The 122,309-nt window shown below is 47.7% G+C and overlaps 4 protein-coding genes and 1 non-coding gene across 20 annotated transcripts; 3 read left to right on the top strand and 2 right to left on the bottom strand.

The window, feature by feature from the left end:
* Positions 1-13,885: 13,885 nt before the first annotated feature.
* On the bottom strand, positions 13,886-18,169 carry LOC119959788 (zinc finger protein 615-like; the record flags this gene model as incomplete). The annotated part of the gene is made up of 2 exons (XM_038787879.1): positions 18,132-18,169; positions 13,886-14,531 (listed from the first exon to the last, which is right to left on the bottom strand). Coding segments are annotated over exons 1-2 (684 nt in total), but the record flags the coding sequence as incomplete, so codon positions are not given.
* Positions 18,170-42,554: 24,385 nt separating this feature from the next.
* LOC119959783 (gastrula zinc finger protein XlCGF71.1-like) lies at positions 42,555-62,608 on the top strand. Of its 13 annotated transcripts, none has more exons than XM_038787868.1 (6): positions 42,555-42,572; positions 43,368-43,474; positions 47,269-47,391; positions 52,399-53,741; positions 53,910-54,077; positions 54,435-54,851. In XM_038787868.1, the coding sequence occupies exon 4, from the start codon at positions 52,496-52,498 to the stop codon at positions 53,195-53,197; it is 702 nt and encodes a 233-aa protein (XP_038643796.1). In that variant the 5' UTR covers positions 42,555-42,572; positions 43,368-43,474; positions 47,269-47,391; positions 52,399-52,495; the 3' UTR covers positions 53,198-53,741; positions 53,910-54,077; positions 54,435-54,851. The 13 variants fall into 13 exon arrangements, 12 of the variants coding, with proteins under 12 accessions (XP_038643796.1, XP_038643795.1, XP_038643792.1 ...); XM_038787864.1 differs by having other exon boundaries at positions 42,559-42,619; XM_038787862.1 differs by having other exon boundaries at positions 42,561-42,716.
* A 1,394-nt stretch (positions 62,609-64,002) lies between these two features.
* Positions 64,003-94,477, top strand: LOC119959787 (zinc finger protein 420-like). Its single transcript, XM_038787878.1, has 5 exons — positions 64,003-64,069; positions 65,505-66,534; positions 70,234-70,576; positions 71,367-71,498; positions 93,579-94,477. Exons 1-5 carry the CDS (start codon positions 64,003-64,005, stop codon positions 94,323-94,325), a joined length of 2,319 nt encoding a protein of 772 aa, XP_038643806.1. The 3' UTR covers positions 94,326-94,477.
* LOC119959785 (ER membrane protein complex subunit 4-like) lies at positions 71,194-75,898 on the bottom strand. Of its 4 annotated transcripts, none has more exons than XM_038787876.1 (5): positions 75,864-75,898; positions 74,926-75,037; positions 74,567-74,720; positions 72,860-73,020; positions 71,194-72,383 (listed from the first exon to the last, which is right to left on the bottom strand). In XM_038787876.1, exons 2-5 carry the CDS (start codon positions 75,001-75,003, stop codon positions 72,348-72,350), a joined length of 429 nt encoding a protein of 142 aa, XP_038643804.1. In that variant the 5' UTR covers positions 75,004-75,037; positions 75,864-75,898; the 3' UTR covers positions 71,194-72,347. The 4 variants fall into 4 exon arrangements, with proteins under 4 accessions (XP_038643804.1, XP_038643803.1, XP_038643802.1 ...); XM_038787875.1 differs by lacking the exon at positions 75,864-75,898 and adding an exon at positions 75,709-75,853; XM_038787874.1 differs by lacking the exon at positions 75,864-75,898 and adding an exon at positions 75,710-75,851 and having other exon boundaries at positions 74,926-75,041.
* A 21,753-nt stretch (positions 94,478-116,230) lies between the features above and the next one.
* trnak-cuu lies at positions 116,231-116,302 on the top strand. Its single transcript has one exon. It is a non-coding gene; the product is annotated as a tRNA-Lys (tRNA).
* The last annotated feature ends 6,007 nt before the right edge of the window (positions 116,303-122,309 follow it).

The following is a 122,309-nucleotide window of genomic DNA, read 5'->3' as shown; positions in this document are numbered from 1 at the left end:
CTCACTTCACGTACCCTTGTAGAAGTGGATTTCATTTGGAACTTAACTGATAGGGTTAATATAACAGTTCTGAAAAGCTCTGTGAAAGAGATGTCAGAAGGTTATGGGATGGAATATAGGGAGTGTGGCATTGGTACTAATTAATGTTCTGACCGTATCTGTAAAAGCAGAGAGGTCAAAAAGGCAAAGAATGGAATGAATGGTAACCGTTACTTTATTGCAGAGATAACATAATTGAGCTCGTTTGACCAGTTGGAACAAATAAACATTGAAATGTTTATTGGAAGGGCCTTGGAATGAGATAAGCCAGATGGCCATGGGATACAAAACCTTTGTATTAATATTAATAGTGACTTGTGCTAATGATTGTGTCAAAAATAACCTCCCGACCTCGAAGAATAATTCCATATATGTACATGTTCTGGATCCTTGCCAAATCATAGGTGTATCTAGGAATTTAAAGGGACCATCCCTAAGCTGTAAGATGTATAAAGATACCGTCCATATTTTGGACTTTGGCACTTCTCGAAGGTGGTTACCCGACTGCTTAGAGATTTGTCCCGGCCGTAAATAAACGGATATTCGTTACTGACGTGTTCGAGTGTTTTACTTCGGGACTGACAATCAGATACGTGACAGCGCAATTCACATTGGTGGCCCGTACGGAGATCTCCAGAGGGGTCTGCGCAACTAACCGCGTAATTGACTGAGCTCGTTCAAAGTAGAGGACGAATTTGGCCCCAACGTGAGTAAAATTTCTTTTCCACCTTGGTATTCGCCTACTACTAGTTGATCGTGCTCAGCTTGCCGTTGGTTTGTCGAGAAGCCTCTGCGAGATCCAGGTCAGTCAGCGAACCCGTTTTAAAGAGGTAAGTGAGTGAACCCTGTGGTTATCGTCTCTAGGGGCAGCCTGGACTGCCGCCTGATTCCAGGCAGCGGTTCGCTGGAGTTACGGGCGGTTGCCAGGACGCTAGGTGGCAGCCTGAGGAGCCGCACGTGATTCCAGGCAAGCGTTCGCTGGAGTTACTGGCGGGGGTTCCTCATGACGCTAGGGGCGTTACGGGCGTGGTGGGCAGCCTGGGACCTGCCGCCGTGTATTCCAGCAGCGTTCGCTGGAGTTACGGGCGGGGTTGCCAGGACTGCTAGGGGCAGCCTGAGGAGCCGCCGTGATTCCAGGCAGCGTTCGCTGGAGTTACGGGCGGGGTTCTCTGGACTGCTAGGGGACGATTCCGGGCTGTGGGCTCCGGACGGGACTGCCGCCGTGATTCCAGGCAGCGTTCTCTGGAAGTTACGGGCGGGGTTCTCGGAGCCTATCCCCCGGTATAACCCATACCTTCACCGAAGAATTTTACCTACTTACCCCTTAATAGCATTGGTGTCCTGGGTCCTGCGTTATTAAGGAAGTAAAGTAAGCTAATAACCACTTAAAATCTGGTCTTCTTGAGTTGTATTAGCTGTTTAAACTCGGCTGCTTTCCTTGTCTTTCTCCAGCAGGCTGCGTCTCTCTCTCTCTCTCTCTCTCTCTCTCCTGTTGCTGTTGCAGAGTGCTGCTGCTTCTGCTCCCTGGGTTTATATTCTCTTTCGAAGAGTTATTAAGTTTTAACGACTGTATTGTATATGGGCTTGTTTCACTTTGATAGTTTAAAAGTATCCTTGATGTAAACATCTTACTACAACTAATTATTCATTTCAGGCATATCGTCTCCTCACAGATTTGATTTAAAAAATTGCTTTCGTTTTAATAGTTAACTTTTATTTCTGTGATTACACATCGTTTAATTTTCCAATTGTCTACCGAATTATATTTCCACCATGGGTAATACGGTAGACACTTGTAATGACTCGGGCAGTGCGCTCCAAACTCTGTGTGAACAATACCCTGAACATTCTAAGCAACTCCGACAATTGTCGGGGGCCCTCCATAAGAGCCTAGGCGAAGATAAATGGCCTCTGGGGGGACCTAAAGATTTGGGTCCTGTCCTGGAGGCCCAACAAGTAATCTGGAAAACCAATCGCGGTTCCACCGCAAAGAAATTAATTGCCTTGTGGAGGGAATACTGTCAGTCAGTGAAAGATGCCTCTCTACTGGCTAGCTGGCAGGCTAATGCCTCAAAATTGGGTATTGGCCTCACCAAAGGGGGAATTGTTAAAACAGTAGAGGTCTTAAAGAGGGAATGTAAAGAATATAAAGAACGTAAGAATGCTACTCCTACCCCGGCGCCGGTCAGCAATGCGAAGCAAGGTTGGGAGGAAGGGGACGATGGGGAAGAGGAACATCTGTTCAATTGCGGGGGACGTCAGAAGCCTCCCCAGTCTCCACCTAACGCGTCCATTCAGAATCCACCACCTTATGCACCACCGCCCCAACCAGCATATCAACCCCCGGCCATGAGTACAAGGTCGAGAACAAGGGGAAAAGGGAGACCATTCATGCAATTAGTCCAGTTAAAGGAGCAATTGGGAAAACAATTAGATAGTCTTTTCCAAGACCAGGATGAGGACGAGGAGGTACCTCCTCCTCCTCCTCCTCCTCCACCAGCCCTCGACCATCCCTCACCCCCACCACGACAGATGCCAATGCGCCAGGTGCCAAATCCTGCCTATGACCCTAATGCAAACGCGGGCCCTAATGCTGAACGTACCATGAATATTTATTTTCCGTGGAAACCCAATGAGATCATGTCCCTACTGGCTGGAATACCAGATAGGAAAGTGTCCCCAGTGCCTTTGTTGACCAACTCCAATGCACAATTCGTGTATATGAGGCCGAAGCACGAGACTTATGGGCCTTGGTCCAGCGGGTCTTGCGCCCAGAGGAACACGTTCGCTTCTGCAATGTCTTACAACAGCAGAATCCTACTATTACCCTCCCTGTGTCTTTAGCGTCCCTTAACGTGCTCCACCAGGCGGACCAGCTACGCCAAGATGCTATTTTTGCTGCCTTAGACACTACTCTTCAAAAGCCTGTAGATATTACTAGAATACTTGAGACCAAACCCCGCAAGGATGAGGAAGCCGACTCCTTTTTAGAGCGTTTTAATGAGGCCTACCGTAATCAAGCCAGAGACGCTAATTACCGTGCTGGCAACAACAGCCCACAGTATTGTGCCATGCTCTTGAGCTGCCTGCCCATCTCCTTATCAGATGCAATTAAGACTAACAATATGGATTGGTCCGATAATAGTCCCACCCAAATGGCACGAGCTGTGAGGTACTACTGGAAAAACAGCTCACCTGAGGGTCCGTCTAAAGTAACCCCTAAAATTAAAACTGAGTATGTCCTTAGAAAAGACGCCCAGGAGGTACCAACACCCTCCCGGGAGCCTGATAACACGGGCTGCCAGGTGGAACCTCAGTGCCGCGCCCCTGCTTGGGTGACCCCACAGGGTGGAGGATATACCCCCCATCCAAACGGGCCCCAAGCACCGCTCTATGGGCCTCCGTATGCCCCCCCGGGAGCAGCGGCGGCCTACGCGCTACCCCCCTTTTATCCCTATGCCACACCCTACCAGTACCCCCCCCTTCCCCCATCTCCCTATTATTCACCAGCGCCGACCCAGGTCGCACCTACCCCCGCACAACCACCACAACAGGCAAGGCTCTGTTATAGTTGTGGTCAGCCAGGGCATTATGCTCGTAGCTGTCCCACGCACCCTAACCACGGCGGAGGGGGTCGTAGAGGGGGAGGACGGGGCAGGGGAGCGCCCGCAGTGGCTGCTCCAGTCACTACTCCGTTCACTCAGAATAACCCCTTCCAACAAAACTGACAGTCGATGTTGCCTTCTCGTTTAACCTCCCCTGATTCTGAACCTGTTCTTTCTTTAACCATTTACGGTCACTCTTACCCGTTTCTCATAGACACGGGCGCTACCATGTCTTCTGTACAGGCTCACCTCAACCTTCCCCTCTCATCAGAGACCCAGCAACTATCTGGTTTCCAGGGACAGGTAGCTAGTTACCCCATTTCTTTCCCTGTGCCCGTTTCCTACCAGGGCTACACCCTCCAGCACCGATTTATTGTTACAACCGGACTAGATTGTAATCTACTGGCCCGAGACCTTCTCTGTGCCTTTGGAATACATCTGGAATGTGGGGATAACGGGATCACTGCCCATTCACCCAGCATACCACGCCAGTTGCTCACCCATGTGCACCCGCAATGGTGGGCACTTCATTTGATGCCTGAGCGGTTGTTCCATGTCACGCTGGCTTACGACTCGACCGGAGCCGATGAAGGCCTGGTCGATTCTTACAGCCCTCATCTTGAACAAGAATTCTCAGTCACCCTTTTTGCTTCTGTGAGCGGGCCCCAAGGGACTGCGGATGCGGCGCAAGTGCCTACCTGGCTATGGCGCCAAGACGGGTACACCGCCCCGCATGTCATCCGCCATGTCCACTACCCCCACCATGCCAAGGATCTAGGGCCAATGGTCCGACAGGCGTTGGACCAGTCTGACCCCTCTCTTCTGGAACCCCAACTCCTCCCTGGCGGTCTCACCATTACATACATGTCACAACCAGCTACATCCCAGTCCATTCTTTTACACCATCGCGCCCGGACCGATGCGACTGTTTCTCCCCACGTATGGGCTGCGGATAAGTTTGATGTTGGTCTCGTCCCTACCCAGCCTATCACTATTCCTCTCCTCCCCGATGTTCAGCTCCCTTCGATCCGCCAATATCCCATTAAGGCACAAGCTCGCCACTCCATCGATGCACTCATAGCTAAACTTCTCGACCAGGGCATCCTAGTTCCTTGTCAGTCTCCGTGCAATACCCCCATCCTAGCGGTGCCCAAACCTGGGAAACCAGATCAGTACCGCCTCGTACAGGACTTACGTGCTATCAATTCTATTGTTCAACCTCTCCACGCCCTTGTTCCTAACCCTGCTCATATTCTCGCCCAGGTCCCTGCAGATGCACTATTTTTTTCCCTTGTAGACCTCCAGCATGCCTTTTTCGCTCTGCCACTCGATCCATCATGCCAGTATCTCTTTGCATTCACTTATAATGGCCAACAATATACTTGGACACGGTTGCCTCAAGGTTTTATTCACTCTCCCACTCTTTTCTCCCGCTGTCTCCAACGCCAACTACAATCCCTCTCCTTCTCCCAGGGCTCCACTCTTGTTCAGTACGTCGACGATCTCTTGATCGCTAACCCGACTGAGGAGGGATGTCGGGCCGATACTCAACTTTTACTCAATTTTCTGGCTTCCCTTGGTTACATTGTCTCTCCCTTGAAGGTTACGATTGCTCAGCCTACTGTTAAGTTCCTAGGTGTTAGGATATCTGCCACCTCTCGTTCCTTAGATCCAGACCGGATCCGCCCTATCTGCGATTTCCCACCCCCAACGACGGCCAAGCAGCTCCGTCAGTGGCTCGGCATGGTCAATTATTGCCGTCAGTGGATCCCGAATATTACTCTGGATTCCCGCCTCCTTACCCCCTACACCAATGAACCCGGTACTTTTTCCTTGTCCCCGGAAGCCGCACTGGCCTTTAACCGCCTCAAGGAGGCACTCCTCCAGGCCCCTGCCCTTGGTCGACCCTTATATGATCGCCCTTTTCAGCTCTATTGCACAGCCCTTGCCGACTGCGCCACAGCTGTCCTGACCCAACGCCACGGCGACCGCTGTCGCCCGGTTGCATACTACTCCTCTAAACTCGATCCGGTAGCCCTTGGCTATCCTATCTGTACCCAAATTCTTGCAGCTATCTACAACAGCCTGCAATCGGCTGCTAATATTACCCTCCAACAAGATATCACTGTCTATAGTTCCCATTCTGTTACGGCCCTTTTGGGACAGCTACAGACTCAGCATCTCACGATGGCTCGTCAGCATAAATATGAGATTGCTCTCCTTAATAACCCGAAAGTCCAGTTTGCCCACTGCACCACTATCAACCCTGCTGACTTTTTGACGCATCCTCCCACAGACATGCTCGACCCAACTCATGACTGTCTGCAACTGTTGCAGGAAGTCTCCTCGGTTCGAGACGACCTCTCCGATATACCCCTCCCAAGTGCAGATTGTTCCTTTTTCACCGATGGAAGTTCTTCCGTCGGCGTAAGGGGGGATAGACAATCTGGCTATGCAATCATCGATCAAGACGGTGACGTAGTAGAAGCAGCAGCATTTGAAGTTCCCTTTTCTGCCCAACAGGCAGAATTGTTTGCGTTAATACGAGCATGCATATTGGCACAGGGGAGGAAGGTTAATATTTATACAGATTCCCGATACGCCTTCGGGGTAGTACATGATTTCGGGCAATTATGGAAAAACAGAGGATTTCTAACCTCCGCTGGTACACCCATCTCACACCAGCAGTTAGTAACCCAGTTATTGCAGGCCCTTATGCTCCCAGACAAGATAGCTGTGATAAAATGCGCAGCGCATACAAAAGGCACAGGACTGGTGGAAACGGGCAACAGGAGAGCGGACGAGAAGGCAAAAGAAATTTCTAAATCTGGCAAACTAATGGTGCCTAGAATGATGAGGCAGACTAAACCCCCTCGGGAAAGTCCCCCTCTGAAAAACCTATGCCAACCATTGCTGACATAATCCAAATGCAGGAGGACGCTCCTGCAACTGCTGTAAATATGTGGAAAAACTTAGGATGTATATATATCGAAAATAAGCTGTGGGTCACCCCGGTAGGACAAACATGTATGACCGATGCATTAGCAGCCTGGGTGACCGAATGTGTACACTTTGCAACTCACTGTGGAGCTCGTGCCACAGGGGACATATTGTTAAAAAGCTGGTGGCACCCACGACTGCAAGAAATGGCCCAACAAATTAGCAGTCGGTGCCTAATCTGTCAACAGCACAACCCCGGTAAGGCCGTCCCCTGTGATCCTGGCACAACCCCCTTACCTGAGGGTCCATTTGAGACCCTACAAATGGATTACATTGAGTTGGAAAGATGTCAATGCTATAAATATGTGTTAGTCATTGTGGACACTTTTAGCAAATGGATCGAGGCCTACCCGACTACGGATAACAAGGCCTCGACAGTAGTTAAGGTGTTAATGCGAGAAATTGTTCCGCGATTTGGAATTCCAGCCCGGCTGAGCTCTGACAATGGACCCCACTTCATAGGTCAAATCAATAAGGAATTCTGTGCTCTGCTTGGAATAAAGCAACAGTTTCATTGTGCCTACAGACCACAAGCCGCTGGAGTGGTGGAAAAGGCTAATCAGACTCTAAAGACTAAACTCGCTAAACTACAAGCAGACACTGGGGCCACTTGGCTCAAACTCCTGCCTTTAGCACTCTTCCAGCTACGTGCCACCCCCGCAGGAAAAACTCGCCTAAGCCCAGCGGAAATACTATATGGCAGACCCTTTCGAACGCCTTGGGACAGCAGTGTTCCACGGAATGTTCAATTCCATTACATGACTACCGAGATGGCTAATTATATATTAACACTAACTAGAATTTTGAAAGGATTACACTCCCGAGTTCGTGCCACCCAGGAAGAAGTCCCATCCATTACTCATGACGTCTCCATCAACCCTGGGGATTATGTCCTAATTCGAGATTGGACACGTAAAGGTTTGGAACCTCGATGGGAGGGTCCCCTACAGGTTCTACTCACTACCCCCACTGCAGTAAAAGTGGAGGGCCGGAACGCATGGGTACATATGCACCATTGTAAGTTAATTAAGTATCCATGATGTTCTAAACTTTTCCTTTAAGTCCTAGGAACACGAGCACCAGGATGAGGCCCCTCTTCGCCGTCACAATACTCGCCACCCTGCTCTCTCTCGCTGCATCCGAAAGAAGGAGATGCCTGTACGGAAGCCGACACCCACCCATGTGCCGGGAAGGAACCCCACGATGTGGAACAACGACAGATCTCCGATGGATCACCACCGCTATCAGAAACTGCCCGACCACCGTTCCTCCCGACGACCAGAAGCGCCGATTCCTGATTACGTACATGGTTCTAATGTACGATCGCCGCACATGCAGGTGGAACCACCGGTGCATTGATAAGGACAGGGTACAAATTTTACCACCAAGGACTACTCACCCCTACTCGCCTTCCAGAAGGAAGCGGGCAACGCACCATGTAACGGCAAATTCATTTCTGTTTATGTCCTATGTCTATGCTAAGAAAGTGGGTGTCTCCTCTTGCTGGGTATGTACACAGGTCCCGACCCATGCCCATGGAGGCGTTCCCTTGATATCTGTTCCTTTCTCGATCGAACAGACGGCTGAATGGGTTATATTCCAGAACAGGACAGTAACTAGTCACTCTGCCTTACCAACCAGGGCCTCCAGGTCCTCCTCTGTAAACCACAGGGAAGCAGCCCAAGAATGGCTGAGTGCCGGCTACCCTTTGCGGGATTTTTTTGGTTGGCGACAGCCATCTTACTCAGCAGATCGCACACCCCCGTTCTTCAATATCCAGAACCCCCAGACCGGAACGGTCTGCTTACTCCGGGAAGTACGAACTCCTGGAACATATGTGTTAGGAACCAGTTCATGTAAGTACACTTTTGGTCTTACTGACTGGAAAGGCCACGCCATCATCAATAACATTATTAACCACACAGGGGGCCCTGATTGGACCCAAATATGGACCTCCTCGATGGTAACTAGCCTCACCTCCTATAATGGCACCTACTTCATTTGTGGCCATAAGGCTTACCCCTGGCTCCCCACTGACTGGGCAGGGTCGTGCTACTTGGGTTTCGTTGTTCCGGGTACTACACACTATGCCCAGCTCGAACATCATCCCCACTTTCGAGCCCAGAGGTCAGTACCACCGTGGGAGGTGGTGACTTCCCTCTTATGGCCCCAAATAGGCACCATCTGGTCCCTCAAGAAGTACGCGCTCCTCCGCGACCTATTGGAACAGGTTGCAAATGACACCGCGGAGGGATTTAGTGAACTCAGTGCAGAGTTGGTAGCCGTACGAACGGTAGCCCTACAGAATCGCATGGCCCTGGATTATTTACTAGCCAAAGAAGGGGAGACCTGTGCTATCATAGGGACCGAATGTTGCACTTACATTCCAGACAGTTCAGAGAATATCACGCGTCTGGTAACCCATATCAGAGATGGAGTACAGCGCTTGCGACTCGCCGGTCAGGCTGACTGGTGGAGCTGGATGTGGTCCAATTCTTGGGCCACTTACCTATTCCATGGGCTCATTATCTTCGTTACCATCTGTTTGTTGCTCTGTATCATAGCTACAGGTGTGAAATGCCTATGCAACCGTTTGGGTGCCACTGCATTACCACAGATGCTTCAGAGATCCGCCCTAGACGAAAAAGAAAAACTGGTTCCACCTACCCCTGACCTATATGAGGAAGTGGCATCCTGCCGGAGCCTAGTAGAGGAGGAGTATCTCCGCCTCGCTCTCATTTCCATCTAAAGTATCCTGAGTGTTATGTGATCAAGGAATGATCAAAGGGGGGAATGTAGAAGTGGATTTCATTTGGAACTTCGCTGATAGGGTTAATATAACAGTTCTGAAAAGCTCTGTGAAAGAGAGGTCAACAGGTCAAGGGATGAAATAAAGGGAGTGTGGCTTTGGTACTATTTAATGTTCTGACCCGCATCTGTGAAAGCAGAGAGGTCAAAAAGTCAAAGAATGGAATGAATGGGAAGCTTACTTTATTGCAGAGATAACGCACTTAAGCTCGTTTGACCAGTTGAAACAAATAAACATTGAGATGAAAGAGGAATGGGCTTTGGAATGAGATAAGCCAGATGGCCATGGGATACAAAAACCTTTGTATTAATATTAATAGTGACTCGTGCTAATGATTATGTCAAAAATAACCTCCCGACCTCGAAGAATAATTCCATATATGTACATGTTCTGGATCCTTGCCAAATCATAGGTGTATCTAGGAATTTAAGGGGACCACCCCTAAGCTGTAAAATGTATAAAAATACAGTCCTTATTCTGGGATTTTGGCACTTCTCGAAGGTAGTTACCCGACTGCGTAGAGATTTGGCCCGGCCGTAAATAAACGAATATTCGTTACTGACGTGTTCGAGTGTTTTACTTCTGGACTGACGATCAGATACGTGAAAGCGCAATTCACATTACTGCCGGATTCGCCACCTCTGGGGGAATCCAGTATGAAGATCCAATCAACCTTTTTGTTCTTCTTTTCCCAGCTGCTCAGACTTCCTTCCGCTCCATCTCCCACTCAGAGCTTAACTGTTCACTTGCTAAACTCCCCTTATATACATGTAGCACAAATTCTATGTATAAATTTTAAAAATAAATTATTTCTGCTCACTGTGCATGATTGAGGAATGTGCTGCCATCAGCTAATCCCACACGCCCAGTCTGGTGTCAGCTGATTATGGAATCACAAAAAGGCTGATGTCATTTTATGACATCACAATAGAATGTGATGACATCAGTAGATTCCACAATCCCAATGGAATGCTGTGATGTCAGCTGGACTTTAGCCATAAAGTATGATGGGAAATGTACAGAACGGTCCCAGTTTTCTTTAATAGAGAAACTCTGCTGTCCCTGTCTCAACTCTCACTGAGTCCCATTCACCGATCATCCCCAGCTCTCCCTGACCTGCATTAACTGCCATTAAATTAACGACTCTGTTTTAAACCTGCCTCTGTGGTTCAGTGTCAAATTCTCTTTGGTATTCACATTTGTAAAGATCTTGGGGAAGTTTAAAGGTGCTATACAAATGGATGTTGTTTTTGTTGTTGTGGTTAGATCATATTCAGTGGAACCTGCTATTGTTAAGCAGTCAAACGCTTTCTTGCTGTGTCCAGAGAGAGCTACAGGAAGGTTGTTGACTATATTTGGCCGTGCAAGACTTCAATGTTTAAAATATACCGAGGAAAACATTGTTATATCTTCTCTTTAAATACATAAACAGGGAAGGGGCTGAAATGAAATTTGTCCCTTTTAACCTGCACAAAAAGAGGCTCAGATTCACAGGCTGCAGGAGGAGTCCATTTGGTCCATCATTCCCCTGTTATGTCTCTGAAAGGACTCCGATTCATCCACCTGCTCAGCTCTTCCCCCACAGTCCTGCAAATTCTTCCCTTTCAAGTACTTACGCTTTGGAAAGATACTATTGAATCTGCTTTCAGGCAGATCAGAACAACTCGCTGTGAAAAATGAAATCTCTTCTCCCTCTCTGGCTCCTTTGCCAATGGCCTTAGAGGGACTGGCTTTCTGTTAAAGAGCCTGTCAACCCCTCTCACTCACTTTCCCTTAAGGGCATCAATCTAACAACGAAAAGTCCACCAAATTCAAATAGATATTAATTAAATTAACAAATTAAATGTCAGTGGAGAAAGATTGTTCAGAGTGCGGCTAACCTCCGGAATGAGGACAGATGAAAGACAAGACACCTGTAGTGGTAAGAAAAAGACTATTTACTTCAAATATACACAGAAAATAGGAGGAGGCCATTCGGCCCTTCGAGCCTGCTCCACCATTCATTATGATCATGGCTAATCATCAAATTCAATACCCCGATCCTGCCTCCACCACCCCCCACCCCCCGGTAGCTAAATCTAATTCCTTCGTGAAATTAAACAGCGTTTTGGCCTCAACTACTTTTCTTGGGAGTGAATTCCACAGATTAACTACTCTCTGGTGAAGAAATTTCCCCTCACCTCGGTTCTAAAAGGTTCACCCCTTATCCCCAAACTGTGACCCCTAGTTCTGGACTCCACCACCATCGGGAACATTCTTTCTGAATCTCCCCTGTCCAATCCTGTTAGAATTCTGTAAGTTTCGATGAGATCCCCTCTCCCTCTTCTAAACTCCAATAAATATAATCCTAATCGACATAGGCCCATCATCCCAGGAATCAGCCTAGTAAACCTTTGCTGCACTCCCTCCATAGCAAGAACCTCCTTCCTCAGATAAGGACACCAAATCTGCACACAATACATCAGGTTTTGCCGAACCAATGCCCTGTGCAATCACAGTAAAACATCCCTATTCCTATCCTCAAATCCTCTCGCTATGAAGGCCAACATACCATTTGCTTTCTTTACTGCTGTTCCTGAGCACTTACTTTCAGCGTTTGATACACAAGGACACCAAAGTCTCGCTGAGTATCCGCCTCTCCCAATTTACACCCATTCAACAAATAATTTGCTTTCCTGTTTTTGCGACCAAAGCTGAAACCTCACATTTATCCACATTATACTGCACCTGCCATGTATATACCCACTCAGCCTGTCCAAATCCTGCTGAAACATCTCTGTATCCTCCTCACAGTTCACCCTTTGCATCATTTATTTACTGTGTAGCGGATACCGAACCGGACGCCAATTTATATTAGAAATCCAGACGAGACCCCAATGTTTTTCAATTTATAAAACTGTGAGGAAAGGATACTTCACCCCAGGACTGATTCCACTAACAGTGATCTTTTATATTAAAACAAATTTTATTATTAACACAATACCAACTACACTGACATCACAGAGAATAGCTGCAATTAACAGTTAAACTATTCTTAATTACTACCTGAGACCTTCTTATTCTCCAAAGCCCATTACTGGTCAAAAGCCACTTGGAAATAAAGTTAGCAAACACAGGGATCATTGCTGTCCTCTGTGTAGAGTTGCTTTTAGTAAAAGTGAGACACCTTTCAGGTTTCTGTCTTTGACTCATTAGTTACATTTCGCTACCCCACTAACTGTCTTATTGCCATTTTAATAAGGCTAAACACAACTCCTCAATTATCTTAAACCCCAGTGAACCTTTCTATAAACTAGATTTCATTCGCCCAATTTTGGAAAACAATTACATGGTTAGATTCAATGATGATCCCATTTTTACAACATTTTAATTGCATCTTTTGAGACATACCATCTGCCTGTATGTTAGATTTATTGTCACGTGCAGAGATAGTGAAAAGTATTGTTCTGCATACAATCCAGGCAGATCGTTCCATGCGTGAAATAACATAGGACATACGATAAATACACAATGTAATGCATAGACATAGATATTGGGTGACGCAGAGTACAGTGATACTGTAAATGTAGATTTTCAAAAATATTTCTGAAATATATATAAAATTGAATATGTATAATAATTTCCTACATTCATCAGAACTGTCCAGGATAAAATTAATGCATTTCATCTGCTTCTGTGGATCATTTCAGTGGAAATGTGCCCTCGCTCAGAGATTCAGCCGACAGAAATTAAAATTGGGACACTGGCCAGTGCAACAGAAAGAAACCTCCCCCGACCCTTCCACTTCACCCACTGTCAGAATGAACGTGGGTCAGTCCTGGATGTGATTAACAGCAGCAACAACAGCAGAATCTAACCCCTGTAATGACTTGTGAACTCGCTGGTGTTTCTGCAGGTGGGCTGTACTTCTGAATCCTTTCCCACAGACAGAGCAGATAAACGGCTTCTCATCAGTGTGAAGTCGCTGGTGTGTTAACAAGTTGGATGAATTAACAAATTTCTTCCCACACACAGAGCAGGTGAACGGCCTCTCCCCAGTGTGTACTCGCTGGTGTGTCTGCAGGTTGGTGAACTGAGTGAATCCTTTCCCACACACTGAGCAGGTGAACGGCTTCTCCCCAGTGTGAACCCGCTGGTGTCTCTGCAGGTGGATTGAATCAACAAATCTGTTTCCACAAACGGAGCAAGTAAACGGCTTCTCCCCAGTGTGAATTCGCTGGTGTCTGCTCAGGCTGGATGGATCTCCAAATCCTTTCCGACACACAGAGCAGGTAAATGGTCTCTCCCCAGAGTGAACTCGCTGGTGTCTCAGCAGGCTGGACAACTGAGTGAATCCCTTCCCACAGTCAGAACAGGTGTATGGCCTCTCCCCAGTGTGAACTCGGGAGTGTGTGTGCAGGTTGGATGAATCTCCGAATCCCTTCCCACACACGGAGCAGATAAACGGCATCTCCCGAGTGTGAATTCGCTGGTGCCTCAGCAGGCTGCATAACTGAGCGAATCCCTTCCCACAGTCAGAACAGGTGAACGGTCTCTCCCCAGTGTGAATTCGTGAATGTGTGAGCAGTTTGGATGAATCACCGAATCCCTTCCCGCACACAGAGCAGATAAACGGCATCTCAGTGTGAAGTTGCCAGTGTGTAAGCAGAATGAATGAATGGACGAATCCTTTCCCACGCAGCGAGCAGGTATATAGTCTCTCCCCAGTGTGAACTTGCTGGTGTTTGTGTAGACTGGATGAAGTAGTAACTCCCTTCCCCCGCAGAGCAGGTGAACAGTGTGACCTCACTGGTGTGTCAGCAGGTTGGATGAAGCAGTAAATCCTTTCCCACACTGAGAGCAGGTGAACGGTCTCTTGTGTGAGTGAGTCGATGAGTTTCCAGCTCAGATGGGGAAGTGAATCCCTTCCCACAATCCCTACGGTTTCCCCCTGGTGCGGGAGTCTCGGTGCTTTTCCAGTCACACTGATGGTAAAATGGCCGATGGTTTCCCCCGTGCTAACGAATCGAGTGACTGTCAGATCTTGATGTGAAGTTTGGTTTGAGATTTCTTGCTGCAAATCCTCCCCTTTGAATATCCTGTTAAAGGAGTTTACAAATATCATCACTGTCAGTACAGCTCAGAAATTCAGAACAGACAATTCTAGTTACTGTCACACACACACTATCTCTCTCTCTCTCTCTCCCTCCATTCTCACTCTGCTGTATCTAAGGTACACACTCCCTATTCTCCAGAAGGTGCTAATTCCTGCTGATCGACAGATCGACACTCAAGGTTTCCTGTTCTCGACCAAAAGATCTTATATCCTCAGAAATAAGAGTAGGCCATTCAGCCCATCAAACCTGCTTTTCTATTTAATAAGATCATGGCTGATTGGATTGTGACCTGAACTTCATTTTCTTCCTGTCACCATAACCCTAGACTCCCTTTTTGATCAAAAACCTAACTGGGCCTTGTGTATATTTAACGATGCAGCCTCCACTGTTCTCTGGGGAAGAGAATTGCAATGACTAACCCAACTCTGAGGGAAGACATTTCTCCTCATCTCCATCAGAAATGGTGACCCTTTATTTTGACAATCTGCCCACTCGCTCCTGAATCCTCCATGAGGGGAAACATCCTCTCTTCATCTCCCCATCATGTTACCTCAGAATCTTATGTTTCAATATGATCACCTCTAAACTCCAATGAGTCCAGGCCCAACCTTTCCTCACAACACAACACCTTCATCCCAGGAATCAGCCCGGTGAACCTTCTCTGAACTGCTCCCAATGCAAGAATCACCCTCCTTAGTGAAGGAGATTGAAAGTGTGCACCGTACTCCAGGTACTGTGATCTGATAGTCATTACAGAGACACGGCTGCAAGATGCAAAGGCTGCGACCTGAATATTCAAGGGTGCGTGATGTTTCAGAAGGACAGGAAACCGGGAATATGCGGAGGGACACCTCTGTTAATTAGATAGATAGAATTTACAGTGCAGAAGGAGGCCATTCGGCCCATCGAGTCTGCACCAACTCCCGGAAAGAGCACCCTACCCAAGGTTAACACCTCCACCCTATCCCCATAACCCAGTAACCCCACCCAACACTAAGGGCAATTTAGCGTGGCCAATCCACCTAACCTGCACATCTATGGACTGTGGGAGGAAACCGGAGCACCCGGAGGAAACCCACGCACACACGGGGAGGATGTGCAGACTCCGCACAGACAGTGACCCAAGCCGGAATCGAACCAGGGACCCTGGAGCTGTGAAGCGATTGTGCTATCCACAATGCTACCGTGCTGTCATTAGTACAATAGAGAGAGTTGACCTTAGTTCTGGATATCAAGATGCACAATCAGGTTGGATATTGATAAGAAATGATAAACGTAGGAAGTCGCTTGTGGGAGTCGTTTCTAGGCCCCCCGAACTGTAGGACGGAGAATACAGGGAGGAACAATGGCTTGTGAGAAAAGTACTGCAATAATCATGTGATTTTAATCTACATACAGGTTGTGCTAATCAGATTGGTAATGGTAAACAGGCAGATGAGCTCATTTGATTTTTAAATTTAGAGTACCCAATTATTTTTTTCCAATTAATGGAAAATTTAGCATGACCAATCCTGCGCATCTTTGGGTTGTGGGTGTGAAACCCATGCAGACACGGGGAAAATGTGCAAACTCCACACGGACAGGGAGCCGGAGCTGAGATCAAACCCGGGTGCTCAGTGCCATGCAACAGCAGTGCTAACCACTGCAACACCATCCCGCACACAGAGGGAGTGTTTTTGGGACAGTTCCTTAAGTCTGCTGACCTCAGAGCAAACTAGTCTCGATCACTCAATCACTGAATTGCTAGGGTGCAGAAGGCCCATTGTGTCTGCACCGGCTCTCCAAATGTGGATGACTTAGTGCCGTTCCCCGTACCTCCCTTGACAACTTCACATCTGAAATGATTGCTCAATACTGGGTTACAAAGTCCTCAGGGTTAAACCCAGCAGCTTCACCTGCATCTCCATTCCAGCCAAACTGACACAACAAACCAATGGGAATTGGACAAGACCTTGGAAAGAAAAAATGCTGCAAGGAAGTGAAGGACAGGGGAATGGGATGAGGCAGCATGGGTATGACGGGCTGAATGGCCTCCATCTATATTGTAATCATTCAATGATTCTGCGACAAAGGACTGTAATTGGAGGCCAGAGACTAACCTCCACAACCAACCCTCCCCAATGCAAATCAGTTCTTAATTGGTCTATCTCTGCTTCTAGACTCGGTTCCGTGAGAAACGCCTGTAACAGAATAAGAGCAAAATACTGTGGTTACTGAAAATCTGAAATAAAAAGAGCAAATACTGAAAATACTCATCATATCAGCAAGTAACTGTGGCAAGAGAAACAGAGTTAACATCACCGGGTGACAGAATAAATAACCATATGAACAAGGAGCAGGAGTCGCCATTCAGCCCCTCAAGTCTGCTCCACCATTTAGTAAGATCATGGCTGGTCTGATAGTAATCTCAAATCTTCAATTGCAGGGAATAAATATGGAGCAGAATTTGATGGTTAATATCAGCTGATCAGCAGAAGGAAAATGATCTCTGATGCTGGAAAAACAATTCCTGACCATGGGAAAATAAAGATGGTAAATCAGCAGCACATAGCCAAGCGATGGGCAGCGGTTAAATCTTTATTCAGGCACATTGGAAGAAATAACAGTAAAATACCAAACATGGTTAAAATAAATCCACTATTAGAGGCAGAAGACATTAGACAATGGCAGAGAGGTGATGAGGGAGGGCAGAGCACAAACAGAGCAACGGGTGAACATCGATTCATATCCACAGTGAAAGACCAAACCTGCACAGAGCCCTGGAACCAGAGCACAGATAACAAAACACACTAAAAAGTCTAAATTACAGATAAATGCTCAATAATACTCACCTCTGGAACTATTTCACTGTGTTAAAATTTAAACACTGCTGTTGGAGCTGCAGCTGGAAAGAATTCAGCAGCACTGGAATCAGAGAAAAATTGCAGTCTTCAAATCTTCCGGAGTGTGGCGGCTCAGGGCTTTTCACAGTAACTTCATTGCAGTGTTAATGTACACCTACTTGTGACAATAAAAAATGTGCTTATTATTAAGGTGTGCCCTGCAGCACCTTTCCCCCCTCGAAAGAGGGTGGCTGTAAACCAGACCTTTCAATCAATGAGTCATACATTTTCTCTCCTGGCCACTGGAACCCCGGCACGGTGGCAGAGTGGTTTGCACTGCTGCCTCACAGCACCAGCGACCAGGGTTCAATTCCGGCCTTAGGTGACTGTGGAATTTGCACATTCTCCACGTGTCTGTGTAGGTTTCCTCCAGTGCTCTGGTTTCCTTCCACAGGTCAGGTGGGGACAGGGTGAAGAGTGGGCCTAGGAAGGGTCTTTCGAAGGGACGGTGCCGTCTTGACAGGCCGAATGGCCTTTCTGCACTCCAGGGATTCTCTGATCAAAGAGGCCAGGATGAGCACGCATGCGCACTGCTCCCCGCCGAATGAAGAACTGGGCCTGATCCGGATAAATTCCCCGCAGCTGCAAACTCGGGAACTGAAAGGTTTTATTCCGGCCGTGGACCTTCACCGGGCGTTTATGAAGCCTCCTCTCCCTCACCACTCCCGGCTCCATTCCTCCCTCCGTCCCAATGACTCACCCGCCCAAACAGCCGCTCCCGCACTCGCAGACCTCCATGCAAAGTGACACTGCGCATGCTCCAGTTAGATCTCCGCGCCTGCGCACTAGGCTCATGCGGAGGGAATAGAGCACATTCACATCAAGGGCACTGCTGGGTAATATCTGCACCATTGCAACATCCCAGTAAATACAATATAACTTTTTTTTAAAAACAATTTTTATTCACATTTTCACAAAAAAGAAAACAATAACAGAAAATTCTAAGAACAAAAAAAAAACAGAACCCCCCCCCCTCCGTAAATACAAAAGAGAAACAACAAATTAACGCAGGTCATTGGCAAATAACAGATATTCAACCCAAAACAAAAACAGAGAGACAAACCCCCCCCCCCCCCCCCGTTGCTGCTGCTGCTGACCTTTTGTTTTTACCGTTCTGCCAGGAGATCTAGGAATGGTTGCCATCTCCTGAAACACCCCTACACTGATCCCCTTAGGGCAAATTTCACCCTCTCCAATTTAATAAACCCCGCCATATCGTTGACCCAGGCCTCCACGCTTGGGGGCCTTGCACCCTTCCACTGAAGTAAAATCCTCCGCCGGGCTACTAGGGACGCAAAGGCCAGAACACCGACCTCTTTCACCTCCTGCACTCCCGGCTCCACTGCAACCCCAAATACTGCGAGTCCCCAGCCTGGATTGACCCTGGATCCTACCACCCTCAATACCGTCCTTGCTACACCCTTCCAAAATTTCCCCAGCGCTGGGCATGCCCAGAACATGTGGACATGGTTTGCTGGGCTCCCTGAGCACCTAAGACACCTGTCCTCGGTCCCAAAAAACTGGCTCATCCTTGTCCCGGTCATATGAGCCCTATGCAGTACCTTAAACTGTATGAGGCTAAGCCTCGCACACGAAGAGGAGGAGTTCACCCTTTCTAGGGCATCCACCCACGTTCCCTCCTCAATCTCCTCCCCCAGCTCCTCCTCGCATTTATCTTTCAGCTCCTCCACCAAGGCCTCGTCTACCTCCTGCATCACCTGGTACACTTCCGAGATCATCCCCTCTCCAACCCATACCCCCGAGAGCACCCTATCCTTGACCCCGCGCGGCGGCAACAGGGCCCCACCACCTGCCGCCTGACAAACGCCCTTACTTGCATGTACCTAAAGGTGTTCCCCGGGGGAAGCCTGAACTTCCCTTCCAGCTCACCCAGGCTCGCAAACATCCCGTCTATGAACAGGTCCCCCAGCCTCCTGACACCTGCCCTGTGCCAACTCAGGAACCCGCCATCAATTCTCCCTGGAACAAACCGGTGGTTCCCCCGTATCGGGGACCCCATCGAGGCCCCCACCTCCCCCCTGTGCTGCCTCAATTGCCCCCAAATCCTGAGGGTAGCTGCCACCACTGGGCTTGTGGTATACCTCATCGGAGGGAGCAGCAGCGGAGCCGTTGCAAGCGCTTCCAGGCTCGTACCCACACAGGATGCCATCTCCAGCCTCTTCCATGCCGTCCCCTCCCCATCCATTACACACTTATGCACCATCGCTGCGTTGGCAGCCCAATAATGCCCACAGAGGATGGGCAACACCAGCCCCCCCCCCCCCCATCCTTGCCCCGCTCCAAGAACACCCATCTCACCCTCGGGGTCCCATGTGCCCACACAAACCCCGTAATGCTCCTGTTAGCCCGACTGAACAAGGCCTTCGGGATAAGGATGGGGAGGCACTGGAACAGGAACAGAAACCTCGGGAGCACCGTCATCTTGACTGACTGCACCCTACCCGCCAAAGACAGCGGCAGCATGTCCCACCTCTTAAATTCCTCCTCCATTTGCTCCACCAGCGTTGTGAGGTTTAGCTTATGCAAGGACCCCAGCTCCTGGCCACCTGAACCCCCAAGTACCTGAAGCTCCTCTCCGCCCTTTTCAGTGGGAGCCTCCCAATCCCCCCCTCCTGGTTTTCCGGGTGTACCACAAACAGCTCGCTTTTCCCAAAGTTAAGTTTATACCCTGAGAAACCCCAAATTCCCAGAGAATCCCCATCACCACTGGCATTCCCCCCCACCGGGTCCGCCACATACAACAATAGGTCATCCGCACAGAGCGACACTCGGTGCTCCTCCCCACCCTGGACCAGCCCCCTCCAATCCCCCGACTCCCTCAGCGCCATAGCCAGGGGTTCAATTGCCAGCACAAAATGTAGGGGGGGGGGCAGGGGACACCCCTGCCTTGTCCCTCGGTATAGTCGAAAATACTCCGACCTCCTCTTATTCGTGGCCACACTCGCCATCGGGGCCTCATACAACAGCCTCACCCAACTCGCAAACCCCTCCCTAAACCCAAACCTTCCCAGCACCTCCCACAAGTACCCCCACTCGACCCTATCAAAGGCCTTCTCCGCAACTAGCACCACCACTATCTCCGCCTCCCCTTCCACCGCCGGCATCATAATAACATTCAAGAGCCTCCATATATTAGTGTTCAGCTGCCTCCCCTTCACATATTCGTTTGATCCTCGTGGATAACCTGCGGCACACAATCTTCTATCCTCGTGGCTAAGATCTTTGCCAACAACTTGGCGTCCACATTAAGGAGTGAGATCGGCCTGTATGACCCACACCGCAGGGGATCCTTCTCTCGCTTAAGGATCAAGGAGATCAGCACCCAAAACATCATCGGGGAAAAGCCCCCCCCCCCCCCCCCCCCCTCGCCTCGTTGAAGGTCCTAACCAACAGGGGGCCCAGCAGGTCTGCATACGCCTTGTAAAATTCAACCGGGAACCCATCCGGCCCCGGCGCCTTCCCCGACTGCATGTTCCCTATTCCTTTAACCAGCTCCTCAAGCTCAACTGGCGCCCCCAGACCCTCCACCCGTCCCATCTCCACCCTCGGGAATCTCAGCCGGTCCAAAAAGCATCCCATCCCCCCCTTCTCCGCCGGAGGTTCGGACTGATATAGTCTCTCATAAAAGTCCCTGAAGATCCGGCGAAGTATTTTGCTACAGTGGAAGGACGCGAGGCCCCCAAGCGTGGAGACCTGGATCAATGACATGGCGGGCTTCATTAAGCTTGAGAAGGTTAAATTCGCCCTGAGAGGATCGGTGCAAGGGTTCTTTAAACGGTGGCAACCTTTCCTCGACTTTCTGGCTCAACGATAAGGTACCGGGACAGTAGCAACAGCAACCCGGGGGGGTGGGGGGGGGGACGTTGATTATGTTTGCTTATTTTATTTAAATTTGATTTATTTAATTTTAATTTATGGTTAAGTTCTCTTGTTGGGGGGGCGGGGTGGGGAGAGTGTGATACATGTGATGTTACGGTATGGGGGGAATTGTGGGTGTTATGGGGCTGTTAGTTGCATATTACTGCTTGTTGCTATACTTGTTGTTATATTTTTATATTTTCTGTAAAAAATTCCAATAAAAATTTTTTTTTAAAAAAAAGTCCCTGAAGACCCCATTAATGTCTACCCCCCTCCGCACCACATTTCCTCGTCTGGGCAGAATATGATGTCTAGTGTTGTGTTCTGTGATCTATTCTTGCAATGACTCTACAGAATTGCTGATGACTTTGCCAGAACAATGATTTATTAATGTACACGTGGTCAGGTAATTATCAGAATGCTATACAGACCAAGTCATCACAGAGTTACATTCGACACTCATGGAACTACCCTTATGTGCAACTGGCCTTGTGCACACTTTACAACCTTCTGCTGGTAGCTGAATGTCACCTGACTGATGCCTGACGCCACCTACTGGTGGGACGTCACACTGCTGAGTACATGTAATATTATATACAGGCTTTATCATCACATCTCGTAACTTCTCAAAATTATCGAGCAATTTATTTTTTTCAAACAAATTCTGATAGCTCTGCAGTTTCTGGAAACATTTTGGTTGATCGTGTTATTTTTAAAAATAAAGATCTAGTCTTTGCAATATAATTACCCAATACAACAATTCACTAATGATAATCAATGTTCACTACTGAATAATCATGAATATAATGATTGATTTCATAGCAAAAAAACAATACATAGTTAATATAGAAAAGGTACAGAAGGTGAAATGGCTGCAGGAGGCCACATGTTTGAGGTATAAAAGGGTTTCCTTGACCTTGTGAATACACTACAAAAATTACAATTTTAAAACTAAATGTGATCACACATGCGCATTTACAGCTTCCTACATTACAACAGTGAATATGTTTCAAAAGGACTCCATTGGCTTTAAAACACTCCAGGGGGTCCAGTGGTAGTGAGAGGTTTTATAGAAATGTACATTTATTCTAATTGTCCACAAACTAGGATATATTATACTTGGCGTCCTCACCAGAATCATTGATGAAGACTGAGTCTTAATTTTGTGTAATAACCACGGCGCTGACACCATTTTGAATACTCTGTGAAACTCCAGACACACCATAAGCACAATTATTTGTTGTAAAACACAGCGAATTGTTGTGATTTGGAATACACTGTCTGTAAATGGTGGTCGAGCCTCATTGGATTGTCATTTGATATATTCCGAAAAAGAAAACAAAATAGTCGATCTCTGGGATTAAATGGTTCGCTGAACAAAGAGCTGGCACGAGGAAAATGGGCCAAATAGACTCCTCTGTGCTCTAGGAGTCTTATGTCCATGTAAAACGAGTGGTAACAACCTGGAACCTACTGACTATGAGGGTAGGACATACAGAGACGACAGAAGGATTTCAACAGGAAATTTGATGTGCACTGAGAGAAATAAACCTGCACAAATTTGGGGATAGAACAGGGCAATGGACAGACTGACTTCCTCCACAGGGAGCCAACATGGTCTCAAAGGGCTGAATGGCCCCATTCCCCACCCTCCAGATGTTGTGATCTCAGGAGAGAAATTCAGCTGCTCTAGACACGCCAACTAACTGGAGTCACTTATCCCTGGTGCCATTCTAGCACAATGGTTAACACTGTTGCTTCATAGCACCAGGGTCCCAGATTCGATTCCTGGTTTGAGTCAATGTCTGTGCGGAGTCTGCACGTTCTCCCCATGTCTGCGTGAGTTTCCTCCGGGCGCCGGAATGTGGCGACTAGGGGCTTTTCACAGTAACTTCATTGAAGCCTACTCATGACAATAAGCGATTTTCGTTTCATTTCATTTCCTACCACAAGTCCCGAAAGATGTGCTTGTTCGGTGAATTGGAGATTCTGAATTCTCCCTCGGTGGAACCGAACAGGCACAGGAGTGTGTCGACTAGGAGATTTTCACAGTAACTTCATTAATGTAAGCCTACTTGTGACAATAATAAAGATTATTATTATTGTAAATGTCCTCTGCACCCATTCTAAGAACTTTACATGTTTCTTGCAGTGTGAGGCTCATATCCAGGGTTCCATTCCAGAGGGATAGAATTGAAAAGCACGGAGGAAATGTTCAACTTGTTTAGAATTAGGGTTAGACAACACTGGGAGCACTGTCAACATTGGTGATCTCCATTTAGAAAAGGAAAATAGAGGCACTGGATAAGGTGCAACAAAGATTCATAATAGATAGAACTGAGAGCATTTAACACTCATGATGTGGAGATGCCGACCATCAGGAGCATAGAGACACAGAGAGATCTGGGCATGCAAGTCCACAGATACTTAAAAGTGGCAGCACAGGCGGAAATGGTGGTGAAGAAAGCAGACAGCACGCTTGCCTTCATAGGACGGGGTATTGAGTATAAAAACTCGAAAATTATGTTACAATTACACAGCACGGCAGCACGGTGGCACAGTGGTTAGCATTGCTGCCTACGGTGCTGAGGACCCGGGTTCGAATCCCGGCCCTGGGTCACTGTCCGTGAGGAGTTTGCACATTCTCCCAGTGTCTGTGTGGGTTTCACCCCCACAACCCAAAGATGTGTAGGATAGGTGGATTGGCTATGCTAAATTGCCCCTTAATTGGAAAAAAAAATTGGGCACTAATAATTTTAAAAGGGCAGCAGGGTAGCATGGTGGTTAGCATAAATGCTTCACAGCTCCAGGGTCCCAGGTTCGATTCCCGGCTGGGTCACTGTCTGTGTGGAGTCTGCACGTCCTCCCCCTGTGTGTGTGTGTTTCCTCCGGGTGCTCCGGTTTCCTCCCACAGTCCAAAGATGTGCGGGTTAGGTGGATTGGCCATGCTAAAATGCCCGTAGTGTCCTAATAAAAGTAAGGTTAAGGGGGGGGTTGTTGGGTTACGGGTATAGGGTGGATACGTGGGTTTGAGTAGGGTGATCATGGCTCGGCACAACATTGAGGGCCGAAGGGCCTGTTCTGTGCTGTACTGTTCTATAGAATGTTGGTTAGGCCTTATTTGGAATACTGTGTCCCAATTCTGGTCACTGCACTACCAGAAGGACGTGGAGGCTTTGGACAGAGTACAGAAAAGGTTTACCAGGATGTTGCCTGGGATGGAGGGGATTAGCTATGAGGACAGATTGAATAAACGGGATTGTTCTCCCAAGAGAGACGGAGGCTGAGGGACAACCTGAAGTTTATAAAATTATTAGGGGTATAGATAGGGTGAACAGTTGGAGTCTTTTTCCCAGGGTGGAAATGAGAATTACAAGGGGCCACAGGTTCAAGGTGAGGACGGATAGGTTCAGTGGAGATGTGCGGGGGAAGGGTTTTGCACAAAGGGTGGTGGTGGCCTGGAATGCGCTGCCAAGTAAGGTGGCTGAGGCAGATACGTTAGCGACCTTAAAGACTTATCTGGATAGGCACATTAACAGACGGAGTATAGAAGGATACAGGCAGTTGGTCTAGATAGGACACATGATCGGCGCAGGCTTGGAGGGCCGAAGGGCCTGTTCTTTGTTCTATACAGGGCCTTGGCTAGGCCATAGCTGGAATATTGTGAGCTGTTTTGGTCTCTGAGGAAGGATATTCTTGCTCGAGAGGCAGTGCAGAGCAGGTTTACCAGACTGATTCCTGGGATGGTGGGACTGACGTATGAGAGATTGAATCAGTTGGGATTGTATTCACTGGAGTTCAGAAGAATGAGGGATCATATAGAAACCTATAATATTCTAACAGGACTTGACAGGGTAGATGTAGGAAAGATTTTCCCGATGGTTGGAGTGTACAGAACCAGAGGTCACAGTCTGAGGATACAAGGTTGACCATTTAGGACAGAGATGAGTAATTTCTTCAACCAGAGTGGTGAGCCTGTGGAATTTGTTACCACGGGAAATAGTTGAGGCCAATACATTGTATGTTTGCAAGAAGCAGTTGGATGTAGCACTGAGGGCAAAGGGGATCAAAGGATATGGAGGGAAAGCGGGATTAGGCTATGGAGAGTTGGATGATAAACTATGATCAGAATGAATGGCAGAGCAGGTGCAAAGGGCCAAATTATCTCTTCCTGCTCCTATTTTCTATGTAATCCCTTCCCACATTAAGAGCAGGTGAATGGTCTTTCCCCAGTGTGAACTCGCTGGTGCGTCTGCAGACTGGATAACTGTGTGAATCCATTCCCACAGAGGGAGCAGGTGAATGGTTTCTCCCCAGTGTGAACTCGCTGATGTCTCTGCAGGATGGATGGATCAATAAATCCCTTCCCACACTGAGAGCAGGTGAACGGCCTCTCCCCAGTGTGAATTCGCTGGTGTGTCTGCAGACTGGATAAATCACTGAATGTGTTCCCACACAGAGAGCAGGTGAATGGCTTCTCCCCGGTGTGAATTTGCTGGTGTGTCTGCAGACTGGATAAATCACTGAATGTGTTCCCACACAGAGAGCAGGTGAATGCCGTCTCCCCAGTGTGAATTCGCTGATGGCTCCGCAGACAGGCTAACCGAGTCAATCCCTTCCCACACTGAGAGCAGGTGAATGGCTTTTCCCCAGTGTGAACTCGCAGGTGTCTCTTCAGGATGGATAACTGTGTGAATCCATTCCCACAGATGGAACAGGTGAATGGTCTCTCCCCAGTGTGAACTCGCTGATGTTGCCGCACGGCGGATGAATCAATGAATCCCTTCCCACACTTAGAGCAGGCGAATGGCCTCTCCCCAGTGTGAAGTCGCTGATGTGTCTTCAGGTGAGACAACTGAGTGAATCCCTTCTCACACTGAGAGCAGATGAATGGCCTCTCCCCAGTGTGACTGCGTCGATGAGACTCCAGCTTAGATGGGCATCTGAATCCCTTCCCACAGTCCCCACATTTCCACGGTTTCTCCATGTTTTGGGTCTCGCCGTGTCTCTCCAGATTGGACAATCAGCGGAAGCCTCGTCTACACACAGAACATGTTCACTGTCTCTCCTCACTGTGAACGGTGTGATGTTTTTTCAGGCTGCGTAATAGTTGAAGCTCTTTCCAATCAGTTCACTGGAACACTCTCACTCGGGTGTGTATTGTGTGGGTTTTGGTGCTTTTCCAGTCACACTGATGTTTGAAATCTTTTGAAGCCGGTAGATCGGACAAACATTTCTCCTTCTCGCGATGATGTTCAGATCAGAAGGAATCGAGTGCGTTTGTCATATCGAGATGTGAAGTTTGAGATTTCTGTCTATAATTCCTCCTCTTCCAATATCCTTTAAAACAATTTACAAAAAATCATCATTGTTAGTTCAGGATAGACATTCAGAGCAGACAATTCTAGTTCCGATGGAACATTATTTCCTCTCTCGTTCTCCAAAAGCTGTAAATCTCCACCCCACACACTCTCCATCCATTCTCACGCTGCTGTATCTAATATTCTCCCTCCCAATTCTCCTGAAGGTGCTGATTCATGTTGATTGACAGATTCCAAGCTCAGCTCACTGCTTCCCGATCAGGACCAAGAGATTATAATAGGAGCAAGAGTTGGCCATTCGGCCCACCGAGTCTGCTCAACCATTCAATGAGATCCTTGGCCGATCTACCTCAGCACCATTTCCCCACACAATCCCCATATCCCTCAATATCTTCGATATCTAGAAACCTGTCAATATTTGTCTTGAACATACCCGATGACTGAGGCTCCACATTCCTCTGGAGTAGAGAATTCCCACAGACCCTCCTCTATATCCCCCCCCAAGCTCCTCCTCCCACGTATGCTTCAGCTCTTCGGTCTGCGTCTCCTCTGCCCCCATGAGTTATTTGCAGATGTCAGAGACGCTTCCCTCCCCCATCCATCCTCTGGAAACTACCCTGATCTGGATTCCCCTTCGTGGCAAGAGTGGGAAGGATGATACCTGCCTACGCAGAAAGTCCCGCACCAGTAAATATCTAAAATTATTCCCCCTCGCCAAACCAAACTTCTGCTCCAGTGCCCACAAGCTAGGAAAGCTCCCTTCTAAAAATAAGTCCCCATCCTCTGAATTTCTGCTCTCCTCCATATTTGGAACCCCCCAATCCAAGCTCCCCGGGTAAACTGGCGATTGTCACATATTGGGAACCAGATTGATGCCCCCATTGCTCCCCTCCACTGACCTCAGACCCGCCACCACTACAGGGCTGGTGGAGTACCGCGCCGGCAGGAATGGCAGATGCGCAGTTACCAATGCCACCAGACTGGTGCCCCTACATGATGCTGCTTCCATCTGCTCCCAGACCGACCCCACCCCCCCACCACCCATTTCCTTATCATGGCTATGTTGGCCGCCCAATAATTGTTAGAATTCGGCAGCGCAAGCCCTCCTTTCCCCCGGTTCTGCTCAAGCATCACCTTCTTCACTCGCGGGGACTTACCCGCCCATACAAAGCCCAGGATAATTTTATTGACCCTCAGGGCAGCACGGTGGCGCAGTGGTAGCACTGCAGTCTCACGGTGCCGAGGTCCCAGCTCTGACTCACTGTCCGTGTGGAGTTTGCACATTTTCCCCGTGTTTGCGTGGGTTTCGCCCCCACAACCCAAAGATGTGCAAGGTAGGTGGATTGAACATGCTAAATTGCCCCTTAATTGGGAAGAAATGAATTGGTACTCTAAATTTATTTTTAAAAATTTATTGACCCTCATGAAAAAGGAATGCGGAATGAAAATGGGGAGACTGAAAAACGAACAAAAATCTCGGAAGGACCGTCATTTTAACCGTCTGCACTCTCCCAGTTAACAACAATGGGAGCGCATTCCACCTCCGAAACTCGCCCCTCATTTGTTCAACCAACCGGGACAGGTTCAACTTGTGTAACTGGCCCCAGACCCGCGCCACTTGTATCCCTAGATACCTGAAGCTGTCCCCAACCGACCGAAATGGCAGCTCCCTTAGCCGATCCTCCTGATCCCTCGCCTGGACTACGAACATCTCACTCTTTGCCATGTTCAATTTATACCCCGAAAACTGGCCAAATTCCCCCAAGATCGCCACGATTTCGCCCATCCCTGCCACCGGATCTGAAACGTATAGAGCAGGCCGCCTGCATACAGCGAGACTCTATGTTCCACCCCCCCCCCCCCCCCCCCCCCACCAGCCCTTTGAAGCCCTCAGAGCAATTGCCAGTGGCTCTATAGCTAGCGCAAACAGCAGTGTGGAGAGGGAGCACCCCTGTCTTGTCCCCCGATACAGTCTAAAGTAGTCAGAAGTCGTCCTATTCGTCCTCACACTAGCCTCCGGGGCCTGGTACAACAGCCTAACCCAGCCGATAAAGCCCTTCCCGCACCCAAAACGTCCCAGCACCTCCCATAAATAGTCCTACTCCACCCGGTTGGACCCCTTTTCCGCATCCGTCGCCACAACTACCTCCACCTCCCTTTTTTCCAGGGGCATCATGATCACATTGAGCAGCTTCTTATACAAACCACCAGCCCTCAACAAGCCCGGTTTGGTCCTCCATAATAACAGTCCATTATTAATGTATTTGCCGTGAAATGTCAGCCTTCACCTCAACCAACCCACCCCTTTAATTGTGAACATTAGGAAAGAGGCAATCATTTTTGAAATAAATTTAGAGTACCCAATTCTTTTTTCCCCCGATTAAGGAGTAATTTTAGCTTGGCCAATTCACCTACATGCATATCTTTTTGTATTGTGGGGACCAGACCCACGCAGACACGGGGAGAATGTGCAAACTCCATACTGACCGTGACCCAGAACCGGGATCAAACCCGTGTCCTCGGCTAACCACTGAGCCACCGTACCTGCCCCTAGTGATGATTTTTGGAAACTCCTTTTACAGGATATTACAAGGGGAGGATTTACAGATGGAAACTCAAATCAAACTTCACATCAAGATTTAACAGAGTCGCTCAATTCATCAGAACCTGCATATCAGTGGCCTGTGAATGTGGAAGAAGAAATGTTTGTCTGTTCTGTCGGTAGGAAAATGTTTTCAAGATCTGTGTGACTGAAAAAAAAACCCAATACACACATGACTCGAGTGAGAGTGTTCCAGTGAACTGACTGTGGAAAGAGCTTTAACCAGTTACAGTCTGAAAAAACATCACACCATTCAGAGCGGGGAGAGACTGTACACATGCTCTCTGTGGGGACTTCAACTGATCGTCAACGTGGAAAGCAGCGGCTCCCATGGCGAGTGTACGGACCAACAATACCAACTCCCAATACTTCCAGCTGCACAGGGGCACCAGACAAGGATGCCCACTGTCCCCGCTGCTGTTCGCACTAGCAATCGAACCGCTAGCAATCGCGCTCAGGGCAGCAAAAAATTGGAGGGGGATCCGAAGGGGAGGCAGAGAGCACAGAGTCTCACTCTATGCCGATGATCTGCTCCTCTATATCTCGGACCAACAAAGCAGCATGGACGGAATCATCGCGCTCCTGAAAGAGTTTGGAGCCTTCTCGGGCTACAAACTCAACATGAGCAAAAGCGAGATCTTCCCAGTACACCCGCAAGGGAGGGGGGGGGAGGGGGGGGGGGGGCAGCACTAAAGGGGCTGCCGTTCAAACAAGCCCGACATAAATTCCGCTACCTGGGGATCCAAATAGCCCATGACTGGAAAGGGATCCACAAATGGAACCTCACCAGCCTGACGGAGGAAGTTAAAAAGGACCTGCAAAGATGGAACACACTCCCGCTCTCCCTCGCGGGGAGAGTCCAGACGATCAAAATGAACGTACTGCCCAGGTTCCTCTTCCTGTTTAGATCCATTCCGATCTACATCCCCAAGGCCTTTTTCAAAGCGCTGGACAAACTTATCATGGCGTTCGTATGGGGGGGTAAAAATGCTAGGATCCCAAAGAAGGTCCTACAAAAAACAAAATCCGGGGGGGGGGGGCTAGCCCTCCCGAATCTATAATTCTACCACTGGGCGGCAACAGCCGAGCGAGTAAGGGGATGGATCCAGGAGCCAGAAGCCGAGTGGGTGCGTGCGGAGGGGGCCTCCTGCATGGGAACCTCCCTCCGGGCCCTCGCCACGGCAGCACTCCCATCCCCACCCAAAAAACACTCCAGCAGCCCAGTGGTGACAGCCACTCTCCAATCCTGGAACCAACTGCGGCAGCAATTTGGCCTGTACAAAATGTCGGACAGGGCTCCCATCTGCAACAACGATAGGTTCAAACCAGCACTGACTGACGCCACCTTCAAAAGGTGGAGACAGGACGGGGGGGACACTAACAGTCAGGGACCTATACACGGATGACAGGATCGCAACACTGGACGAACTGACAGAGAAATTTCAGCTAGCTGGGGGGAACGAGCTACGGTACCTGCAGCTCAAAAACTTCCTACGAAAGGAGACAAGGACGTACCCACAACCGCCACGACAGACACTACTGGAAGACCTACTGGACGCAAGTATCCTAGAGAAAGGGAACTGTAGTGACATGTATGGCCGACTGGTAGATAGGGACGACACCGTACTGGACGCAACAAGAAGGAAATGGGAGGACGACCTGGGGATGGAGATAGGGTGGGGACTCTGGAGCGAAGCACTGCATAGGGTCAACTCCACCTCCACGTGCGCAAGGCTCAGCCTGACGCAACTAAAAGTGGTACATAGAGCCCACTTAACGAGAAACCGTATGAGTAGGTTCTTCCCGGAGGTGGAGGACAGATGCGAGCGGTGCCAAAGAGGCCCGGCCAACCACGCCCACATGTTCTGGTCTTGCCCCAGACTTGTGGAGTACTGGACAGCCTTCTTCGAGGCTATGTCCAAAGTGGTGGGGGTGAGGGTGGAGCCATGCCCGATAGTGGCGGTCTTCGGGGTTTCAGACCAGCCAGATCTATTCCTGGGGAGGAGGGCGGACGCCCTTGCCTTTGCCTCCCTGATCGCCCGCCGTAGAATCCAGTTTGGCTGGCGGTCAGCAGCACCGCCCAGAGCTGCAGACTGGCTGTCTGACCTCAAGGAATCTCTCCAAATGGAGAAAATCAAATTCGCCATCCGAAGGTCGGACGACGGCTTCCACAGAACGTGGGAGCCATTCATGCAACTGTTCCGGGACCTGTTGTGGCCAACGTACAAGAGGAAGAATAGTCGGGTGGCCAAGAATCAGGGGAAAATGGACGGGAATCGGGGGAGGGTAGCCCGGGGGGGGGGGGGGGGGGGGGGGGGGTTTACGGGCTCGTTATGGGGGTTTGCTGGCAAGCCAAGGCCCAAAACCAAACTATAAATAAATGCCTATTAACATGTGCCTCGGCCATATTGGGGAATGTAAAATATGTATGCTGGCTAAAGGGGCGGCCACAATTGTTGTTGTGAAGATGCTTACCTGTAAATATTCATGCTAAATTTTTGTGTTTTCTTTTTTTTTCTTCTCTCTAATAATTTGTAATTTGTCATATATAAAATATGAAAACTCAATAAAAAACATTTATATTAAAAAAACGTGGAAAGCAGCAAGGTCACCAGCAGCATGCTGAAAGCCTGGAAATATGGGGACTGTGGAAGGGATTCAGATCCCCATGTGAGCTGGAGACTGATCACCAGTCATACCGGCGACAGACCATTCAGCTGTTCTGAGCGTGGGAAGGGATTCACCCAGTTATTCCAGTGAGGATTTATCCTCGAAGTGGGCAATATCATCGTTCTTTTTGTTCTGAGAGGGGCTGCCCTGCCAGAAGTAAGCTGGTGAATGAGAGTGAGATGAGGGCTGCAGCTGTTGAACCAGTTTTGGCTGGGTCAGGGCCTTGGGGGGTTGGGGGTTGGGGGGGGGGGGGGGGGGGGGGGGGAGGTTGGGTTGGTTTCAATTTCGTTGGTTGATTAGAGATCAGACCAGGGTGGCATGATGGCGCAGTGGTTAGCACTGCTCCCTCATGGCACTGAGGTCCCAGGTTCGATCCTGGCCCCGCATCATTGGCTGTGTGGAGTTTGCTCATTCTCCCCATGTCTGCATGGGCTTCGCTCCACAACCCTAAATGGACTGGTCCAAGCTGATTCAACCGCTACAAAAACATGAAAAAGGAATGAAACCAGACGGACCACCCGGCATCGGCCCAGGCATCAGAAACGACAACGGCAAACCCAGCAACAGATTTTTTTTAAACTGTTCCCATCAGCAGATTGTAAAAGGGACACAGATTTAAGGTTGTGAACAAGATCTACAGGGGAGATAGGAGGTAGACATTTTGTACAGTGACTGATAATGATATGGAACTCAATGCTTACACACAAAGGTCGATAATCTCCAGGTCCTGATAACTCAAACAGTGGTGTTAGAATTTGATGTGAGGATTGGTTGTGAGTTTCCTTTCTAAGTCCCTGTGAAAGAAGTTTACAAAGGCATCACTGTCAGTCCAGAAATGTAATTCAGGAAAGATAAATATTTCTCCTCGTTTGAATTTGCTGTGTGTAAATCCTCCCCTAATAACCCACTGTAAAAGGAGATTCCAAAATTAATCACTGTCAGTCCAGGATAGAAATTCACATTTTCTTCTGCCCCCTGGTCCACAATGACCACTCATGCCCCGCCCCCGCTGCACACTGACCCTCGTCATCAGCAGTCCCCGGATTTGAGGGTGATGTTGACTCAGGGTTGCGAGTTTCTGCCCTGGGTCTTCATGTGGCTGAACAGAGCCGCAGAGCTTTGGACGCATGGAACAGAATGTCTAATAAGACATTGAAACCGGAGAGCAGGATTGGCTTCCTTTTCTTTCCATCTCTGCCACCGCTTTGCTTCATCAACAAAACATTAAATCCAATAAAAACATTAAACTCAAAGACGAATCCAGTTTGATGGACAAGTTGTCTCCATTCTGAACAATGGGGAACAAGCCCCTCCCACTCATTGAAACATCGCCCCGACAAAGATTAGAAACGCGCATGCGCCCTGATGCACATCCAAGAAAGATGGCGGCCGTTAACCCGAGCCGAACATGAAGAGTTGCAGTTCAGCTCGGTACAAACGGGTTCCGGGTTCTCTTTTCCGCGATTTGCGGCTCCCAACAGCTTTGTACAACGTTTCCGCCCACCCCCGCGATCTCTCGCTCCCTCCATATTGTTAACAGCCTATTAGCACTTTCCGATCTGCAAAATACGTCCTTCTCCTTCGCCATTATCCACACTGCGCATGCTTCAATCACAGTCTGGCCCCGCCCCTCATTCACTCTGATTGGTTGGAGGACCAGCCGCCCTCATTTGGTCCTTCAGCCCCGCCGCCTCTTCCTATTGGTCGGGAGCCGCCATCAATCACTCGGTCATTGTGATGGTGAGAGCGGCCACTCGCTGATTGTTCCTGTCTCTGCCCCACCCCTCCCCAATCCTGCTGCCCTCTGACCTCCCGCCCCTTTGCCTGAGGTGGGAGTGGGACCACCTGGGACTGCAGACCCTGCCCTCTGACCTCCCGACACTCTGCCTGAGGTGGGACCACCTGGGACTGCAGACCCTGCCCTCTGTCCTCCCGCCCCTCTGCCTGAGGTGGGAGTGGGACCACCTGGGACTGCAGAACCCTGCCCTCTGACCTCCCGACACTCTGCCTGAGGTGGGACCACCTGGGACTGCAGACCCTGCCCTCTGTCCTCCCGCCCCTCTGCCTGAGGTGGGAATGGGACCACCTGGGACTGCAGACCCTACCCTCTGTCCTCCCAGCCCTGTGCCTGAGGTGGGACCACCTGGGACTGCAGACCCTGCCCTCTGTCCTCCCGCCCCTCTGCCTGAGGTGGGACCACCTGGGACTGCAGACCCTGCCCTCTGTCCTCCCGCCCCTCTGCCTGAAGTGGGACCACCTGGGACTGCAGACCCTGCCCTCTGTCCTCCCACCCCTCTGCCTGAGGTGGGAGTGAAGACCAAGGGCTTTGTTTTGTGCCCCACAGGGTTGAAGACCGCCGTCCGCCTGCCTTTGACCACCTGTGGTGGGTGTGGGGCAGCCTGAGGCATTGTTTTAGGACCCTCCAGGGCTGAAGAACGCTGCCCCGCTCTGCTGTTGCCCTTCAGCACCTTCCCTTGTGGCACCTGCTGTTGTGGTGCCACATCCACCCTCCCTCCCCCCCCCATCCTTGCCCTATTACCCTGGCCTTAGATACATGGCCGGCCAAGAACCTATGCAGGGACGGGAGCCTCTCGACCCTCCGCGGCCCCCTCACCTTTCTGCCTGCTAACACGGCAACTTGGGGTCAAATGTTATGCCCACCCCACCATGACCTTCGAGGTGTGCACTCGTGCGATGGCCGGTGTCTTCGGCCCCTCGGCCATTGTAGCCGCCTCCAGGATGTACGGCAAGGTCGTGTTTTTCCTGCGGGCCAAGCAGACGGTCCACCACGTCCTGGAAAGGGGGCTCACGGTGAGCGGGACACACGTGGCGGTGGACCCGCTGGAGGCCATCGCCGAATGTGTGGTTCTTTCAAACGTCCCGCCCTACCTCCCCACCGAGCTCCTCCTCCCCAACTCAACCTACTGGGGGAGGTCAGGTCCGGGTTGGCACCACTGATACTCGGCCTGCGGGACCTCCCCCTCCGCCATGTATACTCCTTCCGGCATCAGGTTTTTGTCCGCCTGACCCGGGAGGAGGTCACAGAGGGAGGTTTTGTGGTCTCCCACCAAGGGGAGGACCGTAAAGTGTTCTGGTCTGCAGATGATCTGCGGTGCCATGCCTGCAGAGGGCTGGGGCATATTCGCCGGAATTGTCCCACCCTAACGGCTGCCAACAACACTACCTCGAGGGCAACCGCGGCTGGCACTGCCACCCCTCTCCTCTGCCACCTCTTTGTCTGCCCAGCAGCAGGCCCATGGCAACACCGCGGCTGCTGGCAGCGGGGGGGGGGCCTCAGCTAGACCAGAGGCAGCCTAAAAATACCAAACAGAAGACTGCACGCGGTCAGACCGGGCCCATCCACACCTTGGTCCCATCATGGGTACTGACCTCGTGACTGTCCCAACCAACTCAGAGACCGCAGCCTCACCACAGGACACCACCGCCACCTCGCAACAACTTGAGGTGCCTGGAGAGACCTCTACACGGGCTCCGGAGGGTGGTGGGGAGCCTGTGTTTGTCCCCGGGCTGGAGGCTGTTCCCGCCTTGCCACAATCCCAGGGGCTGGCCAATGCGGGGAGTGGGGGGGGGGGGGGGGGGGGGGTGCGGAATGCTGCCGAGGGCCCTCCAGCAGTGGAGGCCCCGCAGCGAGATGAGCCTGCCCCCCGCAAGCGCTGCCTGCCTGGGCTGGAACAGGTGGTGGATCTCGCTACGCCCTCCCCAGGCAAGTGGGGTTGGTATCTCCTGTGTTTGTCCCCATCACCCTGACGCCCAGCCCCGTTAAAAAGAAGGTCAAGGCGGTCTCTGAGGCAGCCAAGGTGCCTGGGCTGCCATCGTCCGCCCAGCAGGGAGACCCGGGGCCGGGCGGAAACGTGACCCCCGAGGGCTTGTTCCGCCCGGTAGTTTTACTCCCCGGTCACCTCCTTTTGTTCGTCACCGGGAGCCGGCGGCAGCCACCAGTGTCCTCATATATTCGGCTCATGGGCGGGCAACGGCGAGGAAGGCTCCCCGCTCACAACACCCAAGCAGATGATGCCAGGTTCCCAGGGGTCTTCCGGGGTGTCTCCGAGGGCCCGGCATCGACGGCGGAGGGGGGGTCGGAGCCGCTGCCATCCACGGACCCTGAATCGTGGGGGGACCTTGCAAGGAACCCACCTGAGGACGATCCTGGGGGTGGGATGAAATGAAAATCGCTTATTGTTGCACGTAGGCTTCAATGAAGATACTATGAAAAGCCCATAGTCACCACATTCCGGCGCCTGTTCGGGGAGGCTGGTACAGGAATTGAACTGTGCTGCTGGCCTGCCTTGGTCTGCTTCATAAGCTAGCTATTTAGCCCTGTGCTAAACCAGCCCTGGATCAACTCGTGTTAAGGGCATGTCGATGGCCCCGCAGCGCCTGCCACGGGGACTCGGGCTCAGGCAGTGACTGCACGGAGGAGGATGGCTGCTCAGTGGTGGGCGAGGAGGAGGATTTAGATGCTCTCTGCAGTGAGGCAGAGGGCAGCCTCATGCCCGGCACCGAGTCTCCCCTCATCCCCTCCGGGCATTTTTGAAAAGCATCATGGTCACCGGGACTGCGTGCGGCTGGACCTGGACATCTGGAGAAATCTGGGGCTGCTCCTCGAGTCCAAAGCAGAGATCTGATATGTCGAGCGCCTTCCTGTCTCTTGACCAGGAGAAGGCTTTCGACAGGGTGGGGCACGAGTATTTGCTCGGGACTCTGCGAGCTTTCAGGTTCGGGACGCACTTTGTCACCCGGATCCGATTACTGTACGCCGCCTCGGAGTGTCTGATTAAGGTTAATGGACCCTGACGGTGCCCCTTCACTTTGGGAGAGGAGTGAGTCAGGGCTGCCCCTTGTCTGGCCAACTTTATTCTCTCTGCTTGGAGCCTTTCCTGCACCTCCTGCGGGGGAGGTTGTCGGGGCTGGTTCTGCACGAACCGGGCATGGCGGTGGTTGTTTCGGCTTACGCTGATAACGTGCTCCTCATGCTGGTGCCCCACAACCCTGGCCGCCTTGTGAAAATACCGTCCTTTTCGCGCTGCGCGGAGGGGTTTCCTGTACGGCCTGCAATTGCACACTTTCCACCTCTTTTTTAAAAAAAATTTAGAGTACCCAATTCATTTTTTTCCAATTAAGGGGCAATTTAGTGTGTTCCATCCACCTAACTTGCTCATCTTTGGGTTGTTGGGGTCGAAACCCGCGCAAACACGGGGAGATACTTTCCACCTCCTTGCCCTCGCCCGCCGTCCGGACACGCCTTGACATGCCTCGTTGCCGTCCAGTGGTGGAGGTCCCTCTACAGACACGTCCTCCCCATAAAACCTGGGGACCTGGGATGGAGGTTCTTGCACAGGGCAGTGCCGTTTAACCGGGGTATATCCACTTAGTCCGGTGTGATATACGGTGTGAAAACTAAGTAAGGCCACACTGCCTCCCCAGAGACCTGCCACTTTTGCAGCCTGGTGGAGACCGTGGAGCACGTGTATGTTGCCTGTCCCAGGCTGCACTCCCTTTTTGCTTTCCTGACAATGTTGTTGTTGGAATTTTGTTTGCACTTTAGCCCCACGCTCCTGATGTACGAACATCCGATGCGGAGGGTGGACGGGGAAGGCGGAGGACGTCCTTATGAACCTGCTCCTGGGCCTGGCCAAACTTGCCATTAATAGGTCCAAGCAGCGGGCGACTAAGGGGGTCATCTGACCTGACTGTCTGCCCCTCTTCCGCAGCCTTGTTCACGGCCGGGTGTCCCTGGAGCATGCGGTGTCCACGGGCTCACTCAAGGCCTTCCGTGCTCGGTGGGAGCCGCAGGGGTTGGGCTACCTTATAGACCCTGATTTTCACACTTTGATTTGACAGGATTTGTTAAGTTTCCGTTTCCTTTCCAATTCCTTTCGGGCTGTGCTCCATTCGTTGTTTGGGAGCAGCCCCCTTTGTTTTGTCCATCTGTGAATTTTTGTTCCTTTACTTTGTTTTCACACCGTGTATCACGCCAGACTAAATGGCGGATGCAGGATATACTCCTGCTGCGTGTAGATAAATGCAGCAGGTCATCACTCACAAAACTCAAAACACAAAATAACAAAGTTATAATTATCTGCCCTTATCATATGACAGTCGATGAGTGAACTGTCCAATTAAACCCATTCACCATAACTCTGCCAATTTACCCTCTGTAAGTGTTTACCCAATTCCCTTTGAAAGTTACTGTGAAATCTGCTTCCAGCAGCCTGTCAGTGTGAATTCCAGATCACATCACATCACTGTGTAAAAACAATTCTCCTCATCACCCCCTTGGGTTCTGTTGTCAAATATCTTAAATCTCGGTGTCCTCTGGTTACAAACCCTCCTGCTCTTGGGAAACAGTTTCTCCCCATCGACACTATCACAAATCCTTCCTCATTTTAAACACCTCGATTAAATCTCCTCTTCACCTTCTGGGTGAAGGGGCTGGTTTAGCTCACTCAGCTAAATCGCTGGCTTTTAAAAAAGCAGACCAAGCAGGCCAGCAACACAGTTCGATTCCCGTACCAGCCTCCCCGGACAGGCGCTGGAATGTGGCGACTAGGGGCTTTTCACAGTAACTTCATTGAAGCCTACTCGTGACAATAAGCGATTTTCATTTCATATCAGAGGGACAATCCTGGTTTACCCTGCTCTGAAGAGTCACAAGGCAGCATGGTAGCATAGTGGTTAGCACAATTGCTTCACAGCTCCAGGGTTCCAGGTTCGATTCCCGGCTTGGGTCACTGTTTGTGCGGAGTCTGCACGTTAGAACATAGAACATAGAACAGTACAGCACAGAACAGACCCTTCGGCCCTCAATGTTGTGCCGAGCCATGATCACCCTACTCAAACCCACATATCCACCCTATACCCGTAACCCAACAACCCCCCCCCCCTTAACCAGGACACTACGGGCAATTTAGCATGGCCAATCCACCTAACCCGCACATCTTTGGACTGTGGGAGGAAACCGGAGCACCCGGAGGAAACCCACGCACACAGGGGGAGGACGTGCAGACTCCACACAGACAGTGACCCAGCCGGGAATCGAACCTGGGACCCTGGAGCTGTGAAGCATTGATGCTAACCACCATGCTACCCTGCTGCCCTAACGTTCTCCCCATGTGTGTGTGGGATTCCTCCGGGTGGTCCGGTTTCCTCCCACAGTCCAAAGATGTGCAGATTAGGTGGATTGGCTATGCTAAATTGCCCTTAGTGTTGGTTGGGGTTACTGGGTTATGCGGATAGGGTGGAGGTGTGGGCTTGGGTCGAGTGGTCTTTCCAAGAGCCAGTGCAGACTTGATGGGCTGAATGGCCTCCTTCTGCACTGTAAATTCTCTGATTTCAAAGACTCTGTTTCTCTCTGTACCGATGCTGCCAGAACTACTGAGTTTTTCCAACATACAAAAAAAGAAACTTTTTCCAACACTTTCTGTTTTTCTCCTTCTTTTTCTTTCTTCAATCTATCACAAACACTTCATGATTTGAAGACCTCAATTGAATAGGAACAGACAGAGATCGAGAGAGATACGGAGGAAAGGAGAGAGACAGACTGAGAGAAGATCTGAGAGATTGAAAAAAACAGAAAGATTGGATTGGATTTGTTTATTGTCACGTGTACCGAGGTACAGTGAAAAGTATTTTTCTGCAAGCAGCTCAACAAATCATTCAGTACATGGTAGAAAAGGGAATTAAACAAAATTCAAGAAAATACATGAGAATACATAATAGGGCAACACAAGATAGTGGGCAGCACGGTAGCATGGTGGTTAGCATAAATGCTTCACAGCTCCAGGGTCCCAGGTTCGATTCCCGGCTGGGACACCGTCTGTGCGGAGTCTGCACGTCCTCCCCGTGTGTGCGTGGGTTTCCTCCGGGTGCTCCGGTTTCCTCCCACAGTCCAACGATGTGCGGGTTAGGTGGATTGGCCATGCTAAATTGCCCGTAGTGTCCTAAAAAGTAAGGTTAAGGGGGGGGGTTGTTGGGTTACGGGTATAGGGTGGATACGTGGGTTTGAGTAGGGTGATCATGGCTCGGCACAACATCGAGGGCCGAAGGGTCTGTTCTGTGCTGTACTGTTCTAAAAAGAAAAGTAACTACATAAGTATTGGCATCGGTTGAAGCATATAGGGTGTAGTATTAATGAGGTCAGTCAATAAGAGGGTCCTTTAGGAGTCTGGTGACAGTGGGGAAGAAGCTGTTTTTGAGTCTGTTCCTGTGTGTTCTCAGACTTCTGAATCTCCTGCCCGATGGAATAAGTTGGAAAAGTGAGTAAGCCGGGTGGGAGGGATCCTTGATTATGCTGCCCGCTTTCCCCCGGCAGCGGTAGGTGTAGATGGAGTCCATGGATGGGAGGCAGGATCGTGTGATGGACTGGGCGGTATTCGCAACTCTCTGAAGTTCCTTGCGGTCCTGGGTCGAGCAGTTGTCATACCAGGCTGTGATGCAGCCTGATAGGATGTTTTCTGTGGTGCATCTGTAAAAGTTGGTACAGGTTAATGTGGAAATGCCGAATTTCCTTAGGTTCCTGAGGAAGTATAGGCGCTGTTGTGCTTTCTTGGTGATAGTGTTGACGTGAGTGGACCAGGACAGATTTTTGGTGATGTACACCCCTAGGAATTTGAAACTGCTAACCATCTCCACCTCGGCCCCGTTGATGCTGACAGGGGTGTGTCCAGTACTTTGCTTCCTGAAGTTGATGATCAGGACTTTTGTTTTGCTGGCATTGAGAGAGAGATTGTTGTTGTTACACCACTCCACTAGGTTCTCTATCTCCCTCCTGTATTCGGACTCATCGTTATTCGAGATCCGGCCCACTATGGTCTTATCGTTAGCAAACTTGTAGATGGAGTTGGAACCAAGTTTTGCCACACAGTCGTGTGTGTACAGGGAGTATAGTTGAGGGCTAGGTACGCAGCCTTGCGGGGCACCGGTGTTGAGGACTACTGTGGAGGAGGTGGCTGAATGTCTAATTCATCTAACAACCATGTCTTTCAGGACTTGTGGGAGGAAACCCATACAGCCACTGGGAGAACATGTAGACTCTGCACAGACAGTGTCCCAAGTGGGAATTGAACCCCAGGACCCTGTGCTGTTAAGCAACAGTGCTAAACACTGTGCTACCGTAAACAGTGCAGCTCAATGTTCTCAGATTAAAGAAGCTGAAGCGCCCATCGTCGGTCTTGAACCCACAGCCCTGGGATTAAGAGTCCCATGCTCTACCGACTGAGCTAGCCGCGGTGATTTTCAAAATTTCATTTTGTCTCCCCTCAGTCTTTTCTGTTCCAAAGAAAACAGCCCCAGTTTATCCAAACTTTTCTCAGAGCAAACATTGTCAATTTCTGGTTGATGTTCTTAAATCCACTCTGTGCTCTCTCTAGTGCAATCTTCCTGTGCACAGGAATTTAGCTCTGGCCTAACTAGTCCTGTCCTGCCATTTATCATGAAATCCTTTGCCTTGTTTTCCCTCCAGCTTTCTTCCTCATTATCAAGTGTTCAATCATTTTTGTGTCAGAGGTAAACTTCTTCCTCATGTTCCTACATTTACTTTCAAGTCAATGATATAAACCAGGAGTGAAGGGCCCAGTACTGATTCCTTGGAAACCGGCACTGGAAACAGCCCTTTGATTTTCTCTGTTCTTTATGGGATGTGAATGTCACGGGCAAACCAGCTTGGATGCCCATTCCTAATTGTCCTAAAACTGAGTGGCTTGCTATGCAATTCAGAATTAACCATATTTCAGTGAGTTGGCCAGATCAGGTGATGCCGGTGCAGACTCGATGGGCTGAATGGACGCCTTCTGCGCTGTAGATTCTATGATTAATTCCGACCTTGGGTCACTGTCTCTGTGGCATTTTCCTGCATCTGCGTAGATTTCCTTTCTGGGCGCTCTGGTTTCCTCCCACAGTCCAAAAATGTGCAGATTAGGTGGATTGGCTGTGCTAAATTGTCCCTGGGAGATGTTACGGGGATAGGGTGGGGAATTCCCCAAGGTCGGGTGCTCTTTCAGAGTAAGAAGTCTTACAACACCAGTTTAAAGCACAACATGTTTGTTTCAAACACGAGCTTTCACCTGAGGAAGGAGCAGTGCTCCGAAAGCTCGTGTTTGTAACAAACATGTTGGACTTTAACCATGTTTGGACTGGTGTTGTAAGACTTATTACTGTGCTCACCCCAGTCCAACGCAGGCATTTCCACACCATGGCTCTTTCAGAGGGTTGCTACAGACTCAATGGGCCGAATGACCTCCTTCTGCACTGAGGGAATTCTATGATTCTACATTGGATCCAATTATGTGTTCACTCACACACTGCAGTCTGACTTATTATTGGAACATACACTGTGTTTGTTACTCTGAAAGTGAGTGAATCCTTTGTTGTTTCTCCTCAGGGCCCCATCTCCACTATTATTGTCTGATTGTCCCACTGAGACTCTCACTGTTATTATTGGACAATCAGCCAGTCAGCCTGAGCCTGTGGCCACTCTCACCATCTGGAACCGTCACAATGCCCGGGTGATTGACGGCGGCTGCCGACCAATAGGACGAGGAGGGGCGAGACTGGAGGACCGACCAAGAGCGGCTCGTCCTCCAAGCAATCGGAGTGAATGAGGGGCGGGGCGGGGCGGGGCGGGGCCCGCTGTGATTGAAGCATGCGCAGTGTGGGTAATGGCGAAGGAGAAGGGCTGTGTATTCAGATCCGGAATTGGTAAAAGGCGTTTAACAACATGGAGGGAGTGAGAGATCGCGGGAGTGGGCGGAAACATCCTGTAAAGCTGTTGTAAGCTGCAATCCTCGGAAAAGAGGTCTCCGAATACAGTTTGTACTGAACGGGGCTGCAGTTCATGTTCGGCTCGGGTTAACGACCGCCATCTTTATTGGATGTGCATCAGGGCGCATGCGCGTTTCTCATTTTTGTCGGGGCGATGTTTCAATGAGTGGGAGGAGCTTGTTCCCCATTGTTCAGAATGGAGACAACTTGTCCATCAAACTGGATTAGTCTTTCAGTCCCAATGTCTTATTGATGATGCAAAGCGGTGGCAGAGATGGAAAGAAAAGGAAGCCAATCCTGCTCTGCAGATTTCACTGTCTCATTGGAACTCCTGCCCTATGTGTCCAAAGCTCTGCGGCTCTGTTCAGCCACATGAAGACCCAGGGCAGAAACTCACAACCCTGAGTCAACATCACCCTCAAATCAGGGGACTGTTGATGACGAGAGGATCAGTGTGCAGTGGGGCGGGGGGGGCATGAGCGGTCATCCTGGACCCGTGAACAGGAGGGGAGAATGTTGTGAATTTCTATCCTGGACTGACCGGTGATTAATTTTGGAATCTCCTTTTACAGGGGATTAGTAGGGGAGGATTTACACACAGCAAATTCAAACCAGGAGAAATGTTTATCTTTCCGGAATTTCATTTCTGGACTGACAGTGATGCCTTTGTAAACTTCTTTCATAGGGACTTAGAAAGGGATTTGCAGACAGGAAACTCACAACCAATCCTCACATCAAATTCTGACAGCACCATTCGAGTTATCAGGACCTGGAGATTATCGACCTTTGTGTGTAAGCATTGAGTTCCATATCATTATCACTCACTCTGTAAAATTTCTTCCTCGTATCCTCCCTGTAGATCTTGCTCACAATCTGAAATCTGTGTCCCACAATTCTTTAACAATCTACTGATGGGAACAGATTGATTTATCTTTTTTCCGGGTTCGCTGTTGTCGTTCCGGTGCCTGGGTCATGCCAGATGGTCCATCCAGATTCCACTCCGTTATTGTGTATTTATAGCGGTTAAATGGGCTTGGACCAGTCCATTTCCAGATCCAGTACGCAAGTGAAGTCTCCGCCAAGCATTGATTGATGTGTATCCAGGTCTGGGATGGATCCCAACAATTTTTTTTACAAATGCCACATCGTCCCAGTTAGGGACTTAGCCATTCACCAACACCACCAATGTACCTGCCAACGACCCACTGACCACCACGTATCTCCCATTAGCGTCCGCAATGATCCTAGTGACTGAAAGAGGGATCTGTTTATTGATTAGAATTGCAGCACCTCAAACCCTTTGTCAAAGCCCGAGTGAAACACTTGGCTCACCCCTCCGCAGTCTGGTCTGATCTCTAACCTGCAAATGAGTCTCCTGCAAGGATACCACACCAGCATTTTGATTCTTTAGGTGAGCGAAAACCCTTGACCTTCACTGGTCCACCCAATCCCCTTGCGTTCCAGATGACCAGCCCTGAATCAAGAGTCTCCGCACCAGCCCCCATCACGGAATCAGCCATTTCCACCGTGAGGGACTATCCAGCAAATCTTCAAAAAGTACAGGCCAAGGGTCCACCCAAGATGACCGCCACGCGCACACATCTTCAGAGTAAAACAAAAACAGTTTTATAGTCATCATCAGCAAACTAACCCCCCTGCCCCAGTTTTCACCAACGCCTCACCTAGACACACACATTGAATCCAAAACCACCCTCCCCCCCCCCGGCTCCGGCCCTGACGCTGAGCTTGTTGAACCAGCCAAAACTGGTTCACCAGCTGCAGCTACACCCCCCCCCCCCCCCCCCCCCCCCCCCAATCTCACTCCCCTTCACCAGCTGACTGCTGGTAGGGAAACTCCTCTCAGGACAACAAGAAAATAAAAACAACAATATTGCCCACTGCGTGAATAAAACATATTTCAGAATGCAGTCCCTTACTAGACTCAATTTCCAATGGGGGCCGTCCTCCCCCCCCCCCCCCCCCCTCCCCCCACCACCCACCCACACAGATCTACGTTGTGCTTTGTAAAGAAAATCTCTCTTCATCCCCACACAGAAAAATAGATTCTATCAGAAAATGTCAAAAACTATATCGAGGATATCACAACACCCATCCCACCCCACAGGAATGTAGATCTTGTCCAATACAGATAACTAGACTCAGTCCATGCTTTACAGTAAAGGCATTCGCCTCCACTAGTATCACGAAATGGAAGTCTTTGGACTGATTTGTAACCCGCAGCTTTGCTGGGTATACCGCCCCGAATCAAACTCCTTTCTTACATAGAGCAGCCTGAACCTTATTAAAGGCCGCTCGCTTCCTCACCAGCTCAGCTTCCATATCCTGGTAAATCCTCACCTCGGATAGCTGAGTGAATCCCTTCCCATACTTAGCAGGTGAATGCTCTGTCGCCGGTGTGACTACGGTGATGAATCTCCAGCTCACATGGGGACCTGAATCCCTTCCCACAGTCCCCACGTTTCCAAGTTTTCAACATGCTGCTGGTGTCCTTGTCCCTCTCCACGTTTGACGATCAGTTGAATACTAAATAGTAAACTTTATTAGTGTAACAAATGGGCTTATATTAACACTGCAATGACGTCACTGTGAAAAGCCCCAGTCGACACACTCTGGCGCCTGTTCGGGTACACAGAGGGAGAATTCAGAATGTCCAAATCACCAAACAAGCACGTTTTTTGGGACTTGTGGGAGGAAACAGGAACACCCGGAGGAAACCCACACAGACACGGGGAGAACGTGCAGACTCCGCACAGACAGTGGCCCAAATCGGGAATCGAACCCAAGTCCCTGGCGCTGAGAATCAACAGTGCTACACACTGTGCTACCGTGGCGCCCTTGTCTCCACAGAGAGCACGTGTACAATCTCTCCTCTCTCTGGATGGTGTGATGTTTTTTCAGACTGGAACTGATTAAAGCTCTTTCCACAGTCAGTTCAATGGAACACTCACTCGAGTCGAGTGTGTATTGGTTTTTTTTACAGTCACACTTATCTTGAAAATGTTTTCCTACAGACAGAACAGACAAACATTTCTTCTTCTACATTCACAGGCCAATGATATTCAGGTCCTGATGAATGGAGTGATTCTGTTAAAACTTGATGTGAAATTTGATTTGAGTTTCTATCTGTAAATTCTCCCCTTCTAATCCCCTATAAAAGGAGTTTACATAAGTCATCACTGTCAATGCAGGGTAGAATTCGCAAAGAGACAAACCTTTCTGTTGGGTTCAGTTTGTTGTGTGCAAATTCTCCCATTCTAATCCCCTGTAAAAGGAGTTTACAAAAGCCATCACTGTCAGTCCAGGATAGAAATTCTGAACAGGCAATTCTAGTTTCTCTGGAACATTCTTTCCTCTCTTGTTCCCCCAAAGCTGTAAATCCTCGTCGCACACACTCTCCCTTCTCCCTGGGCTGAAATCCAAACCCATCTCACCATCTCACTCCCAGTTTTCTCCCTCCCTCTCCTCTGCCTGGGTTGAGTTCTCCAGCTCCTGTCTGCAGACTGACAAAATCAATGGATCTTATTGGGGGTTTGGGGCCTCCAGCGGGTGTTTGTGAATCCTCCCCGCCCACCTGCCAGGGTTCACTTCCTTGCCATCGGAGAGACCTCTGATTTATTGTTCTCCCTTGTCGTCCAGGTCTCCCCTTCAGCTTGACATATTTATTTGTCTGGTTAAAAGGATGGTTTCTTTCCTAATGTTCACAATTAAAGGGGTGGGTTCCCCAGGAGATGGCTGCCATTTCAGGGGACATTAAATTAACAATCGACAGAGATGTGTCTGGTGTTGTTACATGGTACAGATTAGATATATTATTTACCGTTCTGTAATAAAGCAAATGTATTATTATTTCTCGCCTTGTAATATAAGACTGTGGCTACGTTATAGATTTCCAGTCATCTCTTCCCTCAGAGGGTTGTTAGTCTTTGGATTTCTCTTCCACAGGGACCAGTTGTATCTGGGGGTCATTGAATATATTGAAGCACAAGTTTGACAGATATTTTATTGACAATGGAGTTAAGGGTTATGGGAAACGGGTAGGAAAATAGAGAGAAAGCTGAGGTGAGGAGGGATTTCTTCACTCGAGGATGTGGTGAAGCTTTGGAATTCTCTACCCCAGAGGAATGTGGAGCCTCAGTCATCAGATATGTTCAAGACAAATATTGATAGGTTTCTAGATATTGAAGATATCGAGGGATAGGGGATCGTGTGGGAAATGGTGCTGAGGTAGATCGGCCAAGGATCTCATTGAATGGTTGAGCAGACTCGGTGGGCCGAATGGCCTACTCTTACTCCTATTTTAATCCCTGTGTCCTGGTCAGGAAGCAGTGAGCTGAGGTTGAATCTGTCAATCAACGTGAATCAGCACCTTCAGGAGAATTGGGAGGGTGAATATTAGATACAGCAGAGTGAGAATGGGGTGGGGGGGTTGGGGGGGGGGGGGGGGGGGTGGAGATTTACAGCTTTTGGAGAACGAGAGAGGCAATAATGTTCCATCGAAACTAGAATTGTCTGTTCTGAATTTCTATCCTGTACTAATTGATGACTTTCGTAAATTGTTTTTAAAGGATATTGGAAGGGGAGGAATTATAGACAGATTTCTCAAACTCACTCGATTCCTTCTGATCTGAATATCATCGGCAAGAAGAAGAAATGTTTGTCCGATCTGTGAGCTTCAAAAATTTTTTAATGTGAGTGTGACTGGAAAAGCACCGAGACCCACACAACACACACCCGAGTGAGAGTGTTCCAGTGAACTGACTGTGGAAAGAACTTCAACCAGATACACAGCCTGAAAACATCACACCATTCACAGTGAGGAGAGACCGTGCACATGTTCTGTGTGTAGACAAGGCTTCCACTGATTGTCCAACCTGGAGAGACACGAGGAGACCCAAAACATGGAGAAACCATGGAAATGTGGGGACTGTGGGAAGGGATACAAATTCCCATCTAAGCTGGAGATTCATCGCCGCAGTCACACTGGAGAGAGACCGTTCACCTGCTCTCAGTGTGAGAAGGGATTTGCTCAGTCATCCACCCTGCAGACACACCAGCGAATTCACACTGGGGAGAAGCCATTCACCTGCTCTCGGTGTGGGAAGGGATTCACTCGATTATCCACCCTGCAGTTACACCAGCGAATTCACACTGGGGAGAAGCCGTTTACCTGCTCTCAATGTGGGAAGGGATTTATTGATTCATCCACCCTGCGGAGACATCAGCGAATTCACACTGGGGAGAGGCCATTCACCTGCTCTCAGTGTGTGAAAGGATTCATTGATTCATCCACCCTACTGAAACATCAGCGAGTTCACACTGGGGTGAAGCCATTCACCTGCTCCCTCTGTGGGAATGGATTCACACAGTTATCCAACCTGCAGAGACATCAGCGAGTTCACACTGGGGAGAGGCCATTCACCTGCTCTTAGTGTTTATAAGAGATCGGATGTATAATCATCTGGAAAGGAATAATTTGCTTAGAGATAGTCAACATGGTTTTGTGAAGGGTAGGTCGTGCCTCACAAACCTCATTGTGTTCTTCGAGAAGGTGACCAAACAGGTGGATGAGGGTAAAGCAGCTGATGTGGTGTAAATGGATTTCAGTAAAGCATTTGATAAGGTTCCCCACGGTAGGCTATTGCAGAAAATACAGAAGCATGGGATTCAGGGTGATTTAGCAGTTTGGATCAGAAATTGGCTAGCTGATAGAAGACAAAGGGTGGTGGTTGATGGGAAATGTTCTGACTGGTGTCCAGTTACTAGTGGTGTACCATAAGGATCTGTTTTGGGGCCGCTGCTGTTTGTCATTTTTATAAATGACCTTGAGGAGGGCGTAGAAGGATGGGTGAGTAAATTTGCAGATGACACTAAAGTCGGTGGAGTTGTGGACAGGGCAGAAGGATGTTACAAGTTACAGAGGGACATAGATAAGCTGTAGAGGTGGCAAATGGAGTTCAATGCAGAGAAGTGTGAGGTGATTCATTTTGGAAGGAATAACAGGAAGACAGAGTACTGGGCTAATGGTAAAATTCTTGGTAGTGTGGACGAGCAGAGAGATCTCGGTGTCCATGTACATAGATCCCTGAAAGTTGCCACCCAGGTTGAGAGGGTTGTTAAGAAGGCGTACGGTGTGTTAGCTTTTATTGGTAGAGGAATTTAGTTTCGGAGCCATGAGGTCATGTTGCAGTTGTACAAAACTCTGGTGCGGCCGCATTTGGAGTATTGCGTGCAGTTCTGGTCGCCACGTTATAGGAAGGATGTGGAAGCATTGGAAAGGGTGCAGAGGAGATTTACAAGGATGTTGCCTGGTATCGAGGGAAGATCTTATGTGGAAAGGCTGAAGGACTTGAGGCTGTTTTCGTTAGAGAGAAGAAGGTTAAGAGGTGACTTAATTGAGGCATACAAGATGATCAGAGGATTAGATAGGGTGGACATTGAGAGCCTTTTTCCTCGGATGGTTATGTCCAGCACGAGCAGACATAGCTTTAAATTGAGGGGAGATAGATATAGGACAGATGTCAGAGGTATGTTCTTCACCCAGAGAGTAGTAAGGGCGTGGAATGCCCTGCCTGCAACAGTAGTGGACTCACCAACACTAAACGCATTCAAATGGTCATTGGATAGGCATATGGACGATAAGGGAATAGTGTAGAAGGACTTTAGAGGGGTTTCACAGGACGGCGCAACATCGTGGGCCTACGGGCCTGTACTGCGCTGTAATGTTCTATGTTCTAGTGTGGGAAGGGATTACATAGAAACATAGAAAATAGGTACAGGAAGAGACCATTTGGCCCTTTGCTCCTGCTCCGCCATTCATTATGATCATTGCTTATCATCCAACTCCATAGCCTAATCCCGCTTTCCCCTCCATATCCTTTGATCCCCTTTGCCCTCAGTGCGATATCTAACTGCTTCTTGAAAACATACAATGTATTGACCTCAACTATTTCCTGTGGTAACAAATTCCACAGTCTCACCACTCTCTGGTTGAAGAAATGTCTCCTCATCTCTGAACTCAGTGGTCTACCCCGTATCCTCAGACTGCAACCTCTGGTTCTGTACACTCCCACCATCGGGAAAATCTTTGCCACATCTACCCTGTCAAGTCCTGTTGGAATATTATAGATTTCTATGAGATCCCCCATTCTTCGGAACTCCAGCAAATACAAACCTAACTGATTCAATCTCTCATACGTCTGTCCCACCATCCCAGGAATCAGTCTGGTAAACCTTCTCTGCACTCCCTCTTGAGCAAGAACATCCTGCTTCAGATAAGGAGGCCAAAACTGCTCACAATATTCCAGGTACGGCCTTACCAAGGCCCTGTATAATGACAGCAAGATATTCCTGCTCCTGTACCGCCTGCTGTAGCTGCATGTTTACCTTCAGTGACAGGTGTACGAGGACACCCAGGTCTCGTTGCATAGTCCCCTCTCCTAATTTATGGCCATTCAGCTAATCGTCTGCCTTCTTGTTTTTGCTACAAAAGTGGATAACCTCGCATTTCTCCATATTTTACTGCATCCTTTCATTTGCCCACTCACTCAACTTGTGCAAGTCACTTCCTTTACATGTACACAAGGCTGCTAGAGCACAGAGGAGTCTATTTGGCCCATTTTTCCCATGCAAGCTCTTTGTCCAGCGACCCATTTAATCCCACAGTTCGACTATTTTGTTTTCTTTTTCGGAATGCAACAAATTCCCTTTCGGAAGTTACAGTTCAATGAGATTCTAGCACCATTTATGGACAGTGCATTCCAAATCACAACAACTCGCTGTGTTTTACAACAAATAATTGCCAGTGTTTATGTAGTTACATTGTGTACCTTGTGTTGCCCTATTATGCATTTATTTTACCTTATTTTCATGTACTTAATGATCTGTTGAGTTGTCGCATTCTTGGTACATGTGACAATAAACAAAATCCAAATCCAACCGCAGTTTTTCCAACCTAACATTGCAACTATAACCCTCATCCCTGGAACCATTTTGGTAAATCACCTTTGCACTGACTCAAGGACCCTCACATCCTCCAGGTTGTGTGGTGATCACTGGTTTGCACCGACCCAGATGTTCTGTCTTCCTGTCTGTGATGTCATCGCGCACCCACAATTGCACAGTGACATCACCCCCACTCCCCAGGTGACTCCTCAATGGTGTCACTAACAAGACCAACAGCAAATATTGCCAAACCCCAGTTGGTGAGATTATAACGTTTGACCTTCTTGAACCGCTGCAGTCTGTGTGGTGAAGGTGCTCCCACAATGCTGTTAGATAAGGAGTTACAGGTTATTCACCCAGTGATGATGACGGAACAGCGGTGATATATGTCCAAATCATTATGCGCTAATCTATTTATATTGAGCCTTTAATGTAATAAAACATTCCTCAATATTTCACAGAAATGTTATCAAACAACATTGACACGAGCCACAGAAGCAGATATTAGGGCTGATGGCCAAAAGGTGGATCAAAGAGGTAGGTTTGAAGGAATATCCTAAAGGAGGAAAGTTAGATTGAGAGGCGGAAAGAGTTAGGAAGGAAATTCCACAATTTATGGCCTTGGGAAAATGAAGGTGCAGCCAAAAATGGAGGCACAGTTGAAATCAGAATGTTCAGGAATTTGAGGAAGTGCAGATATCCCAGAGGGTTGTGAGGCTGGAGGAGATTACAGTGGTCAGTCAGTGAGCATAGGGGTGATGGGTGAACAGGATTTGGTGTGAGGAAGCACACAGGCAGCAGAGTTTTGTGTGACCCCCAGAACTACAGGGAGAATGAATCTGAGAGGCTGGCCGGGAGTGTGTAGGATAATAGAGGTAACAGGAAGGGATGGGAGTTTCAGCAATAGATGAACTGGGATTAGGGTGCAGTTGGGTGAAGTTCCTGATGTGGAAATAGTGGTCTTGGTGATGATGGGGATATGTGCTTGTACACTCACCTTGGGGTGAAATATTATTCTGAAGGTGTGAAGAGTTTGTGTCAATCTCACTCAGTTGCCAGGGAGAGGGTTGGAGGAGATTCCAGTTCCTCTTGTACTGAATGTCAGACTGGTCAGGGTGCTGTGTGATTTTGATGGGAACTTGTAGGCGATGGTGTTAATGTACATCACAAAGGGGCACATATTGGCGTAGTGGTATTGTCACTGCACTTGTAATCCAGAGACCCAGGGTAATGCTCTGGGGAAATGGGTTTGAATCCCACCAGGCAGATGGTGGAATTTGAATTGAGTAAAAATATGGAATTTAAAAAGTTTAAAATGACGACCGTGAAACTATTGTTGATTGTTGTAAAAACCCATCTGGTAAATGTCCTTGAAGGAAATCTGCCATCCTTACCCAGCCTGGCCTCCATGTGGAAGCACCAACAGCAATGAGGCTGAGTCTGAAATGGCTGAGCTCTCAGCTCTTTCTTGGTGGCGGGAGAGCTTCAGAGTTTGGAGATTCTAAGTTCTGTTTGAGTTGAAGACATAAAGGACAGAGTCTTGTGTAGATCCACACTGGGTGGGAGGTTCTCTTCCCTGAAGGACATCAGTGATCCAGCTGGGTTTTTGTGACAATCCAGCCGTTTTCATGGTCACTTTTTCCCAGTGTCGGCCCCACAAATGACCAGATTCATTCAGCTCAATTTCACAACCTGCCTTTGTGTTTTTGTGGGTTCTCTCACTACCTGTTTTCTGTTTTCAATCAATTTCACAGGATGTGAGATGGGGATTTGTTGGGAAACTCGAATCGAACATCGCATCAGGATCCGACAGTCACCCAATTTGTGACTTTATATCATCCAATTTCGAACATGGAAGGAAAAAGCATCGTTCACAGTGGGGAGAAACCGTTCACGTGCTGTGTGTGTGGGCGAGGATTCAGTCGATCATCTGGACTGTCAAAACATAAATGCAGTCAGACCAGGCAGAAACCGTGGAAATGTGGGGAATGTGGGAAGGGATTCAGATACCCGTCTGAGTTGGAAACCCATCGACGCCGTCACACTGGAGAGAGGCCGTTCACCTGTTCTGTGTGTGCGAAGGGATTCATGAAGTCAAAGAGCCTGGTAAAACACCAGCAGATTCACACTGCAGAGAAACCTTTCAAGTGTCGAGAATGCGGGAAGTGCTTTAAAGGTTCCAGTGAGCTGATGTCCCACCAACGTGTTCACACTGACGAGAGACCGTTTAGGTGCTCTCACTGTGGGACTGGGTTCAAATGGTCATCTCAACTCACGATACACCAGCGAGTTCACACTGGGGAGAGACCTTTTAAAGGCTCAGACTGTGAGAAGTGCTTCAAAAGTTCCTGGGAACTTATGCGACATCGACGTGTTCACACTGACAAGACACCTTACAGGTGCTCTCACTGTGGGACTGGGTTCCGATGGTCCTCGCAACTCACTGTACATCAGCGCGCCCACACTGGGGAGAGGCCATTCACCTGCTCCGATTGTGGGAAGGGATTCACTCACTCATCCGCCCTGCTGAGACACCAGCGACTTCACGCGTAACGACAGTGATTGAACTTTGCTGTTAATCACATCCAGGACTGAACCATGCTCATTAGGGTCCGTTTCTGCTGTTGTTAATAAACCCCAGCCAGTTATAGTGATTAATATTGTGGATAAAAGCGAAATAAGCCAACTTTCTATTTCACACGCATTGTGTTGAATCTTTTTAATATCTCGAAGACAAGTTAGTTCCTTTTGATATTTTCTCCCTCTTCCCTGTCTCCTCCATCCTCACCTCCAGTAAGTGCGAGACAATCCAATCTGCTGCCTCTGCTAGTTTCCTCACTTCCACCAATCCACCCGGACAAATATCTCTCCATGTCCAACTCCTCCATCCAGCCCCCACACACACACCAGTGAGTTCATACTGCAGAGAGAGGGTTTAAATGCTGAGGCTGTGACAGGAGCTGTAAAACCCACATTCACTGATGGTTCACCAGCGCAGTCACTCCGGTTCCACTCCATTCATCTGCTCTCAGTGCAGGAAGAGGTTCAGCCGATTGTCCATCCTGCAGCAACACCAGTGAGTTCACACCGGGGAGAGGTCATTTACCTGCTCCATGTGTGGGGAGGGATTCACTGATACTGGTGTGTTAACAGGTTGAATGTATCAGTGAATCCCTCCCCACACATGGAGCAGGTGAATGACCTCTCCCCGGAGTGAACTCACTGGTGTGTTAACAGGTTGAATGTGAGTTCACACCGGGAAGAGGTCATTCACCTGCTCCATGTGTGGGGAGGGATTCACTGAGTCATTCGACCTGTTAACACACCAGCGGCTTCATACTGTCAGAAGCTATTCTAAATGTCTGGATTGTGGAAAGTATAAAATACACTGACAAGAGACTGTTCAGAATCTCTCACAGTGGGACTGATTCAGGTCCGGGGCAGCAGGGTAGTATGGTGGTTAGCATAAATGCTTCACAGCTCCAGGGTCCCAGGTTCGATTCCCGGCTGGGTCACTGTCTGTGTGGAGTCTGCATGTCCTCCCCCTGTGTGCATGGGTTTCCTCCGGGTGCTCCGGTTTCCTCCCACAGTCCAAAGATGTGCGGGTTAGGTGGATTGGCCATGCTAAATTGCCCGTAGTGTCCTAATAAAAGTAAGGTTGGGGGGGGGGGGGGGGGTTGTTGGGTTACGGGTATAGGGTGGATACGTGGGTTTGAGTAGGGTGATCATGGCTCGGCACAACATTGAGGGCCGAAGGGCCTGTTCTGTGCTGTACTGTTCTATGTTCTAGGTGATCATGTGGGCTCAGGTCTGCCAGCACACTCACACTGGGCAGAGGCTGTGCATCTGTTCCATGTGTGGGAAGAGATTCACTCAGTCATCACACATCCACTTGTCCACACTTTTCAAAGTTCCAAGTGTGAGCAGAGATTTAAAATCAATCGGATCTGCTGACAAACACAGTCACACGAGTAAGAGGCTGTTCACCCGCTCTGTGTGGCAAGACATTCACTTGGTCATTTCACCTACTGAGACACCAGTGAATTCATGGTGATTACAAGGTTAGATTCTGCTGTTAATCACATCCAGGACTGAATCACGTTCATTCTGACAGTTGGAGTTTGTTTCTGCTCATGTTAATAATTCCAGTAACTGGACTGGAGTTTAATATTCTGGATTAATCTCAAATAAATCAACTTTGTTTAAACCCGTTGTGTATTTTGTCTTTCTCACCTGAGTGGTTAACTTCACCTGTCTGGAGCTCAGAAAGGACAATCTGGGGAAGGCTCATACGGCAGGAACAGAACTTCAGCCTGGACACAGTCCTTCAGGGTCACACTGAGAGGGACAAATCACACTTTGGTCTTTCTCATCTCTCTTCACTGTCAGCAAAGTCCCCATGTGGGTTAATCCTGAGGTGTGAGAGAAATATATCCCAGTCGCTCTCTTCCATGGTTCAGAGCTCCTAGACATAGAACAGAAGCTCCTTTACAACTGTTCAGAGTCAGGAAGAACAATGGTGAATGCTGGAAATGTGCTGTCAAATCAGAGATTGGTGTAAAACTGGGATCTGTTCCTGACTGAAAGTGAAACGGTAGCTTTAAGCTTCCAGTCTGTAAATAGTAAAGATTTAAAATTTATGAATCTACCAATGTAAGGTAATAAAATCAAGTTTCATATGGAACCTTTAATTATCTCTCATACTCAATAGCTGTGATCTAATTAGTGTTTATTATAGGTCCAGAATAACCATTCTTTCACCTTCCATTTACTTCAAATGTCGTGGAAACTGACAGTTAGAATTTGTCAATATTTGAAAGATATTTATAAATAATTTCTGGGTTTCTTACAGTTGGGATCTTTCTCTGTTCTGTCCACTCGGTGTTTGATGATAGACTTTCTCCTGTGAATATCCAGCTGGAGTTTTGGGCCCTGATCTCTTTCCTTGTTCATCTTCTTGACTCTAAACATTAAATCTTGTGGTTTCAGACACCAGAGAATCTAACTCCCAACATCAGATTGTCTTTCACTGACAATGAGACCCACGCAGAATCTCTGGCTGTATTTCTTCAGAAGCTGCTTCTCAGTTTGGTTCAGCTTACCTTCCAAGCAGAGTGGTTAGCACTGTTGCTTCCCAGCTCCAGGATCCCAGGTTAGATTCCCGCTTGGGTCACTGTGTGGAGTCTGCACGTTCTCCCTGTGTCTGCATAGGTTTCCTCCGGGCACTCCGGTTTCCTCCCACAAGTCCCGAAAGACATGCTGTTAGGTGAATTGGACATTCTGAAATCTCCCTCTGCCTACCTGAACAGGCGCCGGAATGTGGCAACTTGGGGATCTTTACAGTAACTTAATTGCAGTGTTAATGTAAGCGTACTTGTGACAATAAAGATTATTCTAAAAACTAAAATTCAACTAACTGCTTTTCTGCAAAATGCCTGCTACCTTAGCTCCTCCCATTAATTACATCACCTTACCAAGCTGAAATCTAATTAACTCCACAGGGAACCTCCTTAATCCAAACAAACCTCCATTGGCCGCAAGTTTTTTACAATGCCTTAATTATACCTCTGCCTCCCAAAATCTTTCAAACCTTAAAAAAACTACTGCAGTAGTCACACACACACTAACCCAGGCCTTTAACCCTTACTGCACCATGACTGCAGCAGTCATACACACACTAACTCAGGCCTTTAACCCTTACTGCACCATGACTGCAGCAGTCATACACACACTAACCCAGGCCTTTAACCCTTACTGCACCATGATTGCAGCAGTCATACACACACTAACCCAGGCCTTTAACCCTTACTGCACCGTGACTGCAGCAGTCATACACACACTAACCCAGGCCTTTAACCCTTACTGCACCATGACTGCGGCAGTCACACACACACTAACCCAGGCCTTTAACCCTTACTGCACCGTGACTGCAGCAGTCATACACACACTGACCCAGGCCTTTAACCCTTACTGCACCAAATACCTATAATACAATCTATCTGAAATACACTCATCACAGGGCCCATTGTCCCAAATGTCTAGTTGACGTATAGAAATCCTGTAGAGTTCTCACTGGGACAGGCACCTCTCAACATGTTTTGAAAAAGAAATTGCTGGTTTATGTTTTCATAGTGGCTGCAAAAGCTTGGAACTCAGTTATTGAAAAGGACACAAAGTGACACAGCCTTAAACTAATACAGAAATTACAAAGTCATTTCAGATATAAAATTTATACCAAGTGTGAGTAAAATCAATGCTTAAAGGTGATCAGGGTGTAAATGTTCGGAGAGCAAAATACAGCATGATCTATTCAATGAATACATGTTGGTAAGTAATAGGAGTTGAAATAACTAACGAACTATGAAAGCTAACTGGAGGGAATTCTTTAAGTTCACCAACCAAAGGTGGTTATATAGTGTGACAGAAAGTGACTGCTTCTTTCCAGAAACTGCAAGTTAAAGGTTACACTAATTTCAGACACAATGTTGAAGGTTTGAAACCTCAGTTTTCTTCACATGAAAGGGCCTCAAACCGAAGTATAACGGTTAATTATCAATGGCTGGGGTGTTTTTTTAGAAATATTTTTATTCTCCTTTTTTCACATTTTCTCCCAAATTTATACTCACCAACAATAAACAACAATCAGTAATGAATGCAATGTCAATCCCCATATCAATAGCAACAATCCCATCCTCCCACTAAGCCCCCAAACATTAGCCTGCATTTTAACATAAACAAATGACAAAAAGGAATCAGGAATCACCGAAAGTCACTATTATAACATAAAGGCCCCTCCCCCCAACCCTCCCAGCAGCCCCGCCAATGTTCGAAGTAATCCAATTCTCTAAAGTGCATAATGAATAAAATGAATAACGCCGATGAATTGCAGAACCCCTCCATCCTTCCCCTCAGTTCAAATTTGACCTTCTCAAGAGTCAAGAATTCCAGCAGGTCCCCCCCCACCCCCGCCACGCCAGGGCACAGGGTGGAGAGGTTGGTCTCCACCCCAACAGTATCTGCCTTCGGGCTTTCAACGAGGCGAAGGCTACAACATCTGCCTCCGCACCTGTTTCCAATGCCAGCTGGTCCGATACCCCGAATATGGCCTCCTGAGGGCCCGGGTTGGTGGGGGGTGGGGGGGTGGGGTGGTGGGGGGGGGGGGTGGTGGGGGGGGGGGGTGGGGTGGTGGGGGGGGGTGGGGTGGTGGGGGGGTGGGGTGGGGTGGGGGGGGGGGGAATGAGGGCTAAAGTGGGTCAGTGCAGACTCGATGGGCCGAACGGGCTCCTATGGTTATGAAAGATGGAGTAGGAATTGGTGGAGAATTTCAAATTCCCAAACGTTTTCCAAGACAGCAGCTCCAGTCAAATGTAAACTCAGAGGGTGGGGTGACTGAGTTAAGTATTTGAGTTAAATATTTCAGTGAAGCATTTTGGTGCTACAGTGGTTAGCATTGTTGTCTCACACTGGTTAGCATTGTTGTCTCACACTGGTTAGCATTGTTGTTTCACACTGGTTAGCAATGTTGTCTCACAGCGGTTAGCATTGTTGCCTCACAGTGGTTAGCAAAGTTGCCTCACAGTGGTTAGCATTGTTGCCTCACAGTGGTTACCATAGTTGCCTCACACTGGTTGGCATTCTTGCCTCAGTGTTTAGCACTGTTGTCTCACAGCGGTTAGCATTGTTGCCTCACAGTGGTTAGCATTGTTGTCTCAGTGGTTAGCATTGTTGCCTCACAGTGGTTAGCATTGTTGTCTCAGTGGTTAGCATTGTTGTTTCACACTGGTTGGCATTGTTGCCTCACAGTGGTTAGCATTGTTGCCTCACAGTGGTTAGCAATGTTGTCTCACAGCGGTTAGCATTGTTGCCTCACAGTGGTTAGCATTGTTGTCTCAGTGGTTAGCATTGTTGTTTCACACTGGTTGGCATTGTTGCCTCACAGTGTTTAGCACTGTTGTCTCATAGTGGTTAGCAAAGTTGCCTCACAGTGGTTAGCATTGTTGCCTCACAGTGGTTACCATAGTTGCCTCACACTGGTTGGCATTCTTGCCTCAGTGTTTAGCACTGTTGTCTCACAGTGGTTAGCAATGTTGCCTCACAGTGCCAGAGACTCAAATTCAATTCCGGCCTTGGTTGATGGTGTGGAGATCGCACTTTCTCCCCATGTCTGTGTGTTTTTCCTCTGGGTGCTCTGGTTTGCTCCCAGAGTCCAAAAATGTGCAGCTTAGGTGGATTGACAATGCTAAATTGCCCCTTAATATCCACAGATGTTGGGTGGCACAGTGCTTAGCACTGTTGCCTCACTGCGGCAGAGACTCGAGTTCAATTCTGGCCTTAGGTGACTGTGGAGATCGCACTTTCTCTGTGTTTGCGTGGGTTTCCTCCGGGTGCTCCGGTTTTCTCCCACCAATGCAGGTTCGGTGGATTGGCTATGCTAAATTGCCCCTTAGTGTCCTGTCTTCTCCCCATTATCCCTGAACCCTTCTTAATCAAGAAATCTACTTTTCGGGTGACATGGTGGCGCAGTGGCTTCACGGTGCCAAGGACTCAGGTTTGATCCCAGCCCCAGGTCACTGTCCATGTGGAGTTTGCACATTCTCCCCATGTCTGTGTGGGTCTCACCCCCACAACCCAAAATTGTGCAGGGTAGGTGGACTGGTCATGGTAAATTGCCCCTTAATTGGGAATTTAAAAAAAAATCTGTCCACCTCCTCCTTAAATTTATTGGCTGTCCCAGCACCCACCACACTCTTCAGTAGCGAAGTCCACAGATTTACGACCCTTTGAGAAGTAGTTTCTCCTCATCTCTATTTGAAATTTGCTATCCCTATCTTGAGACAATGACCTCTTGTTCTACAATGCCCCACAAGAGGAAGCATCCGCTCCACGTCTAATTTATCCATACCTTTTATCAGGTACCTGCTGCTATTGTCTCTCTTGATGGTGGTGGTCATGGGTTTGGAAGGTGCTGTCTGAGGAGCCTTGGTGAATTACTATAGTGCAACTTGTAGACAGTACACATGGCTGTCACTGTTCGTCAATGGTAGAGGGATTGAATATTGGTGGATGGGGTGCCAATCAAATGGGCTTGTTTGTCCTGGATGGTGTGAGCTCCTTGAATATTGGTGGAGCTACACTCATCCAGTCAAAAGGAGAGTATTCCATCACACTCCTGACTTGTGGCTTTTCGATGCTGGTCTGGCCTTGCGGAGCCAGGTGGTGAATTACTCACCGCAGGTTTCCTCCCCTCTGAGCTGCTCTGGTAGCCACAGTATTTATATATTTGTATTGTTTTATTCATTTACAGGATATGGATGTCGCTAGTTGGACCAGCATTTATTGCCCATCCCGAGTTGCCCTTCAGAAGATGGTGGTGAGTTGCCTTCTTCAACCTCTCGTCCAGTTTAGTTTCTGTTCAATGGTAACCCCCAGGATGTTGATAGTATAGGACTCAATGATGGTAATGCCTTTAAATGTTTAGCAGTGATCATAAGTTCCTCTCTTGTTGGAGATAGTCATTGCCTGGCAGTTGTGTGGCATGAATGTTACTTGCCACTTGTCAGCCCAAGCCCAGATATTGCCCAGGTTGTTGCATTTGGACATGAACTGCTTCAGTGTCTGAGGAGTCGTGAGTGGTGCCGTAACATCCCCACTTCTGACCTTATGATGGAAGGAGGTCATTCATGAAGCAGCTGAAGATGGTTAGACCTTGGACAGGACCCCGAGGAGTTCAGCTCTTTTGTCTATGTTTGAACCAAGGACATAATGAGGTCAGGAGCTGAGTGACCCTGCCAGAACGCAACCTGGCGTCAGTGAGCAGGTTATTGCTGAGCATGTGCCACTTGATAGCACTGTTGATGATCCCTCCATCACTTTACTGATGATTGAGAGAAGACGGATGAGGCAGTAATGGGCTGGGTTTGATTTGTCCTGCTCTTTGTGTACAAGACATACCTGGATAATTTTCCACACTGCTGGATAATCAGTAATTTACTAAGATTCACGATTACTTCCTTTCATTTGTACACCATGTCTACATTAATTAACCAAGGACCGTATTAAACAGCTTCATCAACTCCCCTTGTCATAATAAATCAATGTTGTACATTTACCCCCTGGTATTGTAGATGCTACACTCTGTTTAAAATTGCACCATTTATATACAGCCTCTCTTCCATCTTCCTTCCAAAATCTACCATTGACTGTGCCTTGGGTCAATAACAGTCACTCTCAGATCTCTCTTTTACAGTTGATTTAAAGTTGTAGATTTTGCTCCAAAGATTAAATTGGGATTGATATTCAAATTAAACTATTTTACTGCAGAAACAGCTTCAGCTGGGAGTCTGAATGAAGAGGAAAGATCCCAGACAGCAGGTCTCCCAGGTTCACTGCAGGCTGAGGAAGGAGCTGCGCTCCGAAAGCTCGTGTTTGAAACAAACCTGTTGGACTTTAACCTGGTTTTGTAAGATTTCTCATTGTGCTCACCCCAGTCCAACGCCGGCATTGCCACATCACTGCAGGCCCGACAGCTCAATCAGCTCCACTCTCAGCTCAGGACAGCTCAGCAGCTCTCCACAGGGGAAAGCTCCTGGTCCAGTGGGACCAACATTCATGTTCTAACTGACACCATCAATAAAACTGTTAAAAACTCCATTGCTCTTGTAATTGGATGGGAAGATGCCAGAATGGAACCCTGGTTCAAAAGAGCGGAACATTCTTTAATCAAACGTGGATGAAGAGTCACTGGAACCCCGCTAATTAGTTTGAAAAGTATTGACAAGGTGGATGTAGGTGAGCAGAGAGCTGGAGAATCATTAAAGTCCGTGCATGAACTTTTGTTCAATCGATATTTACAGCATATTTTATGTTCTATTTACAGCATGTCAATAATTTAGAATTGTGAAGGATGATCTGCAGGTGGGGCGGATGAATCTGAGTCGATGGTTGTCACATTTTACTGGAAATGTTTGACTTGTATTCGTGATGATGGCTCAAGGGTTTGTGCTGCTGATTGTGATCATTCTGGTGGCTTTTCTTTGTTATCTACAGTTTATAATCAAGAAATTAGGAAAACAAGCTCACAGCTTAGAAATAACTGGGTTAGTCAGAAATCAGTTGTGAGCAGTCAATAAGGATATTCCCTTCTCCAGGTAAGACATCATTGTCCAATAGTGTTATAAAATCTTAAGAAATGTATTGTGAAGAAAGTTTCCTGACTTGACAAACACAGGACAGTGACGGCCTGTTATCTCTGCCAAGGACATGTCTCCAGCACAGAACCTGAATCAAGATAAACTTGATCAGTTGGGGAGGATCTCAGGACCCATATGTAAACCAGACACCTGGGTAAAGGTTAAACAGGATGTCCGAGCAAGAAATGAGCCAGAATGAAAAGCCGCACCGACCTCCTCAGAAAACGATCACAGGACACGACCGACAGAATACCCTTCGTCGTCCAGTACTTCCCTGGAGTGGATCCGACATCTCCGTCGGATCATTCAACATGTCAATGATGACGACGAATATCACGGCAAGGCCATCCCCACACCCCCACTACTTGCCTTCAATCAACTGCCTAACCTCAAACAGACCATTGTTCGCAGCAAAAAGCTTTCAGGAGAACAGTGACACCACACAACCAGCCACGGCAATGTCTGCAAGACACGCCGGATCATCAACATGGATACCACCATTGCACATGAGAACACCACCCACCAGGTACACAGTATATACTCATGCAACTCGGCCAACATTGTCTACCTCACATTGTTTGTACCTGTAAAGATTCACATTCGAACCATTCTTCACATTCCAATCTGTAATTATCTCGCAATTGTGACTCTGCCTATATATACTGTGGAGATGCCGGCATTGGACTGGGGTAGGCACAGTAAGAAGTCTTACAACACCAGGTTAAAGTCCAACAAGTTTGTTTCAAATCACTAGCTTTTGGAGCGCAGCTCCTTCCTCGGGTGAATGATCTATTTATACAGCATTTGTGAACCTGCCTCCACTGATGAAGGAGCAGCTCTCTGAAAGCTTGTGATTTCAAATAAATCTGTTGGACTTTAACCTGGTGTTGTGAGACTTCTTAAACGGCCCTGAGAACCAACCTCCAGCTATTCGTCTAGAACAAGCTTCAGAGTCTCATGAGAATTCATAGAATCTACAGTGCAGAAAGAGACCATTCGAGTCTGCACTGTCATTTGGAAAGAGCACTCTCCTTCAGCCCACACCTCCACCTGGGGGCTGGTTTAGCACAGGGCTAAATAGCTGGCTTTTAAAGGAGACCAAGGCAGGCCAGCAGCATGGGTTCAATTCCTGGACCAGCCTCCCCGACCAGGCGCCGGAATGTGGCGACTGGGGGCTTTTCACAGTAACTTCATTTTTTGAAGCCGACTTGTGACAATAAGCGATTTTCATTTAATTTTTCCCCCCTACCCCATCCCTGTAACCCGGTAACCGTACCTAACCTTTTTGGACACTAAGGACAATTTAGCATAGCCAATCCACCTAACCTGCACATCTTTGGACATGGGAGGAAACCGAAGCACCCAGAGGAAACCCACGCACACACAGGGAGGACATGCAGATTCCACATTTACAGTGACCCAAGCGGTAATCAAACCTGGGGCCTGCTGCTGTGAAGCAACAGTATTAACCACTGTGCTACCGTACCACCCAGAAATGATTTGTTTCTGAGAACGCTTCACTCCAACTAAAGGAACAGCTCAACAACACCTGCAGCGATATACAGATTGCAGTACACATTCCATATTCACAATTCCAGCCTCAACTCGATCTGCATCTAATTTCTGTGTATGAGTCAGTGAGTGTGAAAGAGACGAGGGACTGAGATGTTCAAACATCCGGGGAAACTGTGATAGTAAATAACCTTCTTTCCTTATAAAAATCGCCAGAAAGCCTGCTGCTGAAATGTATCTTAAATTAAGACAAACCACCCTGACGGTAAGAAAATATCACACAAACATGCTGACAATGGACTGGAAAGGACCACACAAATCCTGTGGGTTACAATGAGTAAATCTCCTGACTCATTCAACGTCTCCACCCAGTCCTGAGGAGCCTGCGGCTGAAGTGTAACCAAAAGTTGTATAACCCTTTCAGGTAGCGAGGCAGGGCTGCAGCCTCTCACACTGAATATATTAATGACTCAGAGTCCTCCAGGCTGCAAACATCAGCGCAGCCTGGGAGTGGGAGGTTTAAAAAAATAGTTGTCCTTCATTGTCACCACCTGGCGCTAGGACCCGGCTGGGAACAGAAATCTTGATGTTCGCCCACTCTGTTGCATCACCAAGACGCCAGCGCATGCGCTCTGCTCTACGCTACGCTGAACCAAGATGGCGGCCGTTAACCAGAGTCTTGTCCCGGGAGAAAGACTGGGAGCAGCAAACACGGGATCTGCAGGTTCGTATTCGAGGTTTGAAGCCTTTCCAGATATTTATAAATCCTACCCGCCGACTATATGGCTCCCTCCACATCCTTACTGGCTGCTGATGATGTGGAGATGCCGGTGTTGGACTGGGGTGAGCTCAGTAAGTCTGACACCAGGTTAAAGTCCAACAGGTTTGATTCGAATCACTAGATTTCGGAGCACTGCTCCTTCCTCAGGTGAATGGAGAGGTAGGTTCCAGGAACATATATATATATACGCCTCTTCATTCACCTGAGGAAGGAGCAATGCTCCGAAATCTAGTGATTCGAAACAAATCTGTTGGACCTTAACCTGGTGTCAGACTTCTTACTGAGTTCACCCCAGTCCAACACCGGCATCTCCACATCATCTTTGTTCAGGACGCCGGAGGAGGGGGTGTTGTGAATTTCTCTCCTGGACTGCCGTGATAGATTTTGGAAACTCCTTTACTGGGGGTTGGAAGGGGAGGATTTAGATACAGCAAACTCAAACCAAGAGAAACGTTTGTCTCTTTTGAATTTAATTTCTGGACTGACAGTGATGGTTTTTGTAAACCTCCATTTTGAAGGTATTAGAAGAGGATTTGCAGACAGGAAACTTGAACCAAGTTTCACATCAAAATCTGGCCACATTATTTGATTAATCAGCACCTGAATTTAATCGCCCTTTTAGCATAATGATCGAGTTCCAGGTCATTGACATTCACTGTGTAAATCTGCCATCCTTAGTTGGGTGATGTTATTGAGGTGGAAATAGTCAATAATGGTGATGACGTTGATATCTGGTTGAAAGCTCAAGTTTAAGGTGAAATATTCAGTCTGGTTCGGTCTCTGGCAGTTCCGAGGAGAAGGGGTGAAGATAGTGGCTGGCGGAAACTGCAGACAATATGAAAATGGAGGAAATTTCTGTTCTTCCAGTATTGGATGTTGAACAAGTCAGAATGGTGTGTAAGTTGGAGGAGAACATGGTGGTGATGGTGTTCACAACCACCTGCTACCCTGGTCCTTCGAGGTGGAGGAAGATAGGAGTTTTTGGAAGTTCCATCAAATGTCTTGTTGAGTTGTAGATATATAAAATATCTCTACTTCATTCCTTGCCTCTACTTTTCTGCTCCTCCCCTCCCCTCTATTGCTCTCCTCCCAGCGAGACCAGAGAATTGTATAGGTCCAGGCCAAGTGGCAGGTTCCCTTCCTTGAAAGGCATATGAACCAGTTCATTCATGGTCACGTTTTCCAAGTGCCAGTCCCACAAACGTCAAGATTCATTCAGCTCAATTTCACAACCTACCATTGTGTTTTTGTTGGGTCTCTCTCACTCAATCTTTTCTGTTTTAAATCAATTTCACAGGGTATTAGAAGGGGAGGATTTGCAGTCAGGAAACTGAAACCAGTTTATTGTAACCTGTATACCACCATATTTGAAACATAGAAGGAAAAAGCACCGTTCACAGTGAAAAGAAACTGGACACATTTTCTGTGTATGGACAAGACTTTAGTCCGTCATCTGGTCTGACAAAGCATAACTGCAGTCACCACAGAGAGAAGCCGTGGAAATGTGGAGACTGTGGGAAGGGCTTTAATTACCCATCTGAGCTGGGGAATCATCAGCGTAGTCACAGTGGGGAGAGACCGTTCACCTGCTCGGAGTGTGGGAAGGGATTCACTTGTTCATCCTCCCTGCTGCAACACCGACAAGTTCACACAGACGAGAGACCTTTTAAATGTCCAGACTGCGGGAAGTGCTATAAAAGTTCCCGGGAACTGACTGGTCATCAACGTGTTCACAGTGACGAGAGACCTTTCAAGTGCTCTCACTGCAGGACTGGGTTCAAGACATTATCTGTCCTCACTGTCCACCAGCGAATTCACACTGGGGAGAGGCCGTTCATCTGCTCCACGTGTGGCAAAGGATTTGCTCACTCATCCCACCTGCGGACACACCAGCGAATCCACACCGGGGAGAGACCTTTTAAATGTCAGGACTGTGAGAAGGGCTATAAAAGTTCCTGGGAACTGATGTTTCATCAACGTGTCCACACTGGGGAGAGGCCGTTCAGATGCTCTCACTGTGGGACTGGGTTCAGGCGATCATCTGATCTGATTGTACATCAGCGAGTTCACACTGGGGAGAGACCCTTCAACTGCTCTGAGTGTGGGAAGGGATTTACTCGGTTATCCACCCTGCTGGAACATCAGCGCATCCACAGTGGAGAGAAGCCGTTCACCTGCTCCCAGTGTGGGAAGGGATTCACTCGGTCATCCCACCTACTGACACACCAGCGAGTTCACACTGGGGAGAGACCATTCACCTGCTCCGAGTGTGGGAAAGGATTCAGTCAATCATCCCACCTGGTGACACATCGGCGCATTCACACTGGGGAGAGGCCGTTCACCTGCCCCGAGTGTGGGAAGGGATTCACACAGTCAGCCAACCTGCTGCTACACCAGCAACTTCACAGGTAACTGTGATTGAATTGTTCTGTTAAGTGTATCCGGGGGAGAACCATATTCATTGGGTCAGTTTCTGCTGGTGTTAATAAACTCCAGTTCTGGCGGTTAACATTTCACATAAAAGTCAAATAAACCAGCTTTATGTTAAACAGTGTGGTAAATTTTTTAGTATCTCTAACAGATTAATTCTCTTTGAAAGGTTCCCCAGTCTCTTCCATCCTCACCTCCAACAAGTGTGAGGAGCTTGTGGAGCTTCTTTGTTACTGAGATTGAGATTCTTTGTTACTGAGATTGAGACAATCCGATCAGCTGCCTCTGCTACTTCCCTCCCTCCCACTAACCCACCAGACCAAACCATTTCTAAATTTCCTCAAAATCTGAGCCCTGAATCTGCATCTTTCTCCAGTTTCACTCCTATCTTCAATCTTCCTCAGAACTCATCTTGTCAGACACCTGCCTTCTGCTCCTTGACTCCATTCGCACTAAACATCCTGACCATGTTAGCTTCTCCGTGTTAGCTGATTTTGTTAACGTTTCTCTCTCTCTTTTGGTACTGTCACTCTCACCTTTAAATCCACCATCATCACCTATCCTTTTTTTTAAAAAAACTTTCCGACTGTTGTTGCAAAGTACCACCCATCTCATATCGCTTTCCTCTCCAAAGTCCTTGTACTCGGTGTTCCCCAAGAATCTATCCTCGGCCCCTCCTATTTCCCATCTACAAGCTGCCACTAGGTGACATCATCCCAAAGCACCGTGTTAGTTTTCACATGGACACTGACAACACCCAGCTCTACCTCACCCCCATCCTTCTCCATTCCTCCACTGTTACTAAATTATCAAACTGCTTATCCCACATCCAGTACTGGATGAGAAGAAATTTCCTCCAATTAAAAATTGGGGAGATATAGAATATAGAATAGAACAGTACAGCACAGAACAGGCCCTTTGGCCCTCAATGTTGTGCCGAGCAATGATCACCCTACTCAAACCCATGTATCCACCCTATACCCGTAACCCAACAAACTTTCCAGAGCAAAATCTACAACCCAAGTCTGCTGTAAATGTGATAGAAAATACTTGTGTTTATTTTGTATCTTTTACAAGCTCACAACATCCCAAAGCGATTCAAATCGAGGATGTATTTGGAATGAGGAAGCATGGTGGTGCAGTGGTTAGCACTGCTGCCTCACGGCACCGAGGTCCCAGGTTCAAGCCCAGCTCTGGGTCACTGTCCGTATGGAGTTTGCACATTCTCCCTGTGTCTGCGTGGGTTTCACCCCCACAACCCAAAGATACACAGGGTAGGTGGATTCGCCACGCTAAATTTCCCTTAATTGGAAAAAATGAATTGGGTACACTGAATTTATTTTTTAAAAATATTTCAAAACATTTTTTAAAAAAAGGATGTATTTGGAAGGAAGAATGAGGAGAGGCAAAGTAAACTAAACGGTACAATTTTAAACAGAATGCAGGTCGAGTGACCCAGGAGTGAATATAAAGAAATATTTCAATGCAACAGGACAGGTCCATAAGACATATGAGCAGAATTAGGCCACTCGGCCTATCGAGTCTGCTCCGCCGTTCAATCATGGCTGATATTCTGATATTCCCATTCTCTTGCCTTCTCGCCATAAACCCTGATCCCCTCATTGATCAAGAACCTATCTATCTCTCACTTAAAGACACTCTGATTTGGCCTCCAGCATTCTGCAGCAAAGAAATTCCTCCTCATCTCTGTTTTAAAGGATTGTCCCTTTAATCTGAGATTGTGTTCTCTGGTTCTAGATTTTCCTACAAGTTGAAACATCCTCTCCACATCCACTCTCTCCAGGTCTCGCAGTATCCTGTAAGTTTCAATAAGATCCTCCCCTCATCCTTCTAAACTCCAACAAGTACAGACACAGAGTCCTCAACCGCTCCTCATACGACAAGCTCTTCATTCCAGGGATCATTCTTGTGAACCTCCTCTGCACCCTTTCCAAGGCCAGCATATCCTTCCTTAGATACAGGGCCCAAAACTGCTCACAATACTCCAAATGGAGTCTGACCAGAGCCTCATACAGCCTCAGATGTACATCCCTGCTCTTGTATTCTCACCCTCTCGACATAAATGCTAGCATTGCATTTGCCTTCCTAACTGCCGACTGAACCTGCACGTTCACCTTAAGAAAATCTTGAACAAGGACTCCCAAGACACTTTGCTAACTTATTTAATGAGTAGGGCGGCATGTGGTGCAGTGGATAGCACTGGGACTGCGGCGCTGAGGACCCGGATTGGAATTCCGGCCCTGGGTGACTGTCCGTGTGGAGTTTGCACATTCATAGATTTACATAGAATTTACAGTGCAGAAGGAGGCCATTCGGCCCATCGAGCCTGCACCTGCTCTTGGAAAGAGCACCCGACCCAAGGTCAACACCTCCACCCTATCCCCATAACTCAGTAACCCCACCCAACACTAAGGGCAATTTTGGACACTAAGGGCAATTTATGATAGCCAATCCACTTAACCCGCACATCTTTGGACTGTGGGAGGAAACCGGAGCACCCGGAGGAAACCCACGCACACACGGGGAGGATGTGCAGACTCCGCACAGACAGTGACCCAAGCCGGAATCGAACTTGGGACCCTGGAGCTGTGAAGCGATTGTGCTATCCACAATGCTACCGTGCTTCCCCTTTGTTTATTGTCTCCCCATGTCTGCATGGGTTTCACCCCCACAACCCAAAGATGTGCAAGTGAGGTGCATTGGCCGCGCTAAATTGCCCCTATATTGGAAAATAAAATCTCAAAATTGGGTACTCAAAATTGATTTTTAAAAACTTATTTAATTGTTTCCTATGCGGCACCTTGTCAAAGGCCTTCTGGTCGATCAACTTGGTTAAAACATCCTAATTGGGTCTTTGGTTTATTGGAGGAAAAGAGTGGGAAAAACAAGTTATACTGAATCTTTCTAAATCACTGGTTAATCCACATCGGAAATATTTTGTTCAATTCTGAGCACCGCACCCTAGGAAAGATATCAAGGAATTGGAGAGGGTGCAGGGAAGCCTCACTAGAACAGTATCAGTGATGGGAGATTTCTGTTCTGTGAAGAGACCTGCGAAGCCGGGATTGTTCTCCCAGTATCAGAGAAGGTGAAGGAAAGATTTAATTGAGTGACGGAAATGCTTGAGGGGTTTCATCAACATAGAGAGAAGTTGTTTCCATTGGCAGGGTGGTTGGTAACAACAGAAGACAACTTTAAAATAATTGTCATAACAGCCAGGATGGACACGAGTAGAGATGATTTTACTCAGTGAATTCTGGTGATCTGGAACACGAGAATATCTGGTGAAAGCAGCTCCAGTGCGAAATGATTTTTACTGTATTGAAGGTGCAATAAATATCAAGGTCTTGTTGACTGTCGATAGGAACTCAGAATTCAGTGATCAGCCTGAGATTCATGAGTGTCAGCACAACAGGGAGAGAGAGACAGACAGAGAACGTTAAAGACTGAGTGTGGATTCACTCAGTCATTCCATTCACTGAGACAGCAGCATAAAGTCTGGGACAGAGGAGGCGAGGCTGTGGCAGAGTTAAAAACGTAACTTAATAAGGAGCAGGAGAGCTTTGAGCTGGTGGAGTCAGTGAAATCCGAGACTCGTTTTCCTTTACTGTCATTTCACAGAGGCCCAGTTTTGCAGAAATTCTTTATTTTCACAGTTACAGGATCATTGAAAAGACATTGCAGCTTCTTTACAGCAGAGCCAAACTCGCACTGACTGAATATTTCTCCACTCACCTCGAGGTTATCGATTCGCCTCCAGCGGCCTCGGTTCACTCCTGTATCGGGCACAGTCTCAGAGTTGGGAGGGGTCAGAAGGGCACCCTGACCATTAGGACACCCCCCCCCCCCCCCCGACCACCACCACACCAGCCCCCCCACCACCACCACCCCAGCCCCACCAACAGAAGAGGAACAATTCAAACACAATCATTAAATAAAGTGAAAGCAGATTGTCAAGAACTGTCAGAAACTCCTGGAGATGCTGCAGCCACTTCACACACCAGATGAGGTTAATGGGGAAGCTTAGTGACAGTACAGAGTATAAGAGTGGAACACATTCAGATACGATGTCCAGACTGACTTTGGAGCAAATCTCTTCTGGAACCTGGGAAGGGCAGTTGAAAGACCAGACACACATCCATTGGCACACATGTACTCATCCGTAGGCACACTCGCACACGCACCTAGCCACCCTCGCACATGCAATATGCTGGGTACACATGCGCATGCACGTGCACCCACACACACGCATAGGCACACCCACACACATACAGGCGCACGCATACACATACACAGGCACAGAAAAAAACATAGGCACACACATATACAAACGTAGACACACATACACATAGACATGCACATATGTGCGCCCACTCACAGATATGCAAGCACTAAATATTCAATAACATAGAACATACAGTGCAGATGGAGGCCATTTGGCCCATCGAGTCTGCACCGACCCACTTAAGCCCTCACTTCCACCCTATCCCCGTAACCCAATAACCGCTCCTCACCTTATTGGTCACTAAGGGCAATTTAGCATGGCCAAACCACCTAACCTGCACGTCTTTGGACTGTGGGAGGAAACCGGAGCACCCGGGGGAAACCCACAGAGACACAGGGAGAACGTGCAGACTCTGCACAGACAGTGACCCAGCAGGGAATCGATCGTGGGACCCTGGCGCTGTGAAGCCACAGTGCTATCCACTGTGCTACCGTGCTGCCCTACCGTGCCTCCTGTTGTCAGTGGGACATAAACTAGGTTCCCTGTCACATTGTGCCCCCTCAGGTGGATGTACAAGATCCCGAGGCCAATGTGATGGAGAGAAGGATGGCAGCAACTACCCAGCCCAATCCTTTCCCCAGCCTGGTGTCCGAGCAGCAATATTATCCTTCAGATAGCCTGACGTGGTATCTGGTGGTAATAGCAGTGTTTATGGGATCTTGCTGTGCAGTCCCTGCCGAGATTCGCATGTGAAAACAGTGACTGTGCTTCAAATATAAAAAGCTGCCGTGTTGATGGAAAGCTCTGGGCCAGTCGGAAAAGGCACAGGAGGAAGACAATCTCTTCCTTTCGACGGGTCACTCCCGCAGTGTAGCCCCTGCCATTCTGTGGGAGGAGACGGCGACTGCTATGTGCACAGCAAGATCCCACATAGCATTATGCAACACATGGTCAAGAACCTAATTTCAGTGAGGGTTTGAGGGACACCGGAGAGAACTTCCCTCCCCATCCTACTGTTGCTGCTTATATTTTACATCCACTCGAGGGGGTGGAGGGCCTCGGTTTGACATCTCACTGACACAGCAGCACTCCCTCAGCTCTGCTGGCTGGAATGACAGCCCCGATTACAGCAGCTTGACTCTCAGGTTACAAACCTGTGACCTTCCGGCCCAGGTGGGATGGAGAGCAAGAGCCACCGGGATCATCCGGGACTGACTGATTCAGGAGCCTCCCATCCCATCATCAGCCCCAACACATCCCTCATTCGTGGCTCAGCAAAGGGAGTTGAACGAATGAATAACCAGTGACAAAATACACAGTCCCTGCTGCCAACATCTCCGGCCATTCCGACAGTGGTCACAGGTACACGGGCCAGCTGTCTGTCTCTTTCTGTCAGTGTGTATGGGGCAGCGATGGGAGGGCAGGTTACGTGGAGCCTGCCTGGAGCCTGCCTGGTCCGACGTTAACCAGGAGGAAGCAGATTCAGTCCAGTGTTGATCATCCTCGGGCGTTGTCTCTCCGAGCGATGGGAGGAGAGTGGGACCATCACAGGACCAGCCCCCCGCCCATGTACTCCACTCTCTGTGAAAGGAGAGGAACATCAGGAATAGGAGTGGGAATAGCTCCTGGCGAGCCTGCTCCACTATTCAACAAGATTACGGCTCATCATCGACCTCAGCTCCACTCTCCCTGCACTCCTCCCCGCCCCACAATTCTCAAAGATATCTCCACCTCAGCCTTGAACACACTCAACGACCGAACATCCAGGATTCCCTGGGATAGAGAATTCCAAAGATTCACAAACCCTCTGGGTGAAGAAATTCTCCCTCGTCACAGTCCAAAATGGCCGCCCCCTTATCGAGACTGTGTCCCCGACTCTCCGGGATTTAGCCTCTCCACATCGACCTTACGGAGTCTCCTCAGAATTTCACACCTTTCAATCGGGTGATCTGAACTCCAGGGAACGTTGGACCCGTCGCTCAGGCTCCAGAGCGCTGAACGGTCTCCTTCTCTTCCTATTTTCCTAACTCCCCTCACGTTCCGAGTTCAGATCTTACCTGGGGCGGCTGGAGGAATGCCAGCCAGTCGGAGGAGTGCGTGGGCAGCAGCCCCATCACCTGGCACTTGTAGACGGCCAGGGCCAACCCCAGCAGGTTGCCGATGAAGTAGAGCAGACACTGCAGCCAGTGCTGAGTCGAATTCCCCAGGACCTTAAAGACTGGGAGTGAGAATGGGAAAAACAGAAAGGTCAGGAACAGGAGAGAGATTGAAATGTTCACAGAGGATTGAGGGATCCTTGTACTCGAATCACAAACAGTCAGTTTGGAGATACAGCAAGAAATTGGGACGGCAGGTATTCCGTTAGCCTTCACCGAGGGATGGCGCCAGGGACCCGGGTTTGATTACAGCTTCGGCTGACTGCCAGTGCAGAGTCTGCACGTTAACCCAGTGTCTGCGTGGGTTTCCTCCGGGTTCTCCGGTTTCCTCCCACAGTCCAAAGATGTACCGGTTCGGTGGATTGGCCATGCTAAATTGCCCCTCAAGTGTCGAAAGGTCAGGTGGGGTTACAGGGATAGGGAGGGAATTGGGTCTCTGTATGGTGGCCTTTCAAATGGTTGGTGCAGACTCGATGGGCCAAATGGCCTCCTTCAGCACTGTAGGATTTCCATGATTCACTGGAGTTTGAGTGAGGAAATCTTTCTGCAATTGTACAAATTGCAGTTTTGGTCAAACACAGCAGGAACACCTTATGCAGTTTGGGTCTCCTTATCTACAGAATTGCCCAGGAGGGAGGGTAACAAAGGTTCACCTGATTGGTTCCTGGGATGACAGGATTGTCCAACGAGGAGAGATTGGGAAGAATGAGCCTTTACTCTCTTGTGTTTACGAGACTGAGAGTTGATCCGATTGAAGCAGATATAATTGTAAATAGGGTTTGACAGTGAGATGTGGAGACACTGTTTCCTCTGGCTGCAGAATCCGTAACAGAGACACAGGATCAGGGGCAGCCAGTTCGGACTGAGCTGAAGTGGAATTTCCTCACCCCATGAGTTGTCTGTAGTTGACAAGAGAGTTGTGGATGTTCAATCACTGATTAAATTCCAAACTGACATCAATGGATTGTTGGACACCAAGAGAAATCTCAGGGAGATATCTGTACAGTGACTGGTGTCTCTGTCCCCTCTCTCCCCCAGGGAGATATCTGTACACTCACTGGTGTCTCTCAGGGCGATATCTGGAAACTGACTGGTGTCTCTGTCCCCTCTCAGGGGGATATCTGTACACTGACTGGTGTCTCTGTCCCCTCTCTCTCAGGTGGATATCTGTACACTGACTGGTGTCTCTATCCCCTCTCTCCCCCAGGGGGATATCTGTACAGTGACTGGTGTCTCTGTCCCCTCTCTCTCCCAGGGGGATATCTGTACATTGGAGGTATAAACCTACCGTGCCACCCCTAATATGTTTTACTTTTGTTTTTATATATTTTATCAACCTTACAACCAGTTGCTACAGTATTTTGAGCCATAGAAATAGAATAACCCCATGTCACTTGGCAGTTACTCACTAACAAACTAACTTCTTCTCCTGTAGCAGAGTAAGATCACTTCTTGAAGGCCAAGAAATCTGGAAAGTAAAAGAGCTCCTCTTTCCCGTCCTTCCCGAACTCCCTCATTCACCGAGCTCTCAGCACTCTATTCTAAGTCCCATTCAAATGATACCAGTTCAGAGCGGTTTCGCAGCTGCAGAATCAATACAATACTCACTTGCCGACATGGACATCAGTGCCTGTATGGGTCTCCAGGCCATCATGCAAACCATCATGATAGGGAAGATGGAGATGTTGTTGCCAGCCGTGTACATAATGAACAGATTCATGGGCAGCTGCTTCAATGGAGCCAAGGCGATGTCCCAGCAGAACTGAAAACAGAAAGCAAGCAGAGCATCAGTAAAGGGAGCCAGGTTGGGGAAGGTCACACCCAGGCCTGGAAATAAGGATGACGGTTAACCTCACAAAAGGTCCCTTTACCACATAGGGTGTAGCGGTTCACCAACCTAGTTAACCACTGTTGACAAACCAAGCCTGGCTAGCTGGACACCGAGGACACATTCAAATCCAACTTACTTTCTCAACCACCATCCGGTCTGTTTCTTGGACGCGGATGTCTGGAAGCTGTTTGTCTGAATATGCGACTGGGCACATGAAGTCAGCCTGACCATTCTGTTTATCACAGCTCCTGCGAGAAACAGAGAACACAAATTGGTCACCTCAGCAACCCTTTCAGGACCCTCTTTAAAGAGGGAGTCTCTCCATCAGGGACCCCACCGTGGTGGCAATACTGCCAGCATGAACTAAACCATGAGCAAGCCAAGAGCACACAGTACCACTGCATCCACAAAACTGCCATGGGAATGGACGGCCACAAAAGAGGATTGGAGTCAACTGACAATCAGGGTGCCAATCCCCTTGTCCAGTCCTCTGTCAAATGGCGATCACACCGAATCACCGGAGGAACTAAATTTTAGCTTGAAAGTGAACAATGTTGAATGTCGAGAGAGAGCCAGTGCAGCACCCGGCCCTAGAAACGAGCAAGGGTTACTCCAGCCCAACACCGCAGTTGGCACCCAATCAGGTGGGGGGGCTGAAACCAAGATGGTGTCTCAGGGTCGTGACCCCAGGAAAAGAAGTCAAGTGGGGTCGGAGTGGTTTCTAGGAGATTTGAAAAGCTGCTTTCTGCCAAGGGGCCAAGTGAGGGGTGAAAGGACCCTGGAAAACCGTGGGGTGTAAAGTTTTAGGTTGGTGCCCACATCCCCGGGTCAGTGTGCGGTGCCCTCCCCGCGGGTGAGGCAGGCTGGCCCGGTCTGCGCCTCCTACTCGAGCCCCAGGCTCCCCGCGCGGCCTCTGCACCTGCTGCTGCCGCTCGGGTTGAGCTCGAGGGTCCACTTATGCCAGCGCGCGCGGTTGGCGAGCGCCGCAGCCATGGCAACGCCGGCGACCGTTAACCGTCTCCCCTCAAATCTGATCCGGGGAATAGTCCGCGCGCTTCCGTCAACAAACCACACCCGCTGCAATGCGCATGCGCTGCTGTCCGGAAGTCCTCGGCGAAATGCACATAGCTCGCGTCTTCCCCATCTTTGTTAGGGGCACGTCGATCCCGATTCCATTAACTCTGACCTAATGGAGCTCTGCCCCGCACAAAGATGGACACCACGCGCTGTCAGAGACATTGAGATATTGCTTCCTTTTTCCCTCACTCCGTCTTCCAACGGACAAATGAAGTCCAAAGGACCAGATCACCGTTAACATTCTGCAACCAAAAACATAGCAACCAAATGTTAACGGTTTCTTCACAAATGATGCGAGACTTGCTGAGTTTATCCAGCATTTTGTTTTTATTTCAGATTTCTAGCAACCGCAATATTTTACTTCTATTCCCGTCCCATTTCTACCTCACATGTAACTGGGTATCATGAGTGAAGCTACCACCAGGCTCAGGGCTAACCCTTAAAGCCAAGTTGCAACGGGCAATGGAATATTGTGCCTTCCTGGAGGTGCTGGAACTGATGGGAGGACAATTTGTACATATTAGTCAATAGCAATGTTGCTGTAAACGTTGATTAGAATCACGATATCACTGTTGTAACCAAGTAATTGGAATGAAATAATGACAGCAAACTCATTGATCCGAGAGACAGTTTGATCTTTAATTGATTTGAAATAAATCATCTCAAAGAACAGGTGTTGAATGTAGATGGAGATGTCCTGTTTAATAATAATCTTTATTAGTGTTACAAGTGGGCCTATGTTAACACTGCGATGAATTTACTGTGAAAAGCGCCCAGTCGCCACACTCTGATGCCAGTTCAGGTATACTGAGGGAGAATTCCGAATGTTTAAATCACCGAGTAAGGAAGTCTTTCGGAACTTGTGGGAGGAAACCGGAGCACCCGGTGGAAACCCACGGAGACACGGGGAGAACGTGCAGACTCCGCACAGACAGTGACCAAGCCTGGAATCGAACCCAGGTCCCTGGCACTGTGAAGCAACAGTGCTTACCACTGTGCTACCATGCTGCCCATATTTCACTCACTGTCATGAATTAGATTGAGCTTGGTGACAGGGTGGGTTCTGATTAATCTTCCACTGGGGACATAAAAAGGGTAAGATTTGTTCTGGTTATCCTCTATCAGTGGCATATCAAATAGAACAGAAAAATATACGGGCATGAAATCTGACTTCTCTCTTCAGAGCTGATGAGAACTGTCTGTGGACACATTGTCTGGACATTATTGTCTGTTAAATGCTAGAACTCCACATAACTTGCGCCACAGCCCACTGCTCCATTCATCATGTCCCACTGCAACAGTGTTTTTGTATGCGGTTCCTGTCACTGAGTCTTTCAGCCTGCAGTAATACACCGAGCTGTCAGACAGCCGGAGTTCACTGAGTCAGAATACAGGAGGGAGATAGAGAACCTAGTGGAGTGGTGAAGCGACAACAATCTCTCCCTCAATGCCAGCAAAACTAAAGAGCTGGTCATTAACTTCAGGAAGCAAAGTACTGTACACACCCCTGTCAGCATCATCGGGGCCGAGGTGGAGATGGTTAGCAGTTCCAAATTCCTAGGGGTGCACATCACCAAAAATCTGTCCTGGTCCACTCACGTCGACGCTATCACCAAGAAAGCACAACAGTGCCTATACTTCCTCAGGAAACTAAGGAAATTCGGCATGTCCACATTAACCCTTACCAACTTTTACAGATGCACCATAGAAAGCATCCTATCGGGCTGCATCACAGCCTGGTATGGCAACTGCTCGGCCCAGGACCACAAGAAACTTCAGAGAGTCGTGAACACCGCCCAGTCCATCACACGAACCTGCCTCCCATCCATTGACTCCATCTACACCTCCCGCTGCCTTGGGAAAGTGGGCAGCATAATCAAAGATCCCTCCCACCCAGCTTACTCACTCTTCCAACTTCTTCCATCGAGCAGGAGATACAGAAGTCTGAGAACACGCACGAACAGACTCAAAAATAGCTTCTTCCCCACTGTCACCAGACTCCTATATGACCCTCTTATGGACTGACCTCATTAACACTACACCCTGTATGCTTCATCCGATACCAGTGCTTATGTATATCGTGTATAACACTGTATATCGTGTTGCCCTATTATGTATTTACTTTTATTCCTTTTTCTTCCCATGTACTGAATGATCTGTTGAGCTGCTCGCAGAAAAATACTTTTCATTGTACCTCGGTACACGTGACAATAAACAAATCCAATCCAATCATTCCTCACTTATCCCCACACATTTCAAACTGTCGATTGATGCAGAAAACCAAGTCCCCCACCCACTGCAAATTTCTACTGAACTTTGGGGAAGTTTCCAGGTGACTTTCCCCCTCCTTGATGCCCCACAATGTCAGCAGCTCAGACTCCAGCTCAATAACCCTGAGCCCAGGTTCTGCAAGTTGCAGACACTCCCGCAGATATGATTGTCCAGGATGGCAATGTTCTCCAAAAACTCCCACATACTGCAATCCCAGCACATCACCTGTCCTGTGGACAACATCAAACTCCAGCCCACTTATAGGGGTTATTAACTTGAACAGAAATAAACAAAGGATGCGATTACCAACAACATCCAACTCCTGCAGTCACACATGAACCCGCTGGTGTCTCAGCAGGTTGGATGATCGATTGAATCCCTTCCCACACTCGGGGCAGGTGAACGGCTTCTCCCCACTGTGAGTGCGTTGGTGTGTCTGGAGATTGGATGACTGAGTGAATTGTTTCCCACACACGGAGCAGGTGAATATCCTTTCCCCAGTGTGAATTCGCTGGTGTTGAATAAGGTGAGACGATTGTCTGAATCTCTTCTCACAATGAGAGCAACTGAATGGTCTCTTGTCAGTGTGAACAAGCTGGTGTTTAATTAGATCTGGAGAGGTTTTAAAGCAATCCCCACAGTAAAAGCATTTAAAAGGTCTCTCATCACTGTGAACTCTCTGATGTGACCCCAGGCTGGATGACTTTGTGAATCCCTTCCCACACATGGAGCAGGTGAATGGTCTCTCCCCAGTATGACAGCGCCGATGGCACTCCAGCTGGGATGGGTAACTGAATCCCTTCCCACAGTCCCCACATTTCCAAGGTTTCTCCATGGTGCCAGTGTCATTGTGTCTCTCCAGGTTGGATGATCAGTTGCAATCTTGCTCAGACACAGAACATGTGCACTGTCTCTCCTCACTGTGAATGGTGTAATGTTTCTTCAGGCTGTGTAACTGGTAAAGCTCTTTCCACAGTCAGTTCACTGGAACACTCACTTGGGTGTGTGTTGTGTGGGTCTCGGTGCTTTTCCAGTCACACTGATGTTTCCACAGTCAGTTCACTGGAACATTCTCACTTGGGTGTGTGTTGTGTGGGTCTTGATGCTTTTCCAGTCACACTGATATTTGAAATCTTTTCCCACAGACAGAACAGACAAACATTTCTCCTTCCACATTCAAAGGCCGATGATATTCAGGTCCTGATGAATCAAGTGACTGTGTCAGATCTTGACATGATGTTCAGTTTGCGTTACTCATCTGCAAATCCTCTCCATGCTCTGTAAAAGGAGATGACCAAAGTCGTCACTGTAAGTAGAGGATAGAAATGCAGAACAGTTAATTCTCATTTCTATGGAACATTTTTTTCCTCTTATTCCACGACAGCTACAGATCCCCGTCCCACACACTCTCCCTCCCCACTGGGCTGAAATCCAAATAAAGTGTTGGATATTGTTTTCTGTATCCTTTTTTCAAATTTAGACAAATAGAGATAGAAACATGTTGGATAATTCATTTCATCCATGAATGCTGATAAACATTATACAGTCAATCAGCTGAATATGTGTTCCCAGGCAAACTGTGTCTGGATTTCACTGGAAAACTCTTGAATCCTTCGTCCCCAGCTGCCACTATCTCTTGTCACAACCACACACAAAAATAAATGTTATTTGGAATTTCAGACAAAGGACTCTATCCACAAATAAGATATAGAACAAATAGACGGACAAGACCTACTTTATAATGACCTACTTTATGAAACTCATAGACAGTATGTAAATGATTGAGAATTTAACGAACTCAAGCTGACAACATATGATCTGTGGATTTAATACAAAAGGCAGATTGCAAAGGTTTGGAGGGTTTGCAGTCGGGCAAGGCCCCGGGACCGGATGGATATCCTGTAGAATTCTATAGCAAATTCTCAGAGCTGTTGAGCCCGCTATTGCTGAGAATCTTCAACGAGGCTAAGGAAATGGGAACCCTTCCCCCGACGATGTTCCGGACCTTGATCTCGCTCATCCTTAACTGAGATAAGGACCCGTTGCAGTGTGGCTCCTACAGGCCGATATTGCTCCTTAATGTAGACACCAAACTGTTGGCCAACACCCTGGCCACTAGAATTGAGGACTGTGTCCCGGGGGTGATTAATGAAGACCAGACGGGGTTTGTCAAGGGCAGGCAGCTGAACACGAATGTGCGGAGGCTCTTGAACGTGACCCTGATGCCCTCGGAAGGAGGGGATGCAGAAGTGGTGGCTGCAATGGATGCGGAAAAAGCCGTTGATCGGGTGGAGTGGGAGTTCCTGTGGGAAGTGTTAGGCAGATTTGGATTTGGCGAGGAATTCATAAGGTCGGTCAGATTACTGTATCATGCCCCTGTAGCGAGTGTGTCCAGGAACTGGCTGCGGTCAGAATACTATAGGCTGCATCGAGGAACGAGGCAGGGGTGCCCCCTGTCCCCCCTGCTGTTTGCCCTGGGAATGGAGAGGTTGGCCATGGCACTGAGGATGTCTAGAAACTGGAGGGGGCTGGTTCGGGGAGGGGAGGAGCATCGTGTTTCACTGTATGCGGATGACCTGCTCCTGTATATTTCAGATCCGGTGGAGGGGTGGGGGATGTCATGCAGATACTAAAAGATTTCGGAGATTTCTCGGGGTATAAATTAAATGTCGGGAAAAGCGAGCTTTTTGTGATCCATTCGACAGACCAGGAAAAGAGACTGGGAGAGCTCCCGCTCAAGATGGTGGAGAGGAGCTTTCGCTACTTGGGCATACAGATGGCTAAGAGTTGGGATGCCCTGCACAAGCTCAACCTAACGTGGCTTGTGGATCAGATGGAGGGGGACTTTAAGAGGTGGGACATGTTGCCACTTTCCCTGGCAGGCAGGGTGCAGTCTATGAAGATGACGGTCCTCCCCAGGTTCTAGTCGTCTTCCAGTGCCTTCCCATCCTCAAATCCTTCTTCAAGCGGGTGAACAGGATTATCACGGGATTGGTGTGGGCAAACAAGATCCCGCGAGTTAAAAGAATATTCTTTGAGCGCAGTCGGGGGGGTCAAAAGAGGCCGGAATCCTGACCTTTGCCTCCTTGGTAGCCCGGAGAAGGCTGTTCTTAATGTGGAGGGACGCAAAACCCCCAAGTGTTGAGACTTGGGTTAGTGACATGGTGGGGTTTCTAGGTTTGGAGAGGATAACATTTGCCTGGCGAGGGCTCTGCAGGGGTTCTCCGGGCGGTGGCAACCATTCCTTGACTTTCTCACGGAACGTTAGATGGAGGTCAGCAGCAGCAGAAAACCAGAGGGGGAGGTGGGGAACTGTATAGGTTGTGGATAGATTTTTGTTAAGTTGTTCATTCTTTTTTTGTTTATTGTTGCCTTCTTTTAGTAGTGGCTTTGTTAAAATTCTGAATAAAAACAAGTTTTTAAAAAATGCACTTTGCAGAGAATCTTTAATTTATATTCTGCTGGTTAAGGAGTCCTGCTTTTTGTAACCTATTGTAATTATTTGTCTGATGAAATAATGTGCAATCCCGTCATTATTTTATACTTTTATTTAATGGCTATCTATAACTATGTGATTAATTCTAATTACTTGTTATATTTGTGTTGTCATCACAATTCAGACATTAACCTTTCTCTCTCTCCCTTGTTTTGATTTCTGGTTCTCATCCTGTCCAATGTGACCCTGAGCTGATGTTTCACAGGGAGACATTTGTTAATAGTTTCCCAGAGATCAGAGTCCTCATTGATTTGAGTGCAAAGTGTAAGCTCTTATTTATTATCCCCCATCCTGTGATGTGAACCACCCTCCAGTGTGTGAAGCAGGATGGTGCCCGTTAACCTGGGCCTGTTCCCGGGAGGGAGGGAGATGCCCCACAGGCAAACCAGGGAGCTGACAATTATCCTGATGAGTTTGTGGATCCACAAAGTGTTTCCAAATCCTCCCCATCCAGCCGCCAACTCCAGCACACCTTTGACCAGCTGCAAATTTGACAAATAAACACCTGTCCATGGTCATGACCGACACAGCACATGCTTCAAAAACTGAGCGACACTGCACCTGTGCACTTGTCTCCTGTGGTGTAGATAGGGGACATCCACCATGTGGGGAATGCTGGGTAAAAACCCCACCATTGTGATTCACAATTCAGTTTCTTGTGATTACTCAGCAGTAAGGCAGTGGAGAGTGACCTTAGAACAAATCATTACAGTGAGGTATTTGACATGTAACAACCTACAAGGTTACAGACTAACAGCTAGAAAGTGGGGTTGGGCTGGTACCGATATGATGGGCCAACTCACCTCCTTTGGTCCTAAAAATTAAAATTTTCTGTTTCCATTGTCCAACAAATTGAAGACTGAAATAGACTGAATTTTGGTCTCTCAGAGAATCAAGGGTGCTGGTGAACAGACAGGAGGGAGGAATTGAGGTTCATTCAGCCATGATTGTATTGAATAACGGAGTAGGTGAGACAGGTTGTCTGGCCTGATCCTGCTCCTAACCCTTGTCTGCTTACAACAGCGCTGTCTGATTTCATCATCACCAATTTAGTTGCAAGAGTTACCAACAGCAACAGAAACAAACAAATGATGTGATTAACAGCAGAATCTAACCTCCACAGTCAGTTGTGAACTCGCTGGTGTGTCAGCAAGTGAGACGATCGAGCAAATCTCTTCTCACACACGGAGCAGGTGAACGGCCTCTCCCCAGTGTGAACTTGCTGGTGTCTCAGCAGGTTGGAAGACTGAGTAAAGCCCTTCCCACACACAGAGCAGGTGAATATCTTCTCCCTTGTGTGAACCTGTTGGTGCCTCACCAGGTTGGATGATGAAATGAATCCCTTCCCACACACAGAGCAGGTGTACGGCCTCTCCCCGCTGTGAATTCGCTGGTGTTGAATAAGGTGAGGCGACTGTCTAAATCTCTTCTCACACTGAGAACAACCAAATGGTCTCTCGTCCATGTGAATAAACTGGTGTTTAATCAGATCCGGTGAGATTTTAAAGCATTTTTCACAATCAGAACATTTAAAAGGTCTCTCATCAGTGTGAACTCGCAGGTGTAACTGAAGGCTGGACATTAGAGTGAATCCATTCCCACACACGGAGCAGGTGAACGGTCTCTCCCCAGTGTGACTGCGTCGATGAGCTTCCAGCTGGGATGGGCAAAGGAATCCCTTCCCACAGTCCCCACATTTCCATGGTTTCTTTGTAGTGCGAATTAGTTTGTGTCTCTCCAGATTGGATGATCAGTTGAAGCCTCGTCCACACACAGAATATATGTACGGTTTATTCCCGCTGTGAATGGTGTGATTTTTGTTCAGGCTGTGTAACTGCTTAAAGGTCAACTGGAACACACTCACTCGGGTATGTGTATGTCTCAGTGCTTTTCCAGTCACACTGATGTCTGAAATCATTTCCCGCAGACAAAACAGATAAATATTTCTGCTTTGACATTTAAAGCTTGATGATATTCAGCTCCGAGTGAATTAAGTGATGATCAGATCTTAATGTGATGCTTGGTTTGAGTTCCCCATCCACACGTTATCTCCTAATATCCTATAAACAGAGTTTACAAAAGTCATTGCTGTCAGTGCAGGATAGAAATTTACAACAGACAATTCTAGTTTCTATGCAACATTCATTCTTTTCTTGTTTTCTCAAACATGTTGTTCAATCAAAATAAAATAAACCAAAATCAGAAACAAAGTCCCAACAAGAGCAAAAGAATCTTCCTGAATAAACCAGAATGTTATTACCAATGTCTCTGAGACATTCTGTACTCCGAGGAACCCACTGATTGTGGAAGGTGTCAATTGTACTGGTGGACACCGCATGCTCCCTCACCAGAACCCCCCAGACATGGGCAGGCCCATGGAAGAGAGGCCGGCAGTTTCTTATGGGGGGGCGGCAGTAAAATGATCTTATTCAATGGTGGAGCAGGCTCAATGGACTGATTTTTATTTTATTTGTTCATACTTATTGCCCATCCCTAATTGCCCTGGATGAGGCAGTTAAGAGTCAACTACATTGCTGTAGGTCTGGAGTCACATGTCGGCCAGACCGGGTAAGGACGGCAGATTTCATTCCCTCAAGGACATTAGTGAATGAGTTGAGTTTTTAATGACAATCAACAATGGTTTCATGGTCATCATTAGACTATTTATTCCAGATGCTTATTGAATTCAAATTTCAACATCTGCAGTGGCAGGATTCAAACCTGGGTTTCACCAGAAGCATTACTCTGGATTTTTGGTTTAGGAGTCCAGTGACAATACCACTACGTGGTACTGGTGTAGTGGTGTTGCCGTAGTGGCTGACTCCTGCTCCTATTTCTTATATTTAACCAGTGTAACCCCCTCACCAAATGGGACCTGATCATCCAAATTCTATAAATTGCTGTTTTAACCAGGCCCAAGAGCAAGTCCAGGGGATGATCCTCTGACTTACCCAGTCCCTCCACACCGGGCAGCCAAAGATTAGGAGCCTGGGGCTGAAATGTATCTAAAACTTGAGAAGTAGCTTTTGCAGGTAACTAACTATCGACACTGCAACCTTCCACACTGAATGTATACATGGCCCATGGAATTCTCTGGGCTGTAAGCAACACCTGCAGTTTGGGGCTCATGCCGGACACTAGGACCCGGTTGGAAACAGAGGCGCTGAAGCCCCGCCCACAATCTTTCGAAGGCCCGATAACAGAAGCGCATGCGCACTCTCCACCTGAAACAAGATGGCGGCCGTTAGTCTGGGTCGTCTCCGGGGAAAAGACCCGAAGCTGCAAATGTGGGACACGCAGGTTCGGATTCGGGGCTTTATGCCTTCACCAGGTGTTTAGAAACCCTCCCCGTCCACCCGCCGGCTTCATCGCCCCCGACGCGTTTCCGCATCCTCACCGGTTTGGAGATCCGATAAACAATAGGCTTCTCTTCGCTATCACTGCGCATGCTCCAATACAGGGCGGTCTTGCGCTTGCGCATTGCTCACCTGTGTTCAGGATAGAGGACATTCACCACCGCGGGGGGTGCCGGGTAATGTTCCCGCCATGGCAGCTACTAACCAAGCAGGGAATTGTTAATTATTTCGCTATGATTTGGCGATTGCAGCGGAAATCAGTAATGTTAGGAACTCAGGTAGCATGGTGGACAGTGGTGAGCATGGTAGCACTGCTGCCGCGCAGTGCGTGCGACCTAGGTTTGATTCCAGGAATTTGGTGAATTGTGGAGTTTGCACTTTCTCCCCGGGTCTGCATGGGTTTCCTCTGGGTGCTCTCATTTCCTCTCACAATCCAAGGATGTATAGGTTAAGCGGGGATGGGGAGGTAGGGTGCTCTTTCAGAGGACTGTGAGCATTGCTTTTTCCTTCCATGGTCCAAATTCACCAATATTTAGGTTACGATCAATTCGATGACGTTGTCTGATCCTGATAAGATGTTTGATCTGAGTTTCCTGACTGCAAATCCTCCCCTTCTAACTCTGAAATTGATTTAAAACAGAAAAAAGGGAGTGAGAGAGATCCTACAAAAACAGGTTGTGAAATTGAGCTGAATGAATCTGGTAACTTGTGGGGCCGACACTGGGAAAAAGTGACCACGAAAACTGTTGGAACCTTTTGTGAAAAGTGAACTAGTTTGTTAATGTCCTTCAGGGAAGGGAACCTGCCACCGGCCTGAGCCCACACAAAACTCAGGCCTCTGCAAGAACACAAGAAATAGAAGTAGACCATTCGGCCCGTCGACCCTGCTCTGCCATTGAACACGATTGTGGTTGATCTCATTCTTCAATTCCACTTTCCCGTTAGCTCTCTATGTCCTTTGACTTCCTGAGAGACCAAAAATCGCACATCTCAGCCTCAAATATCATCCACAACCCTCTGGGCTAAAGAATTCTCTGCAAGAAACCAAGAGAGAAAGTAAAAAAGAATGAGGGAAAGGGAGAGGGAGGGAGAACACTGGGGGGGGGGGGGGGCAACAGGTGGCATCGGAGAGGCATTTTCTCGACTGACGACGAATCACAATTTGACAGAATCTCCTAAATATTTAAACTCCACCACCTTGATGATCAGGACAGCAGATGTATGTGAACATCATCACCTGTAAGTTCCTTTCCAAGACAAACTGTCTAAACTTGCCTGACATCCACTTTCCTCTATTTAAATATTGACAAGACTGAACCTATTCCCGTCCACTGGGCCCACATGACGGTGGCCCGGATGAGTACATTTTTTGCGGTGGAGGAAAAATGCGCTAGGTCTGCAGAGGGCCAGCGAATGACGTCCACATCTTCTGGGCATGCCCAAAACTTTGGAGATACTGGGAGGGATTTGCGAACGCCATGTCCCAGATACTGAAAACCAGGGTTGTGATGAGTCCAGTGGTGGCAGTTTTTGGGGTCTCGGAAGCCCCGGGGGTCCAGGAGGAGAGGGAGGCCGACATCTTGGCCTTTGCTTCCTTGGTAGCCCGGCAACGTATACTGCTGGCATGGAGGGACGCAAAGCCCCCAAAGACTGAAGCATGGCTCTAGGACATGTCGACCTTTTTAGGGCTGGAAAAAATTAAGTTCGCCTTGAGAGGATCTGTATTAGGGTTCGCCCGAAGGTGGCAACCATTCATCGACTTCTTCGCGAGGAATTCATTGTTAACAGGGGGGGGGGGGGTAAATTAGAGTAGAATAGGAGGGATAAATAGGCGGGTACTGTTTATGAGAGAGGAGTGGTCTTTATCATAGAATTTACAGTGCAGAAGGAGGCCATTCAGCCCATCGAGTCTGCACCGGCTCTTGGAAAGAGCACCCTACCCAAGGTCAACACCTCCACCCTATCCCCATAACCCAGTAATCGCACTAAGGGAAATTTCTGACACTAAGGGGAATTTATCATGGCCAATCCACCTAACCTGCACATCTTTGGACTGTGGGAGGAAACCGGAGCACCCGGAGGAAACCCACGCACACGGGGAGGATGTGCAGACTCCGCACAGACAGTGACCCAAGCCGGAATCGAACCTGGGAACCTGGAGCTGTGAAGCAATTATGCTATCCACAATGCTACTGTGCTGCATTTGCACTATGTTTCTGCTTTGTGTTGATACTTGCACATTACTGTCTGTAACTATAACTGTTTACAATGCCAAAAACACCTCAATAAAATTGTTTATTTAGAAAAAAGACTGAACCCATTCCCTTCCTGTCCCGGCTACAAACTCCACTCCCTTGCCACCAATTGCATTCCTGTGGCTGAAGCAGACTGTTCAGAACCCTGGTGAAATATTTCACCCCGAGATGAGCTCTTGACCAGATCCACATCATCACCAAGATTGCCGATTTCCACCTCAGGAACATAGCTCGACTCCACCTTAGTCACTGTTCATCTGCTGCAGAAACCATCATCTATTCTTCTGTTCCCTCTCAAATAAATTATTCCAATGCACTTGCAGCCAGACTCCAACATTAAACAACCCCCTCCATCCCATCCCAAACTCTGCTACCCATGTGCTTACTCACACCAGCCGCTGTCCCACTGATCCACTGAAATGCTTCCTTTTAAAAGTCACAAAAAGTTTAAATTTCTCATTCTTCTTTTCATCCATGATAGTGATCATCCTGATCACTGTTGCCTCCTCCACATACATCCCTTCGAGATCTCTGCACTCATTTAATTCCAGCCATTTGAGTATTCTTGATTTGAATCTCTCCATCATTACTGAGTTGCCAAGACCTCAATTTCTGGAATTTCATCCTTAAAACTCCGACTCTCAAACTTACTTTCCTCAGTTAACATTCTCCTTACAATCTAATATCTCCTCATGCGGCTCAGTGTCAATTGTTGTTTTGTAATGTTTCTCTGAACTTTTCTCTGAAAAGTTATATTCTGTTCAAGTCATAATATAAATTCGAATTATTGTCACAGCCCTCGGCAGATATTCAGCCCTATAAATAGGAATTTGTAACTCTGAGTGAAGCAGTTTGATGGACAGTCTGTCATGAAGAAACGTTTCAAAAATGTTGCCCCTAACAATGATGGCGACTGAGCATGCGCTCTGCTGCTCATGCCCCAATAAAGATGGTGGGTGCGCATGCGCACCACTGCCAGTACCAAATAAAGATGGCGGCCGCATAGTCTGGTCTGTAACAAAGCTGTGGCCTCCGTTCAGATCCCAGGCGCCGGTAGGTTATTTTCCGGATTTTCGGTGCAAATAACAAGTTCACGAAGCGCGCCTAATCGAGCTCTCCCTCCGTCCCGTCATTCCCACCTTCACGGATTGTGGATCCGAGAACGAACGTTTTTCTGCGTCGCCATTAATCACACTGCGCATGCTTCACTCAGCTCAGTCCCGCTCCCTCGTTCACGCTGATTGGTTGGAGGACCAGTCACTCCCGACCGGTCCTCCGGTCGCGCCCAGTCTTTGCCTATTGGTCGGTGCTGCCGTCAAGCACTCCGCTCATTGTGAGGTGTCAGGTGAGAGGTCAGCGTCGGGGGACGGGGTTTACAAACTCCAGTGGGGCCCCAGAGCCGAATGTGAAACAATGAACATTCTTCACTCTCACTGTCCGTCACTTCCGGCTTCTCTCGACAAACAATCTCATGGAGACCAGGGGGAGACACTGACCCAGTGACAATGTCCCTGCATTAGTCACCCAGAGAGACAGGAAAATGATCTGGGGACATCGACTCCGATCCATTAAATTAATAAAATCTGGAATTTAAAGTTAGTCTCAATGATGGTGACTGAGGGTCACTGAGAAAATCTTCAATGTCACTGGATTAGGTGAGAAAGTAGGAAACTAGTTAGTTTAACGGCTGTTGTTGGGAAACTGTTGGAATCCATTATTAAAGAAGAAGTAACTGGACATTTGGAAAGTCAAACTGCAATCCATCTGCAGTCTGCGTGGTTTTGTGAAGGGTAGATCCTGTTTGACTCATTTTGTGCAGTTCTTGGAAGATGTAACAAGCCGAGTGGATAATGGGGTCCTGTAGATCTATTTGGACTCCCAGAATACATTTGACAAGGTGTCACACAAAAGGTAATAACGTAAAATCCCACAGGGTTGAGAGATAATATATTAGCTTGTATAGAGGATTGGCTAACCAACAGACAGCAGAGAGTGGGGATTAGATTTATTTACACATGTACTGAAGAAAAATGTTTTTACCCAGAGGGTGGTGATGGTCTGCAATGCACTACCTGGGAGGGTGATAGAGACGGGTTGCCTCACATCCTCGAAAAAAGTGCCTGGATGAAGACTGGCATGTCATAACATTGAAGGCTATGACCCAAGTGCTGGCAAATGGGATCAGGTAGGTTGGTCAGGTTTATCATGTGTTGGTGCTAACTTGGACTAAAGGGCCTCTTCTGCAGTGTGAAAACAATGAAAGGAAAATGAAATGAAAATCGCTTATTGTCACAAGTAGGCTTCAAATGAAGTTACTGTGAAAAGCCCCTAGTCGCCACATTCCAGCGCCTGTTTGGGGAGGTTGGTACGGGAATTGAACCGTGCTGCTGGCCTGCCTGGGTCTGCTTTAAAAGCCAACGATTTAGCCCAGTATGCTAAACCAGCCCCTCTGAGTTGCTGATGGTACAAGGTTCAGTGGCATCATAGATAGCATAGATGATTGCATTAAATTGCAAGAAGATATTGACAGACAAGGTGAATGGGCAAGATTGTGGCAATATAAACAAGTGTGAGGTTATCTGTTTTGAACCAAAAAAGGATCGAAGTGAGCACTTTCTGAATGGAAACAGGTTCAGTACAGTGGGTGTCCAAAGAGACTTGGGGTTCATAGAATCTATGGTATGGAGACAGGCCCTTCGGCCCAAACTGGTCCGTGCCAACCAAAAAACTCATCTAAGCCAATCCCATTGGCCTGTATTTGGCCCATATCCGTCTGAACCTTTTCTATTCATGTATCTGTCCAAATGCCTTTTCAGTGTTGTCAATGTCCCTGCCTCAACTCCTTCCTCCGGCAGCTCATTCCATACTATCCTCTGTGTAAAACCATTACTCCTTGGGTTCCCATTAATTCTTTCCCCTCTTAACATACACCTGTGCCCTTTAGTTCCCGACTCCCCAACCCTGAGAAAAAGACTGAGTGCATTCACCCTGTCCATGCCTCTCATGATCTTATACACCTCTATAAGATCACTGCTCAGTCCCCTACGCTCCAAAGATAAAGGTCCTGGTCTGTCCAATCTCTCCCTTTCACTCCGTCCCTTGAGTCCTGGCAACATCCTTGTAAATCTCTTCTGTGCTCTCTCCAGTTTAATAACATATTTCCTATAGCAAGGCGACCAAAACTGAACACGATACTCCAGGTGCGACCTCACCAACGTCCTGTACAACTGCAACATAACTTCCCAACTTCTATACTCAATGCCCTGACTGATGAAGGCCAGCATGCCAAAAACCTTCTTCAGAGAATTTACAGAGCAGAAGGAGGCTATTCAGCCCATCGAGTCCGCCAGAACTGGATAGCCCTTACAAAGAGCACCCTACTCAAACCCACTTATCTACCATATCCCCGTAACCCAGTAACCCCCACTTAACCTTTCTTTTGGGACACTCAGGGCAATTTAGCATGCCCAGCCCACCTAACCCACATATCTTTAGACTGTGGGAGGAAACAAGAGAACACACGCAGACTCCGCAAGGACAGTGACCCAGCTGGGAATCGAACCTGGGACCCTGTAGCTGTGAAGCAACTGTGCTAACCACTATGCCACCATGCTGCCCTATCTACCTGTGACTCCACCTTTAAAGAACCGTGCATATGAACTCCAAGATCCCTCTGTTCCATGATACACACGAAGGCCCTACAATTCACTGTGAAAGTCCGACCTTGGATTTGATTTTCTGAAATGCAACTCCTCACACTTATCTGTATTGAACTCCATTTGCCATTTCTCGGCCCACTTCCCCAGCTGATCAAGATACTGCTGCAATTTTTGATAACCTTCCTCACTGCCGACAGTACCACCTATTTTAGTGTCATCTGCAAACTTACTGATCATGCCTTGTACATTCTCATCCAAATCGTTGATATAGATACAAACAGCAATCTCCTAGTTACTGATCTCTGAGTTACTCCCTACTTAGTTAATTACTCCAGTTTCTCAAATTTAGAACAGATTCCCAACCAGCCAATCAGCTTTACTCTGAGGTAAGTTATTTATATTTACTGTTCCGAAGCTGCTCCTCCCTGGATTTGCGCCAACTCCTCTCCCTGCTGCCTAGGCCGTGAATTCCGAGGTACGTTATTTATATTTACTGTTCTGAAGCCCCTCCTGCCCGAGTTCACACCAACTCAGCTCCCAGTGTTGGTGAGATTCAAACCTGGGTGTCTGGAAAATCGTTAGGACAGTAACTGTCCTGTAAGGTAATGAGTCCTTTTCCCAATTGGCCGAGGAAGGGAGTGTGTCACAAGGATGGATGTGTTGGCCGATTAATGGCTGGAGGATGGGGGCAGGTCATGTGATCAAACCTCCAGGAATACATTTAATCAAAGTTGGCGAGGAGAGAATGTTGTGAATTTCTATCCTAAACTGACAGTGAGGTTAATGTAAATTTACAGGATACTGGAAGTGGAGGTTTAACAGACAGGAAACACAAACCAAACGTCACATCGCGATCTGACAGAGTCACTCGATTCATCAGAACCTGAATTTCAGCAGTATCTGGGTGTGGAAGGTAAAAGGTTTGTCTGTTCTGTCTGTGAGGGAAGATTTCAGGTCTCAGTGTGACTGGAAAAGCCCCGAGATTCACAAACCGTGGTTAGACCAAACCTGGAGAACTGTGTTCAGTTCTGGGCAACAAACCTGAGGAAGGGTAGAATGGCCTCGGAGGGAGTGCAGCACAGATTTACCTGAGTGATATCTGAACCCCCCGGGGTTAAATTACAAAACTAGATTACACAAACGAGTCAGAGACATGATGGCGCAGAGAATGGCATTTGGCCCATTGAATCCATGCTAGCTCTCTGGGGCAATCCAGTCAGTCCCATTCTCCAGCTCTATCCCTGTATCCTCACAGGTTTATTTCCCTCAGATGTCTGTCCAATTTCCTTTTGAAATCAAATCATTCATTGTCTCTATTTTCAAACTCCCTCATAGGCAGCAAGTTTCAAGTCATTGCTGCTCGCTGTGTAAAAACATAGTAGCTGCACGGTAGCATTGTGGATAGCACAATCGCTTCACAGCTCCAGGGTCCCAGGTTCGATTCCGGCTTGGGTCACTGTCTGTGCGGAGTCTGCACAGCCTCCCCGTGTGTGCGTGGGTTTCCTCCGGGTGCTCCGGTTTCCACCCACAGTCCAAAGATGTGCGGGTTAGGTGGATTGGCCATGATAAATTGCCCTTAGTGTCCAAAATTGCCCTTAGTGTTGGGTGGGGTTACTGAGTTATGGGGATAGGGTGGAGGTGTTGACCTTGGGTAGGGGGTAGGGTGCTCTTTCCAAGAGCCGGTGCAGACTCGATGGGCCGAATGGCCTCCTTCAAAGAAAATATATGGGCAGCACGGTAGCATGGTGGTTAGCATAAATGCTTCACAGCTCCAGGGTCCCAGGTTCGATTCCCGGCTGGGTCACTGTCTGTGCGGAGTCTGCACGTCCTCCCCGTGTGTGCGTGGGTTTCCTCCGGGTGCTCCGGTTTCCTCCCACAGTCCAAAGATGTGCGGGTTAGGTGGATTGGCCATGCTAAATTGCCCGTAGTGTCCTAAAAAGTAAGGTTAATGGGGGGGTTATTGGGTTACGGGTATAGGGTGGATACGTGGGTTTGAGTAGGGTGATCATGGCTCGGCACAACATCGAGGGCCGAAGGGCCTGTTCTGTGCTGTACTGTCCTATGTTCTATATCTCATATCACCTCATATTTCCTGTACCTTTTACATACAAACTAGGAACAGGCCACTCGGTCCCTCGAGCCTGCTCAGCATTATAACTGTGTCACCAGAAGCATAGTTTCAGTATCAGTATTACTGTTTGTGAAACTCAAGGTCGAATTTGCTTTGCCATTTATTCTCTTTAGTATGACTTGTAGATATAGAAAATCCCTCTTCACCTCTCTCCTCCCAAAGAGGGTTTTATAATAATCCAGCAGTTTTCATGGTCACTTTTTCCCAGTGTCGACCCCACAAATGACCAGATTCATTCAGCTCAATTTCACAACCTGTTTTTGTGGGTTCTCTCTCACCCCCTATTTTCTGTTTTAAATCATTTTCACAGGGTGTTCGAAGGGGAGGCTTCAAAGTCCGGAAACTCAAGCCAAGCATCAGAACAGGATCTGACCGAGTCCTCAATTTATCATACCCTGAATATCATCGAACTTTGAACATGGAAGGAAAAAGCATTGTTCACAGTGGGGAGAAACCGGACACATGTGTGTGTGGACGAGGATTCGCTCGATCATCAGGCCTCACAAGCCACAAATGCAGTCACAATGAGGAGAAACCGTGGAAATGTGCGGACTGTGGGAAAGGATTCACTTACCCATCCAAGCTGGAAACTCATCGACACAGTCACACTGGGCAGAGACCATTCACCTGCTCCAAGTGTGGGAAGGGATTCACCCAGTCATCCGACCTGGAGAAACACCACCGAGTTCACACTGGGGAGAGACCGTTTCAATGTTCAGACTGCGGGAAATGCTATAAAAGTTCTGGGAGTCTGATGCGCCATCAACATGTTCGCACTGATGTGAAACCGTTCAGGTGCTCTCAGTGTGGGACTGGGTTCAGACAATCATCTCACCTCACTGTACATCAGCGAATTCACACTGGGGAGAGGCCATTCACCTGCTCAGAGTGTGGGAAGGGATTCACTCAGTCATCTGATCTGCTGAATCACCAGCGAGGTCACACTGATGAGAGACCGTTTCAATGTCCAGACTGTGGGAAGAGCTATAAAAGTTCTGGGGATCTGATGAGCCATCAACGTGTTCACACTGACAATAAACCATTTCGCTGCTCTCACTGTGCGACTGGATTCAGACGATCATCTCACCTCACTGTACATCAGCGAGTTCACACTGGGGAGAGGCCATTCACCTGCGCCAAGTGTGGGAAGGGATTCACTCAGTCATCCAACCTGCTGACACACCAGCGAATTCACACTGGGGAGAGGCCATTCACCTGCGCCAAGTGTGGGAAGAGATTCACTCAGTCATCCAACCTGCTGACACACCAGCGAGTCCACACTGGAGAGTGATCGTTCACCTGCGAGGAGGAATTTACCGCTTCATCCCACCTGCTGACACACCGAGGCCACAGAGCAGATACATTAACGGCGTTCAAAAAGCATCTTGGCAAACACATGGATAAGATGGATATAGAGGGATATGGCACAAGGGTTTTGGCCAAGGTAGCTATCATGACCGCTACAAGCTTGGAGGGCCGAAGGGCCTGTTCCTGTTCTGTATTGTTCTTTGATCGCTATGCATGATTGAATTTTGCTGTTCTTCACATTCAGGACTGAACCATGTTAGTTTGGGTCTCTTTCTGCTGATAACAAAATCCAGCCCATTTACAGGGGCTAATATTCTGGCTAAAAGTCAAATAAATAAATTTGTGATACATACGCAGTGCATTGAAACTTTTTAATATCTCTGACATAAGTCAGTTCCTTTTGAAGTACTCTCGCCCTCCCCTGTCTGTTCCATCCTCACCTCCAACAAGAAGTCTGAGGAGCTTGTGGAGCTTCTTTGTGACTGCGATTGAGTAAATCCGATCAGCTGCCTCTGCTGCCTCCCTCCCTTCCACGAGCCCACCGGACCAAACTGTCTCTAAATTTCATCCTTTCCCGAGCCCTGAACCCACATCTTTCTCTAGTTTCTCTCCCATCTCCCCTCATGCCCTCTGAGCTCATCTTGTCCACAAGACCCAGCTCCTGCTCCATCGACCCTATTCCCACTGAGCTACTGATCAGCCAACTACCCTGTGTCCATGGCTATTGTCAACATTTCTCTCTCTTCAGGTACTGTTCCTCTGTCCTTCAAATCTGCCATCATCACCCCCTCCTCAATAAAACAAACCCTTGACCCTGCCATCCTTACAAATTATTGTCCTCTCCTCTCCAAACTCTTTGAACATGTGGTAAGGTCTTGGAGAGGATTATAAAAGATACGATTTATAATCATCTAGATAGGAATAATATGATTAGGGATAGTCAGCATGGTTTTGTGAAGGGTAGGTCATGCCTCACAAACCTTATCGAGTTCTTTGAGAAGGTGACTGAACAGGTAGACGAGGGTAGAGCAGTTGATGTGGTGTATATGGATTTCAGTAAAGCGTTTGATAAGGTTCCCCACGGTCGGCTATTGCAGAAAATACGGAGGCTGGGGATTGAGAGTGATTTAGAGATGTGGATCAGAAATTGGCTGGTTGAAAGAAGACAGAGAGTGGTAGTTGATGGGAAATGTTCAGAATGGAGTTCAGTTACGAGTGGCGCACCACAAGGATCTGTTCTGGGGCCGTTGCTGTTTGTCATTTTTATAAATGACCTAGAGGAGGGCGCAGAAGGATGGATGAGTAAATTTGCAGACGACACTAAAGTCGGTGGAGTTGTAGACAGTGCGGAAGGATGTTGCAGGTTACAGAGGGACATAGATAAGCTGCAGAGCTGGGCTGAGAGGTGGCAAATGGAGTTTAATGTGGAGAAGTGTGAGGTGATTCACTTTGGAAAGAATAACAGGAATGCGGAATATTTGGCTAATGGTAAAATTCTTGGTAGTGTGGATGAGCAGAGGGATCTCGGTGTCCATGTACATAGATCCCTGAAAGTTGCCACCCAGGTTGATAGGGTTGTGAAGAAGGCCTATGGTGTGTTGGCCTTTATTGGTAGAGGGATTGAGTTCCGGAGCCATGAGGTCATGTTGCAGTTGTACAAAACTCTAGTACGGCCGCATTTGGAGTATTGCGTACAGTTCTGGTCGCCTCATTATAGGAAGGACGTGGAAGCCTTGGAACGGGTGCAGAGGAGATTTACCAGGATGTTGCCTGGTATGGAGGGAAAATCTTATGAGGAAAGGCTGATGGACTTGAGGTTGTTTTCGTTAGAGAGAAGAAGGTTAAGAGGTGACTTAATAGAGGCATACAAAATGATCAGAGGGTTAGATAGGGTGGACAGCGAGAGCCTTCTCCCGCGGATGGAGGTGGCTAGCACGAGGGGACATAGCTTAAATTGAGGGGTAATAGATATAGGACAGAGGTCAGAGGTGGGTTTTTTACGCAAAGAGTGGTGAGGCCGTGGAATGCCCTACCTGCAACAGTAGTGAACTCGCCAACATTGAGGGCATTTAAAAATTTATTGGATAAGCATATGGATGATAAGGGCATAGTGTAGGTTAGATGGCCTTTAGTTTTTTTCCATGTCGGTGCAACATCGAGGGCCGAAGGGCCTGTACTGCGCTGTATCGTTCTATGTTCTATGTTGCCACCTCCCAAATCCTTGCCCATCTTTCCCAGAACTCCCATGTTTGAATCCCTTCAATCAGGTCTCTGCCCTGTCACAGTGAAATACAAGAGACAAACAGAATCTCACCCGGAGAGAAAGACAGACAATCCGGGAGCTTGGACCCAACACTGATATGTCCAGAAGACAAGGGTAGCAGTACGGTCATTATCGAGAGACAACAATACCTGCTGGAGACAGACAGACAGACAACCAAATAACACAAATCACAAGACCAAGCTACCTAGACCCATATACCCCAGATAGGAAGGAGAATTGGAGACAGACTGGAAGAACTCACTGCAGATACGTTAACCAAACAGATGAAATATCTGAGGGGACAACAGGACGAACTAAGGAAGTTCTACATGTTCCTTAAAATACACAAACACATGATGATAATCTTTATTTTCACAAGTAGGCTTACATTAACACTGCAATCAAGTTGCTGTGACAAACTGCTAGTCGCCACTCCACCACCTGTTCGGGTACACCGAGGGAGAATCCAGAATGTCCAATTCAACAAGTACGTCTTTCAGGACCTGTGGGGGGAAACCGGAGCACCCGGAGGAAACCCACGCAGACACAGAGATAACGCGCAGAATCCGCACAGAGTGACCTAAGTGGGAAGTGAACTCGGAACCCTGGCCCTGTGAAGCAACAGTGCCAACCACTCTGCTCCCATCAGAGAAATACCACCAGACAGACCCATTGGATGAGACTGAGAAAATCCTACAGAATCATAGAATTTACAGTGCAGAAGGCCATTTGGCCCATCTCGCCTGCACCGCCCCTTGGAAACGGCATCCTACTTTAGTCCATGCCACCACTCTATCCCCGTACCCAATAACCCCACCTAACCTTTGTACGTGCACTAAGGGGCAATTTAGTGTGGCCAGTCCCCCTAACTTGTACATCTTTGGACTGTGGGTGAAAACTGGAGCACCCGGAGGAAACCCACGCAGACACGGCGAGATTGTGCAAACGCCACCCAGTCACCCAAGGTCGAAATAGCTGACACATCAAGACACTGCTCCTGGTAGTTGATGGTATGGTGGTTCAATAAATATAATAAGTGGATTAAAAGTGTGTGTAATATAGAGTTAAAACTGAAAATGCCAGATTAACTGAACAAATCTGGCAGCATCACAGAATCCCTACAGTCCAGAAGGAGGCCATTTGGCCCACCGAGTTTACACCAACTCTACAAAAGAGCACCCCACCCAGGTGCACTTTCCCTTCCCTCTGCCCGAAACCCCATATCACCTTTGGACACTAAGGGGCAATTTATAGCGTGTTTGCACTGGGGAGAGACCATTCACCGACCTTGAGTGTGGGAAAGGATTCACTCGAGTCTACCCACCAACGTGTTCATTCTGACACGAGACCTTTTAAATGTTCCGCCTGTGAGAAGAGCTTCAAAGGCAAAATGGATCTGCTGATTCACCAGCGCAGTCACACTGGAGAGAGACCGTTCACCTGCTCCGTGTGTGGGAAGGGATTCACTCAGCATTCCCTCCGGCTGATTCACCAGCGCAGTCATACCAGGGAGGGAGCGTTCATCTGTTACCTGTGTGGGAAGGGATTCATTCGGTCATCCACCCTGCAGACACACCAGCGAGTTCACAAGTGCCTCCAAGACTCTGCTGTTATTGATATTAATCACATCCAGGACTGAGCCCAAATCACATCCAGGACAGAACCATGTTCATTCTGACAGCTAGAGTTGTTTGAGTTGATGTTAATAATCCCTGAAACTGAGATTAGAATAGATTGGTGCTTGATAGCCGGCACAGACACAATGGGACAAAGGGCCTTGTTTTGTGCTGTAAAACTCTATAACTCTAACCCATCTCACTTCATACCAACATGTTCACTCTGACACAAGACATTTTATGTGTTCTGACTGTGAGAAGAACTTTAGAAGCAAAATGGATCTGCTGACTCACCAATATGCTCACATTAGAGAGAGACCGTTCACCGCTCAGAGAGTGAGAAGGGATTGTTTTCCTGTTGTGATTCTGGTCTCCCCGGCACCCACTCCCTCCTCCCCCTCCCTTCCCCCGCCTCCCCCCCCCCCCCCCCCCCCCCCCCCCCCCCCCCCCCGGCTGTTGTATTCAACCCAGCTCCTCCTCACTCTCTCACCATGACTGACACTGAGCATGCTCAGAGCACACACCCACACTGCACCTGCGCACTGGCCTCGTACACTCACTGATAGGGGACTTTCTGCAGCCCGGGGGATTCTGGGTAACGCCATAGAGCAATTAGTAAACAGGAAGATTCTATTTCCCAGTTAGCAAAATAGAAGATTCACAGTTAGGCAAGATGCTGGGGATGAAGCACAATGAGAGATTTGGAAACTTTATTTAATACAAAAGCACATTATTCTGATATCACTTAGACATGGGCAGCAAGCAGACTGAACTACAGTATTTACAACACCTGGGATGTGGTAAATCATCCCATCAAATCAGTGATAGGTTTGTTTACTGTTCATAATTGTGACTGGGTCACACTCACGATTCATGCAAAATGCAACTCCCCAGGTTCACTGACCCATTCCCTCCAGACCTGTTTTCGCTCCAAGGGTCTTGACATCTGCCTCAGTCTTTATCCAGCCATGTATGTTCAGCTCACACTGCCCAACAACCAGCCTCTCCTGCACTGGGGCACAGGGTTTCCATCACCAAAAATCTGTCCTGATCCACCCACATCGACGCTGCCACCAAGAAAGCACAACAGCGCCTATATTTCTTCAGAAACTAAGGAAATTTGACATGTCCACACTACTCTTACCAACTTTTACAGATGCACCATAGAAAGCATCCAATCTGGTTGCATTACAGCCTGGTATGGCAACTGCTTGGCCCAAGACCACAAGAAACGTCAGAGAGGAGTGAACACAGCCTAGTCCATCACACAAAGCTACCTCCCATCCATTGACTATCCACACCTCCCGCTGCCTGGGGAAAGCGGGTAGCATAATTAAAGACACCTCCCACCCAGCTTACTCACTCTTCCAACTGCTTCCATCGGGCAGGAGATACAAAAGTCTGAGGACACGCACAAACAGATTGAAAAGAGCTTCTTCCCCGCTATTACCAGACTCTGAAACGACCCTCTTATGGACTGATCTGATTAATACTACGCTCCTGTATGCTTCACTCAATGCCTTTGTCTACGTATTTACATTGTGTACCTTGTGTTGCCCTATTATGTATTTTCTTTTTAGTTTACTTTTCATGTACAAAATGATCTATTTGAGCTGCTCGCAGAATAATAATTTTCACTGCACCTCGGTACACGTGACAATAAAATCTAACCCAAATCGAGGGAGCAATCTGCCTCTCTTGCATTGGTGCACTGCATTTCCCTCATAACACAGTGGCACAGAAAGGTGACAGCACAAAACAAAGGCACTCAACAAATTGTATCTGTGCCAACTTTCTGCAACAATCACAATCCGCTGTCATTGGCCCTGAACTCTGCAGATATTTTTCTCCTCAAAAGATACAAACAGATGAGCAAGGAGCTGGAGTTGCTATTCAGCCCAGTCTGCTCCACCATTTAATAAGGTCATGGCTGATCTGATAGTAACAGATAGTTGCCCAATTCTCTTTTCAAGGCATCAATTGAATCTGCCTCCACCACATTTTCGAGCAGTGCATTCATGATCCTACATGCAGCACAGATTGTTTCTCTTCACATCATAAGGCATAGTAGCAGAATTAGGCCACTCGGCCCAATGAACCTGCTACGCCATTCAATCATGGCTGATATTTTTCCCATCTCCATTCTCCTGCCTTCTCCCCATAACCCCTGATCCCCTTATTAATCAAGAACCTATCTATCTCTATCTTAAAGACACTCAGTGATTTGGCCTCCACGGCATTCTGTGGCAAAGACTTCCACAGATTCACCACACTCTGGCTGAAGAAATTCCTCCTCATCTGTTTTAATTCCTCCTCATCACCTGAGGAAGGAACTGTGCCCCGAAAGCTAGTGAGTCGAAACAAACCTGTTGGACTTTAACCTGGTGTTGTAAGACTTCTTACTCTGTTTTAAAGGATTGCAACTGTAGTCTGAGATTGTGTTCTCTGCTTCTAGTTTTTCCTACAAGTGGAAACATCTTCTCCATGTCCACTCTACCCAGGCCTCGCAGTATTCTGTAAGTTTTAATAAGATTCCCCCATATCCGTCTAAACTCCAACGAGTACAGACCCAGAGTCCTCAACTGTTCCTCATACGACAAGCTCTTCATTCCAGGGATCCCTCTTGCAAACCTCCTCTGGACCCTTTCCAAGGCCAACACATCCTTCCTTAGATATGGGACCCAAAACTGCTCATAATCATAGAATTATCATAGAATTACAGTGCAGAAGGAGGCCATTCGGCCCATCGAATCTGCACCGGCTCTTGGAAAGAGCACCCTACCCAAGGTCAACACCTCCACCCTATCCCCATAACCCAGTAACCCCACCCAACACTAAGGGCAATTTTGGACACTAAGGGCAATTTATCACGGCCAATCCACCTAACCTGCACATCTTTGGACTGTGGGAGAAACCGGAGCACTCGGAGGAAACCCACGCACACATGGGGAGAATGCAGACTCCACACAGACAGTGACCCAAGCCGGAATCGAACCTGGGACCCTGGAGCTGTGAAGACATTGTGCTTTCCACAATGCTACCGTGCTGCCCAAATGGGGTCTGATCAAGGCCTTACATAGCCTCAGAAGTACATCCCTGGTCTTGTATTCAAGCCCTCTCGACATGAATACATTGCATTTGCCTTCCTAACTGCCGACTGAACCTGCACATTAACCATTTGCTTTTACATTTTTTTAAATTTAGAGTACCCAATTCATTTTTTCCAATTAAGGGGAAATTTAGTGTGGCCAATCCACCTACCCTGCACATCTTTGGGATGTGGGGACGAAACCCACACAAACACAGGGAGATGTGCAAACTCCACACGGTCAGTGACCCAGAGCCGGGATCGAAACTGGGACCTCAGCGCCGTGAGGCTGCAGTGCACCTGCACGTTAACCTGAAGAGAATCTTGAGCAAGGTCTCCCAAGTCCCTTTGAGCTTGTGATTTCCTCAGCATTTTCCCATTTAGAAAATAGTCTATGCCTCCATTTCTCCTTCTAAAGTGCATAACCTCACACTTTTCCATATTGTATTCCATCTGCCATTTCTTTGCCCACTCTCCTAGCCTTGCTCAGCATTGCTTCTTTTTCTAATCACTTTAAGTGAATGCCCTGTTTATAATCTTGCCCTAAATATGACTTGGTCTTAACGTGGTCTGTTTTAAAGTGGTCAAGTGCCTTTCCATGTGAGAACTGTTCAAGAAACTTATTAGAATTATTTGTAGCTAGGGCAGCACGTGGAGCAGTGGTTAGCTGTGGGACGACAGCGCTGAGGACCCGGGTTTGAAATCCCGGCCCTGGGTCACTGTCCGTGTGGAGTTTGCATATTCTCCCCGTGTCGGCGTGGGTTTCACCCCCACAACCCAAAGATGTGCAGGTTAGGTGGATTGGCCAGGTTAAATTGCCCCTGAATTCGAAAAAAAATAATAATAATTGGGTACTCAGAATTTATTTTAAAAAAAAAAGGATTATTTGTAGCTTCCCCACCAATCAGTTTTTTCCTAAAACGCTGGCTTTGAAAGTAGACCAAGGCAGGCCAGCAGCACAGTTCGATTCCCGTACCAGCCTCCCCGAACAGGCGCCGGAATGTGGCGACTAGGGGCTTTTCACCGCAACTTCATTTGAAGCCTACTTGTGACAATAAGCGATTTTCATTTCATTTCATTTCAAGTGACTTTATTTTCATCGTGAGTTAACTGAAGTGTGTTCCTAACCTCTCATTATCTAAATTTCCATTCACCATTTTTCTATCCGCCTGACCCAGTCCATGGCTTTCTCCCTCATTGTCTAAAACACATCAGCAACTTTTGTATAATCCTGGTACATACATTTCAGTCTAAATCATTGATATATACCGGAAAACTGGAGCCCCACTGGAAACAGATGTCCAGGCATCATTCAGTCCAGCATGTAACTAACAGCAGCAACAACAGCTGAATCCAAACCCTGCTGTTGCCTGTGAACTTGCTGATGTCTGTGCAGGTTGTTTGACTGAGTGAATCTCCTCCCACACACGGAGCAGTTAAACAGCCTCTCCCCAGTACCGCTCCGACGTGTCGGCCACACGGTAACACAGTGGTTGGCACTGTTGCTTCAAAGCTCCAGGGTCCCAGAATTCCCGCTTGGCTCACTGTCTGTGCGGAGTTTGCATGTTCTCCCCATGTCTGCGTGGGTTTCCTCCAGGTCCTCCAGTTTCCTCCCAGAAGTCCAAAAATGTGTAGATTAGGTGGATTGGCCATGCTAAATTGCCCCGAGTGTCCAAAAAGGTGAGGTGGGGTTATGGGTTAGGTTGGAGGTATGGCTTAAGTGAGGTGCTCTTTCCAAGGGCTGGTGCACTCGATGGGCCGAATGCCCTCCTTCTGCACTGTAAATTCTATGATTGTGTTTCAGTGTGAACTCGCTGGTGTTTCCATAGATTCAGTTTACCTTTAAATCTCTTTTCAGTCAGAATATTTAAAAGGTTTCTGATCAATGTGAACAAGTTGGTGTGAAGTCAGATAGGATGACTGAGTAAATTTCTTGTCACACATGTGAACTCGCTGGTGTTGCAGAAGCTGGGATGAACATGTGAATCCCTTCTCACACACGGAGCAGGTGAATGGCCTCTCCCCAGTGTGAGTGCGTTGATGTGACAGTAAATTATTTTTATTTTTAAAGATCTTCTCACACACGGAGCAGGTGAACGGCCTCTCCCCAGAGTGAGTGCGTTGATGTGACAGTAAATTCTTTTTACTTTTAAAGCTCTTCTCACAGTCAGCACATTTAAAAGGTTTCTGATCAGTATGAACAAGTTGGTGTCTCAGGAGGATTGATGACTGAGTGAATCCCTTTCCACACACGGAACAGGTGAATGGCCTCTCCCCAGTGTGAGTGCGTTGGTGTACCAGTAAATTCTTTTTACTTTTAAAGCTCATCTCACAGTCAGCACATTTGTAGCGTCTCTGATCAGTATGAAAAAGTTGGTGTCTCAGGAGGATTGATGACTGAGTGAATCCCTTCCCACACACGGAGCAGCTGAATGGCCTCTCCCAAGTGTGAGTGCGTTGGTGTGTCAGTAAATCCATTCTGCGTTTAAAGCTCTTCTCACAGTCAGCACATTTAAACGGTCTCTGGTCAGAGTGGACCCGATGGTGAGCCCGGAGGTTTGACAAATCATTAAATCCCTTCCCACATTCCAAACAGGTGAATGGCCTCTCCCCAGTGTGAGTGCGTTGATGTAACAGTAAATCCTTTCTGCTTTTAAAGCTCTTTTCACAGTCAGCACATTTAAAAGGTTTCTCATCAGTATGAACAAGTTGATGTCTCAGGAGTTCAGTTGACAGAATGAATCCCTTCCCACACACGAAGCAGGTGAATGGCCTCTCCCCAGTGTGAGTGCGTTGATGTGTCAGTAAATTATATCTGCTTTTAAAACTCTTCTTACAGTGATCACATTTAAATGGTCTCTGATCAGTATGAACAAGTTGGTGTGTCAGGAGGTGTGATGACCGAGTGAATCCCTTCCCACACACGGAGCAGGTGAACGGCCTTTCCCCAGTATGAATACGTCGATGAGTTTCCAATTCAGACGGGTAATTGAATCCCATCCCACAGTCCCCACATTTCCACGGTTTCTCCATGGTTATCGACAAGTTGTCAGGTGTAGGTGGGATGCAGATTTGAGGTCACTATCAGATCAGCCGTGATGTTATTATATGGTGGAACAGGCTCACGGGGCTGAATGTCCTATTGCTGCTTCTTGATTCCTTTGGTGCGGATGTCCTTATGTCTCTCCAACTTGGATCATCAGTTGAAGCCTGAGTACGGTGTCTCCCTGATGTAAATGCTGCAATTTAATTTCATGCTTTGTGATTGGTTAAAGCTCAGTTCCAGCTAACTGTGGAAAATTACTTAGATGTCTGTGTCTCGGTGCTTTTCCAATCACAGTGATTTTTGACATTTTTTCTGAAAGACAAAACAGACGAACATTTCTCCTTCCACGTTGAAAGGCCGGTCCTGATGAATCAAGTGACTCTGTCAGATCTCGACATGATGTTTGCATCTGCAAATATTCTGTAAAAGGAGATTACATTGAAATACTGTCAATATATACGACACAAACATGCCATTCTGTACCGATACTGCTGTCAATACTCGGCACACATCTCCGACTGTCACACCTATCAAATCTCAGCCCTTCAGCTGGTTTTTGATTCAATTTTCTCTTGTGCTTGTCCTGTTTCCTTTTGAAAACATCTCAGCACTTTCCTCAACTCCTTTCCATGGTAATGAGTTGCACATTCTGAACCTGTGATAAATAAATTTGTCTGTATTGCCCCCTTGGATTTATTTGTAACTATCTTGTATTTATGACGTGTTGTTTATTGATGGTCACTCTCTCACATCGCCCCTCTCCAAACTACTGATAATTTAAAAGATTTATAGCAGGTCACTGCTTCATTTATTGTTGTCGATAGAAAAAGGGCTCCACTCCATTTAATCTTTCCTGAGAGCTGTCAATGCAGGATAGAATTCGCAAAGAGACAAACCTTTCTGTTGGGTTCAGTTTGTTGTGTGCAAAGTCTCCAATTCTAACCCCCTGTAAAAGGAGTTTACAAAAGCCATCACTGTCAGTCCAGGATAGAAATTCTGAACAGACAATTTTAGTTTCTCTGGAACATTTGTCCCTCTCTCGTTCCCCCAAAGCTGTAAATCCCCGTCCCACACACTCTCCCTACTCCCTGGGCTGAAATCCAAACCCATCTCACCATCTGCACCATTTATTTCCTTCACTCCCAGTTTTCTCCCTCCCACTCCTCTGCCTGGGTTCAGTTCTCCAGTTCCTGTCTGCAGACTGACAATAAAATCAATGGGTCTTATTGGGGGTTTGGGGCCTCCAGCGGGTGTTTGTGAATCCTCCCCGCCCACATGCCAGGGTTTCCTTCCTTGGCAGAGATCAGAGTCCTCATTGATTTGAGTGCAAAGTGTAAGCTCTTATTTATTATCCCCCCTCCCCCATCCTGTGATGTGAATCACCCTCCAGTGTGTGAAGCAGGATGGTGCCCGTTAACCCGGGCCTGTTCCCGGGAGGGAGGGAGAAGCTCCGCAGCTGCAAACCAGGGAGCTGACAATGATGGTGAAGGGTTTGCTCCAGCTCACAATGCCCGGGGACTGATTGACGGCGGGTTCGGGCCAATAGGAAGAGGGGGCGGGGCTGGAGGACCAAACAAGAGCGACTGGTCCTCCAGGCAATCAGAGTGAATGGGAGGCGGAGCAAAGCCGGGGCTCTCGCTCCCTCCGCATGCGCCCGGCCACCCGGGCCTGTCTCGGAGAAAAGCCCGAGCAGCTTTCGCCGGTTCAGCTCCTGTATCCTCACTTCGTATTCGGGGCTTCGGTCTGCACGGAGTGTCTGTGAAGCCTTTGGACCCATCCGCCGGCTCCATCCCTCCCTCATGACTTACCAAACCGAATTTGACCGGCTCACAATTTCCACCCAACCGCCTGAATCCTGAGTTGTCATAGGTACTGCGCATGCTCAGGCCTCACGTGGGAGACCGGGGCTGAGCCCCGCCCCTCATTCACTCCGATTGATTGGAAGACTGGCTGCAACCACTCGGTCCTCCAGGCCCACCCCTCTCTTCCTATTGGACGAGAGCTGCCGTCAATCACTCTCTGGCATTGTGAGCTGGAGCATGCGCAGTGCCTATGCTGGACTCGGCTTGGAGGGTTCACTGAAACCTCTCCAAACCAATAAAAAGTTTCCGGGCCCGGGTTTGCATCGAGCGGCGGGACAGCTGCGGCCTGCTCCCGGTGACAGGCCTGAGTTAACGGCCGCCGTCTTTATGGAGGCTGCAAACCCGCAGGAGGCAAAACATCAGAGATAGAGTTTGTTGTGAAACCAATGGGATATTGTAAAACAGGAGGTCAGGGTTACAGTCAACAACAACTACTTCTATTTATATAACACCTTTAACATCATAAATCATCCCAGTCAACTTCACAGGAACATTGTAAAACAAAGTGAGACACCGAGACACAAAAGAAGATATTAGGACAGGTGACCAAAAACTTGGTCAAAGAGGTGACTTTTAGAGTCTGAAAGGAGGTAAGTGAGGTGGAGACGGGGAGGTTTAGGGAGGGAATTCAGTGCTTGGGGCCGAGGGAATTTAAAACCATGGTGGAGTAATTAGAATCGGGGGTGTGCAAGAGTCCAGGATCAGAGTTGTACAGATATCTCAGGGGGTTGTGGAGCTGGAGGAGATGACAGACACAGGGAGAGATGAGGTCATGGAGCCATTTGAAAATGAGAGTGAGAATTGACTGGGAGAGAATGCAAGTCTCGGAGCACAGAGATCATAGGGGAAAGGAACTTGCTGTGAATTAAGACATGGGTAGCAGCCTTTTGGATGGCTTTAAGTTTACAGAGGTAGAATGTGGGAGAGCAGCCAGGTGTGTAATGGAATTGTCAAATCGGGAGGTGACGAAAGCATGACTGAGGTTTCAGCCCCAGGCGCACAGACACAGGAGAGAGGCCGGATAATGTAACGTGGGTGGAAACGGGCAGTCTTTGTGATAGCACAGGCATGAGTCCAAATATGTGCAGGTTAGGTGGATTGGCCATGTTAAATTGCCATAGTGTCCAAAAGGTTAGGTGGGGTTACTGGGTTATGGGGATAGGATGGAGGTGTGGGGTTAGGTAGGCAGCCTTCAGGACGTTCGGCAACGCAGTATCGCCAAGCAGAAACTGATAGCCAAGTTCCGCACGCATGGGTACAGCCTCAACCGGGACCTTGGATTCATGTCGCATTACATTCACCCCCCACCATCTGGCCTGGGCTTGTGAAATCCTACCAACTGTGCTGGCTTGAGACATTTCACATCTCTTTAACCTGTGATTATCCCTCTCTCCAGTTGCAATGTTTGGAACTGTAAAGATTTAATTACCTGCAGACACGCACTCAAAGTATCATCTTGCATCATTGAATTTCTCGAAATATGTGGTTGTGGAACCCACCTCTTCATTCACCTGTGGAAGGAGCTGCGCTCCGAAAGCTAGTGATTCGACACAAACCAATTGGACTTTAACCTGGTGTTGTCAGTCTTCCTACTGTGCCCACCCCAGTCCAATGCTGGCATCTCCACATCCAGACTAGGAAAGCGGAGAACCAGGCTGAAGCTCCGGGGTTCCACACGGCAGATCAACTCAGCAACCCAATTCAAGGGCAATTCAGGGTGGGTGTAAATGAATAATGAAAATGTCAATCTTGTAACTTTTCCACTCATGGAAATGAATGGGGTTTGATAATGTTTCTGTGCAGTATTAAACCGAGGGCCTTTAAGCAAACATGATAATCACTACACTACAGAAACAGGGAACAGCGCTTCGTGCACTGACCGAGAATAGTAAACAGTGCATCCTTATTGCACTGAAGACCCTTCTATTGTGGGAGTACAATTTGACTGAAAATTAGGCAATTGGTGGAGAAATTAATCTGACTTTTGAATCATAAAATGCCACAACACATTAGAAAACCATTCACAACTAACACGTGTGAACTCTGACTGCGATTCCTGCCAGTCTCCATCACAGAGTATTTTGCAGGGTATCATTTGGAACTTTGCGGGTGTCAGGTAATGCATTTGTTTAACTATTGAACAATAAATAACAATGATACAACTTATCTGCCAATTTAGATGAGTAACGTCAATAATGTTTCGAATAATAATAATGAGGGACATTTGGTGTGTGAGGAGACGTGATAACCAGTGCACTGAAAAACAGCTGATTGACAATGAGCCCATTGGAAAATCTGTTGTGCTATCTGTAAAAATGATCAAAGTCAAATAAAAATATAGATTGAACAAGAGCAAATTGATTAGTCTCAATGTCCATCTCTTTCTGTGATCTTGAAGTTTCTCTATTCCAATTATTCTTCCAATTTGCTTTTGAAAAAGGAGTTTCTGCAGAATCCTTGCTCAGTTTGATTTAATGAGAACGTTCCCCTGGACCAATGACCAGAAGATTCGGACATGAAGATGGTGTAGTTTATGATACAAACATTATGTAATCATGCAATTGGTTTCATATTGAATTTACAAAAGTGTATTTTGCTGCTGAAGCATCTTGTCATTATTTCTGAGTTGATAACAGAATCTAATTACATTTGATCTACATCCTATTCACAGAGTCTGTCTATTAGAGAGGGATTTGTAAAGCTTAACAAAGCCCTCTAGAGATCACTTTGCTGAAGTAGTTTACTTTATTAGATTTCAAATGAATTATGAAATGGAGAAATGTCTGCCCAGCAAATATTTCCTCTCATTCAGTAATAACATAATTCTTATATTCCTTCGAAAAACATCAAACAATTTTACTCAGTATTTGTTGCATTACTCAAAACTTGATATTATTTGATATTTATGTCCTCATCTGAAATTGAGACTCTGAAATATACAACAAACATGACTGACAAAGAAAATAAAGTCACTGGGTAACATAAGTTCTGTTGAGTTCATTTGAGATTGGCCACGTCAGTTTTTAAACAAATACCTTCACAGGTAGGAGATTAAAGAATGATAAGTTTATTATATTTTACCCTCTTTGTTCTGGGTATGAAACATTCCGCTGCCTTAATCCCGTTCATGTTAATGAAACGAGGGGTGACAGCAAATCCGCACTGAGCCTGAATTTCCTCATCTCCCTGAGTGGCTTTTCCTGTTTCTCTACCACAAAGCCCGATTTTCAAAAAGGTGTTTTAGTTAAATCTCTGCCATTCCCTCTAATTCAGTTAGAATATCATTTGCCTATGTCTGTATGAACACACATTACCATTAGATATCTTTCAGATGGTGATTAAAAATGTTAATCTACATCTGGAAATCCATTAAATTCTGTTGTGGACTGAACAAACTGAGAAGATCTGAACTGTATCAAAATGGGATCATCTTTTTCTGATCTTTGCTTCTTCAATATTCACAGAATTCTCTGAAAGTTGAGGCCGAGGAGGCCAAATATATATCTAATAAATGGGATTCAGATGATATGCAGAAACAAACGCATGTTATCCAAACATCCCTCAAACTAAGCGAGAAGAATTCAATGTTCCTGCACAGTTTTGAATGGAGGATCTTTCGCGAGTTAGATGAACATGTTAACCACTACACCACAGAAACAGGCAGCAGCGGAGCAGCCAATGGACCTATGCTATGTTCAACTGCAGTGTCTTGTTGCAGCTTCTGATGGTTAGGCTGAGAGGCCATGTCACTTATTATTCTCCTCCACCTTCCCCACATGTTTATTTCCAGCAACTTATTTTCATTTCTTCCATCGATCTGTTTTTTCCTCCACCATTGTCCCCCCCCCCGGACAATCTGCTCCCTGTTCCTAGTCTTCCTTTCACTCACTGCTAACTTTTATTCTGCCATTAAGATTCTAATCTCTTAACGCGCCACTGTCAGCACTGTTCTTAGCCTCTATTACCCCGATTTACATTCCCTTTTTCTTTCTGTCATTTTAGTCATTCTCCACCTGTCCCTAGCCCTCTACCCAGCCCCACATCTCCACAAGCTCCCTGCCCTGCCCCATCCACTGTCCACCCACAATAGTCTAAATCTGACCCTATTTGCAGTTCTCCAGCTTTGACAAAGAGTCACCCAGACTCAAAACGTCAGCTGCCATCTCTCTCCACAGAGGCTGTCAGACCTGCTGAGATTGTCCAGTATTTTCTGTTTTTGTTTCCGATTGAAGAATCCGCAGGAAGTTGCTTTTATCTCACAATTAGACATGATTGAGCCAGTTATTATGTTCATCTGCATCTGTAAGTACATTAAATTCTGTTGCGGTTGAACAAACTGCCAATATCGGAACTGTGTCAAAGCAGGAAATTCTTTATCATCTCACTGCTTCTTGAAAATGCAGCACTTCAGACTTTGCTGAATCCATTTTTGTGGCTGATGTGAGACCAGATCTCCTATTCCTCTCACATACGAGATTCAGGTAATATTCAGGGACAAACGGATGTTGTGGAAAGTTTTCCTCGGACTAAATGAGAAGCATTTAATGCTTCTGCCAGTTTCAAACCGGGGACCTTTCACGTGTTAGGTGACTGCAATAACCCTACTCTACACAGCTGGCACCCGGGCTTTTCACACTAACTTCATTGCAGCCTACTCGTGACAATAAGCGATTTTCACTTTCACAGGACCCAATGGACTTGTGCAACATTAAACTGCACAGTCTTGCTGCAGCTTTCAATGGGCAGCACATGTGGTTAGCACTGTGGCTTCACAGCACCAAGGTCCCAGGTTCGATTACCGGTTTGGGTCACTATCTGTGCGAAGTCTGCACGTTCTTCCTGTGTCTGCGTGAGTTTCCTCTGGGCGCTCCAGTTTCCTACAAGTCCCGAAAGATGTGCTTGTTCGGTGAATTGGAGATTCTGAATTCTCCCTCGGTGGAACTGAACAGGCGCAGGAGTGTGGCGACTAGGGGATTTTCACAGTAACTTCATTGCAGTTTAATGTCAGCCCACTTGTGACAATAATAAAGATGATTATTATTATTGTCAATGTCCTCTGCACCCTCTCTAAGAACTTCACATCTTTCTTACAGTGTGAGGCTCATATCTAAGGTTCCATTCCAGAGGTATAGAATTGAAAAGCACGAAGGAAATGTTCAACTTGTTTAGAATTAGACAACACTGGGAGCACTGACAACATTGGTGATCTCCATTTAGAAAAAGAAAATAGAGGCACTGGATAAGGTCCAACAAAGATTCATAATAGACCAGAACTGAGAGCATTTAACACTCATGATGTGGAGATGCCGACCATCAGGAGCATAGAGACACAGAGAGATCTGGGCGTGCAGGTCCACAGATACTTAGTGGCAGCACAGGTGGAAATGGTGGTGAAGAAAGCAGATAGCATGCTTGCCTTCATAGGACGGGGTATTGAGGATAAAAACTCAAAAATTATGTTACAATTACATAGAATGTTGGTGAGGCCACATTTGGAACACTGTGTCCCAATTCTGGTCACTGCACTACCAGAAGGACGTGGAGGCTTTGGGGAGAGTACAGAAAAGGTTTACCAGGACGTTGCCTGGTATGGAGGGGATTAGATATGAGGCGAGATTGAATAAACAGGATTGTTTTCCCTAGAGAGATGGAGGCGGAAGGTGACCTGATAAAAGTTTATAAAATTATTAGGGGTACAGAGTGAACAGTGCAGAAATGGCAATTACAAGGGGGCACAAATTCAAGGTGAGGGGGGAAAAGGTTCAGTGGAGATGTGCGGGAAGAGTATTTTACACAGTGGCTGGTGGTGGCCTGGAATGCACTGCCAAGTGAGTTGGTTGAGGCAGATACGTTTACCGACCTTCAAGACTTATCTGGATAGGCACAGCAACAGATGGGGTATAGAAGGATACAGGCAGTTGGTCTAGATAGAACACGTGATCGGCGCAGGCTTGGAGGGCCGAAGGGCCTGTTCCTGTGCTGTATTGTTCTTTGTTCTATACAGGGCCTTGGCGAGGCCGTACCTGGAATATTGTGTGGAGTTTTGGTCTCCTTGTCTGAGGAAGGATGTTCTTGTTCTAGAGGAAGTGCAGCGAAGGTTTACCAGACTGATTCCTGGGATTGTGGGACTGACGTATGAGAGATTGAATCAGTTAGGATTGTATTTGCTGGAGTTCAGAAGAATGAGGGATCTCATAGAGACCTAAAATATTCTAACAGGATTTGATTGGGGAGATGCAGGAAAGATTTTCCCGATGGTGGGAGTGTACAGAACCAGTGGTCGCAGGCTCAGGATACGGGGTAGACCATTTAGACAGAGATGAGGAAACATTTCTTCACCCAGAGAGTGGTGAGCCTGTGGGATTTGTTACCACGGGAAATAGTTGAGGCCAATACCTTGCATGTTTTCAAGAAGCAGTTAGATACAGCACTGAGGGCGAAGGGGATCAAAGGATATGGAGGGGAAATCGGGATTAGGCTGTGGAGTTGGATGATAAACTATGATCATAATGAATGGCAGAGCAGGTGCAAAGGGCCAAATTATCTCTTCCTGCTCCAATTTTCTATGTAATCCCTTCCCACAGAGGGAGCAGGTGAATGCCTTCTCCCCAGTGTGAACTCGCTGATGTCTCTGCAGGATGGATGGATCATAAATCCCTTCCACACTGACAGCAGGTGAACGGCCTCTCCTCGGTGTGAATTCGCTGGTGTGTCTGCAGACTGGATAAATCACTGAATGCGTTCCCACACAGAGAGCAGGTGAATGGCTTTTCCCCAGTGTGAAGTCGCTGGTGTATCTTCAGGATGGATAACTGTGTGAATCTATCCCCCACAGACGGAGCAGGTGAATGGTCTCTCCCCAGTGTGAACTTGCTGATGTCTCTGCAGGTGGGATGAATCAATGAATCCCTTCCCACACTGAGAGCAGGCGAACGGCCTCTCCCCAGTGTGAATTCGCTGGTGTTTCCGCAGGGTGGATAACTGAGCGAATCCCTTCTCACACTGAGAGCAGATGAATGGCCTCTCCCCTGTGTAACTGCGGCGATGAACCTCCAGCTGAGATGGGATTCTGAATCCCTTCCCACAGTCACACTGATGTTTCCAGTCAGTGCATTGGAACTCTCTCACTCGGGTGTGTGTTGTGTGGGTCTCGGTGCTTTTCCAGTAGCACTGATGTTTGAAATCTTTAGAAGCTGACAGTTCGGACAAACATTTCTCCTTCTCACAATGGTACTCAGATCAGAAGGAATTGAGTGCGTTTGTCACATCAAGATGTGCAGTTTGAGATTTCTGTCCATAATTCCTCCTCTTCCAATTTCCTTAAAAACAATTTGCAAAAGTCATCATTGTTAGTAGACGATGAAAATTCAGACCAGACAATTCTCGTTCCTATGGGACATTATTTCCTCTCTTGTTCTCCAAAATCTGTAAATCTCCATCCCAGACACTTTCCCTCCATTCTCACTCTGCTGTATCAAATATTCACCCTTCCAATTCTCCTGAAGGTGCTGATTCATGTTGATTGACAGATCCAAGCTCAGCTCACTGCTTCCTGACCAGGACACTGAGATTAAAATAGGAGCAAGAGTAGGCCATTCGGCCCACCGAGTCTGCTCAACCATTTAATGAGATCCTTGGCCGATCTACCTCAGCACCATTCTCGCACACAGTCCCCATATCCAATATCTTCAATATCTAGAAACCTGTCAATATTTGTCTTGAACATATCTGATGACTGAGGCTCCACATTCCTCTGGGATAGAGAATTCCAAAGCTTCACCACATCCTCGAGTGAAGAGATCCCTCATCTCATCTTTCTCTCTATTTTCCTACCTGTTCCTCATAACCCTTAACTCCATTGCCAATAAAATATCTGTCTAACTTGTGCTTCAATATATTCAATGACCCCCAGATACAACTGGTCCCTGCGGAAGAGAAATCTTAAGACTATCAAACCTCTGAAGGAAGAGATGACTGGAAATCTATAACGTAGCTACAGTCTTATATTACAAGGCGAGAAATAATAATAAATATAATTTATTACAGAACCACAAATAATATATCTAATCTGTACCATGTAACATATCTCTGTCCATTATTCATTTAATTGCACTGAAATGTCAGCCATCTCCTGGGGAACCTACCCCTTTAATTGTGAACATTAGGAAAGAGACTATCCTTTTCGCCAGACAAATAAATATGTCAAGCTGAGGGAGAGACCTGGACCACAAGGGAGAACAATAAATCAGAGGTCTCTCCGATGGCAAGGAAGGAAACCCTGGCAGGTGGGCGGGGAGGATTCACCAAAACCCTCTGGAGGTCCCAAACCCTCAATTAGGCCCATTGATTTTATTGTCAGTCTGCAGACAGGAGCTGGAGAACTGAACCCAGGCAGAGGAGAGGGAGGGAGAAAACTGGGAGTGGAGGAAGAAATGGTGCAGAAGGGCAGCATGGTGGTGCAGTAGTTAGCACTATGGCCTCATGGCACCGAGGTCCCAGGTTCGATCCCAGCTCTGGGTCACAGGTCCGTGTGCAGTTTGCACATTCTCCCCGTGTTTGCGTGGGTTTCTCCCCACAACCCAAAGATGTGCAGGGTAGGTGATTGGCCACGCTAAATTGCCCTGAATTGGAAAAAAATAAACTGCGTACTCTAAATTTAAAAAAAAAGAAATGGTGCAGATGGGGTTGGACTTCAGCCCAGGGAGGAGGGAGAGTGTGTGGGACGGGGATTTACAGCTTTGGGGGAACAGAGAGGGAAAGATGTTCCAGAGAAACTAGAATTGCCTGTTCAGAATTTCTATCCTGGACTAACAGTGATGGCTTTTGAAAACTCCTTTTACAGGGGGTTAGAAGGGCCCCCCCCTCATTCACTCCGATAGGTTGGAGGACCAGCTGCTGTCAGTCGGTCTCCAGGACCCGCCGCTCCTCTTCCTATTGGTCCGAAGCTGCCGTCAATCACCCGGACATTGTGATGGTTACAGACGGTGAGAGCGGCCATAGGCTCAGGCTGACTCGCTGATGTCCAATAATAACAGTGAGATACTCAGTGGGACAATCAGACAATAATAGTGAGATGGGGCCCAGAGGAGAAACAGCAAAGGATTCACTCACTTTGAGAGTAACAAACACAGTGTCTTCTCCCATAATAAGTCAGGCTGCAGTGTGTGAGTCAAACATCATTGCATCCAATGTAGAATCATATAATTCCCTCAGTGCAGAAGGAGGCCATTTGGACCATCGAGTCTGTAGCAACTCTCTGAAAGAGCATCCTCCCGTGGCAATTCCCCCTCCCCCCATAACACCTCCAGGGACAATTTAGCACAGCCAATCCATTTAATCTGCACATTTTTGGACTGTGGGAGGAAACCAGAGCACCCGGAAAGGAAATCTACGCAGACGCAGGAAAGCTCCACAGAGACAGTGACCCAAGGTCGGAATTAATCATAGAATCTACAGTGCAGAAGGAAACCACTCGGCCCATCGAGTCTGCATCGGCGTTACCTGATCTGGCCAAGTCACTGAAATGTGGTTCATTCTGAATTGCCTCGCAAGCCACTCAGTTTAAGGACAATTAGGAATGGGCAACCGCTGGTTTGCCCGTGACAGTCGCATCCCATAAAGAATAGAGAAAATCAATGGGCTGTTTCCAGTGCCGGTTTCAAAGTAATCAGTACTGGTCCTTCACTCCTGGTTTACATCATTGATTTGAAACTATATGTAGGAACATGAGGAAGAAGTTTACCTGTGACACAAAAATGATTGAACTTGAGGAATAAGGAAGAAAGCTAGAGGGAAAACAATGCAAAGGATTACATGATAAATGGCAGGACAGGACTAGTTAGGCCAGAGCTAGATTCCTGTGCACAGGAAGGTTGCACACAGAGAGTACAGAGGAGATTTAAGAACATTGACCAGAAATTGAAAATGTTTGCTCAGAGAAAGTTTGGATAAACTGGGGCTGTTTTCTTTGGAACAGAAGACTGGGGGAGACCAAAATGAAATTATGGCAAGCAGCCCGGCTAGCTCAGTCGGTAGAGCATGGGACTCTTAATCCCAGGGCGTGGGTTCAAGACCCACATTGGGCGCTTCAGCTTCTTTAATGTGAGAACATTGAGCCGAACTGTTTTATGGGCGGCACAGTAGCAGCACAGTGTTGCTTCACAGCGCCAGGGTCCCAGGGTTTAATTCCCACTTGGGACACTGTCTGCGCAGAGTCTTCACGTTCTCCCAGTGTCTGTATGGGTTTCCTCCCACAAGTCCCGAAAGACATGCTTGTTAGGTAATTGGACATTCTGAATCCTCCCTGTGTACCTGAATAGGTCCCGAGTGTGGTACGGGGATTTTCACAGTAACTTCATTGCAGTGTTAATATAAGTCTACTAGTGACAATAGTAAAGATTATTCTAAATGTATAAAATTCTGGAGTTTCATGGTGGGTGGTTGTGTGCCTGCGTGCTGGGGACCCGGGTTCGATCCTGGCCCTGGGTCACAGTCTGTAAGGAGTTTGCACATTCTCCCATTTTCTGTGTGGGTTTCACCCCCACAACCAAATATGTGCAGGTTAGGTGGCTTGGCAAAATTAAATTGCCGCCAAAGTGGAAAAAAATATAAATTTATATATTTTTTAAATTCTGAGGGATCTAAATAGATTGGATAGGAAGATCCTTTAATTGAGGGATACATATAAAAGGGAGCAGAGATTTAGGAAGGACTAGGAGGGTGGTGAGGATCTGTGACATGCTGCCTGAAATGATGGCAGAAACCCTCATAACATTTTAAAAGTATTCAGATAGACAGTTGAATTGATGTAACTTAAAAAACTACAGACCACAATCTGCAAATTGAGTTTCGGCTGAATAACTACTTTGCAGCCACGATGAGCTGAATGAAATGCAAAGGAACAACAAACTTTGATAAAATCCGGGATAGTAACTCTCACTACTAACAAGGTCAGCAGTTTGCCAATTTAACTACCAAGTATGCTGATGCAGTAATTTTAAAATTTACCTGCATACATAAGAGTACAACAGCAAATTATTTAACTTCCCCAATCGGTGATCGGTGTAATTAGTCTCAAATTAACCTGGAATGGTCATTAAAAGTTTCCCAATCACTCTGATATCTGAAATCTTTGTCCTCAGACAGAACAGACAAACCATTTTACCTCCCAATGATATTCAGGTCCTGATGAATCGAGTAACTCAGTCAGAGGTGATGTTTGGTTTGAAGTTCCCGTTAGCAAATCCTCCTTTTCTAAAGGAGTTTCCAAAGGAATTTCACTCTCAGTCCAGGAGAGAAATTCACAAGATTTCTCTTGACTTCCGGTTCCTGGATGCCCACGCATGCGCCCTGATGCACATTTCCGCTGAGAACGATGGCGGCCGCGCAGGCGCACTGCTGCATATCGCTCCCTAAACAGATGACAGGGGCCGATCAGAGAGAAAACACCGATGCAGCAGCCACATTCGGACAAACACCGAACTGTATCAAAATTGTCGGAACCAATTTATCACCCGGAGGAACGTAATAGAATAATGGCGGGTAATGGTACCCGTAATGCCAGGCGCGGATGAATACGCCCTATCTCCATCACAGGAGCCAGAACGCGCAGGGGAGAATGTCCCGCCGGACGTCGCCTCTCTCTGCGGAGCATGCGCAGTGCTGCTGGGCTGAGCGCAGCCGCAGTGAGAGTGAGTGCGGCTCCCAGAGGCTGATGAGAGCCGCCGCGAGCGGGGACAATGGTGAGAACCCAAACCCCCCAATAAGACCCATTGGTTTTATTGTCAGTCTGCAGACAGGAGCTGGAGAACTGAACCCAGGCAGAGGAGAGGGAGGGAGAAAACTGGGAGTGGAGGAAAGAGATGGTGAGATGGGTTTGGATTTCAGCCCAGGGAGGAGGGAGAGAGAGTGTGGGACGGGGATTTACAGCTTTGGGGGAACAAGAGAGCGGAAAATGTTCCAAGAAACGAGAATATTCTGTTCAGAATTTCTATTCTAGACTGACTGATGGCTTTTGTAAACTTTTACAGGATATTTGGTGAGAATTGGCTGACAGAAAACTCAAAACCAAACATCACATCAAATCACTCAATTCATTAAGAGCTCAATATCTTCAGTCTTTGAATTTGGAAGAAGTGTTTGTTCTATTTCAGCAGGGTGACTCCAAAAGCACCGAGACCCACCCCCAATGAGTTTTCAGTTCACTGACTGGAGAGAGTTTTAACCAGTTACACAGCCTCAAAAAGTATCACATCATTCACTGCAGGGAGAAATTCAATGCTTGTTTGTGTGTACAAAGCTTCAACCAGGAGAGACATAAGGACTCCTCACCATGGAGAAACTGTGGAAACCTGCGGACTGTCGGAAGGGATTCAGTTACCCATCAACTGGAAGCTCATCGTTGCAGTCACACTGGGGAGAGGTTCAGCTGCTTCATTTGTGGGAATGGATTCAACATTCATACAACCTTCTGACACACCAGCGAGTTCACACTGAGGAGAGGCCATTCACCTGCCTGGTGTGTGGAACGTGATTCACTCGGTCATCCCACATTGTGACACATCAACTTGTTCAGTCTGATAGCAAACTTTTTAACTGTCCTGACTGTGAGAAGAGTGTTAAAAAAAAAAGAATTTACTAACATCAATATGCTACACTGGGGAGAGGCCATTCACCTGCTCTGTGTCTGGGAAAGGATTCAACCGTCGATCTGCCCTACAGAATCACCAGAGAATTCACACCGGGAGAGGCCATTCACCTGCTCTGACTGTGGGAAGGGATTCATTAATTCATCCAATCTTCTGATACACCAGCAACTTCATACAGGGGATAGACCATTCACCTGCTCTGCATGTGGGAAGGGATTTCCATGTTCATACACCCTTCTGACACATCAGCAGGTTCACAATGAGGGGAGGCCATTCACTTGCTCAGTATGTGGGAATGGATTCACTCGTTCATCCAACCTATTGAATCACCAGCGAGTTCACACTGGGGAGAGGCCATTCACCTGCTCCAGATGTGGGAAGGAATTTTCTCATTTATCTTATCTTCTGAAACACCATCGCATTCACACTGAGGAGCGGCCATTCAACTGTAATGTCTGTGGAAAGAGATTTACTCATTCATCCCACCTGCTAACACACCAGCGAGTTCACAAGCGACTACAAGGTTTAGATTATACCCTTATTGATCTTGTTAGTCATGTACAGGACTCAATAATGTTTACTCTGACAGTCTTAATCTGCTGATGAGGTTTATTATTCTGAATAAATGTGAAATAAATCAACTTTGTTTGAAACGTTGTTGCAGATTTTTATCTTTCCCACCTGATGTTTAACATCACCTGTCTGGAGCTCAGAAAGGACAATCTGGAAGTATCATACAGCAGGAACAGAACTTCAACCTGGACACAGTCTTTCAGGGTCACACTGAGAGGACAAATCACACTTGGGTCTTTCTCATCTCTCTTCACCGACAGCAAAGTCCCCGTGTGGGTTAATCCTGAGGCGTGTAAGAAATGTGTCCCAATCTCTCTCTTCCATGGTTCATTCTGCTCTCTGTAGCTGAGAGCTGATAACCTGCTCCCTTATATTTTATATCATTCTTTCTGTGTTCCTTGTTCCTCTATTACTCAGCTTTTATTCTCACCTCACCTTTCTGTTTTTTAAATCTCAGCTTTCTTTCCTTTCATCTATATTTCTCTCCTATTCCTATTTAATTGAGGTTCAAAATCATGAAGTGTTTGATAGATTGAAGGAGGAAAAAGAGGGAGCGAAACAGTAAATGTTGGAAAAACTCAGCAGTGTTGGCAGCATCGGTACCGAGAGAAACAGAGTTAAGTTTCGAGTCCCTCTGTCTCAGAGCAGAAGAAACTGGGATTGTCCCTCTGATATCAGGGAAGGTGAAGAAGATTTAATAGAGGTGTTTAAAATGAGGAAGGATTTGTGACAGTGTCGATGGGGATACTGTTTCCCAAGAGCAGGAGGTTTTGTAACCAGAAGACACAGAGATTTAAGATATTTGACAACAATGATGATGAGAGAATGATTTTTACACAGTGATGTGATGTGATCTGGAATTCACATTGACAGCCTGCTAGAAGCAGATTTACAGTAACTTTCAAAGTGAGTTACACTTGTAGAGGGTAAATTGGCAGTGTTATGGTGAATCAAATGAATTCGACAGTTCACTCATAGAATCTCTACAGTGCAAAAGGAGGCCATTCGGCCCATTGAGTTTGCACTATACCGAGGCCTACCCCCACCCTATCCCTGTAGCCCCACCTAACCAATACATTTTTGGACACTAAGGGGAAGTTGATCATGGCCAATCCACCTGAGCTGCAAATCTTTGACTGGTAGGTAGGAAAACCCATGCAGATACTGGGAGAAAGTCACCCAAGGCCGGAATTGAACCAGGGTCCATGGTGCTGTGAGGCAGCAATGATGCCCTTTGTGACAGTCTGAATTTTCCTCTCCTGATGTTTTAACATTTGATCTTTTCAATCACAATGTGTCTCAAAGAGAAGATTGAAACTTTGGTTTTAGCTGTCAGATATATTTCCTGTGTGACTATAAATCAAGAACCACTAGAATGATTTCAGTTCATCTACGGATGCACCTCAGATACCAGAAATCTCTGGAGTTCTCCATGTCCTCATTGCTCTCACCTTGGGTAGAACAGCTCTCAATCAGGTGGAGTCAGTCACACGTGCCTCTGTCATGATGTTTCCATTCCTATTTTATCACACACCTCCCAGTGACACTGACTATAACACAGAAACATCAAATTAACATTGCTACCTTGCATCTTGCCCTCCTATTACTGTCTACTGATAACAGTGACAGAGTAATACACACCAGAATTGGAATGACAGGCAGGCTATTATCTAATAATAACAGTGACAGAGTTGTCACCTGGGACCCTGGATCTGATAAGCAACAGTGCTACCCACTGTGCTACCATGACGTTCCAGATTGGCCCAGGTCGGGTGATATTTCACAGGGCGCTGCAGATTAGATGGGCCGATTGGCCTCCTTCTGCACTGTAGGACTCTTGTGATTCTACATTGGATCCTATATGTTCCCTCACACTGCAGCCTGACTCTGATTATGGGAATAGACACTGTGTTTGTTACTCTCAAAGTGAGTGAATCCTTTGCCGTTTCTCCTCTGGGCCCCATCTCCACTATTATTGTCTGATTGTCCCACTGAGACTCTCACTGTTATTATTCGACAATCAGCCAGTCAGCCTGAGCCTGTGGCTGCTCTCACCATCTGGAACCGTCACAATGCCCGGTGATTGACGGCAGCTCCGGACCAATAGGAAGAGGAGCGGCGGGACTGGAGGACCTCCAACCAATCGGAGTGAATGAGGGGTGGGGCCTGCTGTGATTGAAGCATGCGCAGTGTGGGTAACGGCGAAAGAGAAGTGCTGTGTCTACACATCCGGAATTGGTAAATGGCGTTTAACAATATGGAGGGAGCGAGAGATCGCGGGAGCGGACGGAAACGTTGTGTAAAGTTGTTGCAATTGCAAACCTTGGAAAAGTTTACGGGTCCCAATTTGTACCGAGCGGAGCTGCACCTCCTCATATTCGGCTCGGGTTAACGGCCGCCATCTTTATTGGATGTGCAGCAGGGCGCATGCGCGTTTCTCATCTTTGTCGGGGCGATGTTTCAATGAGTGGGAGAGGCTTGTTCCCCATTGTTCAGAATGGAGACAACTTGTCCATCAAACTGGATTAGTCTTTCAGTCCCAATGTCTTATTGATGATGGAAAGTGGCGGCAGAGATGGAAAGAAAAGGAAGCCAATCCTGCTCTCCGGTTTCAATGTCTTATTAGACATTCTGTTCCATGTGTCCAAAGCTCTGCGGCTCTGTTCAGCCATGTGAAGACCCAGGGCAGAAACTCACAACCCTGAGTCAACATCACCCTCAAATCAGGGGACTGCTCATGGAAAAGCGGGTCAGTGTGCAGCGGGGGCATGAGCGATCAGGGAGCACGAGGAGCGAATGTTGTGAATTTCTATTCTGGACTGACAGTGATTAATTTTGGAAACTGTTTTTACAGGGATTAGTAGGGAGGATT

Source organism: Scyliorhinus canicula, unplaced genomic scaffold, assembly GCF_902713615.1.
Source record: "Scyliorhinus canicula unplaced genomic scaffold, sScyCan1.1, whole genome shotgun sequence".
In the NCBI taxonomy this organism is placed as follows: Eukaryota; Metazoa; Chordata; class Chondrichthyes; order Carcharhiniformes; family Scyliorhinidae; genus Scyliorhinus; species Scyliorhinus canicula.
The sequence above is the reverse complement of the archived record's forward strand: the minus strand, read 5'-3'. Positions and strand labels throughout refer to the sequence as shown.

Bases quoted from the DNA above. Each gene is read 5' to 3' on its own strand.
- LOC119959787 (XM_038787878.1), top strand. From the start codon at position 64,003: ATGGCGGCCGTTAACCAGAGTCTTGTCCCGGGAGAAAGACTGGGAGCA. The intron at 64,070-65,504 runs GTTCGTATTCGA...TTTGAAACATAG, and splicing joins AGCAAACACGGGATCTGCAG to AAGGAAAAAGCACCGTTCAC. The intron at 70,577-71,366 runs ACCAGATGAGGT...GTGCCCCCTCAG, and splicing joins ATGCTGCAGCCACTTCACAC to GTGGATGTACAAGATCCCGA.
- LOC119959785 (XM_038787874.1), bottom strand. From the start codon at position 75,782: ATGGCTGCGGCGCTCGCCAACCGCGCGCGCTGGCATAAGTGGACCCTC. The intron at 75,042-75,709 runs GGTGCAGAGGCC...TCTCTGTTTCTC, and splicing joins CAACCCGAGCGGCAGCAGCA to GCAGGAGCTGTGATAAACAG. The intron at 72,384-72,859 runs GTAAGATCTGAA...CTCCTTTCACAG, and splicing joins CATTCCTCCAGCCGCCCCAG to AGAGTGGAGTACATGGGCGG.
- LOC119959783 (XM_038787867.1), top strand. From the start codon at position 52,496: ATGGAAGGAAAAAGCATCGTTCACAGTGGGGAGAAACCGTTCACGTGC.